The 126,636-nt window shown below is 42.5% G+C and overlaps 2 protein-coding genes across 6 annotated transcripts; one reads left to right on the forward strand and one right to left on the reverse strand.

Annotated features, from left to right (window-relative positions):
• The first annotated feature begins 46,977 nt into the window (after positions 1–46,977).
• Positions 46,978–120,054, forward strand: IL1R1 (interleukin 1 receptor type 1). Of its 5 annotated transcripts, XM_082747142.1 has the most exons (14): positions 47,010–47,294; positions 50,315–50,413; positions 95,662–95,738; positions 97,278–97,369; positions 98,699–98,765; positions 101,748–101,982; positions 102,091–102,280; positions 103,096–103,264; positions 105,163–105,228; positions 110,116–110,233; positions 111,821–111,972; positions 114,389–114,532; positions 115,287–115,454; positions 116,807–120,054. In XM_082747142.1, the coding sequence occupies exons 5-14, from the start codon at positions 98,705–98,707 to the stop codon at positions 117,223–117,225; spliced, it is 1,722 nt and encodes a 573-aa protein (XP_082603268.1). In that variant the 5' UTR covers positions 47,010–47,294; positions 50,315–50,413; positions 95,662–95,738; positions 97,278–97,369; positions 98,699–98,704; the 3' UTR covers positions 117,226–120,054. The 5 variants fall into 5 exon arrangements, with proteins under 5 accessions (XP_082603267.1, XP_082603268.1, XP_082603269.1 ...); XM_082747141.1 differs by lacking the exon at positions 50,315–50,413 and having other exon boundaries at positions 46,978–47,294; XM_082747143.1 differs by lacking the exon at positions 47,010–47,294 and having other exon boundaries at positions 50,323–50,423.
• On the reverse strand, positions 83,419–88,063 carry LOC309870636 (uncharacterized protein; the record flags this gene model as incomplete). Its single annotated transcript, XM_082743008.1, has 3 exons — positions 83,419–83,580; positions 85,250–85,973; positions 88,032–88,063. 3 exons carry the CDS (start codon positions 88,061–88,063, stop codon positions 83,539–83,541), a joined length of 798 nt encoding a protein of 265 aa, XP_082599134.1. The 3' UTR covers positions 83,419–83,538.
• Positions 120,055–126,636: the final 6,582 nt, after the last annotated feature.

Below are 126,636 nucleotides of genomic sequence, written 5' to 3' on the forward strand. Positions count from 1 at the left end.
GCTGACTGTTGGCAGGGAACTGTTGGCAGGGGACCTCCCTTCTCCACCTTGCACATGTCTTACAGGGCAGCTGAGGATCTTCATGGCATGTGGCTGGCTTCCTCCAGAATGTGGGGTCCTAAATGCCACTGTGGAAGCTCCAGTGCTGTTTATGTCCTAGCCTTAGGAGGCCTCTGCTCTTATTTCTGCCAGTCGGTCCTGATTAAGTAGCTGAGGTACAGGGCGTGCCTACTAGAAAGTGAGGATCATCTGGAGAGGATCATCTTAGAGGCTGGCTACTGCAGGTGTTGTAACATTTCTGGGTAAGATGTAGCACCTGAAGACCCGGATCCACCCTATTCAGGCCCCATTTTTGAGAATGTTTCTTTCTTGGATTGCCTTCTGTGGGCCCCAGGCCTATAGATATTGCCTCCACCTGGTTCACCCACAGCTCCCCACTCATGCCCAAAGAAGTTCTTGGATTCAAGATTTTATAAGAACCACCCAAAGAGTATATTACCACCAGATCCAGAGTGTCAAAGGTCCACGTGAATATGTGTACACCGATTCAGCACAATGCACAGGTGTAGGCATAGTACTGTCCTGATGTTAACCACTGATGCTTCCTCATTGAAGAACTGGCCACAGATACTGCCCCAGAGAGCTCTGGCAGTTGTCTGTCCTCCTCCTGGTCCTCTTCACTGATTGAACTTGAATAGCTTCTGCATCCCACTCAATGTATTGCTTTTCTCAATTTTAATTCAGCTGACACAATAGTTTGAAAGAGTCTCTGTATTGCCAAGGATCATCTTTAAAGGACCGAGTCCTACTGGCAGAATCCCATGAGCTCCATGAACTGTTTCTAGTGATCAAGATCCTTGTGTTCTCATTTGCTCACTCACTCATGCTTTCATTAATTCATTCAATTATGACCGTGTGTGCACTATGTGAGGGACTGGTGTCGAGCCCTTTGCTCTTGGGCTGGCGATTGCATGATGTGTCAGACACTGCAGAGCTCAAACTGGGCACTCCCTCATCAGGGGAGGCTCTGCTAATGGCTTCTGCAAAGCATCCTTCTACAAAGTGGCAGAGGAAGCTGCCTGCAGCCCAGGGAGACCAGATTTGAGAGATAGCTCTCACTGTAGGTGAACAGGGCTTTCTGGGCTCACTCTACTGAACGGACCTTAGAAAGGTTCTTCTTAGTGTTGTGTGGCTCTCTCCTCTGTTGTTTTTGAGGTTCCAGCATCCTAGTTACAGATGCTCAAAAGGCTTGTGGTCTTGGTGGGACTTCGCTTCTTTCCTGATTTTTTGGATCTCTTCCATAAAGGAAAGTTCTCTGGTCTTCTCCAAGAGTATATTTATCCTTTCGTACTGGCCTCCCAAAAGAGACAGGATTCAAATCAGTTCTTTTAAAAGGGGGAGTGGCTGGCAGAAGCAGGTAACATGACAGTAACATGAAGAGGCCATGGAAGGAGACTGAGGAAACAGAAAGATGACACAAACCAGAAGTGAATACTCAGAAGGAGTGTGCCTCTGGAGACATTCAGATGCAGGCAGGCTTCCCTAATGTCTTGGTTAAGAGCCCACACAAATTCTGACGTGTTCATCACCCAGCATTTGAGGCCATGCACAAAGTCTGTTCTACTGAAGGGGCTCCCCATTCATAAAGTTCTACATGGGATCCAGCGACAGGGACTATGTGACTATGCAAAAATGGATGCTCTCTGCTCAAAAAAGTGACCTAGAGGGAGAGGGGAGGCCTCTAGAACTCAGGAGATGATGGCAGCTTTTTCTTCTGGTTAGCTAGCTCAGACCTATGGAGTTAGCTACCAGCTCAGCTGCTGTGGAAGGAAATGATCCTGCAGGGCCATTCAGATTGGTCATTCATCAAGGTCTCCATCCCTGCGGTGATCATGAAGGTCTGCTTGGATGTGGACTCTTAAGAAGTCACCAAGAATTGACAGGTCAATAGTATAGTCTTCTCCTCTTGAGGGGATGGTTTGGGGAGTGTGTGTGTGTGTGTGTGTGTGTGTGTGTGTGTGGTGATGACTTGCTGGTCCAGAATCATTAGTTTCTTCCCCAGTTTGAACCCTGTGAAGATGTGGGAACTTTCTTCCCCAGTTTGAACCCTGTGAAGATGTGGGAACGTTTGAGCACTGACCTTGCTCCTTTTCTGCCAGTAGAAGGAGAGTTTTCTAGGCCTTCCCCGTCTAACACCCAAGTCCATCTTTATGTCAAGCTCCAAAACAGCTTTTTAAGATATTCTAATTGCCTGAAGAGAACCCTTTCAAGGGGAAAACAAATGAACTACTTAATTAATACACCTAATTCCATGTTTGCAGTAGGCACACAGGGAAAGGGAAGGGATGGTTTAATCAGAACAGGCTGCAGGTTCCCCTACTACTGGGGAGCCCTGTGCATCCCATCTTTGACAGCACATAGCTCCCCATGACCCTTTTCAGGCTTTCCAATCAGAGAACCTGGTGTGAACCTAAAAGGCAGTTGGGTACCCAGCCGCATAGGATGGAGACAAGGAAACTTAGCATTTTTAGCTGCCTGCTCTAGTCGGGCATCCAGGCAAACCCTCTTTGCTGGAGCACATCGTCTGCCCGCCTTACACAGTCAATACTCTGCTGTCCACAAGCAGCCGGTTTGACTTAGGGACTTGGTGAAAATCTTCTACTCTGGAGAGTGGGGTGAAGAATCATTCCTGTCCCCTTGAGGGCTTGAATCTCACATGCAACCCCAAGCCACTTCGAGACTGTTCCTCTCCCTTCCCCCACCTCAGACCTCCTGACCCCCTCGCTGTCAAAGGTTCATTTGTCCTTTCTCCCAGGACTCCTCAAGGTAGCCATTTTGCAGGGTGCTCACCTTCTGGTCCTACAGTGATGAGTCACTTTCTGCCACTTGGATCTGCCCGTCCCAACCTCTGTAACTTTGCACCTAAAGCCACGACGCAATCCCTGCTTTTCTTTCTTGATTGCCTCTCTTCAGTATTAGTAACTTGGAATCATTTGAAAGAGTACAGCTAGTGGGCAGACCAACAGAAAGGAATTCTGGGAGTCTGGCTGGTTTGGGCCCAGCTGCTGCGAGCTACCATGAGTGCCCACTTCTGTAGGTGCTTCTGGAGGCCTTGCTGAACAAAGGGAACCCCAGCTTCAGTATGAGTCAAAGACAGAGATGTGAGCCATACTAAAAGCTTGATAAGGGCTGGGGGTGGAGAGTTTCAGCTACTGTTTTATGGGATATGATCTCTTCTCCCTGTCTCTTCCTTCCCTTCTCCATATGTATTTCTGTATATGGAAAAGTATATATGCATCTACGTGTGTGTATCTGAGTCTGTCTATATATGTCTATATCTATACACATACACACAAATGAGTCAAAATGAAATAATTCAAGCTCTGTTTTCAAAATGACTTTTGAACATTTTCAAAATTATGCCTTAGAATTGCTTATCAAAACATTAAAACCAATTTTTCAAACAAAAGGAAAATGAAAAAAAAATCCCTCTTTTATAGGTATAGTGGATGTCTCCAGAGTTCGGGGGAGCTGGGATCAGGCAAAACCGAGCGAGTCTGCACACCTGTCACCTTACAGGATTAACTGGGAGCTGGAGGTCTGGCACTGGGCACCAGTGGAAGGCAAGCATGTGGGAAGATGGGAAATCTCTTGAGGCAGAGTGCTCTGGCAGGTGAGTGAGATCCAGGTTTGGGTCTGAGGTCTGTCACCAGGGGTGCCCATGGGACCTTAGACACATCACTTCCTCTCTCTGGGCCTCTGTTCTCCCCAATGTAGAAGAAGCATCCCTAAGTGACCCAGGAGTTCCTTGCAGAACCAACATTCCTTGACTTACAGTCTTGGGGCCGTGGAATCTGAGTACTGTTGTCATGGGTCAAGTGTCATCCCAGGGGCCCAAGTGTCACAGCACTGTGGAGGATAATCACGTGGCCTGGGTTCTATTCTGACATGCAGAGGTGAGGATGGCAATGGTTTGGGACTGATATACTTGCCACATGGATTTTCTTCATCATTTCCAAATGAGACCCAGAGTGAAAGGGGCTGGGGACACCCCTACTAGGGTCTGGGATTCCAGCTCCTTCCCTGAACAGCTCTCTGATCTTGGGCACCAAATCATTACTTTTGCTCTCAGGGGTTTCTCTAGCAGAATATGTCTCTGGCCAGGCCAGAGTTTGGACTGTGCCTATGGCAGTGGCTGCCTCATGCGTTGTTCACACTGTGATGGTGAGAGCATCTCACAGACTCTGGAGTGAACGAGGTTGGCATAGGAATCCTGGCCACAAGCAGCAGCAGACCAGAGCTCAGAGCCATCGTTTAACAGGCATTTTATTAAGAACACATCCTAGTGAGTGCAAAGCAGCAAATTGATCTTCCAGAAAACACTTGACTTTAGATTCTTGGAAGTGTTTTTATAACTTCACAGCTATAAATGTTTTTCTCTTCGATTGAAAGACTGAAGTGGGTTCACCGAGCATTCTGTGTTTTAGAAGTGTTTCCCTTGGATGGCATTCAGAGCACAAAATCCTCTTATACATCCCAGTTTGGAAAGTCCCCATTTCGACTCTAGTTGACCAAGGATTAACTTCATGTCGATGAGCAGGCAAATTCTCTCATTGACATATTTATGAAGATAATATTTTCAAGAGTTCTAATTTATATGTTTTTTACATATAAAACATAAGTCACTTTTTTTGAATTATGGTAAAAAATATGAATATGACTAAAAATATAAAATTTTGCATATAATCTCACTCCTTATAACTAAGCACTTATATTAGTAAGTTTTTTTTTATTTGTAAGTGACAACCCATCTCAAGGTAACATGTGAGGGAGGGGGGGGAGAGAGAGAGAGAGAGAGAGAGAGAATCTATTGGATTAAAAGACAGTAAAGTAAAAGCTGGGGACAACACAGCTGCAGATATGGTTGAATCCAGGCACCATCAGGGAGCCTTATCTTTGTCTCTTTAATGATTCTCTCCATATGGTGGGCATATTAGCCACTGGTAGCTCAACCTTTATATTTGTGCAACAGCCCACCTGGGAAAAGATAATCTTCTCAGATATTTCTGTTCAGCTATGTCCTATGATTCTCCCTGGACTGTTCACTGTGGCCATGGGCATGGTATCATTTGATTGATGAGAACTGGGTGACATGTCCTCATTCATTCTACAACTCATGTGGCATGCTTCTGTCTTTGTATCACTGTTTTCTCATTTCTAAACATAAAAGAATATTCTTCTGGTTTGTTTTGTAAGGCTATCTCATAGGTAAATTGTTTGGTGATTGCATTCCATCCTGTGCTTGATTTTTCTGGGGCTACAGCACTGCACTACAGCTGTAGGGGGGCATGGACATGTGTGGTAACCATCGTAAACTCAGGCAGTCCCTGAATCTGGTCCTATCCCTTCTCTCTCAGGATTTCCAGACAGCTTTCTCCTTTCCCGAGATTTTTAGTGCCTACGATTAATTGCACCCAGAGCCCAAGCTAGAAAATTAGGTCGAAATGAAAAGCTTGGGATGTATTCTTGACAAATCGCAAAGCCTTGCAGTGTGTCTCTCATTGGGCTGGTGCATTCAAATGAAACTTGGTGTTCATGAACATTATTTGACTTATGCTCAACATCATGCTGTTTCGGCGAATAGTTTGTCCAACACAAGGCTGTGGTAGAAAGTGATTCTTGGGGCACCTGGGTGGCTCAGTGGGTTAAAGTCTCTGCCTTTGGCTCAGGTCATGATCCCAGGGTCCTGGGATGGAGCCCTGCATCGAGCTCTCTGCTTAGCAGAAGGCCTGCTTCCTCCTCTTTCTATGCCTGCCTCTCTGCCTACTTGTGATCTCTGTCTGTCAAATAAATAAAATGAAAGAAAGAAAGAAAGAAAGAAAGAAAGAAAGAAAGAAAGATCTTAAAAAAAAAAAAAAGAAAGTGATTCTTTTTTCTCTCTTGAGATGAGGCTGTGGAATCACTAGAGACACCTCTCTTCCTAGGAAATCCCTTTGAGAACTGGAAAAAGTCACCATTTTCTCAGGCTATGCTGAGAGCTCAGTGAATTGGTATTAATTAAAATTCCCCTTTTTGTGAGATTTTCCTTCAAGACCCGGAAACAAATGACTGGGGGAAAATGAATAACATGACACCTTAAGTATCAAAAGACCTGAAATTGTTCCATCTGTGTCGTCTTACTTGGAGAGGCAGAAAGATGGGCTTGCGCTGGGTTTGTAGGTGGAGATGTTGAGGATCACTTGAGCCTTTTGTCTAAAGTCACATGCTAGTTGGGGCCCACTTAGAACCCTGACTCTTTCTCTGGGTCTCATAAGCTCAGACACGGTAGCAGACAGCTTCAGTTGTACGTTTGGGGTGACTTATTTTCATATCCTCCTGAGGAAACCAGATCTCTGATAGTCAACAGAACTTGATACTACACATCCTAAAATTTGAAAACTCACCTGACCAAAAAGACCTTGCAATTTTACTTGCATGAGCAGGCCTCATAGTCTCCCACAGAGCTTCCATGTCACACTCTGAATAAATAATCACTCCCCCTGTTATCAAATGTCCTTTGACCTCTTTTCAAGAACCTGTGACCAGTTTTCCCTTTCAAACAGCTCTTTGAAGTTTGTTTAGTGTGAGCACAAGGCCTTCCCTCCCCTGAGGGTCACAGAGCAATTACTGGAAAATTGGTGGGAGGTGGTTCTTCCCTTCGGGTACACATGAGTGCACATCTCTGAGGAGGCTGGTGTTTAATGTCCAGGAACTGGAGCAGCTTTGGTCAGAAGAAATGTGCAGGTCACCTCAAAATACGGGAAGAAAATGCAAAGCCACTCCCTTGCAGTCAGGGAGGGAAGGCAAGAGCCTGTGCCCCGGACACCCTGAAGGCACATCAAGGAACCCTAAGGTTCCTCTGAACACAGTCTGAGAACCACTGGACTGGAGGCTCTGTATGAAGTTCTAGTTGTAAGAGCCTGTGAGATCTGTGGTGGGGGGTTGCTAGCAAAGACTTGCCCCTCACCAGAGGCCTCCAAGGAGTAGACATTGGCCTCACATGCAGGCAGATTCCTTTCCTTTCTTTGCTTCCTACCTGCCAGGCAAGATGGTAGGTTTCAGGGAAAGCAGAAGGTTATGATTTGACCTTTTTCCTCAAAGAGCTTGTCACTCAGTTTTCATAGTAAGTGTTCAATACATATTTGATGAATAGAGGAGAGAACCTCTTCTGAGGTATACAGAAACCAAAAAGGATGCCTAAAGTGCAGTCCTCAGTAAGAGACCCATTGATGCCTAAAGTGCAGTCCTCAGTAAGAGACCCATTTGACATTGCATTCAGGACATACATCCATATACATGGATGCAATTGAAAACCGAGATAGACTCCATTCTCTTTCTTACACCAGTAGTGACCCACAGAAGTGTTTCTGTAACCCATTGATGGGGTCCTGTTCTGGACAATGTTGGTGAGGGTGTGCTCATTAGTCATTCTCCCAAACTCACACTGGGTTTCCTTTAAGCTTCTCCTGCTACATCAAATGTTAGCAAACTGCAGCCCCCAGGCCAAGTGCCACCTATTACCTGTTTTGTATGGCCCAGAGGTACTGGCTGAGCACCACAAACCCAGGTTGGTGTGACCCCATCTTTGCCATTCCCCACTCTGTTCCCAGCACCTGCCTGGCACTATGCTTTGGGCTCCCAGTCTGGGAGCTAGAGCCTCAATAACCTCACTTCTAGCCTCCTGAGGGCAGACAGGCTCTCCAGGAGGAGAAGGTCTGGGGGTCATTGAGCAAAGAGAATTGAGAGTGGGGGCTCAATCCCCTTCAACTCCCCCATCGAACTGATCTGGCCTACAGGGCGCTCTTCTTCCTGAGACTGTCTCCAACAGATGCACCTGGGCCTAGAATGGGCTTCCCACCCAGGACAAATAGATATTTGCTTCTTGGCCCACAATGTCTGAAGTATTTACTATCTCGTATTTTATAGCAGAAGTTTGCCCAACACAGTGCTCTGTGATGATGGGCTGTGCATAACCTAATTCTATAAAAACTCATCCACTTTAAAAAAAAATTAATTAATTTTTAAAAAGATTTTATTTATTTGAGAGAGAGAGAGTGAGCAGGGGGAGGGACAGAGAAAGAGGGAGAGGGAGAGAAGCAGACTCCTCACTGAGTGCAGAGCCCGACATGGGGATCGATCCCACGACACTGAGATCATGACCCAAGCCAAAAGTAAGAGTTGGACGCTTAATGGAGAAAGTCACCCAGGTACCCCAATACTCATCCACTTTTTTTTTTTTTTTCAATTTGACGGACAGAGATCACAAGTAGGCCTGGGATCATGACCTGAGCCGAAGGCAGAGGCTTTAACCCACTGAGCCATCCAGGTGCCCCCGCATCCACTTTTAATAACAATAAGCAGTAGTATTAGCTATCACTCATTGTGGCTCAGAAAGGTTAAGTAACTTGCCCAAGGTCATACAGCTAGTAAGTGGCAGACTAGGATTTTGCAGCGATGGTTTGGCAGGAGAAGAGAAGAAACCACAGCGTTGATACCCAGCCATGTTGCCCATGTCTTAATACCCAAGCCTCAGCTTCTCCAGGGCCCACCCTTGTCCCAGAACCACAGGGAAGCTGCCTAATGTCTCTTCTCGTGAGCCCACTCTGGGGTGGCTGCCAATGCTTCTTTTTAATTATCATGGTCCTGCATCGGGACACTATGGCCAGAAGCTTCTATCCATCTGGGATTTTCTTTCCTGTGTGGCCTCCCACACTTAGTGGTTCCTTTGTGACTTGGCTAATTCCCCTCCGGAAACTTAGGTTTCCTCTTCAACTTCACCCGGTGGTTCAGGGAGGAGACCGTTGTTTTTAAGTGGTACCGTGCTCCATTTCTGGTGTGTCAGAGTTGACAAGCCCCCTTGCCTCTTATCTGTCCCTTGATTTACCCTCACAGAGAAGACACATCTCACTTACCGGGCACCATCCAGATATGTGCTTTTAAATGGATTTTCCAGGAACCAGAGCTCACTGCCGTGAATACCCAGCTTCGGAAACTTGTAACTATTTTGCACGGTCATCTTTGTAAGATAAGTGTGCATGTGCATCTTTGTAAGATTGGTGTGCATGTCATCACCAATTTGGCGCCCCTGATGTCTCTCCCAAGTCTTTGTCTCACCCCATCAACCACTCACCACTTCCTTCTCCATAAGGACTGGAATCTGTGTCTGTTTTATTGCCTGAGACAGGACAATCCCTCCAGAACTGTGACTGAACACGCTAGGTGCTCATGCATGCACGGGTAGATGGCCTTTGCAGGAGCCTTGTGCCTTAGGTACCATCTCTATTCACCATGCCTCTTACATGTGGAGTTACTGAGGCACAAAAAGGCTAAGTAGTTTGCCCACGGTCCCTGATTCCATCACTCCCCTTGCCTGGAGAAGCTCTGGGTCGCAAGTCTATCTGCTCCAGGAAGCCAGTAATCACATTTAAAAAAAGAATCAGCTGGTATGTAACTGAGCCCTGAATATTAAGAAATGTTATTTCCTCCCCTTTTCCTGACTCTTGAGGCCCAATTATTATTTTTCAATAAATAAAACTGTTAGTTCAGAAAGTTGGAAGTGTCCTTTCTTTCCGTAATTCCAGCCCCAATCCCAGGCCTGCTGCTGATACCGCCCTCCACCGCGGGGATGTCATCCCCGGGGGGTGCTATGGGGCCCACCCTGACCAATTCCAGCTGCTTCTGATCCAGTCACAGGAAACATAAACATCACCCAAGACGGAATCTGACTGGGCAGGAGGGTGCTGACAAGCTGTGGACACACACAGCCACAGCAGTGAGTCGGGGGTGTCCTGGCCAGTGGGTGGAGGAGGGGCCCTGAGGACAGTGGGGTGAGGAGCTCTCAGTGTGGCAGCTCGGCATGGAAGGCTGAGTCAAATGGACGAAGAACTGCTTCTTTCTGAGAAGCGGAGTAACTTCTGAGTCATGGCACCTTCTGACCCTGTCTGGCAGACATACCGCCAGCCTAGCTTCCAAGCCTTAGAGTGGCAACCCTACCAAGTAGCTCCTTCCTCCCACCAAACCCATCTCCTCAGGGGAATTGTTTACCAGACTCCCGGTTGCACATTCACTCCCCCAGGACAAACAATACGCTCTCCTTAGACTTCTCTAGACTGTGATTTTGAACCGTGTGCTTCTATTGTTTTCTTAATTTATTGCAAATACCCCGCTAAAGTCATACATGATCAGTGCCTCAGAATTTCATGTCTGTTCTTAACCTCCCCATAAGGAGGGTTGGCTGAGAATGATGTAGAGACAGGGGTAAAATTGTTTGGACTCCAAACTTGCTTCCAGAAAACTCTGCACCGGGAGGATCTGATTACACAAACTCCCCAGTGTGCCGGGTTTTCTTGATACACCCCTTGAAGCAAGAGCCTTATGTCATTGTATCCTGCAGAATAGCTTGTTTCTGTTAGAACCCATTGGCTGTCACTGGGATGGGGCTTTGTATCAAAGTGCCGTTAGGCTAGGTCTGCATGGCCCAGAGTGAATGGAGTTCTTAGGGCCACCCACGTATGCAGAGAGAGCAGGTGATGGGATTGTTGGTGAGTGAGAGTCTGTGGGCACCCCTGTCAGCTGGGCCGGTCTCTTGTCTCAGGTCTGAAGTAGGTCAGTGGGGTGGACCTAGGGAAAGCTTATGCTTCCAGGAAGCCTGATGTGGAGCTAATGTGTCCTGCAGAGAGAATTGAGGATGGTTTTGTTCTGACTTTTGGTAAAGAGCAGAGAAGATCATAAACATGGGCCACTGGACACAAGACCACTCGCTCCCCAACTGCCCCCATTCTTCTTGATCTTGCCCTGAATGATGGCCTGCCTACTCACCAAGGCAACATTTCATGGTTTACCCAACTTCCTAGTGCTTTTTGTTGTTGTTTCTGTTTTTAGTAGGCTCCATGCCCAGCATGGAACCCAACGTGGGGCCCAAACTCAAACCACGAGATCAAGACCTGAGCTGAGATCAAGAATCAGACGCTGGGGGCGCCTGGGTGGCTCAGTGGTTTAAGCCTCTGCCTTCAGCTCAGGTCATGATCTCAGGGTCCTGGGATCGAGCCCCACATCGGGCTCTCTGTTCAGCGGGGGAGCCTGCTTCCCCCTCTCTCTCTGCCTGCCTCTCTGCCTACTTGTGATCTCTCTCTGTCTATCAAATAAATAAATAAAAATCCTTAAAAAAAAAAAAAAAGAATCAGATGCTGAACTAAGCCACCAGATGACCACCACCCAAGTGCTCTTAATCTTCCAAAATCTGCTGCATCTGCTACCAAAACATATATTTATGTTCTTCCCTGTGTCTCCACTGCCTTAACCCAAACCCAGCCTGGTAACTGGCCTCCCTTCTAGTTTCACCTCACTCCAATCCTCTCCTGATTCTAGCTGGAGCATCCTTCTGAAGCCCAGAAATCTTCCCAACCATTACCAACAGCAGTGGCCCTTGACTGTCACTCTGCAGCGCAGGGAAGGTCCCATTCAGAGGGAATGCCCTCCTCCTCCCTCCCTTAAGAAAATACAGCAGCCTGCACATGAGGGGTCTACACTGCAGGGATCCCCTTGACAGAGTCCTAATTAGTAGTATTTGCCCCACGCCACCCAGTTGCTCTCTCCATGAATCAGGACATCATGATTGAGCAACACTAGCCCAAAGGTAGAGTCCAGAGGGCCTTTTGCAAACTCTCCCTGACCTAACTTTCGATTCTTATTTTCCATACAGTGGCCTCCACCCACCCCTTCTGTGCCATTCATGCAGCGCAGGGTTCGTGTTCTTCCTTGCACGGATGGGCGGTCTCTGCAGGGGGTATGCTTCCTTCCGTTTTCCATTTGCTCCATTCCTTTGAGTTTTCTGCCCCAGTCCCATGGTCAAGGCTTCCTTCATCCCCTCAGTGTTCTGTGTGCCTGCTTGTTACAAAACCTTATTGCATCCTATTACATTCTCTGGTTCTGATTTTTTAAAAAATCAACCTTTTTAAGGGATCATTTACAACAGGAAAAGGCACCCATTTTCAGGATGCAGCTTGGTAAGTTTCGACAAGAGTATAAACCTGTGGAATAACCACCACAGGCAAGATATAGGGTATTTATGGCACCATGAAAGGTTCCCTTGTGCCCCTGCCTGGTCACTGCTGTCCACTCCAGCCCCAGGAAACCACTGACCTCATTTCTGTCATTACAGGTGAGCTTTGTCTTCCCTGGTATTTTTTATATATAGAACATGGAGTTTGTGGTTTTTGAGTTGAGCTTCTTTCACTCAGTGGAAGGTTGTGGGGATTCGTGTGTGTGTGTGTGTGTGTGTGTAGGTCATTCCAAGAGCGTTCTTCTATCATACAAATATGCCACCATTTCGTTTGCCATCTTTCCCAACCTTTTGGTTATTATGACTAAGTTTACTGTAAAGTACAGGTCTTTTGTACTTTGACATATGTGTTTATTTCTCTTGGGAAAATATCTAGGATTGGACTCATTGGGTTAAAGAGTAGGTGTATATATAGTTGTATTTAAGAAGTATCACTTTCCTCCAAATTAGTGGCATCACTTATATTCCCACCAGCACGTATGTGGTTCCTGGAGCACTGCATCTGTGTCAACATTGTTGTTGTCAGTCTTTTCAGTCTGAGCCATGCTAGTGGGTATGCAGTGCTATCTCATTGTGTTAGTTTATATGTCCCCTCATCATGCTGTATTTTCATTATTTAAGAATGGTCCTCCCCCATCAGACTTCAGTGTGGGGACAGCTGCACTCAGCTTTGCTGGTTGAGTGAACATATTGTGAATATGGACACAGTCTCTGCTCCTCACTCAACCTGGGACATCCTGAGAAGAGGCTCTGTTAGCACTGGGACTGAGTTCTTGGGCCTCCATGTTAACCCCGGGTTGGTCCAGGGCAAACTGGGATTGTTGGCTACCCAGGGGAGGCGGGTAGATGTTGGATGGCAGATAGGACATTGAGTCATGATTATACCCAAATGGAACTTTCTTGTATGAATGGTAGAAAAATGCCATCTTTCCAGTTCAAGAAAACTCAGGCTTGCTCAGTCTTACATGTCTCCTCAAGTATTAAGACTGGTTCAAGATTCTCTGCCTGGCCCTTCTCACTGGGAGCTGCCCCATGTTGCCTGTTGGCTTTGTCCTGGATCTCATGAGGGACATGCTTTCTGGGGGAGGCTGGGGGAGCCAAGGAACTTTTCTGAGGCCTCCTGCAGCTCACCAAGTCTCCTGGAACCCTGAGACCTCCCTCAGGCCATCTTCCCAGACATCTCATTTCCTTCCCCCCAACTCCCTTGCTCCCAGCCCACAGCCTCCATGTTGGAGATGGGCCTTTAACACAGGGGTTGCCTAGAAACCCAGACACAGATGCCTCCTTGTCTTGGGTCCCTTCCACCCCACTTCCACTCCAGCCCCAAACCCAGTCATATTCCCTCATACTTCTTGTGTTATGTGCTGGTTCCAGTGTGTACACCCAGTTATGATGGCATAAACTCTATGCCCCAGGCTTCCAGGCTTTGGGCTCTTGATACATAAGGATATGTTTCTTGAATTACAACAAAGAAAAGCAAAAATAAGACAAAACTCTTTCCTCATGACTTTTAAGGTGAGCACTTGGACAGTCGACGTGGTGGCCATGTTGGCATCTGCTTCTGTTAGGGGAGCATCCAAGAAAGTTGCCCACTGTCTTATAGGGAGGGTGGTGAGCACGGGAGAGGACAGAAGAGAGAGGTGGCCCTGGAACGTGATTTGGAAGCTCCTCGGAAAGCTGAAACTGAAGAACTTGAAGGGGAGAGCCAACTGTGCTAAGCAGGTGACAGGCTTGGAAACTCATATTGGAGGAGCCTGGTCTGAACCAGAGCACAAAGGTGGCTGAGCCTGCCATGTGGGGACACTGATAAGGCTACCTGACTGCAGGGAGGATGTACCTTCTAGGGGAGATAAGAGTGGAGTGTGGTGGTATACTTCCGTGGGAAGTTCACCTCAGATCGCCCGCTGGTTTCTGATAGGCATAGCTGGACACCAAGATTGGCCTCCCCTCCATGCCCAGTGTCTTATATTCACAGCAGGCCTTTCCTTGACACAACATTTCACCTCAGCCTTCACCACCATCCCACAGAGCAGGTCTGATTATTCCCATCCGTAGAGAGGAAATGGGGCCTAATAGAAGCAAGTCATCTGTGTCAGGTCCCAGAGCCAAGCCATTCAGTCATCCCACAAATACTTACTGAGCGCCCCTGTGTGCCAGAGACGAGTACCACGAGCTTTTGTTTCTTTTGTACTTTGTAAAATTTTCAAAAGACTGAGTAGGACGTTACCCTCCTTATGTGAAAATCTGCATGGAGTCCAGTATCTTTCCTGAGTCTCCGTAGCACATGGAACCTGCATGGAAATGTTCCTGAAATTATGTATGCCTACACCCAGGTACATATGTCTGGGAAAGGTAGCTTCAAAGCCAAGCTTGGCTCAACATTTCCTTTAGAAGAACTGCTACCCTGAGAGCAATCAAAAGCTCTGTTGAGGGGAGCCTGAGGGGCTCAGTTAAGTGTCTGCCTTCGACTCAGGTCACGATCCCGGGGTCCTGCCTACTTGTGTGCTCTCTCTATCTCTGTCAAATAAATAAATAAAATCTTAAAAAAAAAAAAATAAAGCTCTACTGAAGGCCCTTAAAAAATATCAAAGTGTGTGTGTGTGCGTGTGTGTGTGTGTTCAACATTCATCACTGCAAAATGAAACAGAGCTGTGAGCTGGGGTGGAAGGAGGCCTCAAAGCCAGGCGCAGAGCCCCAGGCTGCTGGTTTCTGGGGAGACCACATTCCTAACCGAGCTGCTTCTCAGTTCTCCCACCCCGGGGAAGGAAAGCCTGACTCCAAGAACCCTGGGGATGTGGCTCAAGACTCCACTGGCTGTCAGCTCTCCATCTGTATTCCTCACATTGAAAACAGGAGGTGACATCCAGTTAAGGAAAATTCCAGGGGATTTGTCTTGATTAATCCTCTGAAAAATGAGCAAGGCAGCCAGATGACTTTTCCAAGGCTCCTTTTCAGCTGGTTGGGTCAGTGAGTCTAAGGTTCCCATAAAGAGCCCCTCCCAATTTCCCTGGAGCTGTGTTTGTGACCGTGTCATTTTCAGGGTCAGGAGGCCCAGCCCAGGTCCTGAGCTGGACCCAGGGAACTGTTGCTGCTTTTAGGGTGTTTGAAGACATGGACTGTCCAAGGTAGCTTCACTGGGCTCCAAGCAAAAATAAATTTCAGAAGGGGCTCCCTTTAAGAAAAATTAAATAATGAGAACTGGGATTTATTGGCCATTTTGTGCCAGGCCCTGTGAGGTAATTTCCATTTATTCTTATTATTCTGGAGATCCAGACACACATTCTATTTCAAGACAGGCAAGGAACTGGAGAAAGTGATTGAAAACTAAATAAGCGATAGGTTATGCAAATTGATCTCATGTAAAAACGATGATATTTGGAGCCTATGCCCTTAGTATCTGTTAGACCGTAACTTTTTAGATGATGGTATCTAGAACACTTTGGCTCTCTAAAAACTGAAATATATATCCATACATATACACATGCTTTAAAAGTAACATGTATTTATTGCCAAAACCTTAAAAAATCAGTTCATAAAGGTAGAAATAAAAGCTTCTTCCTCCCCTCTGATTCTAATCTATATCTCCCTCTATAGCTTAATTTATTTTCTTTAACTAAACGGAGTGATATGATGCATATAATTCCCTAGCATTTTCCTTATTAATGGAAATTTGTGCACAACACTGCTTATACACCTATCTATACTTCTTACCCTACCCTGTGCACAGTACCTTATTAAATAGCTGTGCCATAATTTCTTTCTTTTTTTAAAAAGAGATGTATTTATTTATTTTTCAAAGAGAGAGAGAAAGCCCAAGCAGGGGGAGCAGCAGGCAGAGAGAGAAGCAGACCCCCCACTGAGTAAGAAGCCCGATGTGGGTCTCGATCCCAGGACACTGGGATCATGACCTGAACTGCCGGCAGACACTTAACCGACTGAGCCACCCAGACATCCTTGTGCCATAATTTCTTCAACTGCTTCCCTACAGATGGTTCCATCATAAGATTTTTGGCTATGGTATCAGAAAGTGACTCAAAGAGGCTTAACCAATGAAGACATTTATTGGCCCATGTAACTGAAGTCCATGGGAAAATGTAGCTTTGAGGTGGGCTTAATCCAGTGGTTCTAGTTTGTTGGTCTTATTATCTTTGGCATTTCCTCTCATGTGCCCTTGTCTGCGAGTTGGTTTTCCTAGAATGTTGCTTCCCCTCATGGTGGCAAGTGACTGTTGTAGCAGCACCAGACTTTAGAGTCCCTCATCAGAGTGATGAGGGAGAGAGAATAGCTGCTGCCTCACATGCCAAGTCAGAGTCGTGTGATTCACCCTAGTTGGAGTCCTTCATGCACCTGTCCCCTGGCCAGTGGCCAAGGACTGGCCAACGCATGTTACATGGAAGCATTTGGGCCATACATTCTCTACAATGGACTCTGAGAGTCTGTTCAAACTTTTCAAGGCTGGAAATGCTATTAAAAGAAACCCGTAGCTTTGTACCCTATACACAGGGCTGCTTACTTGTGCCAAGGCCAGTTGAGGATAAACTTCGAGAAATAAAATTGCTGGGTGAAATGGGATGTGACATTTAACTTTTATTTTTTTTTAAAGATTTTATTTATTTATTTGAGAGAGAGACAGTGGGAGAGAGCATGAGCGAGGAGAAGATCAGAGGGAGAAGAAGACGGTCCTTGGAGCTGGGAGCCCGATGCGGGACTTGATCCCCGGACTCCGGGATCATGACCTGAGCCGAAGGCAGTCGTCCAACCAACTGAACCACCCAGGCGTCCCGTGACCTTTAACTTATGCTTGGCATTGGCACTTTATCATCCAAAAAAGATTTTAACAAGATATGTTTACAATAGCCGCACCTGGTTCCTTTTATCCCGCGCTTGCTTCTTGGAACTCTTTTGGTCTCCGCCATAACAAGTTATTTTTCTATTACGGTAATTTATATTTCTTTCATTTTTAGTAATCTTGAACATAGTTTTCATGTTCATGGGCTGCTTCTCTTCTTCTGTAGATGGGGTATTCATATACTTTGCCCAGTTTTGACTTGGATTTGTGGGAATTATTCATTTCTTATGAGCATTAACTCTTTGTGGGTGATGCATGCTGCCGACATTTTGCCTTAAGTTTTCATTTGTTTGGCAAACTTAATTTTTTTCTAATATTGTCTTTTCTGGATTAAAGGATCTCGCTTTTTCTTTCTTTCTTTCTTTTTTTAAAGATTTTATTTATTTATTTGACAGAGAGAGATCACAAGTAGATGAAGAGGCAGGCAGAGAGAAAGAGAGAGAGAAGCAGGCTCCCTGCTGAGCACAGAGCCTGATGCGGGACTCGATCCCAGGACCCCGAGATCACGACCTGAGCCAAAGGCAGCGGCCCAACCCTCTGAGCCACCCAGGCGCCCCAAGGATCTCCTTTTATGTAGCTGAAATGACACTATTTTCCTTCATAGTCACTAACTTTGAGGTCATGCTGAGTAGTTCTTCCTTTGTTGACTATAAAAATATCTGCTACTTAATTTTTCTCTTTAGCTTTTTTTTTTTTTTTAAAGATTTTATTTATTTATTTGACAGAGATCACAAGTAGGCAGAGAGGCAGGCAGAGAGAGAGAGGAGGAAGCAGGCTCCCTGCTGAGTAGAGAGCCGGACGCGGGGCTCGATCCCAAGACCCTGAGATCATGACCTGAGCCGAAGGCAGCGGCTTAACCCACTGTTTCAATCTCTGATCTATCTAAAATAAGTTTGTTGTAAAGACTGAAGTTAGAAGTTGGATTTGAACTTTCATCTCTCTGGCCCTCAAGCTGGGGCCCCCTCACTGCCTGCCCGCCTCAGACAAGCAGGCTGTCAGTCTCCTACCAACTTCATCTTCTGACAGATTAACCCCAGAGCCATACACACACTGACTCGTCAGGACAAGATCAGGGCTTGTCTTCCAGCCACGGATGGGCCTAGAAATAGTGTCAAAGAACTGTCAGAAGGAGGTTCTCTCAGTGCAAGTGCTGAGGGAGCACACTTCTGGCCAGTTTTGAACTTGAACCAAGTAAAATAGGCTGATTGGTCTGTTTGGAAGCAGCCCTGGGGGTAGGTATAAAACTTGCTTTGTATTTCTTGGTCTGGAATATCATGAAACCTTTTCAATCTCTTTGTTTTTCCTAAATGCTCTTTCTTGATCCAGCCATTAGGTCGGGTGGTTCTCAATCTTCAGAGGATGTGAGGATCAACCACTTAGAAAACTCAGTAAGAGGCAGATTCCCAAGGCCTCATTCCTGGTGCAGTCTGGGGGCCAAAGCAGGAGGGTCTCTTATTTCTTCGTTGCTAGGCCTGGATGTTTGTGTCTTCCCCAAATTCATATGCTGAAAGCCTAACTCCTAAAGATGATGCTATTAGTGGGTGAGGCCTTTGGAAGATGATGAGGTCATGATTGTACAGCCCTCATGAATGGGACAAGAGCCAATGAGAGAGCCCACAAAGCTCCCTCCTCCTTCTACCACATGAGGATATGATGAGAAGTCTGCCAACTCAGAGGAGAGCCCTCACCTGACCATGTGGACACTCTGACCTCAGGTTTTCAGCTTCTAGAAATGTGGGAAATAAATTTCTGCTCTTCATAAGCCACCCAGTTTGTGGTGGTATTGTTTTTCTTTTCTAAAAATTTTATTTATTTATTTGAGAGAGAGAGAGAGAGAGTGGGGAAGGGAGAACACAGAAGTAGGGTGAGATGGAGAAGCAGACTCCTTCTGAGCAGAGAGCCCAATGCGGGGCTCGATCCCAGGACCCTGAGATCATGACCTGAGCCGAAGGCAGAAGCTTAACAGACTGAACCGCCCAGGTACCCCCAGTTTGTGGTGTTTTGTTACAGCAGCCTGGGCTGATACATTCATTGCACAGGTATTTCATGAGTGTTTAGAGCACTGTTCTCGGGGCCATGGTTAAAATATGGTGAATATAGTAGGCAGGTTTCTATTCTCGTGTAGCTGACATCCTAGTGGGGGAGATAGATCATAAGCAAATAAAGAAACAAAACCTCACCTGGGCAACGAAAGGGTCCATTAGGCAACATGATGGTTCTGAAAATGTTGGGATGAAAAGAGGAGGCGTGGCCTCCATGAATGGGAACAGAAACAAAAATTCAATCACTGAAAAATCTCTGCTATTAGTGCCTTCCCTTACTCCTACCTCCACCCCCACCCCCACCAGGTACTGACAGTTGGTGTGACTCCTGCACTGCTCTTGTTACCCCTTACCTGGTATTTCACAAAACCTCAGTGAAATGGCTTACAAGTCTGAGCACGTACGAACCACCTGAGAACTCTTTTTTGGATGTCAAATGGATAAAACAGTACCTCTTTAATAGCCTAGATCTCACATCCTCTTGCCATTCCAAGGCAGGATAGCCTTTTGAAGAGCTGTGGTTTGTGTTTAACAATCTCTAAGCTCAAAGAAAAGAGGAGAGGTAAAATGCAATCCTACCTTACCCAGTAAAAAGCTTCTTTTATATGGTTTCCTTCGGCCTTTCTCACAATCCCCTTAAAATTGGTGTTAACTGTATGATGAGCAGACGGAGATGCGAAGGTCAAGTGACTTACTAAGGTCAAGCAGCTTATAAGTAGCTCAGTTAATTCTTAACCCAGCTGTCTCACTCTCAACCCATGGTCTTTTTATTTGACTAGTGATGGCCAGCACATGGTCTCCAACTTCACCATAAGGCTTGAGGTTTGGTTTTTGAATTTAGTTTTGGTAATTTTCAAAGAGGCTCAAATATTAAGCTTTTTGCTGGCTGTCTTAATTATCTATTGCTGCACAATTCCTCCATCCGGCCCACCACCAAGTCCAGTAAAATAACCACCATTTTGTTTTCTCCCCTGAGATTGTGGGTGGGCTGGGGTGAGTCAGGCAGTTCTGCTTCATGTGACATCAGCTAGGACTGCAGTCATGTGGGAGCTTCCTTGGGATGATGGGGGTTCATGGTGGTTCCCTCACATGGTCGGCATCTTGGTGAGGACAGCTACTGACAGGGAGTCTCTTTTCCATGTTGTCTAAGGGCCTCTCTGTATGGTGTTTCATGTATTTGCTCCTTCGAGGTAGACTACTTCTTACACTGAATTCAGAACTCTCCAAAATATAAAACCAGAAGCTGCTGGGTATTGGTGAGGTCTTGGCCCGCGGCTGGCATCACATTTTCCCTGCTTCCTGTGGGTAAAGCATTCACACCAGATGCAAGCAGAAGGAAAACAAACCACCTCTCTCAAAGGAGAGAGTGACAAAGATCTGCAGCCTTCCTTCATCCACTGTGATGTCTCCTCAGGAGTGTGCCCATTTTCTCACTGAGGTCCTGCTGAGTGAAAAGGTGGGACTATTTTTCATAACAGCATTCAATGACTCAGAGTTCCTTCAATGGAAAAGGATATGGAAATTGAAAGAGAAAATTCTATAAAGCAGGCACTGAAATAGATGACTCCAAGTGTGGGTCTTAAGTCCTCTACTTACCCAAGTAGGTGTTCTGGTATGGGTGTTGTTTTAAAGGCAAGGTGAGGATTCTGCCAGATAGGAGAAGCTCTTTGCTATCCACAAGAGGGTTTATACCTTTCTCGGTCTTTTCCCACATTCCTGTTGGAGACTCAAGACATGTCTACCCACTCATCAGGAGCAAATTTTTAGAGCAAAACCACCCCACACACTCCTAATTGTCTACTACAATTTCCAGAAGTGTCCCAAGGAGGCCCAGATGCCATAGATCTATTTCATCACAAGATATGTAAAGGGTATCTTGATAGGTAAGAATAGAGGGGTTCCTGGGTGGCTCAGTAGGTCAAGCAACTGCCTGCAGCTCAGGTCATGAGCCTGGAGTCCCCGGATCGAGTCCCACATTGGGAATCCCTGCTCAGCAGGGTGTCTTCTCCCTTTGACCCTTCCCCCCTCATGCTTTCTCTCTCTCTTACAAAAAAATAAATAAAATCTTTTAAAAAAAGGGAATGGAAAGATAGGTTTTAGCCTTCATAATTTATGGGGGAAGATTATAAGAGCCATTTAAATTTTACCAGGAAAGGGTTGACCCAAGTAGCTTTAAGATCAGTCTCTTGGCACTATTGGCAGTGGATGGCAGGTGCCCAATCATGTCAGTTACAGTCTGTGCCATAAAGGGGTTTACTAAGCATCCCTTAAACTTCTTAGAGCTTAATTTCAAGAGATGTTACACCAGTTCATGTGTAGTTTAAGAATCTTAAAACACTTTCGTTTCTCTCTAGCCAGACTTTCTGCTATTAGTATCACAGATTTTTCTTCCACATGTTACAAGCCCCACAATACATTGCTGTTATTTTGGTTTAAACAATTATCTTTTAAATAGGTTTAAATAATAACAAAATCTTACATATATTTCCAAGGTATTGTCATTTCTGTTGCTTTTCATTCCTCTGTGTAGATCTAGGCTTCCATTTGGTATAATTTTCCTTTTGCCTGAAGGACTTCCTTTAACATTTCACATACTACAGTATGTCTGGTGGTGATGAATTCTGTCAGCTTGCATGTGTCTGAAAACAGCCTCATTTCCCCCTTCATTTTCAAAAGGTATTTTCACAACCCAGCGTTGTTATTTCTTTCAGTGCTTTAAAGATATTCATCCAAGGTCATCTACTTTGCTTCATTTTTGATAAGAAATCCATGGTTTTGTCTTTGTTTCTCTGGCAGCTTTAAAAGTTTCCTCTTTATCACAGATTTTAAACAACTTGATTATGATGTGCCCTGGTATAGTCTTTTTAAGGTTTCTTGTGCTAGGGGTTTATTGCATTTCTTGGATCTGTGGGTTTATAGTTTCCATCATACGTGGAAAATCTTTGGTCATTATTTCTTCAAATAATTTTTTCCATCACCTCATTCTGCCTTACTTCTTGGCTATCTGCTCTGGGGACTACAATTCCACGTGTATTTAGATACTTTCAGTTATTACACAATTTATCAGTGCTGTGTTCATTTTTAAAAGGAAGATTTTAGAGAACAAGCAGGAGGAGCAGCAGGCAGAGGGATAGGGAGAAGCAGGCTTCCTCCTGAGTAGACAGCCCAATGAGGGGCTCCATCCCAGGACTCTAGGATTGTGAACTGAGCTGAAGGCAGATGCTTAACCAACTGAGCCACCGAGGTACCCCTATTATTTTTTCTTTCTTTCTTTCTTTTCTTTTCTTTTTTTTTTTTTTTTTACAATTTCAGAGCTTGTTTTTTAGACTTTATTTATTTATGAAAGAGAGAGCACGAGTCGGGGGGAAGGGCAGAGGGAGAAGGGACTCCTCACAGGAGGGAGTGCAAGGTGAGGCTCATTCCGGAGACCCTGAGATCATAACCTGACCCGAAGGCAGACCCTTAACTGATTGAGCCACACAGGTGCCCCACTCTGTTCATTTTAATCCAAAATTTTCTTCTTGTTTTATTTTGGGTAATTTCTTTTAAAAAAAAATTATTTTTTCAGTGTTCCAAGATTCATTGTTTATGCACCACACTCAGTGCTCCATAATACCCACCACCAGGCTCACCTAACCACCCCCCAGTTCCCTCCCCTCCTAAACCCTCAGTTTGTTTCTGAGTCCACAGTCTCTCATGTAATTTCTGTTCTTATTTCTTGAAGCTTATTAAACATTTCTTTTGCAACAGATTTTTTTAAATCTGCCATTAATCCCACTCATTAAAAAAATTTCAGATGTGTGGGGCACCTGGGTGGCTCAGTGGGTTAAGCCTCTGCCTCTGCCTCAGGTCATGATCTCAGGGTCCTGGGATCCAGCCCCACATTGGGCTCCCTGCTCAACGGGGAGCCTGATTCCTTCTCTCTCTCTGCCTGCCTCTCTGCCTACTTGTGATATCTCTCTCTCTCTCTGTCAAATAAATAAATATAATCTAAAAAAATTTCAGATATGTTAGTTACATTTCACTAAGTATGATTTGGATCTTTAAAAATCTCTTTCATGTCTATTCAATATGTTTGATCTTTACTTTAACATCTTGAACATGTGGAATACAGTCATAAAAGCTGTTTTAATGTCTTGTTTATTAATTCTATAATCTGTGTTAACTCTGGTAGTGTTGATTGTCTTATCTTCTCATTATGGGTTATGTTCTCCTGCTTCTTCATGCTGGTAGTTAAAAGATTCTTTTTATTTAAGTATAATTGACACATGATGTTACATTAGTTTCAGGTGTACAAAATAGTGATTCAACTTCTCTGTACAGATGTTATGGTCACCACAAGTGTAGCTATCATCCGTCACCATACAATGCTACTAAAATATTGACTACATTCACTGTGCTTGGTAGTTTTGATTGGATGGTAGACACTGAATTTTCCATTGTGGGTTAGACCTAACAGACATATACAAAATACTCTTCCCAACAACAGTGAAATATACATTCTTCTCAACTACACATGGAGCATTCTCCAGGATAGAATATATGTTAGGTCATAAAGTAATCTTCTATACATTAGAAGAATCAAAATATACAAAGTATGTTCTCCAATCACAGCAGGATAAAATTAAAAATCAATAAGAAAGAAATTTAGAAATTTCTTGTGTGGAAATTAAACAACACAATCCTAAATAATGAATCAAAGAAGAAATTAAAAGAGAAATTAGAAAATACTTAAAGAAGCAAGAAACTAAAAACACAATATACCAAACTTCAGAGATAAAACTAAAGCAATATACACAGAGAGAAATATAGGAATGTAAATGACTATATTTTTAAAAACCACAAATAAATAACCTATTTTTCCACCATAAGAAACCAGAAAACGAAGAGAACATAGAATCCAAAGGAAGCAGAATGAAGTACATAATAAAAATTAGAATGGAAATAGATGATATGAGGAAGGGGAGAGGCAACATGGGGAGTTTGGGGGTAGGAAAAGAACAAATGAAACAAGATGGGATCGGGAGGGAGACAAACCATAAGAGACTCTTCATCTCACAAAACAAACTGAGGGTTGCCAGGGGGAGGAGGATAGGGAGAGGGTGGTTGGGTTATGGACATTGGGGAGGGTATGTGCTATGGTGATACTGTGAAGTGTGTAAACCTGGTGATTCACAGACCCCTGGGGCTAATAATACATTATATGTTAATAAAAAAATAAATTTAAAAAATTAAATAAAAAAATGGAAATAGATGAAATAGAAAACTGAAAATGAAGTGGAGAGTATCAACAAGACCAAAAGTCGGTTTCCTGAAAAATGGGCAAATTTGGTTAGGTTGACCAAGACCAAAAAAAAAAAAAGAGAGAGAGAGAGAGAAAGAGAGAGACACTTAAATTATTAAAATCAGGAATGAAAGAGGTCACTTTATTCGTGGCCTCACAGAAACAGAAAAGGTATTATAAAGGAATACTTTGAGTAACTATATGCCAATAAACTAAAGAACCTCCTAAGAAGGCATTACCGAAACTGACTCAACTAAAAAGACAGTATGACTAGACTTACAACAAATTTAAAAAATTGAATTAGTGGGCAGCTATATGTAGAAGAATGAAACTCGGCCATTCTCTTACACCGTACACAAAGATCAACTCAAAATGGATAAAAGACCTCAATGTGAGACAGGAATCCATCAGAATCCTAGAGGAGAACGTAGGCAGTAATCTCTTCGATATCAGCCACAGCAACTTCTTTCAAGATATGTCTCCAAAGGCAAAGGAAACAAAAGTGAAAATGAACTTTTGGGACTTCATCAAGATCAAAAGCTTCTGCACAGCAAAGGAAACAGTCAACAAAACAAAGAGGCAACCCATGGAATGGGAGAAGATACTTGCAAATGCCATTACAGACAAAAGGTTGATATCCAGGATCTATAAAGAACTCCTCAAACTCAACACACACAAAACAGACAATCATATCAAAAAATGGGCAGAAGATATGAACAGACACTTCTCCAATCAAGACATACAAAGGGCTATCAGACACCTGAAGAAATGTTCATCATCACTAGCCCTCAGGGAGATTCAAATTAAAACCACATTGAGATATCACCTTACACCAGTTAGAATGGCCAAAATTAGCAAGACAGGAAACAACATGTGTTGGAGGGGATGTGGAGAAAAGGGAACCCTCTTCCACTGTTGGTGGGAATTCAAGTTGGTGCAGCCTCTTTGGAGAACAGTGTGGAGATTCCTCAAGAAATTAAAAATAGAACTTCCCTATCACCCTGCCATTGCACTCCTGGGTATTTACCCCAAAGATACAGATGTCGTGAAAAGAAGGGCCATCTGTACCCCAATGTTTATAGCAACAATGGCCATGGTCGCCAAACTGTGGAAAGAACCAAGATGCCCTTCAATGGATGAATGGATAAGGAAGATGTGGTTCATATACACTATGGAGTATTATGCCTCCATCAGAAAGGACGAATACCCAACTTTTGTAGCAACATGGACGGGACTGGAAGAGATTATGCTGAGTGAAATAAACAGAGAGAGTCAATTATTATATGGTTTCACTTATTTGTGGAGCATAACAAATAACATGGAAGACATGGGGAGATAGAGAGGAGAAGGGAGTTGGGGGAAATTGGAAGGGGAGGTGAACCATGAGAGACTATGGACTCTGAAAAACAATCTGAGGGTTTTGAAGGGGCGGGGGGTGGGAGGTCAGGGTACAAGGTGGTGGGTATTAGAGAGGGCACACATTGCATGGAGCACTGGGTGTGGTGCAAAAATAATGAATACTGTTATGCTGAAAATAAAAAATAAATTTAAAAAAATTGAATTAGTAACAACAACAAAAAACTTCTTGCAAAGAAAAACCCTGGCCCAGATGGCTTACTTGTGCTCCAGCAAATACTCATTTTTACCAAACACTTAAAGAAGAGTTAATGTCAGTCCTTCAAAAAACTCTTCCACAGAACAGACAAGGAAGGGAACACTTGACAACTCATTCTATGAAGCCCATATTACCCCGATACTAAAACAAAGACATGATAAGAAAAGTAAAATGAAGATCAATATCATTGATACATACAGACAGCAAAATCCTCAGCAAAATACCAGAAAACCAAATAGAGCAACTTATAAAAGGATTATGTACTACGGTCAAAGGGAATTTATTCTAAGAATGCAAGGTTGTTTCAACATCCAAAATCAGTCAATGTAATACACTGTATTATTGGAATAAAGGATAAAACCGCATGATCATCTCAATAGATGCAGACAAAGCACTGAACATAATAAATTTCATGATAAAAAAAAAAAAAATCAGGGTGCCTGGGTGGCTCAGTGGGTTGAGCCTCTGCCTTCAACTCAGGTCAGGATCTCAGGGTCCTGGGATCAAGCCCCGTACTGGGCTCTCTGCTCGGCAGGGAGCCTGCTTTTCCCTCTCTCTCTGCCTGCCTGTCTGCGTATTTGTGATCTTTCTCGCTCTTTCAAATGAATAAATAAATTCTTAAAAAAAAAAAAAAAAGAAAAATCAACAGGCTAGAATAGGGAATGTCCTTAGGTAGATAATGTGCATCCTTGAAAAATTCATGACTGACATTATACTTAATGGTAAAAGAACGTCTCCTCCCTCAGATCAGAGGGAGGAACAGAAAGATTTATATCTATTTTTACTGCTTCTATTCAACATTGAACTGTAAGTGCTAGCTAGACCAATTTGATCAGGGAAACAAGGCATTCATATGGGAAAGGAAGAATTATCTTTATTTTCAGATAATTTTAAAGAATCCACAGAAAACTGTTAGAACTAATAACCAAGTTCAGCAAGTTTACAAGATACAAGATTGGTGTATAAACTAATAGTATATTATATAGTAGCACTGAAAAATCTGAAAATGAAATTAGAAAACAATTCCATTTCTAATAACATAAAAAGGAATAAAATAGTAACAATTAAAAGAAGTACAGACTGGTATGCTAAAAATATTAAACATTGTTGGAAGAAGTAAAAGGAGACCTAAATAAATCAAAAGATATCCTAGATTCACAGATCAGAAGACTTAACATTTTTAAGATGGCAATAATCCCCAAATTGATCTGCAGATTTATCATAATCTGTGTGAAAATCCAAGCTTCCTTTATTGCAGAAATTGAGAAGCTGATCATACAATCTATTTGGAAGTGCAAGGGATTCAGAACATCCAAAAAAATCTTGAAAATAAAACAAAAACAAAGTTCAATGCCTTATACTTCCCAATTTCAAAAGTTAGTACAAAGTTACAGTACGCAGTGTGGTGTTATCATTAAGTCTAAACATAAAAACCACTGAAAGAGAATTGAGAGTCCAGAAATAAGCACTTCCATTTAGGATTAACTGACTTCAGCAGGAGAGCCAAGACGATTCAATGGGGGGGGGGGGGGAGAACAGTCTTCTCAAAAAATGGTCCTGGGACATGTGGATATCCACAGACAAAGGAAAAAGTTTGTACTTCTACCTCACATCATATACAATAATTAACTCAAAAAGGATCATAGACCCAACTGTACAAGCAAGAATGATCAAACTCTTAGAAGAAACAATAGGTGTAAATCTTTATGATGTTGGACTGGGCAATAGTTTCTAAGCTATGACACCAAAAGCACAATTCATAAAAGAAAAATAGAAAAGTTGCACTTTACTGTAACTAAAACCTATTGTTTTTTGAGAAAGTGAAAATATAACCCATGGAATGGGATAAAATATTTGAAATTATATATTTCTGATAAGAAACTTGTATCCATACATATAAAAAACTTCAATTAGTTAACATAGAAAGGCAGACAACCCAGTTGGACAATGGGCACAGGATTTGAACAACCATTAAACAACCATTTGAACAAGCCAATGAGCACTTGAAAAGATGCTCAGCATCATTCGTTAAGGAATGTAGATCAAAATATAATCAGATACCAACTTACATCCAGTAAGATGACTAAATTGTAAAAGATATGTAATAACAAAATGTTGGTAAAGATGTGGAGAAATTGGAACACTCATTCGTTGCTGGCAAGAGTTCACTCAGATGGTCTAAAATAGTTGGGCAGCTCTCCAAAATGTTCAGCATAGAGTTACCCTATGACTCAGTAATTCTACTCCTGGATATATACCTAACATAATTAACAACAAAAGAACAAGTTCACCAGTGTTACTGGGAACATTATGCATTATAGCTAAGATGTAGAAACAATCCAAATGTCCATTCACTGATGAATGGACAAACACAATGTGGTATATCTGGCCACAAAAAGGAATAAAGTCTAGATTTCACCCACTCTTCAAGACTAGGCTGCTCCTAAAAAACCTTTCATAAGCTGAAATGATGTAAGGGGAAGAAACAATTACCATTTCTTAAAAGTGAAAAAAATCTCATCGGACATCTTTTAGTTAGTAAAAATAGGTACTAATGTCTTTTGTAAAAGCCAATGGTATAAAGTGAACTTTCAGATAGCTAGGGAGATTTGTAGTATCGTACATACTGCATCATGGATGAACTTCGAAATCACTATGCTAACTGAAAGAAGCCAGTCACAAAAGGGCACATATTGTTTGATTCCATTTACATGGAAAGTCTGGAAAGAGAAAATCCATGGAAACAGAAAGTAGTTCTGTGGTTGCCAGGGGTGGGTGCAAGGTGTATGGAGAGTGACCACCTAAGCACATGAAGTTTCTTTCTGGGGTGGGGAAAATGTTCAGAAATTAGGTAGTGCTGATGGACACACAACTCTTTGAATCTACTAAAACCCATGGAATCATACAATTTTAAAAGGGAGAATTTGGGGCGCCTGGGTGGCTCAGTGGGTTAAGCCGCTGCCTTCGGCTCAGGTCATGATCTCAGGGTCCTGGGATCGAGTCCCACATCGGGTCTCTGCTCAGCAGGGAGCCTGCTTCCTCCTCTCTCTCTCTCCCTGCCTCTCTGCCTACTTGTAATCTCTCTCTGTCAAACAAATAAATAAAATCTTAAAAAAAAATAAAAGGGAGAATTTTATGATATGTTAATATGTTCTCAATAAAGCATGAGTATCTGAAACTACCTATTTCTAAATGCAGAGATTTTAAAAAATCCTGTATAAATATGCTGCATTGGTTGAAACTGGTTGGGAGAATGGGAACCATATCCAATGGCCTGTCTGGCACTCTCCCAAGAACCAGAAATAAAGTCTCTTCTACAACCTACCAGAGGATCTATCCGTCAGTCTGGCAGCACAGCAGTTTCAGCCACTGCCCTACACATGATCAAGTTTTTTGTAGTAAAATACAAATGAAGACTGAGTTAGACTAATTGTACCCGGGGACAGGAAATAACACTCCTTCCCCAGTCTTGGGTCAGAGGTTTGGAAAGGACCTCAGCTACCACTGAGTAATCCATCTTCCTGCCAAGGAAGAAAGCCAGAGATCTTGCACCCCTGATTAGAAGGCCAGGGCTCCTTAGACGTGAATAACACCTTAATTCTCCCATGAAAACCAGAGTGGATATGCCGGAAACTTGTGTTGCGGGTTACCACTACCCGGAAGCTGTAGTAAGGGTGTCAGGTTGTTGGTGGATTTGGGCTCACTGGACAAGGGTGATTCCTGGGGCTCCTCTCTTGGTGGTCTCAAAGACTGTACTAGGAACTGCCCATCCAGTCACTCATGGTCGCTACTAGCCCGTTTTACTGGGACACTAACATGAGACAGAGAAAATGCAGTCCCACCTTTAAAGAAGTAAAAATATGGGTCACAGAATGTTCCAGTTCAGTGTTTTTCGAACTTCAGCCTATCTCAGAATCACTGGAAAGTACAGATTGTTCAGTCTCCCAGCCTCACAGAATTTCTGAATCAGTAGATGTGGGCCAGAGAGCCCACCACCCTGCTGTCCACACACACATTTTCTTCTTTTCTTCCTCCTCCGGTTTTTTCTTCAAATTTTCTTCTGTTTCTTTTTGGTTTTATAGTTATCTTTGTTTTTGTTTCCCTCTCCTATATATTGTGTCCATGACATTTTATATCCATTCCTTTAATTTGAATGTTATTTCTGGAAAACTCCCTTTCACATGGTCAGTTCTGGTTGAAAACACAAGAGAAAAAAAATACTAACTGTATTTTCCCAAAAATGATTGCTTTTTTTGTCCTGGAGCCAAGGATGTGTAGTGCATCTGGAATGTTTTCAATCAAAGTGCATTCTTTATGTTTTCAGACATCGTTGATTCACTTGAAGTAAAACTTTGGAATCAGGGTAGACTAAGCCGTTTCTTGGAAATGGTGCCATGATGATCCCACGCCCTCCGCCATGGGCAGGTGATAACAGAGGCATTGGTTTTCCTGCTCTTCCCTCTTCACCCTGCTCTGACAAAAAGAACTCCTGGGGACAGTTTTAGTCCTTCTCACAATACCATTTCTATTTCTCTTCATATGTTTCAAGAGGGTGTGCCATCAGTCAGGCTACCTTTCAGAGAGACTTAGCGCCAGGAGCTATTTGGTCAGTGCAAGTGAAAGCTAAGGGTTCAGCCTATAACACTGTCTGGCTTTTAGAGATTGTTAGGGTTTTCCAGTGTCTTCCCTAAGTAACCATGCGATGAGCAGGGAGCTTCTCATGTGAAGAACGACTTCCTCCCAGGAGCTGCCGTCAGGGGTGGGGTTTGGACCTGTGGCCCTTTCATGAGAGAACAGGAATGATGTCAGAAGCATGGTGAGGCTTAGCAGGGTCATTCCTGTGGGACCAGGGGCTTCTGTGGGGGCAGGTTCATGAGTTAGCATAGCGGTAATTGCTGACAGGCTTCTGAGGACATCCAGTCCTGCCCTGGACTCCAAGAAGTTCTTGCATCAGGAGGGTAAGCTTCATGTGCTGACTCACTTCCACAAGCTAGAGAGCACTTTCTTTCAGAGGATGTTCAGAAAGGAAATGCAAACTAGATACAACTTTCCTACCTGTCAGCTGCTGACTTATACCGAGTGCCTAGAATAGAATCTTTTTCTTTTCTTTTGGGAAGGCACCTTCTCCCCAGCTGCTTTGGTCCCCAAAGTGCTGCGGTCTGGAGTGGTATCATCTCCTTGTGTGTAATCCTACCAGTGCCTTTTTTTGATCAAAGAGCTGGAAGTTTTGAGTGGTCGAGGGTAATCCCCTGAGCTGGGCTTGACCCAAGCATATGGGATCTCCATCTCAGGCTACTTGGATCCTGTGTCTGAGGAAAAGGTCTGAATGGTTGAATAGGTCTGAGGACTACTGATGATTCCTTTTTTAACTATTTTCCTCGAATACCTGCAACCATAGTTACCAGTTATTTAAAAACAACTGTATGTAGGCTAGTGCTTGAGGCTCAAGAGAAAGGCCAGATAAAAACCCTGGCGGGGAAAGCCTATTTAAATGAAGACCAATTGTTAAACGAAATGCAGCCCATTGATGATACAGGAGAGTGACAGCTCTAGAAGAGTGAACTTGAATGTGAGGTTCAATAATTGAAAAAAATTGGGGGCCATTACTGTAACCAATCTAAAGGGGTTCACCACTTCGGGTGTGTCAAATCGAACCCAAGGAAATGAGGAAAGCAAAGAACTCTTTATTATTCATTCTATAAGTAAGGAGACTGGGAACTCTCAAAGCACCGTCTCCCTGTGGGTTAGCACAGTTGGCTGTAGTCAGTGTTTTTAGCGGGTGGGGAGCTGGGCTTGCATGGAACTTTTGGCTCAGTCCCCTGTGTCTCCCATGTCAGCATGCCAGAGCGTACATGGCATGTTCAAAAAATGGTGGAAAGCTCCGCCCATAGGAGATCTCTGTATTATGATGAACTAAAGGTAACCTCAGGACAAGTCAGAGGGGCTTCTGCGCAGGGCCTCAGCTCCAGTCTGGCTCTAACTGGCTCGCATAAGGGGCTGTCAGGAGAGACACCTGGTTTGGGTTACGCTTTGGCTGGAAATGCTGCTTCTGCAAAACCAAAACACACCCCTTCCCTGCTTTTATCTTGTCCTGTCCTCTGTTCTGCAGGCAGCCTTCAGCCCTCTTGTTTGAATAACTTCCCACTGTAACTTAGCTAACATTACCTCTTCAAAGATTGCTTCTGAGTTGCTCTTTCTCCCTTTCCCTTCGAAGATTAACTATATGTTAGACTTTTTAAATAGGTCTCACATGTCTCTTGTGCCCTTTTAAAAATTATTCTTTTTTCTAGTCATGCATTAGTTTAGACATTTTCTGTTAAATTGTCTCTCAGGTCACTAACCCTGGCTCTGTGTGTAATTAGTTGTTAACTCATCAATAGCCTTAAAAAAAAAAAAAAGTCTTATTTATTTGAGCCCGAGGTGCGGCTTGGTCTCATGGCCCTGAGATCACGCCCTACACTGATACCAAGAGTCTAATGCTTAACGGACTGCATCACCCAAGCAAGCACCCCACCATTAATTACTTTCGTATTCCAAATGTTAAAGTTTTTAATTTCAGACTATTGGGTTATTTTTTATAGATTCTCATTTGTTGATGTTACTGTCCTTTCACCTACTTAGGTCGTATTTTTTCCCATCTTCTTGAATTGTATTAATTGTAGTTATTTTATAATCCTCATCTGTTAGCCATAATGTCTTGGTCATGTGTAAATAATTCTGTTGTCTGTTTTATTTTTTTTCTCTTCATTATTGGTCATCTTTTCTTGCCCCTTCAGGAAGTTTTTAATTTCACCAGACAACGTGTGCAAGAGGACCATAGCTATTATTAATCTGAATTATTATTATTATTATTATTATTATTATTATTAAAGATTTTTATTTATTTATTGACAGACAGAGATCACAAGTAGGCAGAGAGGCAGGCAGAGAGAGAGGAGGAAGCAGGCTCCCTGCTGAGCAGAGAGCCCGATGTGGGGACCCTGAGATCATGACCTGAGCCGAAGGCAGAGGCTTTAACCCACTGAGCCACCCAGGCGCCCTGAATTATTATTATTATTTTTATTGTTTATTTGAAAGAGTTTCCTTTTTTGTTAGGCAGTTGAAATGAGGCATTGGTTAGCTCAAACCAATCAGGATGTGCAGCTTTAAGAAGAAATGTTAGAACCTGGCTTACCCAGGGGTGTCATGATTGAGGCTTTTCTGGGCTTTTCATAAAGAGCCTCACGAGTCTCTGTTTCCTTAGCCCTGAAAAATTGGGAGGTCCAGATATGCACTCAAGAGGTTCGCAGCCCTGTTTTCCAATGTTCAGTACCATAGAGAGTAAAAATCCGGCAAATGTCTTGAGAAGAAAACAAGCAGTCTCTAGGAGATTTTGAATTGGAATTACCTCAAAACTCAAACAGATTTCACTCTGCGTTTGAAAAGTTTTCAGACCCTGAATTGGTAAATGCCAGTAGAGAAAACAAGGGTTGGAAGTCATAAGCAAATATTCTAATTCTTCCGTATTCCCCGGAAATTTTTTTCCCACTCCTTATCACTTTCACAGCTCTGATGTTTTAAAAAATACAGCTACTTAAATATGTCCATATTTGCCCAATTACTGTGGCAAGGTCCAGTGTATCTCTTCTCTAGCACATCCTTCCCAGAAGCAGAAGTATCTTAATACTCATTTCCAGATGATTATACGAACCCTGTGTTTCTCAGTGTTCTTTAAATCAACTTATTTTGGTCTTCCTTATTCATTTCCTCATTAATGAGTTCAATAACGTTTTGGCCTATGCTAAAAATGACATTGAAAATTCTATTTTGCACACCACATATAAACTCAGAGAACAGAGCCCACGGAAGCACACTTGCAGGGCTGGTTCCTCTAGAAGCAGAGATCTCGCTCTACAGATCTGGGGTTTATCTGTATAGTGGGACACATAAGAGGGAAGCAAGAGGAGGCTGAAGTCAAAACTGATGTCTGAGACAACGAGGGTTGGAGTGGGGTCCTAGGTGAGATGTGTTTCCATGTTCCTGCTCCAGGACTAGGGTTTTTGCAGGCCAAGAGGGACTATCTTCTCAATATGTTTTTATTCAGGATCAAGTGAAGTTTTGCTAAGATGCCCTTAAAAAACTCGGAGTCCAGAAAGGGAGATAACACGACCCTTAAACCAAAGGTACATATAGATGTCTCTCTGTGATACATCTTAGAATGAGAGCCTTTTGGAATGAGAGGCTGAGTAGTAATTGATTTCCACCTTTTATTCATGAAGAGATTGATGAGAAAATAGTACTTGATGTGATGGACTGTTTGTGATTCCTGTGATGGAATGTAGAACCTCTGTAGGGATTTAGGTTTCTGTGGCCCCAATTGCCCAAGGTAGGTAGTGGTTAAAGGTGGTCAGGGAAGGGAAGAGTGAGTTGAAGACCAAATTGAGGGGGGTGGGGTGGAGAGCAATTTTTCTAAGGGTCAGAAAAAAAAAAGTCCCCAATCTAACTCATCTTACTGAGAAGACTAGCAAAACCTTGTAAAACCCTGTGCAGAACAAAACAAAATAAAAAACTGAATAAAGCAACCCAACAGACAAAAATTTTTTTTTCCTTCCCAAGTTTCTGGAATTTAAATTCCAGTTAGTTAACATATAAAGTAATATATTAGTTTCAGGTGTAGAATTTAGTGATTTGATACTTCTATGCAATACCTGCTTCTCATCACAAGTTCAGGCCTTAATCACCTATTTCACCCATATCCCTGCCCACCTCCCCTCTGGGAACCACCAATTTGTTGTCTCTAGTTAAGAATCTACTTCTTGGTTTTCCCTCTCCTCCCCTTTCTCCATGTTCATTTGTTTTATTTCTTTTTTTTTTTTTTTAAAGATTTTATTTATTTATTTGACAGAGATCACAAGTAAGCAGAGAGAGAGACGGAAAAGCAGGCTCCCTGCTGAGCAGAGAGCCTGATGCAGGGCTCCATCCAAGGACCCCAAGATCATGACCTGAACCGAAGGCAGAGGCTTAACCCACTGAGCCACCCAGGTGCCCCCTATTTCTTTTATTTCTTAAATTCCACATATGATCATACAAGTCGTATGGTATTTGTCTTTCTCTGACTAACTTACTTTGGTTAGCATAATACTCGCCAGCTCTATCCATATCATTGCAAGTGGGAAGATTTCTTTCTTTTTTTGAGTAATATTCTTTTTTATGGCTGAGTGATATATATATATATATGTACATATATATAAAATATGATATAGATATAGATATATTATATATATATGATATCATCATAATAATTTGACCATTGTTGATAAGGCTGTTGTAAACATCAGGCTGCATGTATCCCTTTGAATTAGAATTGTTGTATTCTTTGGGTGAATACCTAGTAGTGCATTTGCCAGATCATAGTGTAGCTCTATTTTTTAACTTTTTGAGGAATCTCCATCCTGTTTTCCAGAGTGACTGTGAAAGTTTGCATTCCCACCAAAGTGCAAGAGGGTTTCCCTTTCTCCACATCCTCACCAACACCTGTCGTTTCTTGTGGTTTTGATATTAGCCATGCTTCCAGGTATGAGGTGGAATCTCATTGCATTTTCCTGATGATGAGTGATATTGAGTATCTTTTCATGTGTCGGTTGGCCATCTGGATGTCTTCTCTGGAAAAATGCCTATTCATATCTTCTGCTCATTTCTTAACTGGATTACTTGTTTTTTGTTTTTTTTGTTTGTTTGTTTTGTTTTGTTTTTTGGGGGTGTTGAGTTTTCTAAGTCCTTTATATATTTTATATACTAGCCCTTTATCAGATGTCATTTGCAAACAAACAAATACCTTTATGCCAGATAATGCACGCTCTATGGCTAGAGCAATTGATCCACAAGATCTTCAGGTTTGTCACACAGTTACCCCAGAAAAGCTATTAATCCATTCTTACCAAATTTTGAAGTTCATTTTTACTGGATATTGAACTTGGGAAACGGCTGCTTACTATATTCAGAGGTAAGAATCTAGGACCTGGACACATGAATGTCAATCAGTGTATGTGAGGAGGTGCAGCTTTAGACTTTAAAAAACTATGAAGGTGACACAGTTTTTATACTTGATTGATTTTCTAGAAACTGCTATTAAAGCCTAGCAGTAGAGATATGTAGAAGGAAATTTCCTAGGAGAATTTTTATTTAGCAAAGAAATAGTAGTCAGTTCTCTGATATCCTGATACACATGTACACACACACACACACACACACAAGCGAGGTAGAGGAACAAAGACAGCTGTCCCCTAAGAGCTTAACCTTTGCACCTCACCTCCTCTCCCCACAACAGGGCTCTTTCTTACCACCATTTATCATGAACTATCCATTTTAAAGATTTATCATAAAGCTACAATAATCGAGACAGTATGATATTGGCATAAAGGCAGACAAATAGTTCAATGGAACAGAACAGAGAGTTCAAAACTAGAGGTACACACATATGGACAAATGATTTCTGACAAAGTTTAAAAAGGTATTGGAAACAGGGTAGTTTTCTCAACAAATGATGCTGGAACAATTGGACATCCATATGTAAAATGAAAACCCACATGCTAAAAAAAAAAGAAAGAAAGAAATATTAGTCCCCATTTCACACCGCTACAAAAATTATCTTAAAAATATAGAACTAAATGTAAAACCTAAAATAATAAAAATTATAGAAGAAAGTATGAGAGAACATTGAGAGTCTTGGGTTAGGCAAAGATATATATAACCCAGAGCATAATCCGTAAAAGAAAAAGATGGATAAATTAGGCTTCATCGTAATTAAATATCTTCTGCTCTTTTAAAGATACTCAAGAGAAAGAAAAGGTGAGTCAGAGAAAACATTGCAAATCTTGTATCTGATAAAAGGTTTATATTCAGAATATCCACAGAACTCTCAAGATGCAACAGTAAGAAAACAAAAAGTCCAACTTAAAAATTGGCAAGAGGTTTAAATAGATGCTTCATCAGAGAAGATATATGGTTGGAAAAAAGCACCTGTAAAGATACTCAACATCATTAGTTCTTCAGGAAATATCTGTTAAAATGGTTAAAATGGAAGAAAAGATTGACCAGATTAAGTAACAGTGAGAATGTGTGAGAAATGGAACTCTCAAATACCACTGGTGGGTATGTGAAATGGTATAACTGCTTTGGGAGGCAATTTGGTAGTTTTCCCTCTAATTCAAAATATACCTACTATCTGATTCAGACATTTCATTCCAAAATATTTACCCGAGAGAAGTGAAAGCCCAAAAAGATTTGTACACAAATATTCATAGCAGTTTTACTTAAAATAGACCTAAACCAGAAACCACTGAAATGTCCAACAGCAATGGAATGGATAAAAACAGTGGTATATCCATCCAGTGAATACTATGCAGCATTAAAGGGAACAAATTACTGGTACATACTACAATATAGAGGAATCTTTTCTTTTAAAAATAATTTTATTTATTTATTTATTTATCAGAGACACAGAGAGAGAGAGAGTATAAGCAGGAGACTCAATGTGAGACTCTATCCCACGACCTTGGGACCATGACCTGAGGTGAAGGCAGATACTTAACTGACTGAGCCACCCAGGTGTCCCCCAATATAGATGAATCTTAAAGTAAATATACAGAGTGACAAGAGACAGACAAAAAGACCATATACTGTATGATTCAATCCACATAAAATTCTAGCAAATACCAACTAATCAGTAGTAATAGAAAGGCAGATCAGCAGCAGCCTGGGGTGGGATAAGAGGGATGAATTTACAAAGGGGTTTTAGAAAATTTTAGGGATGATGGGTATAGTCATTGTCTTGATGTGGTAATGATTTCACAGGTTTATACGTATGTCAAAACCTAATCAAGGTCCACTTGGCAGCATTTTCTGGGAGTTTAACCTTTGGATTTGACCTCCCTGCTCCAAGACAGTGTCTTTTCTAACTGCCACATCACTGTACCGGACGTTTCCTCTGAGAGTCACATACATCCAATTCCTATATGGCCAGGAGTGATGATGCAGTGATGATTTAAAAATGCAGGAAAGAACACCAATGAATCTATGAGGAAGAAAAATTCTGCCTGTTTATAAATTCTGTTTTATCTGATGAAGTTTCACTCCAAAAAAAAATTTTTTTTTCTTTTAAAGAAGGAGGCAAGGGGTGCCTGGGTGGCTCAGTTGGTTAAGTGTCTGCCTTTGGCTCAGGTCATGATCCTGGTGTCCTGGGACTGAGCTCTATGTGGGGAATCCTTGCTCAGAAGGGAGCCTGCTTTTTCCTCTCCTGCCCCCCCCCCGCTTATGTGCATGCATGCTCTCTCTCTGTCAAATAAAAAAATAAAATCTTAAGAAAAAAATCAAAGCAAGAAGGCAAGAGAGGGGCACTGATTATTTTTAAATTACAAAATGCTCAAAATTTACAAAGGGATAAATGTAATGAATAAAGCCTTAAAATAAAAAACCTGCACCCATGAACCCACCAAGTAATCGGAGAAATAGAACATTATCAGTGTCTTTAAGGTTTTCTGCATGCCCTTGCACCTCCCCACTTGAGGACTGCTGTTAGAACCTGAATTTCTCATCCCAGATAAAGGTCTTTTCTCTCCTGACAACAGATAACGGAGAATATCATGAAAATATCTTAATAAGAATCATCCCTTTAGACAAATAACACTCAAGTTTCTTAGAGAGGAAGTTTGAGAGGAAGTGGAAATAACACTTCTAAAGGAAGAATTACTTATAATAACTTTAAGGAACATGATTAGTTAGGATTCCTCCACATTAAGGGAATTGGAGATGAAGTAATGAAATTGAACTGGTTTTTAAAGGAGAACTACTTGTTGTAAAGAACAACAGAGTTTGAAATTGAGTCAAGAACTGAGTGTAGTCTTACAGCCTTTTGTTAACCAAGAGGTACGTTTGGACCTTCTTATTTTTGTGGTTTCTATGACCGAAACCACCGTGGCAGTGAGCTGGAAAATGAATGTGTTTTTGCTCATGAAATCTTCATCTATGAGGATATAGGAATAACAAACATGGAAAATGATATTTTCTGGCCACGCACGCACTCCCTCCCAAGGCACTTCATAATGGCTTCTGACGTTAAGCGAGTTAAAATAATACATGATCTACTGACTTCCTTGTACTGAAGGTAGTGGTGTTTGTGATTTCTGTAAGTATCAGATCACAGGGGCAAGAGCACAGGAGAGTTACATTTGTAATGACTGAGCCTTTAATTCATACTCTATAAAGTTTTGAAGTTTCTATTCTCTTGGTAAGATACTACAATGTACAGAAAAATATGAAGAGAAGAACAATCCTGGATTCTTGGCAATTCCTTCCTTCCAAATAACGGTGGTTAATGACGTGGAACTGTCCGTCCATCCAGGCTTTTGAACTGTAGTGTGTGGAAACGTCCGTTTAATTTTTAAATGTAAAACGAAAGCCGCAAAGGGAACTACGTAAACTATCCATAACGGGACTTCAAAGAAGGGGAAATGGGTCAGAATAGGAGGTCGCATGCCCTGCGCAAAAGTTTTATACAAAAAATGATAATTACGAAAGCCATGTAATTACAAGCACAAAAAAACTGCTTGTGATATAATGTTAAATCGAATGAGATGGCACAGAGGGGCACCTGGCTGGCTCAGTTGGTAGAACATATGACTCTTGATCTCAAGGTCATGAGTCAAGCCCCACATTGGGCACATTTTACTTGAAAGAGAAAGTGATTACAAAAACATATGTGCATAGAAAAACAGAGTAGATGGAAATATTCCAAAATGCTAACAGAAAGTAGGTATGCTGATCAGAAAGTAGGTAGCATGGAAGGACTTTCTAAACCTTATTTCTCCTATCTTCTGTATTATGGCTATATATATATATATATATTTTTTTTTTTAATAACAAAATTACTTAAAAAAATCTGTAGTAAACAGAACCTTTTGATCCTTCCTACAGATTTAGTAACAGTATTAACTTCCATCAAAGAGCAAATGAAGACAAAATAGTTTCAACTAATTTTTTTTTAAAGATTTTATTTATTTATTTAACACTGAGAGATTACAGGTAGGCAAAGAGGCAGGCCGGGTTGGGGCAGGGGGAGCAGGCTCCCCGCTGAGCAGAAAGCCCAATGCGGGGCTTGATTCCAGGACCCTGAGATCATGAGTTGAGCCGAAGGCAGAGGCTTAACCCACTGAGCCACCCACACACTCCATCAGCTAATGTTTAATGGCACAAGAAGTCAGACACTTTTACTACGCTGGAACTCACTTAGAACTTGACCTATTATGAATATAAGTAATACACTGTCTTACCGTATTAAAGACAGTGAATTCCTTATGCACTGGATGAACTGAAAACAGTACCCAAACTTCACAGAAGTGTACAGCTGGAGAGAAAACGAGGAAAGGAGTTGAAGTTTGTAGATCGAAATTCTAGACTTCGGGGACCCCCCGGGTCGGCTCAGTCAGCTAAGTGTCCGGCTCTTGATTTTAGCTCAGGTCGTGTTGCGCCCCGTGTTGGGCTCTGTGCTCAGTGGGGAGTCTGCTTCAATCCCTCTCTCTCTACCCCTCACCTGCTCTTGTGCATTCTCTTTCTCTCTTATATAAATAAATAAATAAATCTTTAAAAAAAAAAAGAAAAGTTCTAGTCTTGGATTTGCCCTTGCTAGCCCAATTTTCTATTTCAGTGTGTGAATGGAGAGAAAATGCCCTGCCTAACAGTGATTTTTCATGAGAACAAACCAAAACAAAACAATCTATAAACTGAAAGAAAAATCAGAGGGCCGAGAAGAGATGGTAGAAGGGAGTTCTGTTAGAGGTTCATGCTCAAACCCGCACCCCCCAAGTAACCTTTGTTTGAGTGGTTCTGGGATGGGGCAGACACAGCATTTTTGGATTTGGCCCATTTCATGGCTCCACTGTTAGAAAGGTCTTTCTTATATTGGCCTCTACAACTTTCTGCCCTATTGTCTTAGTTCCATCTCTGGGGTAGGATACCTTGGTCCCTCGTCTGGCCTGATGATTTCCAGGTGTGCTGCTATCAATCCCCTTGGTTTATTGACCAACAGAAGAGCCTGGATGGCTTTCTCAGGCCAGGAAAGCCTGAGCGTGCCTCGGTGGGAACATGTTTAGAAAAGACGGCTCTGCAGATTGATCTTGAGAGTGACCACCCTCTCCTGTGTTAGAAGTCATGCTTCCACCAGGGCAGCTCAGCATGCAGTCTCTGATCGCACTCAAGATTCATCAAGGATGTCTTAATCCATCAAGATCGCCCACATGGGTTTGGCTTTGTTTTCCACAGATACTTCTGCTTTTTGTGTACCCTGTCCTGTAATTACAAAATTAGGACTGGGAAAAAAGAACAGGGTTTTACATTTGTCTCTGTTAAATTCTGTTTTGTTAGATTGGCGCTGTGGTTCCCTCCTAGTGGGATCTTTTTGGTTGTGGATTTACTCAGTGCTTTTCAGTCTATTCTACCTAGGGGGTCCTCCATCATGTAAATATGCCAGCTTTGCCCTAGGCTGCAGGGACTTGCACTGGGCTCACCAGCTCGGCCTCCAGCCTCTAACTTGGCTTTGTGACCTCCTCCCTTTCATACATGGCCTCTGGAAATATTACCAGGATCCACACCTACACTTCCTGGCTCTTCTTGCCAATGCTCACTTGCTAATTTTTTTTTTTTTTTTTTTTTTTTTGGCTTCAGATTCTTCTAGTTCTGCTTTCTAACTTTGAATTTGCTTTTGTGGAGACTGGGGGGTAATGTATTCCTTCTAATCCTCCCTCCCCTCATTATCCTCTACTGTTTACTTACTGGTGGGTCACCCATGGTGGGTCACCCATGACCATAGGAACATGCAGCCAGGCTGCCATTTTCCTAGGAGGGACCAAATAGGGCCCTGAGGTTTTCCACCGGAGACCACTCTTTAGGTGGTCCCATTTGCCGTGGAGCATGGGTGTTTATGAAAATATCCAGTTCTACCAACTGTATTCTTCATTTTGTTCACAAAAAAAAGAGGCTTGCAATTGCTTTCATGAGCTCTCCATTCATTGAGTCTGCAGTGTTCTGCATAATCTCCCCATCTATAACTCCATCAAACAGATTGAATGAGCCTTACCAGGCTTGACTCATTCTTAGTCAACTCATGTTTTCTCTCAGTGATCACAGCTTCATTAAGTGCTAAAAGACTAGCTCTGTAATAATTCATCTAAAATCTTTCCTATTCACTAATTTCTACTTGCAACAACCCTCAGACCCAGTGATGGCTGAGGAAGCTCTCTGGACATAATGAAATATTAAAAAATGACCTCCTCCTAAGAAGTTTTGTAGGAAGCTGGAAGACATCACGTGACTTGGTGGTCTGGAAGGGTATGGGGACAATCTGATTGTTTATATGTTGGTTGCCTGGAGCAGGAGTGAAATCAACATGCAAGTCCCAAGCCGGATTCTCCCAGGGCTTAACCACAAAGGTTACAGGGCGGCCATTTGGCATGATGTGCTAATTTTCCTGTTTAAAGGAACAAAGGTTAAACTAACAGAATGTGTCACTGGAAGGTACTTCAGAGATCATGCAGACCAGTGGTCCTCAAACCCAAATATGTCCATGAGTCACCTGGGCACTTGTATTAAAAAATGCAGATTCTGATTCAATAATACTGGGGTAGGGGCCTGAGATTCTGTATTTCTGACCTGTTCCCTGGTGATGCTCTTGGCCTCTGGCTGTACTTTATGTCACAAGGACTTCGACTACACTGCATTTTTCCCCCCAGATGTAGAAACTGAAGTCCAGAGAGGTGATTTCCCCAAAGACACATGATGAAGTTAAAGCAGTTTCTTTTCTTTGGGTCTCCTGGGGCCCAGGTCAGTGTCCATTTAATTGAAAAATTGCTGGACTGTAAAACAGAGGTTTACTCTTTTTTTTTTTTTAATATAATTTTTTATTTTTTATAAACATATATTTTTATCCCCAGGGGTACAGGTCTGTGAATCACCAGGTTTACACACTTCACAGCACTCACCAAAACACATACCCTCCCCAATGTCCATAATCCCACCCCCTTCTCCCAAACCCCCTCCCCCCCAGCAACCCTCAGTTTGTTTTGTGAGATTAAGAGTCACTTATGGTTTGTCTCCCTCCCAATCCCATCTTGTTTCATTTATTCTTCTCGTACCCACTTAAGCCCCCATATGATCTCCCTGATATGAGGTTTACTCTTTCTTAAGGACTCCCAGCCTATGGCGGGAGAACCAAGGTTAGACGCCAGGTATGGCCATGCATGCACACAGACACACACATGTGCACCCACACAGGTGTTCATGCTCAAAGACATTGCCTATGCTTCTTCATGTTGTCCTCCCTCATCCGTTGCTGCATAGGAAACACATGAAATACGAACACATTAAAGATGCTCTTAAATGCAAGTCAATCCTGAATGTGTAAACTTTTTCTTAAGAATATTCTGGGAAAAATACACGAGTTGTTTCTGACCTCTTAAGGATAAATACAGAACGTTCTGGGGTTCTGCAGAGACCAGTGTGTCATAATGACATTTTCTATAGTTTGAATAGTAAATGCTCTGGGCTTGGCACAGTGAGTTCCATGCTCCAGCATTTATAAAGGATCCTGGAGTTTGGAGATTTTCCATTAACTTCTGGTATTGAATTTTTGTTGCCAATTATGAATATATATATATATATTTTTAAACTCTGTGGAGGAACTAAGCAACTGAGAAATCCCAGGGAGAAGTGTGTGTGCGCGCGCGCGCGTGTGTGTGTGTGTGTGTGTTCATGCATGTCCTGACATACTTTTCTCCTTGCTGAGAAGTGGAAAGAGGGAAGGAGAAGAAATGGTCTGGAGCGGGAAAGAGGGTCAGAAAAATCCTTGAAATGAACTATCTCCTCTTCACTGGAAGGTTAGATAAGATGATAAACTAAACCAATTAGGGAAAAATGGGGTCACAAACTCTTATTTTGGGAGGCAAATACCTATGATGGGTTAAGCCCATTGTTGCGTCTGCAGCCAGCTATCTACTGGATGGTAAGCTTCTTGAGGCCAAGGCAGGGTCTTCTAGGCACCCCCCCCCCCATTTTTTTTTCCCACTAATTCCAAAATGCTTAGAAGAGAGTCTTGCATCCAGTGAGAGGCCAGAAGCATCTCTGGAATGAAATATCATTTATCTTCCAGCATCAGTCATTCCTGGCCAGCAACCCCGGAAGCCGCTAGTGTGTTTCGAAGAGCGTAAGAGCTTCATCTGGAACTTATGCTCGTGAGCTGGTGTTTGTCTGGAAGTTGTAAAAGCCCTGCTAACTGTGGCTTCTTCTCTCCTAATTGGCCTCTTCTTGTCCACTCAGAGTCTCTCCGTTGGTGTTCTCTCTTTCTTAATGGGAGGAAAGAGTGGGAGGAGAAGAAGGATACAGAAGAGAGGAAAGAGGAGGAAGAAGAAGGCCAAGGAGGAGGCGGGAGAGGAGCAAGGGAAGGAGAAGAGGGGAAGGGGGAGGGGAGGAGATAGAGGAGCAGGGAGGAACTGAGGCAGAGAGATGGCAAGCTGCTTGCACAGAGGAAAAGGGGTCAACCTCCTTCCCCTGAGATGCCCCTCCCCTGGCTCCCCAGCTACCACTGATCTCTGCTGTGGGAGTCCGTGTTAGTCAGGACACTTTGAAAGCCCAGCTTGGCTGACCTGGCAATACCAAAAGGTAGATGTTGGTTCTCATTACTGAACATCCCTGAGATAATATGGGTTGGATCAGTTTCTAGCACTTTCTTTGCAGTTCTCTGGAAACCCCTCCCTTGTGTGGACTTCATTCTCAAGCTCACTTCTGTCATCTTAAGAAGGGTTCTCATATCAGCAATAAAGGGGTGCTTCCTACCATTGTCAAGTGGAAGCCCCAAGCCTTCCTCTGACTGGACTGCCCCCTTACTAGGGCCAGGAGGATGCCGCATGCCGCCTGGCTTTGCCTTGTTGTGCCCATCCCATGACCTCTCTGGAAGGAACGGTGGGATGACCCTGGTTGGCTCAGACCAGTGGGGCCAACCCTAGAGTTGGAGATGGAGTTAGTCCCTCAAGGCTCAGATCTACTCCACATTGGAGGAAAGGCGGCAAGTTCAGTGTTACCTTTGAGGGTCTTCTCAGCTTTCTCACTGGGGTTATGTCTTTAACAACAATCTGTTGATTTGCCAGATGGTCTAAATCTGCTTGTTCACATTTTTTTTATTTATTTATTTGACAGACAGATATCACAAGCAGGCAGAGAGAGAGGAGGAAGCAGGCTCCCCTCCAAGCAGAGAGCCTAATGCGGAGCTCTATCCCTGGACCCCGGGATCACGACCTGAGCCGAAGGCAGAGGCCCTAACCCACTGAGCCACCCAGGTGCCCCTTGCTCACATTTTATTTTATTTTATTTTTTATTTTTTTAAAGATTTTATTTATTTATTTGACAGAGAGAGATCACAAGTAGGCATCGAGGCAGGCAGAGAGAGAGAGAGGAGGAAGCAGGCTCCCTGCTGAGCAGAGAGCCCGATGCGGGACTCGATCCCAGGACTCTGAGATCATGACCTGAGCCGAAGGCAGCGGCTTAACTCACTGAGCCACTCAGGCGCCCCCCTTGCTCACATTTTAGATAGGTTTTAAAAATATTAGCAAACTACTGCAGGAATGTTGCTTTAAACCTCAAGATCATTCTGCTTATTCTTTATGTTATTAAAATCCCTGCCTGCAGCGAAAGTAGAACATTTGGTCTCTCAATTAAATTTCATTAATCTACCAATTAATCATGGCTGTTTGGCAATTACCCAGAATGGGAAGGCATTCCGGGACACCCTCTGGAAAGGATACCACCACGGCGTGAGGAAACCGCCTTGTCCCTGAGTACATATGTTCCCAAACAAACGGCACTGATTCCAGGTAAGATGTGAAGAGCAACACTGAATGGGCTCATCTGGGCTCCACTCTGTGTGGGGAAGGGACCTTGAGGAAGGTGTTGATTTTTTTTCTACACGTTTTCTAAAATGGGTCTAAAAAATTTAAATGTGCTAGAAAAATGTCTGACACATAACAAGTGGCCCCTCTTGCTGTCTGTTGTTATCACAGAGGCACGACACGGGAGTGTGGCGGAAACGGTCATCCCAGGATGCAGCTGGGGGGGCGGTGAGCTTCTGTGAACGGTGGTAAAGGTCAGAAGTATGGGAAGGGGGGCAATGAGAAGGGGTAAATGCACATGCAGGCGCTGTCACATTCAAGAGAAGAAGGAGAGGGAGTAAGAGGGTAGTGGCTACAGAGCACACACAAACACAAGTTTGAGCGGCATCTTCTCAAGTCGATGGCCCTCCAGATGGGCACAGCCCAAGGGGTTCTTGCAAAGGGCAGTGGGAACAAGGCTTATGGAGGAACCTAAAGGCCAACATGGGAGGTTTGTGCATGCTGCAGATTTTTGAGCTGCACTGTGAAAACCTGGACCCCGTGTCCTGTAGAGAACACGAATTAGAATGTGGGGCATAGGAGGGGCCAAAGGAGAAAGAGAAAAGAGGCAGCAGGCCAGTATATCTCTCCTGCATGAACTCGGCTCCCTCCGGTGGAAGCCAGAGGCTCTGGCTACAGCCCTTCCTCCCCTCCTGCCTGCCACTGTCCGATCATCACACCAAGCCCAGGGGTGATCAATGGGTCTCCCACTTCCAGGACACTGACAAGAGAGCCTGGCTGAGTTCCCAGGGCCTGTGTCAGGTGAACAGGCATATCATGAAGGGGCCCGGGGCTGAAAGATAAAAGGAACTGAAAAGGTCCTCCAAGCTCTCGCCTGTGGCTATCGTCACAAGAAGGATCGGGAGGCTGGCAGCCGAGGGAGAGGGTATGAGTCCCCAGTCTTGGCCTTGACCCATCGGCTGATGGGACCCCTGCTGGGCTGGACATGCTGGTAAGCCTTGTCTAGGTCTAACACAAAGTCACATGGGAGAGAGACACAGGATTGTGAAGCATTTCGATGCGAGTGTGCGGTAAAGTGTGTTGGTATTTCGTAAGGGTTTGGCACGTTTTCGGAATGATTCTGGCTGTCTGCCCAGCTCTGAGTTTCCTGTTCATAGCTCCCTGCATGTGTCACTGCTGAGGATTAAAGCCCCCATAGGCTCTGACACACACGTCACTCAGAGTCTCCTTTCAGCTGCGGCAAAACTGGGTCGCCTGACAAGACGTGAGGGACTCTCTCGTGCTGCGCAGACCAGATCCAAAGCTGTTTGGAAAAAGGAAAGAGGAATTAGCAAGTCTTTCCAGGGCTGTCTTCAGAATTCACTTTTGCTTTTAAGAACCAACGTCAATTCAGCTGACTTATTGGGGGGAAGAAACTGCTGTGGATTTACCCTCCAAGTCACCGCCTCCTGTGAGGCCAGCCATCTCCAAATGTCCCCAAGATGAAGAAAGGAGATGGTAAGATGATTAATTGCACTTCTGGTTTTTGTTCCCCTATTTCCTCCTCGTTTTCTTTTTGCGTATTTCTACACCGATGAAAGATTTGGGAGGGACAAACGGACTTTGATAAAACTGATCATGTGATGCTGTTTGTTGAAAATAGGATTTTAAGAATTTCTTGAAATTCTGTGGCTCTGTAGGCACATTTAATCTTAAGATGTGTCTGGGAGTCATATTAAAAGATCAACTATGATAATGTATGTTTTACTCTATGGAAGATTAATTATGAAAGATATGGGAAATATATTTTATAACTATATACTACTTAAGAGCCGTAAATAGGGGCATGACGTTTGGTAAATCGTGAAGTTTAAGTGAAGGGTATTGTAAATAAGAATTTCTTTAAAATGCTGCTGATGTTTGAATTAGAATGTTAGAATGCAAATTGATCCATTTGCATTAAGCTTTGTCTGTTTGAGAGGGGCACAATCTGGCCCGATATTTGATGACCGAAGGATTGCCTTACTATTAACAGACACGCATTGGTTGCATTTAAAGTTATAATGTGTTGTACTAGCAAGGCTTATATGTGCTTCTTCCAGTGAAGGCTTAAAATGTCATTCCTGAGGCTTTACAAATATTACTCCCAGAGCTGTAGGGAGAACTCGGAAGAGATGATTGTCCAGTATTTCTTTATTGGATGTGCCTGACTTCCATAATCCTATGAGTAGCGTTTCTGTGGGAAAGAACAAGAAAATGGGAGAGAATCTGGAAGATTAAAGATAGGAAATGAGAACACAAAAAAGAAAGCAAAATGAGCTTTACTGTTCAATGCAATTCAATTCAATTGACAACTCCTAACTTTTATGCAAAATGCTCATTGGCACTATGGTGAAGAGGGCTCGGGGAGCAGGGTTAGGGAGGATGTTTTCCGATGGTTCAGCTGGTCTGTGAATCCCGCTATTCACCTATGGGCCTCTGGGGACCACCGCTTGTACTGGAGGCCAAGAGAAGGGTTGTGCTCTCTGGAAATGTGTGGATCTCTTGGGGGAAAGTAAGTAGATAAGGCTGCCCACAAGGAGGAGGGAGCACTTCTTGAGATGAATTTAATCTTCTTAATTCTGGTGATGAATTTAAAGAGATGCTTATTGCCTTTCTCAAGTCAGGAGAAGGCTGCTCATTTTCTTTCCCCTAACACCTTCTGGGCACATGCTTGCTCCCTTACTTAGGAGAAAACCTTGCCGGGCATGCTGGAGGAATGGCTGAAATTCATTTCCAAAACATCCCTTGCGAGACTGACAGGATTAGCATATCCTTACTGTCAGAAATAAAATAAAGGACATATAGATCAATAAATAAGATGGAAGATAAAAACCTATCATCGTGAGAGAAAGGCCAATTTCTTTCTACAAAAATTGTTTGATCACATTATACAATTTATTAAGTCATGTTGTTAGATATTGGCGTGTTTTGTTTTCTATTATCAACATTACAGAACTAATGTACTTAAAATGAAAATGTTGTGTCTCTTCTTGATTATTTCCTTGGACTAGATTTCCAGAGGGAATAGGGTCAAAGGGCATGAGCATTTTTGAAGCTCTTGATCCATGCCACTAGACTTAATCTAGGAAAGTGCTATTAATTTACACTCCCTCCAGCACTGCATGAATACCATTTTACCACACTTTCACCAACATTGGGTTTTGACTTTTTTTTTTTTTTTTAAATAAATGTGCTAATCTGATAACTGGCAAAGCCTGTTTTGTTGTTTTGATTTGTTTTAAGGGAACCCTTTGCAGAACTTTTCCACTTCCTATTCTGCCCTCTTTGGGTTCAGATTTTTGTCTTTTTTGGTTGTGTACATCAAAGCAATCATTTCTTACAGTAACTTATGCCAACCTAATTTCTGGGGACTTTGACCTCATTTGATGTCGCTCAGCAGGCCTGCTGAGAGCGTGGGGAATCAAATGCTTTTGCTCGTTCTACCATTTGAACAACCCAGGACAAAACTCAGTCTTTTATTTCCTTTTTGTCTATAAAATTTGAAGATAAGGATTGACGTTTCATCCCACTACACGATTGTACTGGGAACAGAGATGAGACAGAGGAACGTTCTTTGAACAGAAAAAAAGTGAAAAATATAAAACAGTACAATTGTGATTGCTTGTTCTTACGAAGTTTATTTATATTCTCACCTTATAAAGTATGTCGTGTTTGGAGAACTGCATGCTGAAATTTTGACAATGTGTTCTAATTATAGACTTAGAAACTGTGTGTGTGTGTGTTGTAACATATTTTTTAGTTCTTGGAGTCAGCCCTAGTATTCGGTATATTCTAGCAGTACATGGAGATATTTTAGATTGAAGGTGGCTTCTATTTTGTTGCTTACTTATCTCACTTGCGTGCAGGACAGCACGCCATTCTTCTTTATTGTGTTGTTGTTGACCACTTGCTTTGCTCAGTTCCCCTTCTCAAAGGTGGGACCTGTTTTACTTGTGTTACTCTCTCCAGGGCCCCGTTCTGGTCTGATACCGAGGGGGGCTCAATGAACGTTTTTTGAATGAGTCCACAGAAGGGAGCTGAGAACATTGTTACCTAATTCTTCATGGAAAGGAATTTCTTAAAAAGGAATCACAGAAGATTTTGAAAATGGAGATTTTCTGTGGCAAATTGATTTATTTAATTTCACTTGGGCTGGTTTCCATTTTAATTGAATGAACATTTAAAACTCTTAATGGATATTAAGCAAATGAATACAAGCCAAGGGTAGAACCAGGAAAATGGAGATCATAGACTTGTGAGTGTAAGTCGCATGGACTTGGTATGAATATGGTATGTGTTACAGTGTTTCATTCTGACCCCCAGCTCAGTGCTACGCTGATGAATCAGAACCAAACTGATGCTTAGCAATGATGTGAACTTGGTGCCGAATAAATAATAATGATGGCTAATACTTAATAGAGCACTTGACTATATGTGAGGTATGGTTCTAAGTGCCTCATGTGTGAGGTAGTCATTGTTACAATCTTATTTTGCAGATTAAGAAACTGAAGTGCAGAGAAGTGATGTGCCCAAAGTCACACCAGTAGTTGGTGCACAGCTGGGATTCACCACGCAGTCTTACTTAGAGTCCACAGGTTGGTGAGGGTAGGTTTCAGTGAACTCTAGAGACAATGGCACATAGGTTTGGGACAACTGATGATGTTTGTGCTGTTCACTTTAGTATATAGTCACCATTCATTGAGTTCGCACCAAAGAACACATGCTGATCTATGTTCTTATGTCTAATCTGTTCACAATCTTGCAAGACTGGTAACATTATACCTGCTCAAGGACAAAACCAACTGAGACTCTGAGATGCTCAGTAAGTGGCCAGGAGGTGATGAGATGAGCTAGGGATTAGCGAAGCCCATCAATCTATATCAAGTGTATTAAACTTCTTAGCCTATGTGCTGCACTGGACGGTTGAGTGCTGATGTGCTTGGTTCTTCATCCAAAAGTGCTGAGTCCATTTCTATATTTGGAGGTGCTAGGCCTAGAAACTCAGTCAATGCAGCCCCTCACTTTGGAATTTTGGGGAGGTGAGGGTGCTCTGCCTTGGTCTCTCTGAATCTATGTGGGCCATTATGAAATGGTACCTGAAGTTGATTTTCAGGCCAACATTCCCTGGCAGGATCATCCAATTTATTACCTCATTCTAGACGCATTGATATTCAATATGCAGGGACACTTTCCATATAGGTTTCAACCACCAAGCACCCAATTCTACACCAAGATTGTTCAAAGAATGTCTCCAAGGAAGATGGGACAGAGTAAGGCAAGTTCTAGCTTAGGAGAGGGGGCTGGCTCCATTTTCGCCTGGGAAGCTTACCTATCTTCTTGTTGTTTAGTTTTTCAATTAGAAGATGAGTATGAGAATATAATTTAAAATAGTATTTTACACAATTTTCTATTAAACTTTTCAGTAAGATTTTGAAATTTAAAAATATTTTTCAACAAAGGGAGCCTGGGTGGCTCAGTTGGTTAAGCATCTGACTCTTGATTTCAGCTCATGTCTTGATCTCAGGGTGGTAAGTTCAAGCCCTATGTTGGGCTCCACACTGGGCATGGAGCTTACTTTAAAAAAATTATTTTATCAACAAATAACATGTAAAAGGTTATTCAGTGAAATCTTTCCTCTCACTTCTTCTCAGACATCTCTTTCCCAACCAGTAGACATCTCTTTCCACCAACAAGTAGCTGAGTAACTGTTAATAATTTTTTCTACCTTTTCTACCCTGTATTTGGGTGCTCCAGAGAAATAGGGCCAACAGGAAATAGATACATCAATCTCCTATTGGTTTTATAGGTAAAATCAGGCATATCATTGGGCTATTTTGAGAAATAGAGAGAGAGAAGAGATTATAAAATATTGGCTCATGTGGTTATGGGGGCTGAGAAGTCCCATTGTCTGTTGTCTTCAAGCTATAGACCCAGGAAAGGAGGTGGCCCAGTTCCAGGGCTTGGGAGCTGTAGAGCTAAAGGTGTGGATTCTAATCCATATCTGAAGGCATGAGAACCAGGAACACAAAAAGAAAATACATGTCTCTGCTCAAGTAGTCATGAAGAGTGAGTTGAACCTTTCTCTGCCTCTTTGTTCTATTTCAACCTTCAAGGGATTGGATGATGCCTGATTTACTCAGCTCAAAGGCCTGTTTCATCCAGAAATCCCTTCATAGATACACACCAGCTCAGGCAAATAGATTCATAAAATAAGCCATCACATACCCTAATGGTTTATACTCTTCTGCACCCCGTTCCATATCTGCATTTAACAAGGTGTATTTTTAACCTTTCAGTGGACTTTTAAGTTGTTTGCAATCTTTTGCTATTACAACCAGTGTTGCAATGAATAACAGCCTCACCTGTGTCATTTTGCAGAAGTGCACACAAACATGTTTATTGGCTCAATTCCTAGAAGTGGAATTGCAGGTCAAAGACTTGGACATTTGTGATTTTGATATGTATTTCAAAACTGCCCATCCACCTCCCACCTGGTTATAATAGATAATACTTCTGGGAATGTTTGAGAGCATGTTTCCCCATGCTCTTGTCAACACAGTATGCTAGCCAACTGGTTCTTATTTGACTTTTGTGGGAAGAAGTTAAGTCAGTGTGCTTTTTAAATTTTCATATCTCATTTCATCATGGAGGTTTCTTTATTTAGGCTTTATTTTTTGACAGCAGATTTAGGTTCACAGCAGATTTGAGGGGAAGGTATAGAGGTTTCACATATAAGTTCTTCCCTCCATTATCAACATGCTCCCCAACATTAGCTACAGTTGATGGACCAACACTGACACATCCTTATCACCCAAAGTCCATGGTTGATAGTAGGGTTCTCTCTCAGTGTTGTGCCATTTATGGGTTTAGACAAGTATGTAATAACATGCATACATCATTATGATATCATACAGAGTTTTCTATTGCCCTAAATGTCCTCTGTGCTGTACCTATTCATTCTTTCCACTCCCAGCTGAAAACCCTGGCAACTACTGATTTTTTTTACTACTGTCTTCATAGTTTTGTCTTACCCAGAATGCCATATGAATCAAGCAGTGTATAGTCTTTTCAGCCTGGCTTCTTTTATTTTGTAGAATGCGTTTAAGTTTCTCCTCCATGACTTTTCATGGCTTGATGGTTCATTTCTTTTTAGCACTAAATAATATTCCACCATCTGGATGTACACGGTTTATTTATCCATGAATCTACTCAATAATATGTTGGTTGCTTCCAAGTTTGGGCAATTATGAATAAAGCTCCTATAAATAGCTATGTTCAGGTTCTTGTGTGGATGTAATTTTCAGCTCTTTTATGTAAATACCAAGGGGCACAATTTCTGGATTGTGTGATAGGTCTGCTTTTAGTTTCGCAAGAAACCAACTGTCTTCCAAAGTGATTGTGCCATGCTGCATTCCTACCTGTGATGAATGAGAATTCCTGTAGCTCCATATCTTCACCAACATTTGATGTTGTCGATGTTCTGGATTTTGGCCATTCTAATAGGTGTGTAGCAATATTAGGATTGTTTTAAAAACTGTTTGTGATCATAACTTTTGGTTTACCCAGTGATTATTTTTTGAAGCCTTGCTGGGTGACTAGCCATGGGATGCCATAGTGGGTGAGGGTGGTCTAGTTGCTGCCTGCAAAGGCCACACAAAACATCTGGGCAGTAGCATGTATTATACCTGTTGTGATTAGTACCATGAAAGAGACAGGCCAGTGCTAAGAAGGTTACTGATGAGCTGAGTATCTGGTGATAGGAGTCTGGTTGAAGAGCAGGAGTTCTGAGGCACACAGGTGGAGGGTAGAGAGAACAGCAATGTAGAGCCCTGTTGGAGGAGCAAAAGAAGGTATGTACAGGGCTGACCAGGTGTGTGCGTGGGGGGTTAGAGGTGAGCTTGGAGACAGGGGCAGGGGGGCAGATCACTGTGGGCATTTGGGGCCACTGTCAAGATGCTGGAATTTATTCTGAATTTCAGATAGTCTTCAGTCATGGGCTGGAAAGATGGTGGCAGAGTCTGTAAAATCTTACCCACATAGACCATAAATGCTTACCTGGATAATGGACATTACAGGGAGAAGTCATTGTATTTGGCACAAGAGATAGTCACATTGGTGACATCTGGTAGAGGGCTGGTGCCAGCCTACACTTCACTCTTTGTCTAGCCTTAAATTCCTGTGTGTGTGACAAGTGACAAAAGCTTAGTCTAAACATGGCCATAGAGACGTACCACTAATACACATTCTACCTCTCCCAGAGATAAAACTCAGTTTACCAAGGCCTTACTCTTTCATTATCTCACACCTTACTGAATTAATTGATTATTTTGACAAGTCGTTATTGCATGTCCAGGCTAGGCTAAGCCTAGTGCTCAGTGCCCCTGAGAGGAAGAAGAGGAAGAGGTGGGAGTGAAAATAGAAAGATTTAGAAAATGAGCAACATCTTACAGTGTAGTTTTGAGACCGAGTCAAATGTCAGCAACCAAAAGGAAGGCAGGAAAGAAATAGCAAAAGGGCCTGGTCACTTCTGGATTCTAGATGAGAATTCTGGCCTTGCACTGTGGGCCACTTGTGTGCCCTGAGCATCTGCTTGGTGCTGGGGAGCCCTCTGGGCACTGGCGCTTCTCCCACATCCTTCCCTGGAGGTGCAGGTAGGGTTATCATTCTACCTTTAGAGATGAAGAATTGAGAGCTTTCCTCAAGACCACTGAGTGGGCCAGGGACAGAGTGGGACTGTCCTCTGAGCACTGAAGCCATGGCTATCTGTGCTCCAGAATGGAGCAAATTCCTAAGTTTTATTGTCTGGGGAGATCCCTGGGGAGAGGGTTTCTCTCCACTGTGTATCCTCTTTTGCTCTGGTCCCTCTGGTTCCATTCTGATGGGACTGCTTTGCTTATGAGTCTGCAGTGCTGGGAAGGCCCTTCAGAAGGGGTGTGGATGGACCACAGCCTCAGTAGCCTGATGGTAAGGCTAGAAACCAAGAAGTTCTTCCATCTTGTGAAGAAACACAGGGGCCTGGGACAGAGTATTGATGACTGGGTGGGCACTCAGGTTCTATCTCCATGGCACAAGCAGTCATTTGTGGCCAGAGAAGAGTGGGGATTTGTGTGTGTGTGTGTGTGTGTGTGTGGCATCTGGAATGAAGATTCCAGGATCTCTTGGCCCGTGGAAAAGGCATGAAGGGATGCAGGTTTCTGTGGACATAGGAACATGGAAGAGGAAACAGGAAGAATATGAGGTCAGCTTCTTAACTTAAGCTCAGGCAACCTCTCCTGGTCCAGGGAAAAGACGGCAGGTTTGCTTCTGATACGAAAGGACTCCTCATGTGATTTTTAGGTACTCAACCCAAACAGAATTGTCCAATCAAAAGCAAAGTAGGACAGGGGATTATTAAGTGAGAGTGACAGGTAAGAAAGGTAGCAAAAGGAGTTTTTACCAAAAAAGAAAAAAAAAGTCCAGAGACATATTTGTAAAATTTGAAATGTGCCTGTGTTAATCATGACTGAAATAAATATTTTAGGATTTCTGGATTTTTAGGCTTTTGGTTTTCTTACATTTGTGCTCAGTTGGTCCAAAACAATGGCATGGTTTGCTTTAAAAACTAAAATTTCAGGAAGGATTTTAGCAATTTTGATGTCTGAAGCTGTCAGGCATTCCTGAAATGAATGAATGAATGAACGAATGAGCCACTGAATGAATGATATTTCTCTATAACTAGGTGATGGTGTGTTTGTGTCTTTTGTGGATGTCTGCCTCTTTCTATAGTTTGAGGGGAAAATTATGGGATGTGAATGTGCTTATAAATTATCCCATCTTGTTTCTAAGGAGGCTGAACCTCTTGACAATGTGTCCCTTCTTGGCTGACAATGAGTTCCATCTTGGCTTTTGATGACAGTAGCCACTCAGTCATTTTTGCCAATAGCATATTTCAACATGGGCCACAAAACCTACACATTCCAAAGCCATGAGTGCACCTACCCCCAGATTGATGTGGTTTCTCTAATTCTATTCTCAGAGTTAATGAGAGGGTAGCACTTGACTGGAAATCCTGGGGTAACTTTTCATAGATCTTTTATTATCTGTAACTTCCTTTGCTTGTCTCTTGATCTCTTTGCTGTCGGCTGACTAGAGTCGCTCCATCCTGGGAGTACCAGGCTGACTAGCAGTTGCTCCATCCTGGGAGTACAACAGTGAACACCCTGCTGCCTCCCTGCCCCCACCCCTCACCCCCACCCTGATCTGTCTCCTGCCCATGATTGCTGCCCGTGATGTTACCTGTGCTTCTGATATAGGTTTGGACCGAGGGAGACAGAGACCCAGAGATAGCAGGTGGTTTCTCAAGATGGTAATAGCTGATTAATAGAATCAGGTTATGAACCTGTGTCTGTTGGGCTCCCAAACTTCTTTGTATTGCATTGTGCCGAAATGATGAAGAAGGGAAACACAAGTGTATGGAATTGCTCTTTTTCTGATGTAGATGAAGTAGTTGTGTTTTCATGAGTGTTGACCTTTTTCAGAGTTTGTTCACAAGAAGCCTCCCTCCTTCTACCTCTGATGGGAATTTATCATCCAAATTGGCTCATGCTATCTGTAAGCTATCTTTTTTATAATTTATTTATTTTTTCAGCGTAACAGTATCCATTGTTTTAGCACCACACCCAGTGCTCCATGCAATCCATGCCCTCTCTAATACCCACCACTTGGTCCCCCCAACCTCCCAGCCCCGCCCCTTCAAAACCCTCAGATTTTTAAAAAAATATTATGTGTGCGGGTTATTTTCTACCCTCTGAAATGGTCAGTAGATAATATTTAAACTAAATTCAATACAAATGAAATATATATAATAGCAAAGTACAAATTAACTTGATAACTATTTCTCTGGAAAGCATCAACAGATGGTGCCTGAAGTAGGTGGGAGAAACCTGGTTTCACAAATAGTATCATCTCTCCATTGAAGAATCATCTGTATATCAAAAGGTTACTGATAACAGGTGTTGGCAAGATTGTAGAAAAAGGGAAACCCTATGCACTGTTGGTGGGAATGTAAATTGGTATAGTTACCACCAAAAGTAGTATGGACGTTCCTCAAAAAATTAAAAGTAGAACTACCAAATGATCCAGCAGTCTCACTGCTGTGTGCATATCCAAAGGAAATTAAAACAAGATCTTGAGGCCATATCTTCACTCTATGTTTATCGCAGCAGTATTCACAATAGATGAGGTATGGACACTACCTCAATATTCGTCCACAGGTGAGTGGATGAAGAAGATGTGGCACATATATGCAATGGGTTATGATTCAGCCATGAGAACAAAAGAAATCCTGCCATATACAATGACATGGATGAAGCTTTAGGGCATTAGGTTAAGTGAAATAAGCCAGACAGAGAAATACAAATACTGTATGAAACTGCGTCTATGTGAAGTCTAAAAAAGCTGAACTCAGAGCAACAGAGCAGAGTGGTGTTACCAGGGGCTGAGGGGAAATTCGAGGGACGTGGAGGGATTTTGATCAAAGAATAAAAACCTCTGGTTATGAGATTGGCAATTTTCAGGATCTAAGGTACAGCATGGTGATTATCGCTAATATATTGTATTAAATATTTGACAGTTGTCAAGAGAGTGGATCTTAAATGTTCTCACCACAAAAAAGAAGTGGCAATTATGTGTTGTGTTGAAGGTGTTAACTCAGGCTAATCATTTTGCAATATATAGATGTATCAGATTAACACCTTGCATACCCGAAATTTACACAGCGTTACATTGATATACATACATATTATATAGTTACATTGATGTACATATATGTATAATGTAGCTGGGAGTGCAAAGATTCATGGGATTTCTTTCCCAGAAGGAAAATACATGGTTATAATCAGCAGTGATAGAATGTGTGCTTAGATTTCATTGATTTAAAAAATCTAGTGTGAACTTGCCATGATTACCTCTTTTGAATACATTTCCCCCAAGGATGAAACATTTCTCTAGATTAGTACAGTGGGTTCCTGAGCTGATTCACAAGGAGAAAGGGAGGTTACAGTTTTGCTATTGTAGTAATGTGGGAAATTACACCCAACATCTCTCACCATGCTCAAGTGTTTATCATTAACCTCAAATTCTGAGGTTTATTTAACAGCAAGATCAGAGTTCTAAACTTCTTTTTTCCGCATTGAAATTGCTTAGAATGCTGGTAAGATAATGTGACAAGTGTACAGAAACTATGTGCATAGGAAAGTGAAAAATGCCACAGGGAGTGAGGTAGGGGGAGGAGAAGGGGTGGTGGAGATTGGTACTTCCCTGAGTCTGGAACTGATGTCCAAATTATAGCTTACTGTTTTAGGGAAACCTGTTGTGTGTTCCTGAGGTTGAACTGTCCCTTTCTTTGCCTGGCCACAGTCTACTGGGGCCATGTAGAAAATGGGTTTTGCTGTGTTAGTGAACCACACAGTTTTGTCAAATAGAATAAAGGTCTGCTGCATAGGGTTACCCTCTACCATCTAGACCAGCGGTCATCAGTCCTGGCTACATGTTGGAATCACCTGGAGAGCTTTAAAACAATTACTGATGGCCCCACCATGGGAGGTTCTGATGTGATTGCTCTGGGTCTCAGCATAGCGATTTAAAAAAAAACTCACCAGGTGGTTGTTACCATGCAACCAGTGAAACCTGGGTTGGGAACCACTGACCTGGGAAGGAGACAGCCATAAATTCAGTAAATTACCGAGTAAACAAGAAGCTGGCTAGAACAAGGCTGTCCAGAGCGATTGTCAAATCCTACCTGCTGGGGGAATTTAGGTCCATTTCCCAGAATACCTTGTCCACAGAAGTTATCAAAGCCTCTCTCTGTCCCACCCATGTGGTTTGAATTTTCTAAGACATGGTGGGCCTTAGTAGTGTAACTGTAGTCGCTGTCATTTACTTAACAAAGATGTAAACGTCTGCTCAGTTGAAGCTACAGTCAGAGAAAGAGCCTATCTTTACGCATTTGAGTATTAGGGGAGTGAAGAGCTCCTGTAAAATGAAATTGGGGGTTGCCAGTGACATCAGAGGCAGGGAGGTGAAGCCAAGGGTTCAGGGGAGCGGGAGAGAGTCCCCCATTTCCCCTGGTTGGAGGGGTGGGGAAACCCTAGAAGGCTCCTGTGGAAGGAGTACACAGTATTTGGGAAGGACTTGGAAGGGTGGGAAGGAGCTCTTGAGCTGGAGGAGGAAGGGTGACATTTTAGGGGGAGGGAAAGAAGCAGCCTCTGGGGGAGCTGGCAAGGAGGCAAATGTTCGCAAAGAGAATCCGGGGAGAGCAAGGTGGTTCTGGGACCTGAAACCCAGTGATCTGGCTTTGTCCCAGGGTCTGTGGGGGACCCAGCATGGCAGGCTTTGACTGCCAACGTTGAAGCAAAGGGCAAGAACCAGCTTGCCTAGTATTACTTATTCTGCAAACCTGGATTGTTTGGAAGAAAAGGGTGTTTTGGTCTAACCATCTGTTTTGAGGAGGTGAGAAAGAAGCCCACGTAGGTTACACAGGCCAGTTATACATTGACAGGTGGATGTATTGCATTCAGGTGGTTCAAACTTTAATCCCCTTTTCTCTAACTTCTACTGCCTCCTTTGTTCCTCCTGCCGAAGAAATTTAAGAACTTCCCCCTTTCCACACCCCTCCTACACCCACATGAACTTGTCTCTAAAATTTTAATATTAGAATTCCATCAAATGACATCTTGTTCTTGAAGGGATGGACTGTATGCTCTTTGTCATTTGTGGAAGTACAAATCTGAACTTCTACACTAACTTCTACACAAATCAGTTAATATTTGATTCCTCAGCAGTGAAAAAATAAGATTAGGTATGGCCATTAATAGGTTTGAAGGTAGCATGGTATTTATGTAACAAATTGGGGGCACATTGGTTGTTAGGTAATTATGGCAACTACTTTTTTTCTTCGTCTTCTTTTCAAAATACAAAAAAAAAATGTAAAGGTAAGCTAGATTTTGAAATAAATGACCAATACACATCATTCTGCAAATGATGTTTCTGGATTAATTTCATTGCATCCAAATAATCTTCAGTGTATTTTGAGAATTTTATTTATAAGAAAGTCGGTAAGTGCTGTTAGTGCATCAGCCTAGAAGGGGGGTAGATATGACTCTCCCTATAGCTGAGATCACTTCTAAGTTTGACATTAAGGTGTCAAAGTATTTACTGAGTGCTTTGCCTTGTTGCACATGTTGGAGGATACAAAAAAATAAAAATAAAAATAAAATAAAGAGGTGGTCATTGTCCCAAAAATCTATCGAATTTGCTTTTTTCTCTCCCTTTCTCCCATTGAAAGGAACAAGGGAAATCAGAAAATCATGTTAGCAGACATTTCTATTTAATCCTAGTGTGTTTATGACCAGGCTACATTTTTCTTTTCTTTTTTTTTTTATTTCAAATTTTAGTTTAAATTCTAGTCAGTTAACATATGGTGTGACATTGGTTTCAGGGGCAGAATTTAGTGTTTCATCACTTACCTATAACACCCGCTGCTCATCATAGCAAGTGTCCTCCTTGATATCATCATCCATTTAGCCCATCCCCCACCCACCTCCCTTCAGCAGCCCTCAGGTTGTTCTGAAATGAGAGGCTCTTAGGTTTGCTTCTCTCTCTCCTTTTTTTTCTTTCCCATATGTTCATCTATTTTGTTTCTCTAATTCCACATATGAGTGAAATCGTATATTTGTCTTTGCGTGACTTATTTTTTGTTTGTTTTGTTTTCTTTTTAATTAAATTTATTTATTTTCAGCATAACAGTATTCAGTATTTTTTCACCACACCAGTGCTCCATGCAATCCGTGCCCTCTCTAATACCCACCACCTGGTACCCCAACCTCCCACCCCCCCGCCACTTCAAACCCCTCAGATTGTTTTTCAGCATGACTTATTTTGATTAGCATTGTACTCTCTGGCTCCATCCATGTCATTGCAAATAGCAAGATTTCATTTCGTCTTATGGCTAAGTAATATTCCACTATATATAAATATACATAAATAAAAATATATATATATTTATATTTATCCGTAGATAAGACATTTGGGCTCTCTCCATAGTTTGGCTATTGTTGATAATGCCATTATAAACCTCAGGGGGCACGTGCCCCTTCAAATCTGTATTTTTGTATCCTTGGGTAAATACCTGGTAATACAATTGCTATCTTAAAGTGGCTCTATTTTTAACTTTTTGAGTAACTTCCATACTGTATTCCAGAGTGGTTACACCAGTTTGCATGCCTACCAACATTGTAAGAGGGTTCCCCTTTCTCTGTATCCTCACCAATACCTTTTGTTTCCTGTGTTGCTGATTTTAGCCATTCTGACAGGTATGAGCTGGTATCTCATTGTAGTTTTGATTTGTATTTCCCTGATGATGAGTGATGTTGAGCATCTTCTCATGTATCTGTTGGCCATCTGTATATCTTCTTTAGGAAAATGTCTATTCAAGTCTTCTGCCCATTTTTAAACTGGATTATTTAATTTTGAATGTTGAGTTTGAGAATTTCTTTATATATTTTGAATACTAACCCTTTATCATCTATGTCATTGGCAAATATCTTCTCCCATTCCATAGGCTGGAAAGGTTTTGTTGACTGTTTCCTTGGCTGTGCAGAAGCTTTACATTTTGATGGTATCCCAATACTTTGTTTTTACTTTTGTTTCTCTTGCCTCCTGAGATATGTCTGGAAAAAAGTTGTTATGGTGGAGGTCAAAGAGGTTGCTGCCTCTGTTTTCCTCTAGGATTTTGAAGGTTTCCTGGCTCATATTTAGATCTTTCATCCATTTTGAATTTATTTTTTTGTATGGTATATGAAAGTGGCCCAGTTTCATTCTTTTGCATGTAACTGTCCAGTTTTTCCAACACCATTTGTTGAAGAGACTATCTTTTTTCCATTGGGTATTCTCTCCTGCTTAGTTGATGATTAGTTGACCATAAATTTGTGGATCCATGTCTGGGTTTTCCATTCTGTTCCATTGATCTATGTGTCTGTTTTTATGCCCGTACCACACTGTCTTAATGACTACACAGACTACGTTTTTCTAGATAAAATTTGCACATCTATATATTATTATTTCTGCTTCTTATTGTTCTCATGTTAATTTGTTATCCCATTGCAATAAATGTTTGACCCAGTTTGAGAGACTCTAGTGATAAATAGGAAAGGGAGAAAAATCACTTCAAAAAGATAATCTTTATTTCCATATGGATCTTAGATACATGACAAAGTAAATATTGTAAACTTTTAGTTTTAACATCTTGGTTTTAAATATTGGACAGTAATGTCCCATATCTCATCAAACCACATGTCCAATTTTGGAAAGGGAAGACCTCCTGACTCTACCCTTGAAATCTTCACACTTTCTTCACTTATCTTTGGGGACCAAAAATAACAATGCAAAGCACCTACCATGGGTAACTACCACAATAATCACTTCACTTGTGCTTTCACCATCCTGGCAAGGTGACAGAGGGGGCCCTGAAGCTGATGCAGTGCATCTGGAAAGAGTAGAGCTGGAGGCATCTTGGCCTCTCTTACCTGTGGGTCAATGCTGTTTGTGGCATCCCCATGTACGGTTGTTTCTCGCTTGGCTCTCTTGTTGATATCATAAAATCAAGTGTTTGCATATATTACTGTTAGTTACCTCTGACGTCTCAGACTATTAAACAGCTGCCAACATTTCTCTTCAGTTAGTTCTGTACTCAAAGAGCTGTCTTTGAGTCTCCATCCTAACTTTCTTCTGGCATGTTCCCTGCTTATTTGTTTATGTAGGTGAGTCTCGCCTTTTGACTTGGGCACTCGAGGCAGCTTATTGTGTGTTTAAATGTATGTCCAAGTGTGTATGGCTCCTTGGGGATGTGTAACAGGGGCTTCTCGGAAATAGCCTTTGTGGGTGGAGGATACTAAGAGGCAGAAAACATTTACTCTGTTCCAAACACTTGAGTTTCAAGAGTTATCCTTACTTATTAAGACTTTGAAAAAGTGCCAAAGCTACTACTTCCTGGGGGTTTTCCATCAAACTCAGTCCTTTGGCATAGTAAAGAATGTTTTGCAATGTAGCAAGAACAGGAAAAAAAAAAAAAAAAATATATATATATATATATATATATATATATACACACATTTTGCTCCAAATGAGAGTACAACTCTGGAAGCAAAGAAAACATTTGCTAGAGGATATTGGTAAAAACTGTAACGTCGTGCAAAATTTAGTTTGGATCTTCTTTTCAATAACTCAAGAATAACTAATTACAACATAAGCTCCTTAAGTGCTTCAAAAATATGCCTTTGTCCAAGGAGAGTTTCCCCTTGTACTCTCATGTGAAGTTGGAATATTTATCATGGAAACCACCTTGAACTTCTTTTAGTCTATCGAAAATTAGAAAACAAATTGTATGCAGTTATCAAGTTATTGTTTCAAACGTAATGGCATCAGGTTAACTTCTGGAACTGAAATCCGCTGACACTACCTCAAAAGGCAATTGTAACATTCATTTAAGCCCCAGGTGTTGAGGAAGATGTCAGGTACACCTGGTGCCAGATGTCTTTCTTGGTCTAGCAGGGACAGAATTTGGAGTCTCCGTGGGAATGACATAGTAAGTGCCGACCATTCACTCTTGGCTGTGCAGGTGGATTTTAGTTGGAAATCATTCTCATGGCAGTAAATCCCTTCAGAGAACTCTATAGTGGCTCCTTTGGCAACTCACGTGGACAAAAGGCTTTGTCCTGAATTAGCTCCATTGGAGTTTCCCCCGAGGTCTCAGAGCTTTCAGTTACTACCTCAGTATAAGTAACTTTCACCAGTTTATTTGACTAATCAACCTTCATCTCCATCATATGGTCCTTCTTGTGAAAATACATCAGTACAGAGACTTTGATGTATGTGTGATGTGAGTGTTGAATGTTGTGTTTGTTGTATGTTTTTAGGGTATATGTTGTATAAATGTGTTTGTGTGTTTGTATATCGTATGTTGTATGGCTGTGTTGTATGACTGTTTTCCATGTGTCATGTGTGTTGCAAAGTGTTGTGTGTGTCTATATTATGTGTGTGTTGTGTATGTGTTGTAAATGTTTTATGTGTTGTGTATGTGTGTGTTGTGGGAGTCCCCAGTGCCTGGCCCGTATTTTAGTGGATGCTTGGTAAATATTTGTTCCATGAAGAAAAGACATAATTCCTTCATAATTCCATGGAGCTCACCATAGAAACTCACAAGTTGGATGGTCAGTTCCCTGAGGAGAAGCTCTACCCTGTGTTCATTTTTCTGTCCTTCGGTGTTATTCTGACAGAGGCAATGCTGGTGTAAGATAAGTAAGCATAGGGGCTCAGATGGGAAATAGATATAGTGTAGCTAACCACAGTCTTGCTCTCAAGCTCAATCTTCCTGAGGCGGACACATTTTCCACATTCAGTTTCTCATATGCTATAGTTTCCTTCTTTATTATGTTTACTGTCTATTGCCTGTCTGCACCCTAGAGAATGTCAATTCCACATGAGTAGGGGTTTTGTCTCATTTGTTTCCAGATATATCCCAAGTACCTAGAACACTGCCTGCTATGTAGTCTATGTGAAATAACTATTTATTGAATGAATAAATATAATAGAGGAGTTCCAGCATGTTGGGTCCATGTCAAGGTTTTTACCCAAATACAAGTCTTATCTCAGTCACAATTTATTTTCAATCTCAGTAAGTCTTGGTAGATAGCCTTTCAGGGTTTCTCCCTCTTGTTATTTTTCTGGTCCTCTCCCTATGGTCGTTCTAACACCAATAAGGATTGCTTCCCATGCTGGCATTGTGGACAGGGACCCAAACCAATCTGGCACTGGTGAGATGTCTTGTTCCACTTTGTCAGTGGTGGCCGTCCTGTCCTTAGGTCCCTGCTACATTTTGTCTACTGTGTGTCTATTTGGTGTGACAGGTCTCACCCAGTATGGGCCATGAAGCCAGCCAGTGCTGATAACTCTGAGCCTTGCCATTGTTGCAGGTGTGAGGCCCCTGGACTCTGTCCATTCTCCCAGTGTCAGGAACTCTTGGAGGCCCTTCCCACTCTGCCAGTGGCAACTTGTCAGTTGTGCCATCCTCCTTGCCTAGCCAGAAGCCAGTCTCACTCTGCGCCCCCCTTCTCTGAGAAAATTGCTGTCTTCCCAGGCTACCTCAAAGGGAGGAGGCCACCTGCCCTCTGACCATAGGTTTCTGCTCCCCCTTCCAGATGTGACTATAGGAACTGAGCTCTTGTTTTCTCCTTTTTCTATTTCTGTGGGCTCTTCCCGTCAGCTTCAGGACATTCCCTGCCCAGCTGTGTGGTAGAAAGTCTCCACCGCCCTAGTCTAGCCCTGCTTAGTCTTCAGTGTATGGGTTCAGTCCACCTCCCTGACTTTTAAGATGTGAAGTCCAGTTTGTGGAGTTCCAAATAAATCTCTTTGATCTCTTAACAAAGCCTGGCACACCTTTTCAGCACATTTTAAGATACATTTTACAATAGATGGTAGGTCATAGTTAATTGGCATCATTTTTTTTCTTTTCTATTACACATATTACAGTGAACGACATTTTAGCTTAGGCTATTGCCTGGTCATGGCCTTAAACTCTATTCTGGAGTTCAAAAATGAGCAATCCCTTGTTTGTTCTAGCCTCTGTCTTCCTCTTCCCAAAGTAATGGATGCTTCTTCTTCAAAGGTATGAAGTCACTGGCCCAGCAGAAGCACAGGGTGACCCAGAAAAAATATATGTTGTTTATGTATTCAAGAAATATAAATCCCAGTATATAGTATCACTCTCTGAATTAATATAAATGGGATTGGAGCAACTTGATGCAATAGATTGGCTTCCATGCTCCACCCTGGAATGCAGCAAAAGAAAATATGGGTCCAGCTCAAAGAAGCCCAGAGCAAAGACACAAGGACTCCCAGACAAATGGGGCAGTGCCCAGCCAGGCTGTGGGCCAGTCAGTCCTTGAGAGGTCCTGGTGCAAGGTGAGGATGAAGGCCCCTCAAACTGAAGCCATTAAATGCTAGAATAATCCTCCTGTCTGAATCCTTGATCATTCAGAACACTTCTGATGATATTTTGGCTTCTCAGTGTGTCTTTCTGGAAAAAGAAAATGTGTTATCAGTAAGTAATAATACCTTGTCCTTTGGCAGTCCTGTTCTCTCTGTCACTCTCTCCCCCCCACCCCCACCCCATACACACGATAATGAATGAGTGGACATGAAACAGAGGAGAGCCAAATCTTGCAAAAACAACCAAATCTAAGAATCTATGAAAAAATCTGGTAAGAATGAGGGCTTTTAGCTAGATCTGATTACAGACAACAGGAGCTGGCACTGGCAAGAGCCACTGGCTTGTTTAAATGAGTTAAACTTTCTCAAGCAGAAAGGAAGAAATTTAGTCAACATTCACAAGGGCCTCTGGAAACCCAAAGGCAGAGAAGCAGTCTGGCTTCCTGAAAGGCCAAACCAGCCCTGGTGGGGGAGGGGTTGTCTGTCAGCGGAGGAAGGAGTCCCTTTTCATTTTTTTTCTTTTATTAATTTCTTTTCAGCATAACAGAATTCTTGCTTATGCACAACACCCAGTGCTCCATGCAGTATGTGCCCTTCCTAATACCCACGACCAGGCTCCCCCAACCTCCCACCCCATGCCCCTTCAAAACCTTCAGGTTGTATTTCAGAGTCTATAGTCTCTCGTGTTCATCTCCCCTTCCAATTTCCCTCAACTCCCTTCTCCTCTCCATCTCCCTATGTCCTCCATGTTATTTGTTATGCTCCACAAATAAGTGAAACCGTATGATAATTGACTCTGCTTGACTTACTTCACTCAGTATAATCTCTTCCAGTCCTATCCATGTTGCTACAAAAGTTGGGTATCCATCCTTTCTGATGGAGGCATAATACTCCATAGTGTATACGGACCACATCTTCCTTATCCATTCGTCCGTTGAAGGGCATCTTGGTTCTTTCCACAGTTTGGCGACCGTGGCCATTGCTGCTATAAACATTGGGGTACAGATGGCCCTTCTTTTCACGACATCTGTATCTTTGGGGTAAATACCCAGGAGTGCAATGGCAGGGTGATAGGGAAGTTCTATTTTTAATTTCTTGAGGAATCTCCACACTGTTCTCCCAAGTGGCTGCACCAACTTGAATTCCCACCAACAGTGGAAGAGGGTTCCCCTTTCTCCACATCCCCTTCAACACATGTTGTTTTCTGTCTTGCTAATTTTGGTCATTCTAACTGGTGTAAGGTGATATCTCAATGTGGTTTTAATTTGAATCTCCCTGATGGCTAGTGATGATGAGCATTTTTTCCTGTGTCTGATAACCATTTGTATGTCTTCATTGGAGAAGTGTCTGTTCATATCTTCTGCCCATTTTTTGACACGATTATCTGTTTTGTGTGTGTTGAGTTTGAGAAATTCTTTATAGATCCTGGATATCAACCTTTTGTCTGTACTGTCATTTGCAAATATCTTCTCCCGTTCCGTGGGTTGCCTCTTTGTTTTGTTGACTGTTTCCTTTGCTGTGCAGAAGCTTTTGATCTTGATGAAGTCCCAAAAGTTCATTTTCACTTTTGTTTCCTTTGCCTTTGGAGACCTATCTTGAAAGAAGTTGCTGTGGCTGATATTGAAGAGGTTACTGCCTATGTTCTCCTCTATGATTCTGATGGGTTCTTGTCTCATGTTGAGGTCTTTTATCCATTTCGGGTTTATCTCTGTGCATGGTGTAAGAGAATGGTCTAGTTTCATTCTTCTACATGTAGCTGTGTCCAAAGAAGAACAAAACATTTGTTTTGACTCCATCCATGACACATAGAAATTAACTCTGTATATTTCAGGCTCAATGCAAAATTCTCGAGATAGAGCATGTAAACATTCCAGCTTTGGATCTAGTGAGTACTCTTGGCCCAGCCATCCAAGGCCAAGAGTATCTCCCTATGCCCATACCTATGGACTGGAAGTGGCGGTCAGGGAAGTTGGTTTACTTTCCCAAGAAATAAGGGTATGCTATACACTGAATAGACACCAACCCAAAGGCATCTATATGAGTGCAGAAAGATTGAATGTAGCCTTGAGTTAAATACCAAGTACATTTAGTCTATTTCCTTAAGGTGATATTATGTCCCGGTCCAATGTGTGTTGCTTCAAAGGATGATATAATATAATGTCAAAGTTTCATCCATCAAATACATTTAACCACAGATGTCCAATGTCGTGGTACCATTGGTACCATGTACCAATGTCAGGCCTTATTACATTTGAAGTTGCATTTTTTATCTTGTTGGGAAAAGCATCGTGAAATCCGCTTTGAGAAGCAAGCTGAGTTTTCTCATAAATACTCTTAGGTTCTATGGAATGGAGTATTCCCAGAATTCCAAGCTGAAAGCAAATATGAGTACATCAAAAGCACATTTACTACAATTAATGGTAAATGAAAGGGCCAGGGGAGATATTTTGCATACATGCTTTACATTTATGCAACAATAAAATGTTATGTTTGAAAATAATGTACACTAGTACAATTCCAAGAAAATATAGAAATGTGAATAGAGTGTCTTCTATGGATTGTTCTTGGTGGATGGAGAGCAAAGAAGGGGACATAGAAGAAACTGTCGGGAGAGGAAAGGAGGGGAGAGGGTAGAAGAGGGCGAGGGGAGGTTTTTGAGTGAGGTTATCTCAGATGGTACCCTCACTACTCAGCCAGGAAAAGGTTTGACAAGGGTAATGCAGGAGATGGCTGAGTGGTCATCCTCCTAGCTCTCGAGGCGGATGGCTGGGAGATCTCCTGGAGCCTCTTTCTCAGCCACTCCCCAACTATCTAGAACCCACTGATCATTTAGCACGTGCTGTTTTCTCCCTGAAGAGTGACTTGGGGGGAAAACCACAGTAGAGAATTTATTCTTGCAACTTCGTCATCTCTCTGTGAGAGAATGATTCTGAGCTGAGATTTAACTTGGCACAGACAGTGTTTTTCCCCCTTGGTCTAAGTCTCAGAAACCTTTTTATTGTTTCTTGGACTGAGGGCTTTCTGAGAAACTAAAGGGAAGAGTTTCTGACAAGGGTTGAGGGCCGTCACAAAGGTGAGCTCAGAGTTAAGTTACATTCAGCAGCCAATATCCTCTTGGGGGCACACAGGTGAGACATGAGAATAAGGGAGATGTTTAAAAAGGCGAAGCACAAAATGTTAAGAACCTTCAGCCTCCCTGTGGCACTTATGACTCCAGAGTGTCAGCCAGCCTGGTTGCGTTGAGGCTTTCTCATGGTCTTGGGTGTAATATTTCAAAGAAGGTTTACAAGGAAGGCTGAGACTCTCACAGGGAGGGGTGGGAGGGTTGCCTATGAATAAAAGACCTCTTTTATGATGCTTTGGATGTTGCCAAACTTGGAATTTGAAATGATTTTCCTAGAAGACTTATCATTAAATAGAGCACCAAGTGGGATGAAGTTAACGGTGAAAAAGTAGAATCCAAGACAGTAGGATGTCATCTCCAACCAGTAGCTTTATTTTGAGAGATGAATTAAATGGTTTTGATCAGTAGTTCTTTACTTCAATGGACCTAATGCTCTTTTTCTTGAAAAATATTTTACAAATGCCCTCTACTATTCTATAATGAAATTTACTGATAACAAATCCTACCAACACATGATATTAAAAATTTAACTATAGGGGCAGCTGGGTGGCTCAATCAGTTAGGTTTCCAGTTCTTGATTGTGGCTCAGGTCACAATCTCAGGGTTGTGGGATTGAGTCCTGCATCAGGCTCCACACTCAGCACAGAGTCTGTTTGAGGTTTTCTCTCTCTCCCTCTCCCTTTGACTCTCCCTCCCCCACTAAAGTAAATAAATAAAATCTTAAAAAAATATTTAACTCTATTACCCTAACCATGATGTGAAGGAGAAATGAAAGGAGAAGAATAAATGAAACAAGTTGGGATTGGGAGGGAGACAAACGATAAGTGACTCTTAATCTCACAAAACAAACTGAGGGTTGCTGGGGGGAGGGGGTTTGGGAGAAGGGGGTGGGGTTATGGACATTGGGGAGGGTATGTGCTATGGTGAGTGCTGTGAAGTGTGTAAACCTGGTGATTCACAGACCTGTACCCCTGGGGATAAAAATATATGTTTATAAAAAATAAAAAAATTAAAAAAAAAAAGTTATTTCACATTCAATTCCACATGTACAGACTTGGGTATGACTGAACCGGAAGACACAAAGAAATTGTCAGATGCTTGCGGGGACACCCAGAGAGGTCTGTAATGTGGCAGCTGCAAACTACAAACAGATGAAAACAGTCTGTGTCTCTCTGGAGATTCACCTATCATTAGTGGCATTGCCGTTGATGATGTGATTTTCTCCGGTGGTGTAAAAATCTTTTTTAAAGTTCCAGAAAAAATAAAGTTCTACCTCCCCTCAATTTTTGTGGTAGCTGCATCTCCTGAAAATTGAGTACATCTTAAAATGGCACAAAAATTACTCTGTGATTCTGTGAAAAACAGAGTTAGGCTCCAGGCTCAGGTTTTACTCACATTCTGGTCTGGTGGGATATTTGATAGTTTTGTAGTATGAAGGACATTTTGTTGTATGGTACTGTCCTGGGTATTGCAGAACCTCTAGTATCCCAGACTTCTGTCCACTAAATGAAGCACCTGCCCAAAGAGACACCCTAAAGTACTTCCATCTAGACTTAGAAATACCCTAGGGTGTGCTGTTCCCCTTCCGAAGATCTATTTTCTCATAATCATGGGTTGGAAGAGCCCTTGGGGGGATCGTTGGTTAATAGGTGTTGATCTGTGGAGCAATTGGTAGCTCTTTAGTCATACAGATTTCCAGGCACCATCTGTGGTGAGATTCTGCTGAGGAAGTAGGGTTCTGGAATGTGCATGAGACATGGGTGTACATCCAGAAGTGGGGCCCACTGACTCAGTCATCTCTCTGATTCATGAGGCCCCTTTCCTGTATCTAGGGCCAGTGGCTATCCAGTCTACATTTGAAAGAGGAGGGTTTGAACATCAATTCTCTTTCCAGCCCACTTGTTAGTCCAAATGCAAGCCATGAATTGGAACAGCAGGCTAAGTTCTTATGTAAATCCTTTTTCTGGGTCCTTTCTTGTATATGGCAGCTTTATGGTTGAGGGTGAGAAACACTTTGCTCCAGGTCTCCATATTGTAAAGTCCCATTGGCCGGCTTTGCTCCCCACCTACCCTTAGAAGGACCTAGAACAGATAAGTTGTTTTCGTGATAACGACCTGCATATTCATGGCTAGTTCCTGGTGAAATAAAGATGGTTAAGAGAACTATGACCAGTTGTGGAAGAGTTGGGGCAAAGAAGGTAAAACACTGTTAAATGGAACAAATGAAAAATACCGAAATCAAACATCTAAGAGCCTTCAATGTGCAGAGTTAAGTGATTCATTCATTCATTCAGTAAATAATTTTAAAATGCACCTACTGCACATCAGGCTTTCTTCTAGACAATGGCAGTACAACAGTGAAAGAAACAGACCCAAACCCTACCCTCATGGGGCTTACACGGTAGGAGGCATAGAAGGTTATGAACAAGATCACAAGGTTATAGAGACAGTGTGCCAGAAGATACGTGGACTTCAGATGGGCTACAGCTGGTGGGCTACGGCTGTGTGTGCACTCTCTTGTGTGCACGTGTGTGGGGGACATCCAGGTCCTGGGCTTCAGCTACCTCTTTGGCAAGGAGCATTTCTTTGGCAATAGCGATTTGGAGTTTAGTAGTGGAGAAAGAATGGGAAAAAGATGTTGCTGTTGTCAAGACAGGAAATGATTCAAGTTTGGTAGAGCTTTTTAACAATGAAAAATGAAGAGAAACAGAACAACTTTGGCATGGCAATAATTGAATTTCTGAGTTTACGTAAGGAATGTTGAGAAACTTCTGGTCTCGAACTGACCTTTGGTTTGTTTTAAGTGCTTCATTATCTCTGAGGACGTTTAGATTTCAGTGCCCGAGAGTCGTCACGATATTGGCAAAATGCACTGCCCTATCGCAGGGACCAAGTTCTTTTACATTTCACACTTGATTACTTTAGCCTTGCCAGTTTGTGCAGAAATATCCGGCTTTTTAAATATGGTTTTGGTTAGTGTTTTTGGAATGAGGAATTTATCAGCAGTGGTGACAAGTACATACTCTGTCAGCCAGAAATGCTGATGTACTCTTTACCAGAAAACCTCCTATTCAAAATGACATCACATTAGGATTTTTTGCCGTATAGAGCTTCTATAATGTTTGCTTATTTGCATATCATTCAGTTAAAAATACTTCCAGGTACATTCATTATCTGTGATTTTTCTCAATAACTCCCTGGTATAACTGGGCAGGTATTTTATACCTATTTTACAGGTTCAGAGATCCTGAGTAAGTTACCCAAATTTAACTGATGTATGGCAAATAATGATCATCTCTATTATTGACCATGTATTAGACCATGTTTAAGTATTCTGTCCATATTATTCAGTCCTCACAACAACCCAGTAAAGAAGGTACTATTAATAACATTATTTTTCCATCAGGCAAACAGAGAAGTTTAGTGACTTGCTCAGTACCACACAGCTAGTATGTGATAGAGCTGGGACCTAAGCAGTCCAGGTCAACTGTCTACACTTGCAACACTCGGCTCTTCTCCCTGTAGTTGTGGAAAGCAGACTTCCTATGTTTTAAGGTGTTTTTTACTTTACAAACAATGATACCACAACAATGATAAATGGCAGGGCAGTGAAAGGTTGCAGTGTGACTGGTAAAGACCAGCAGCTTTGGAGAGTGAGCTGAGTTCCAACAGGTTATTCCACTCACTGAATAATCTTGGGCAAATTCCTTAAGCTTTGTTTCTGTCTCTAAAACAAGGGGAGAGTGACGCTGTTCATAGCATGGTGAGCATAAATGTGATGTCCTATTAAAGCATCTAAATGACTGTCAGACATGTAATAGTTGCTTGATAGTTAACACATTCCTTTCCTTCATAAATGATCAGTTATTAGGCATGGATCAGATGAAGTGTGGGGACATTATGATGCAGTAGATTAGAAACAACACTGGTGATTTTTCAAACATTGAAAACTTTGTGGTGGGACTTGTACTACCTAAAAGAGCATTTCAGATCTCAGGGATGAGTTTAGACCCAGTTTCTGGCAGGTGGCGCTTATGGAGGCTGCTGTTCTGTGAGTTATCATTTCACAGTCTGGGTAAAAGATGAAGCAGATGGTGTTGGGGGTGATTCTCCCTCTGACTTCTTGATCTGCCCTTCATCGTTGTTCCTGGGAAGATACTTCCATGAAGTACACAGGGGTCTCCATAAGGCTGCAAAAGCTTTAGGCAGAACAGAGGTTCTCAGACTTGTGGGCTAAGGACCCTTTTATGATCCGAAGAATTATTGAGAACTTTAAAGAGGTTAGTTTATGTGGTGAACTCTGTTGATTGGAAACTATTAGAAATTAAAACAAAATAAAAAATAAAATTTTATTGATCATCTTAGAATAAACATAAAATTATCACCTATTAACACAAATCACATTTCTTTTACAAAAATATACTTTGAAAACAAAAAAAAATTGAAAAAGTAGCATTGTTTTACATTGTTCTGGAAATCTCTTGAATATTCGGCTCAATAGAAGACAGACGAATTCTCATATCTGCTTCTGCATTCAGTCTTCGAGATAGACATCATGTAGCTTCTGGAAAACCCACTGTATACTTGAAAGAGAATATATATATATGTGAAGAAGACATGTACCATCTTTGAGTCATTATCAAAGTAGTTTTGACCTTGTGGACCTCTGAAAGGATCTCAGAGATCTCTGAGAACAACTAATATAAAATATTTTTTCTTTTTAACAATTTTTTTGAATACTCGTAGAATTTCCTCTCAACTTTGCCCTCCTGATACCTGTTTTCAACCAATCACAATTGCTAATAATTCTTCCTTTTAAATTCTTGGGTTTTGCAACCCTAGAGATAGATTAACTTGGTTCTTTGGACTTTATATGTCGTCTACCCCACTTCTTTTCTTCCTTTCTTCCTTCCTTCCCTTCCTCCTCCCTTCACTTTCTTCCCTTTCCACTCCCTGGGCACAATCTTGGTCTTTCTGCCTCTGGGACCCATCAGTTGTCACATTGTCCTTTACCTGATATCATTCACAGTTTACTTCCTTCCTCAAAAGTCTCAGTCCTGGCTAACCTTTATTAATTCTGGGTTATGTTTTATTAATATTTCAAAAAACTTTCCCAAACAAAATTGAAAGGAAAAATTTTTTGAGATGTGTAAAGATGGCCATGTTCACGGCCAACTGTCATGGAAACTCTGGAAGCTGTGTAGCCAAGTTCTGCTGCCAGCAAGATTGACTAATAAGGCCTGGATTTACTTCTCATCGCAGACAACAAAAAAACTACACAAAATACATGAAGCCAGGGTTTTTAAGGCACTGGACCTCTTCCATTGAAGGCCAGGAAACCCAGAGAGATTGCTCCTGCTTACCTATTTGAGAGAGCTTTCAGGCTAAGGAAGAGAGTCCAACCACTTCCATAGGAAAGGGAGACCCAGGTGGAAACCAGCAAACTTCCCAGCAAACTGAATTGAGATAAAGCTAAACAAAAAGGGAGACCAAGATGGCTGTAGTTGACAGAAGAGATACCAGAGAGGGGAGAGTTGCAATGAGGAAGAACTTCAAGTCTGCAGGGGGTCCCCCTTAAGAGTATAGCAGAGTACAGAAGAGCATATGTATGAGGCAACTACCTGAGACCAGAAAATACACTATCCTACAGGGGTAAATAAAATAGTAGACCATACACAAGGCCAAGAATAATTTCTGTTCCAACAAGCCAGACTGGAGAGCCTCATAACTTATAGGCATTTGGTAGGGCATGAGGATTAAGGGTTTCAGCAGTGGGGCAAAATGAGCCTCATGCTGAATGCTGCCACAGCCCTGCCTAACGTGTCATAAAGCCAAGACCCAAAATAACTGAGGCACTTCCAATAAGAAAAATGCATCCCCCAACACAAAAATACCCAGCATCCAACAAGTTAAATTCACACTATTTGTCATCTAAAAAGAAATTACTGTGGGGGCACCTGGGTGGCTCAGTGGGTTAAGCCTCTGCCTTCAGCTCGGGTCATGATCCCAGGATCCTGGGATCAAGCCCCGCATCGGCCTCTGTGCTCAGCAGGGAGCCTGCCTCCCTCCACCCCCCTTTCTGCCTGCCTCTCTGCCTACTTGTGTTCTCTCTCTCTCTCTCTCTGTCAAATAAATAAATAAAATATTAAAAAAAAAGAAATTACTGTGATTGCAAAGAAGTAGAAAAATAAAGAGGAGAGCAATTAATCAATCAGAACGAACTAAAACCAACACGGATGTTAGAGTTAGAGACCAAGGCAATTAGAGACCAAGACATTTGAAAGGTTATTATCACTGTATTCCATATATTTGAAGCAGTAAATAGAGAAGTAGAAGATGTTAAAAATAAAAAAGAGACCCATCTCTAACTTCTAGAGATGAAGACTGCAGTGTCTGAGATCAAAATATACTGTATTGGACGTAGCAGAAGAATAGATTAATGATTTAAAAACACAATAGAAACTATCAAAATGAAATGCATAGGAGAGAAACAAATGAACAAAGAGAAGGACAGAAGTATCAGTGAACTGTAGGACAATTTCAAGCAGATGGTTATGCATATGACTGAAGTCCCCCAGATGAAGGAGGGGTGACAGAAGAAATATTTGAACAATGGCCAGAGCTTTTCCAAATTGGATGAAAATTACAGACCCGTTGATCCAAGAAGTTCAATGAACCCTGAAAAACACAGAGAAAAATACATTACATTCTGTGATAATCAAATTGTTTAAAACGTGTTAAGTAATAAAATCTTAAAAGCTGTCAGTGAAAGAGTGCACAGAAGAACAAGGATGACAAGATGGCAGATTCCTCACAGAAGTAGTGTAAGCTAGAAGACTTTGAAGCAATGTCTCTAAAGTACTGAAAAAAATACTGTCAACCTAGAATTCTACACACAATGAAAATATCCAAATACAAAGGCAAAATTAAGCTGTTTCAAATATATAAAACGTGAATTCATCACAAGCAGACCTAACTACAAAATATTAAAGGCAATCCTTTAGAAAGAAGGAAAATGTAGACAGAGATTGGGGCTATCCAGAGAAATAAAGAGCCCTTGAAATGGTATTGAAATCATGACTTAAATTTCTTTAAGAGAAAATTGACTATTTAAAAAGAAGCAGTGATAATGTGGTGTGAGGTTTATAACATATATAAAAGTGAAGTGAATGCCACACATAGCAGAAAATCCAGTCAAGAAAAGATGGAACTATAGTATTGAAAGTTTCTTCTTAAAAATTGAAGTATGATTGACATACAATATCATATTAGTTTCAGAGGACAACATAGTATGATTTTATACATTACATAATGATCACCTTTACCTTCTGTCACCATACAAAGTCACTACCATATTATAGACTATGTTCCTCATGTTGTGACTTTCATCCTCACGACTTAATTTATTTTATTTATTTTTTTAAAGATTTTTATTTATTTATTTGATAGACAGAGAGAGATCACAAATAGGCAGAGAGGCAGGCAGAGAGAGAGGGGTAAGCAGGCTCCCCATTGAGCAGAGAGCCTGATGTGGGCTCGGTCCCAGGACCCTGAGATCATGACCTGAGCTGAAGGCAGAGGCTTAAACCACTGAGCCACCCAGGTGCCCCACGACTTATTTATTTTAAACTGGAAGTTGTACCTCTTAATCCCCTTTACTTGTTTGCCTACCCCAAACCCCTCCCCTGCAACAACCACTGGTCTATTTCCCATATCTATGTGTCTGTTTCTGTTTCATTTTGTTTTTTAGATTCCACACACAAGTGAAATCATATGGCATTTGTATTTCTCTGACTGACTTATTTCACTTAGTCTAATACCCTCTAGGTCCACTTACATTGCTGCAAATGGCAAGGTTTTATTCATTTTTATGGCTGAGTAGTATTTCACTGTATGTATGTATGTGTGTTTATATATACACATATATCATATACAGTATATGTGTGTGTATGTATGTGTGTGTGTCTGCATATATATATATATATATATATATACATACATATATATCCTAATATATATATATTAGGATGCCTGGATGGCTCAGTTGATTAAGCATCTGACACTTGATTTTGGCTCAAGTCATGATCTTAGGGTTGTGGGATTGAACCCCACATCGGGCTCCATGCTGGATGTGGAGCCTGCTTTAGAGTCTCTCTCCCTCTGCCCCCCTTTCTCTAAAATAAACAAATAAACAAATAAATATATAGGCAGGAAAGTGTAAAGTCCATGACCTTGGCATCCACTGTAACCAGAAAAAGAAACACAAATCACATGTAAAGCAAGCAGAAGATAATAAAGATCAAAGCAGAGAGCAATGAAATAGGAAACAGAAATATAACAGAGAAATCAATGACACCAAAACCTGATGCTTTGAGGAGAGTAGTAAAATTGGTAGCTGTCTAGATAGCATGATCAAGAATAAAAGAGAAGACAGAAATATAAATATCAGGGCTTAGGTAATATCAGTGCACTACACAATAAATATTAGAAAGATAATTATGCTAAGTGAAATAAGTCAATCAGAGAAAGATGATTATCATATGGTTTCACTCATATGTGGAATATAGGAAATAGCACAGAGGATCACAGGGGAAAAACTGAATGGGAAGAAATCAGGGAGGAAGATGAACCACTGGAGACTCTCGACTCTGGGAAACAAACTGAAGGTTGCTGGAGGGATGGGGTCACTGGGTGATGGGCATTAAGGAGGGAACATGATGTGATGAGCATTGGATGTTATTTGCAACTGATGAATCATTGAACACTACATCTGCAACTAATGATGTACTATATGTTGGCTAATGGAACTTAAATTTACAAAAATAAATAAAAGGATAATGACAGAATATTAGGAATAAAGTTATGCTGAAAGCATTGACACTTACATGAACCGGATAATTTCTTTGAAAGACACTAACTACCAATCTCACTGAAGAAGAAACAGATGACTTGAATAGGCTCCTATCTGTTAAAGAAATTGATTTGTAGTTGAAAATCTTCCCAGAAAGAAAACTGCAGGCCCAAATAACTTCCCTGGCAAGTTCTGCCAAACACTTAAGGAAGAAATAATATCAATTCTGAGAGACTTTTCCAGAAAATTGAAGAGGAATAAACATTTCTTGACTCATGAGTTCTCCCCAACTTTTTGAGGTTAGCATTACTTGGATATCAAAACCAGATAAGATATTACAAGAAAAAATAATTATAGACCAACATTCCTCAGGAAGAAAGATATAAAAATTCTAAACAAAATACTAGTAAATCCATTCCAATGATATATAAAGATGCTAATACATCATGGCCAAGAAGGCTTTATCCCAGGAATGCCAAGTTGGCTTAGCAATGGAAAGTTGATAAATATAATTTACTGTATTAACTAAAAAAGAATTTCTTGTTTTACAATCATAAAATGTTTTAAAAATCATAAAAAATTGTAAAAACTAAAAAAGGAAAACCATGGAATGATCTCAACAGATGCATAAAAAGCATTTGACAAAATCCGACTTCTATTCCTGATAAAAATTCTCAGAAAATTAGGAATTGAAGTGTACCAGATAAAGGGCATCTAAGGAAGACCTAGAGCTAACATCATAGACTGGAAGATTTCCCCTAAGATTAGGAACATGGCAAGAATGTCCACTTTCTTCACTTCTATTCAGTATGGTACTAAAGGATCTAGCTGGTGTAAAAAATCAAGAAAATAAATAAAAACCACCCAGATTGGAAGAGAAGAAGTAAAACTGTCTTTATGTGCAGACAACATGGTGATTTACTTAGAAAATCCTATGAAATCAATAAAAAGCTACTAGAATAAATGGGTTTTGTGGATCACAAGATCAATATGCAAAAACCAGTTGGATTTCCATATACTAATAATAAATAGTCAGGCATCAAAATTTAAAAGCCATACCCTTTACAATTGATAATATCATTGTCAATATTATTGACATCATTTTCATATCAGTAATATGAAAAACCTTGAGATAAACTGGAAAGAAGATGTACAAGATCAGCATTTGAGAGGGTAGCAACAGGGGTGTGGTTCTGCCCTTGAACCTACCGTGTGCCTGCACAGTTCTTGTCTGTGGTTTCTGCTCCCTGCCCTGCCTGGCTTGGGTTTCTCTGCAGACGGCATTTGTCTTTCCCAGTTGCTGCCTTTCCCTGAGACTTCTATGTATCTACTTCACTACTTCCATACATAGAGCGGGGAAGGTGGAGAAAGTGCTCAATACTTTATAAGCATTGTGTTTTATTCTCGACTTCCTCTCCTTTTCCTGGGACAGCATAGGGAAAAACTCTCTTCCTAGGGCTTTTCTCTGCATTCAAAATCTTATGCACTTTCGTTCCTTAGGCTCTTAGGAAAGCCTGGGCTCTGGATGCCACCCACACTTCTCCTTGGGAACCTTCTCTGAGACTGTTTCTCTGTGTCATTATTTTGATGTCCAGATTGGGAAACCATCAAGTTACTTTACAAGCACACAGTTAATATGTCAAAGCAATAGGGCAAAGCACGGTAAATGATCTTTTCCTTAGAGAATAACAAAAAGGATGTAGCGTGTAAGATTTTACAATGCTAACACAATTGTACTTTGAATCTTGGTCTCTTTCTTTCTCTTTTTAAACCAAAAAATAATAAATATCCTGTTGCTGATTTTATGATCTTGTGACTGTGGACAATAGTATTGTCTCTGCAAGAAATCATTTGTGGGTGCAATAAAAGCTTGGGGTGACACTTATCATAAAAAACTTCTCTGCATTCTCCTTTTACCTGGTCAGTTGACTGCTTCTGACATTCAGAGTTGTATACGAATATTCTAGGACAGGGGATGGAGATATCCACCCCTTCCCCAATACATGGTTCCTCTCCCTGAAGATCTTGGGATATAGACATGAAAAAATTATGGACAAGGTATATTCATATACTGATGAATATAAAGTACTTACAAAAAATGAGCACATAAAATATAGAGAAAACATGTGATCTTGTATGATTTAGCTGAGCAATGAAAGGTAGACTGAATGATGACACAGTTGATCAGAAGGAAAGAGGAAGGTGTGAAGATTCTTTCTTGGGTATAGATTTAAAATGAGCAGATTGTTTATTTTGGATGAAAACTAGTGCCCCAGAAAAGGACCTCTAGTCCAGAGGCCCTGAATTATCTAGACTGTAGAGTAGAAACATCCAATAGAACATTCTACAGTGATGGAAATGGTCTATGGCTCTGCTGTCCAATATGGTAGTCACTAGTGACGTGTGGCTATTGAGCTCCTGAAGTATAGCTAGGGCAACTGGAGGAACTGAATTCTTAATTTTAAATAATTTAAATAGCTTCATGTTTCTGGAGGTCCCATGTATTGGATAGCACAGATCTTCTGTATTTACTTTTCCTGAGTTGCTCTGTTTCTTGGAAAACCACTGAATAACAACACTAGAAACTAAATCATCTTGCAGTTAGCAATAGCTGAAAAGTACAAGGTTATAGCTACTTCTTTTACTCAAAATACCATATTTAAAGGTAAACCTGTTAGACTATCCCCAAACTCTAACTTTTCCTTTATTTGCCAGTGAGATAGTCATAATCACAATTTTCAGGAAATCTAGTAACTGGGCAGTGGCCAGACGTGATACTGGAGGAGGGAGGCCAGGTGTCATTTTCATTCAAAGAGAACTTGCATGCTCTACTGACTCTGTATGCTACGGGACAGGTCAACAGAGAGTTGGCACACATTCCTGAGTAGGGTCATTGCTTTGCTTACCTAGTATTGTGTCACAAACTCAGTGACTTAAAACAACAATGTACCATTTTGTTTTTCATGGTTCTGGGATTGATGGGACTCAGCTGGGTGGTTCTCCTTTGGAAACTCTCCCATGGTGGGAGTTGGTTCTGGCTGTCATCTGAGGGGCTACAGACTGGAGTGCCTCCATGTGATGATGTCCATGTGGTTTAGGATGGCAGTCCCAGGAGACTAACACCTCTTACCTGACAGCTTCGGGCACCAGGAGTGCGTGTTTCAAGAAACCCAAGAAGAAGCCGAAGGGTTTTTTGATGACCTGGTTCCTGAAGTCCCAAAAAGTCAGTTCCACCTCATTCTATTGGTTGATACTGGTTGAGTAAGGCAGCGAGCCCAGCCCAGATTCAAGGGGAGGGAAATCAGACTTCACTTCTTGATTGGCAAAGCAAAGAATTTGCAGCCATCTTCCATCTACTACAGTGATCATATTAAAAGGGAACCACTGAAAGAAAACAAATTGACAGTGATGTTTAGAAAGGATCAAAAAATTGAGAGGCCGCAACATGAATCTGGATTTTGGAAGGTGCTTGTGGAAAAGAGAAAACACAGAGATGAGTTACCAGAAACTTACAGAGAACCAAAGAGGGTGGGACCCTGTAGAAATACCTGGAAAAGCATTTAAGGCAGCCAGTTCTTTCGTTATGTTTAAAAATGAGTCTTAAGCATGGAGGACATGGGGAGTTAGAGAGGAGAAGGGAGTTGGGGGAAATTGGAAGGGGAGGTGAACCATGAGAGACTATGGACTCTGAAAAACAATCTGAGGGTTTTGAAGGGGCAGGGTGGGGGGTGAGAGGTTGGGTTACCAAGTGGTGGGTATTAGAGAGGGCATGGATTGCATGGAACATTGGGTGTGGTGCAAAAATAATGAATACTGTTATGCTGAAAATAAAAAATAAATTTTAAAAAATGAGTCTTAAGGAAGGCAGGATTTTTGTTTTGTGTCTCATATATGACTGAGGACAAAGGCTTTAACAGGCCCCTCTCAGCTGATGTGGGAAGCTGGTCACAGCTACCTTTTGGATGGGGATGGGTGGTTTGGTTACTGGTGCTTTGACTTTTATGTGTTGAACCAATGTTTGAATCAAGACCTGGCATAAGAAAGAGGCCACCCGTCTGGTTCCATTAGGTGCAGCTGTTCTTAGAAGCCACCGAGTCTATGAGTCTCTGCAGCTTGCTGCGCTGTTTCTGTGTTGTGAGCATGGAAAAAAACCAGGTGCAAGAAGCCTTTGGCACACAGTTGCTTTCACTGAGTGACATTAAAGCTACAATTAGGACAAGAAGTTGGTGTGACTGCCTGCCTGCCTTGTCCGTCTTTTCGTCCTCCTCTTATAAAGGAAGTTAAGAAACAGTGTACTGCCCGAGGCAATTTTATGATACTCTCCACTTTCTCCTCTGCTCCCATCTCAAGTTCACATGCTGCTTTCTGGTTGGTAAAGGTCTTGCAAAATCGGAGGAATTTGAACGGGAAGATGATAAGAGAAACCCACAGCTAACTGCTTGGAGGAAGGGACAGGACTGAGCCAATTAAAACGAGAAGGGGCCGTAGTGGGAGGTACTACAAGACACAGATTGAAAAAGTGGTTATTTGGAGGTCAGGAGGTGGAAAATTTGTGAAAGGAACACAAAATGAGGCTGTAGAAGGAAGTCCATGTAGGACAGTGGTTTTTAAATCTCTCTCTGGGAACACTGTGGTTCTGTGAGCAGTTACTGGCAGGTCTATAAATAACAAAAAAGAGGTGTAGCAAGAATCACAGAGGCCCTGTGTGCGAAGATGTAATTTTATTTTCCACAAACAGAAGTCAACTTAGCCCACGGATCTTCATTTCCATCTCTAGCATCAGAAAAAAAAAAAAAAAAATCTGGCCAATTCAGAGTCTCCACTGGTTCAAGGCTCCATCTCTTCTTTGCAGAATCCTTCCCTCTCCCAACCCCTTTTGTCCTTCTGGACAGTCACTGGGGTTCTTTGGGGTTCTTTGGCCTATCACTGCTTGTCCTGCTGTCTGGGGAGGGTCTCTGTCCATAGGTCATTCTCTGGACTTAACAACCCCAGCTGGGATCACACTTGCCCCAGTGTCCCCAGCTGCCAAGGCTGCTCTCAGCGTTGCCCTTCTTACCCCTTAGCAGCTCCTTTGAAGGCTCTGGGGACTGAAATACCCTGGGAGTGTTGCATCATCGTTTGTTAAACAGCCCGTCCTCAGGCCCAGGAAGCTCTATGGCACAGACCATTCTGGACATAGGGCTTTGCTATGATGGTCCTGATGGACTGTGATGTCCCTGACGGTGTCCAGGACTTTGTTTCTTGTGCACTATTAGATCTTCCTCTCAAAGAAGGGGATTTGAGCAGCTTGATGGGAGGGCATATGAAATATGATCTCTTTTTTTAAAAGTAGGATCCACGGTGGTCCAGCGCAGAGTCTGAAGCGGGGCTTGAACACATGACCCTGAGATCAAAACTCAAGTTGAGATCAGGACTCGGACACTTAACCAACAGAGCCATCCAGGTGCCCCCAAATCCCCAGGGAGATGGTCTCTCAAGAAAGGCGGTCTGGAGGGTGGCCAAGTCTTCCAAATAAGAGGAGTCTCAGAGGTGGGAAGGCAGTGAGGGAGACACACTTAAGATTGTGTCACAAGACTCTGGCTGTTATTTCTGTTTCTCAAACACAGTTGGCATTGCCTTCGTGAAGGGCATGTCTCACACTGAAGGACACACTCTCATTCAGAGCATGTGCATGTGACTGAGACCAGAGTATACAGGCATGACAATCTCCACCTCACAAGTCTTCAGCTCTGGTATGCAGCAGAACAGGTGGACACATGAGCTACCTAGGAAACAAAGGGAAGAGGGAGTCGGGGAAAGTGGTTAGCATGGCTGAGGAAGGGAGGAAGTGAATTCAAGGTGCCAGATAGGACAGTGGTTATAGGTGAGAAGGGGAGGGCTTCAAAACCCATCCTCATTTTAGAGGGGTGTTTGTCTTATCTGAGTCTAGGGGCCCATGTGTCTAGCAGGATAGTTGGCCTAGGGGTGGGTGGGAAGCATCAGAATATGAAGAAAAAAACAAGGAAAAGTATAATTTTAATTTCCACATGACTTCACAGATCAATTTTACTCTCAACTTGTAAACTGTTTAAAAACCTTCACTGTATAAATGGTGACATGTGTTTATTTCACCAACAATGCTAGTTGTTGGTGAACTATCACCATCACGGTGGGGCCTTGGGCTTAGAAGAACAGGTGTTCCCAACCCTGGGGGCCCGTTGGAATCACCTGGAAGGTCTGTGTGTGTGTGTGTGTGTGTTTAAGATTGCATTTATTTATTTGATACAGAGAGAGAGGTCACAAGTAGGCAGAGAGGCAGGCAGAGAGAGAGGGGGAAGCAGCTCCCTGCTGAGTAGAGAGCCCAATGCGGAGCTTGATCCCCGGACCCTGAGATCATGACCTGAGCCAAAGGCAGAGGTTTAACCCACTGAGCCACCCAGTCGCCCCCACCTGGGAGTTTCAGTAACACTGGCATTTGGGCCTCCTCAGCCCCAGAGAGTTTCATGTGACTGATCTGGGAGTCAGGGGTCCAGATCTCTCTCCTGGTGATCCTAAGGTTTCAAAAACCACAGTCTAAAAAGGAATCCTAAAGAGATGTGGCCATCTGATGAATTTTCACAATACCATGTTACTGGCCATAGAGTTGAGCCCGTTCCTTGGAGCAAGAGGAAGCAGATGCAAACACTGGAACCAGATTAAAAAAAAAAAAAAAAAATTTAAGAGAGATTATCATCTCTCTTAATGCCAGACCACAAGGCAGCATTTGCACTGATGAATTATTGCTGCTGTTTTCTTTGTCTGGGCCAGCGCCTGCCCAGCCTGGAAGGGATATAGGAAGGGAGGGTGTGAGTTCTGATAGGAGGGAAGCCATCATCATCTACTCAATGTCTCCTCAGAGGAGGATGGCTCATTAGGGCCTCAAAACAAATCAGGGTCCAGTCACTTGCTGGAGGCACAGAGTGGAAAGGGAAGAGCTACTTCCAAGCCCCTGGCTGTTGGGCTTAGAGCCCAAGCCAACTACTCTGGTACTTCAGCCTCCTTCCCTCCTTGCACGAAGGTTCACACCTGGCCATTCATTGCATTCCTCTGAGTACCGATTCTCACGTGCAAAATGAGTGGATGGGAGTAAGTGGGTCTTAAGCTGAAAAGAATTACCTGGTCTGGCCAAGAATTCTGGTATCAAGACTGTACCACCTGTAAGCTCCTTTTCCACCTGGGCACATAAATAATAACAAATAGCAAGGGACTCCTGCGTTGTATTAACCTTGTGCGGGTGCTGGTTTACAGTAGTAATTAACGTCACCCATGATATGGGTGCTGATACGATCCCTTTTCACAGAAGAGACGGAAGTACCAAGAAGTTAGTGCGTAAGAAGCCAGGGTGAGGAGGGGGCCAGGCTTCAAGCTCCAGTGGCTGACCCACACTGTCTTGTCTCTGGCTGAAGAGTGTGGGACCTGAAAACCCACTGGTGGGGAGCTCGATTCGTCCGACTCATGCCCAGGACCCAGTTGGGTGGTAGCCAGGTTACGATGTCCAGGTGAGTCGCTCCAAAAGTCACTTCTTGTGGGATGACCGTCACTGCCCCGCGTGGGGCGGGGGCCCCGGACCCGCGAAGATGCGTGGGCCAGGGCGGCGTTCCTGGCTCCTAGGCTCCTTCGCGTAGGGCGCGGGGCACCCGGCCAGCAGGCTCCCTCCCCCGCCGGGCCCGCCCGGGAGTCTCCGCCCGCCCCCGTCAGTCCCCGCCCGTGGCGCCGGAGCTGGAGCCCGAGCCTTAGAGCTGCAGGAGCCGCGCCCCGCAGTTCCCGGGCGCAAGGGCGGTGCGGCTCCTGCTCGTGCCCGCGCCGGACCCGTGAGCCGACCCGGAGCGCGCGGCAGCGGCCGGGAGGGGCGGGAGCGCGGTCGGCCGGCGCCGGGAGGAACCCCGGCATGTGACCGCCGTGCGCCCGCGCCCCGGAGCTCCCGAGCCCCTCGCCCAGCTCCCGGGGCGCTCGCCCCGGCGCGCTGGGCTCGGGGCCGTCGGGGGCTCGCCCAGGTAGGAGGAATCTGCAGTGTGCCTGGCTAGCTGGCTGGCAGGGCAGGCGGGGTTGGGGGTGGGGGGTACCCGCCGTGGCTTTGACACATTTCCCCTTTGCACCGACCGCGCAGAAAGCGTCCTTCCTCTGTCCCCCTTGCTTGTCACTTTGTTGTGGAAGAAGGTGATGGCGGAGTAATCTGGCGGGGTGTGTGTGTGTGTGTGTGTGTGTGTGTGTGTGTGTTTGTATTCCTGTGTGCAGCCGGAATAAGGGTAGTTCAAATGCCTGTGGTGTGTGGCGGGTGGGGGTTGGGGCTTGCGACGGTCCTGGAGGGTTGTTCCAGGGTGTGTGTGTGTGTTGGGGGGTGGGGTGGGGTAGTTAAGTAAATTGCTTTCAGGCATTTGAATCTGGCCAAGTTCAGCTGCTTTCGGAGTGTCCCTCTCAGGGATTTAGGCTCAGATGGGTCAGTCTGGTCAACAAGATTGGGGAAGAAGGGTCTACACAGTTGGGGAGGGTAACTTGTGCCGCCCCCTCCCTCCCCCAACCCCCTAGGGAAGGGCTGATGCTGGGTGTAGCTACTGACATGCAGAAGGCGTTTATTCACGGCAGGCAGGGCAAGTACTTCACAGTTTATAAGACCCTTTACATTTCTTTTTTATCCCCCCAGCAGTCTTGTGAGAGACATGATATTATCACTTTCCTTTCACAGCAGAGTGAAGCAGAGGCTTACATAGGGTGACACTAACTTGGGGGACTGGTGTCCAGAAGGAGAGTGAGCCCTTTGGACTCCAGACCTATGCCTTCTGCCTTCTGGCATGATGACTCCCGTGACCTACCAGGTCTTTCTCCTCTGTGCTGTTGCGGGTGCTCAGATTCCTGCCAGGGGTAGCACTGGGCATCCCCAGTGATTCCCACTGGCATGAGACATTCCCCAGATGGGCATGTTCTGGGGGTTTTAGCTCCCCAGTCTAGAAACCAAGTAAGGGATGTCTCGGCCACGGATGCTGTGGAGAAAAGGTGAGCTGAGATCCATCCATCATTGGAAGGTGCTGGCTGGGTTACCCTGGCTTGTACCAGGCTTGTGGAAGGTGAATGTATCAAATGGAACTAACTCCATGACTACTGGTGAACTGAGGAGAGCCAGGGGATGAAGCTGGGGGCGGGGTTGGGGTGCTTGGGAACTTTGCAGCCTCTTTCCCACCCTGTTTATGTGCAGCTGTGGGCACCTTTTCCTCTCTTGACTGCTTTTAATTTCTGATTTAATATTCTGTGTTCACATCCTGTATTGTGTTTTGAGCTAGACAAAAACGAGGGGCCTTTGGGATGGGATTTGATGAGTGAAGGGATAGGGAATCCCTTATTTATTTTCAGTCTTATTCGGCTCGCTGCCACTGTACTGTGTGTGGAGCATGACTTACACCTGTCCACCCTTGGGTAGTCTCCATGTGGTTCCAGAAAGGATTTTTGACCTGAATTCTCCATGTGACTTTCACATGGCTGAATTAACCCCCCCTTTTTAAATACACTCTATGCTTTCTGTATGGGATAATGTGGTAAGGCTTTCTTTATGGATTTTTTTTTAAATAATATCTTTTGAGTAATTCTTTTGCTGTTGGTGACACACTGTTCAATATTAGATCCACTAATTTATTTAACAAATGTTTACTAAATATCTCTTATTCTGGGTTGTATTCTGAGTACAGAGGGTAGAGCAGTGAATAGAAGCGATGCAAATCCCTGCCCTCTAACGGCTATGAATCGTTTCCCGGGACAACTGCAGTCTCTCTGCATAAGGAAGTTCTTTGAACTTTGCCTCTTTGAATGGCAAAGAGGGGTGTGGGCACCCTGGCTGTTCACAGGCAGGACATCATTCAATGTCTCCAGGGGAGAAGGCAGGAAGGTAACGGGTGCAGACATGGCGCCTGGGTTCCTGAGGATTGGCAGGGGTGCTGAGATATACTCTAGGGCCCAGTTGTGCACTTGGATGGGGGATGATGGAAAGCGTGTGCTTGGGATGCATGGGGGGGCAGGGGAGATGGGCGTCCACCTGGAAACGGGTAGAGATGTCAACAGAACGTCTTATTGATCAGCTTCAAAGCTGGACAGTTGCAGTGAAATTACCATAGCACGGGGGCTATGGAGGTACAGAGCATCAGCTGCATATTGACCCACTGTGAACTTGCCAGCTGAAGGACAGCAGGCATTAGGAAGCACCGGGACTCACTGGCTGTGCTTCAGCTCCATGATGTTCCCCATTGCTGCTGTGCACAGGAATTGGGTTTGTGTTTTCCTTTTTTTGAGGTTTCGAGGTCATCACGCGGGCTTGCAGGATCTGTGTTGTCAGCAGCTTTGTTCCTCGCTCCCTCCACCCTTGTGCTGTGACCCCGGGAAGTGGGCTGCAGCTTCAGGGCTATGCTCAGCGCTTGGGAGCACTTGGAGGAGCCCTGGCTCCAGACTGATTTCACCAAGCACTGAAAGGGGCTAGGGTTTCTGAAGGTCCCTGGTCACCTGCATGCCTCTGAACTGGGCGCTGTCTCCTCATCTCATACATGTGGCAGAGTAGCGGATTCTTTGTTTCTTTTTTCCATTCCTATCTGTTCCAGAAAGGATTTATAAGATGCCATGGGTTAAAAATCGGATGAAAGAAAACCAAGAGTGGAGATGAAGTAGGCCTGCAGTGAGTCTAGAAATGTAAACTTTCATGAAATGCAGATTTGCAGAGTTGTCAAGTGTGGCTGCAAATACAGAGGAAAGCCTGTTCCTTACCCTTGCTTGAACCTTCGCAGTGCCTGAGGCGCTCTGATGAGAAATGGCAGGACTTGACCACAGAGCAAACAAACTAGCATGTCTGGGGGTGTGCCCAGACACCGGTGTTTTTAAAGCCCCCAGGTGGTTCTGATGTGTAGCCAGTGTGGACGACACTGATGTACTTTCCTGCCGGCTGTAGGAGAGGGGATACCTGGTGGGGCACAGCCATCTGTGTCTTCAAGATGTAAAGAAAGTGCTCAGAAATAAAAGAATTCCTGGGATGGAGAAAAGTGGGACCTTTCCCCTGCACGTCCCCATTTAGGAGGAGCAATTTTAGGCTGTCTTTTGAAATGATTCTCCATTGTCAGTGCAGTTGGGTCCCCGAGTTTCAGCTGGACTTAGGATGCTAGTAGGAGGTGGGGGAGGTGGCCTGTGCACCCTGAGTTCTGCACATGCAGCTTCCCAAACCAGAGAATGTTAAGGACCCCAACAGATACAGCCTAGGACTCCTGACTGTGAGATCAATCAAGAGTTACATGCTGTCACTTTGATCAGTACCTCTCAGCTAGTTCAGAATCCCTTACCCCCTTTAATGCAAATATTTACAGTTCTGAAACAATATAAGAAAACTTACCCATAATGGAATTTCCAACTAGTTAGTATAATAGCTAGATATAAAGAATCACTGTGTGGATAGGTGCTTGGGCAGAGCCAAACTAGAATCCAGCGAAGCCACTTAATGTATCATGGAGACTAGACTATAGGGTCGCAGGGGATGGCTCCAAGTGTGGTCCGGAACAGAGGCATCCTGGTGGGGATCCAAGTACCCCTGAATGATGAGTGACTTTTGCTCAAGATCTAAGGTCTATATGGTAGTCAAATCTAGTCTCCTCTCTGTTTTCACAGTAATCACATTCCTGGAAAATTCAATATGTCTGAAACGTGTGCCAACAATATATATTCTATGTAAGTGTAGGATAGAATTAGGCGCTGGGCTCTCCAAATGGTAAATGATGTGCGTGGCTTGGAGGTCATGTGGGACAAGAGAGTCTTTACTTTGCGGAACTGCCCTGCATTGTTCTGGAAGTGACTCTACTACTCCGTGCTTTGTTGTGATCACCCTAAGTGTCCCCTTCTCCATACTTTCAAAAGTGCTCCCTTAGCAGCCATACCAGCCTCTTTGAAAACCAAGGGTTTCCCCCTCATCACTTGGGAGTAAGTGATTAAAGCTCTAATGTCACTTTGCACCCTAACATAGCAGGGTGCAGATGGGGTGGAAGCCAGCCATCCAGAGTGACTCATGTTGACAGTTACGGGGTCCTATTGGTGGTGATGAAATCAGGATGGTGGGGCCATGTGCTGTGAAATGTGGCTAGTAAGGGACACAAAGGAACTTTGGGGGACGATAGAAATGGTCTGTATCTTGATGGAGTACTCCTGGGGTATATAGTTGTTACAGTTAATGGAATTCTACACAGGTATACCATATTCCCGGGGTATACAGTTGCCATGGTTAATGGAATTCTACACGGGCATACTGTATTCCCGGGGTATACAGTTGTCATGGTTAATGGAATTCTACCTGGGTATACTGTATTCCTGGGGTATACAGTTGTCAAAGTTAGTAGAATCCTACACAGGTATACTGTATTCCCAGGGTATTCAGTTGTCACAGTTAATGGAATTCTACACTTAAGACTTACTATGTGTTTCACTGTATGCATATTCTATCTTCGTTAAAAAAAAAAAAACAAACAAACCAAGAGGAGTGAAGACATAGAAAAATTCATGTAAAGAATGTCTAGTCCCCCATGATTACCTGTAACACTCACTTTGAGAAACAGAAACTATTGTGGTGGCCTGGTGGGCGGTGCTTGGGGACAAGCCCTGGGAGGCAGGGTTCAGGTATGGAGCCCTTGGCAAGTGGAATGGGAGCTGTGCAGGAGGGCTAACAGGGTCAGGCAGATCACTTGAGAGGAGACAAGGGCTGGGAGAGCAGAGCCTTTCCCATTGCTGGGTCTGGTTGCTGTGGTCCAGAAGCACAGGTTCATTGTGGAGAAATGGACACTGTGTGAAAATTCAGTCCAGCCATCAAGAGGCTCTGGTCTGGCCATTCCTGTCCTTAGCCCTCTGCTGATGGTAATCCTGTCCCTCTGTGCCTTATTCTTCCCTTTTCTGTTAAAACCCATGTGAAACCACATCTGGTGGCTTCATGCCTTGTCATAGCTGAACAACTTGGACAGCCTAGCGACCCCTAAAACCTCTGTGACTATTTTCCCTTTATCTCCATATCCCTGTGCATGATAGCCTTTGATGATTAAAAAACTTTTCTTGTCTCATTTGTGTGAGTAAATAAGCCAGATGAATCTGCTGTGAGCCAGCATTTGGATTTTTTGATAGGAAGATGGCCAAAATTTCAGTGTTTCTCAGACCTTCTGGGATGATGAGTGTTTCTATTGCCTCCACCATGGGTGTGGTTTTGTCTACTCATAGTTCTGTAGAACTCTTTCTCTGGGGGAAAATCAGGGATAGCCATGCTGAACAAATGCATAATAGGGTTTTAGGATGCATTGTATGGTGGGGTATGTTTCACTCTTCTCTGCATAACAGATATGGTTCTATTATACTGTGGTGACTCCCAGACTCCTTTGTGTCCACATCCTTGGTCTCCTTCCTTTCTTGAGCGTGGAACCATCCTGGGGAACCTCCTTGATGTTAGGGCGAGATTGCTCTGTCTGGTCTCATGCGTGTGAAGTTGTGTGGCCCTTATGGTTCCATTTCCCATGACTAGGACCAGGTAGAGTTGATTGTTGTCTATGCAGGACAGTGCCTCCCAGATTTTACCAGCAAAGGACTCCTCTTGAGAAATGAAAAGTCTAGCTCTCTAAAGTAGCCCCCTCAAGGGCCATTTCTTTGATGACTCATACTTTAGCTCTGAGAGATTTTTCTTTCCATTTCGGCATATAGCTATGTTTTCTCTAATATAAAAATGACTCCGCCCAGAAAATCCTTGAGGCAAATCAGTATCCCAGGAAGTTAGATTCAGAGTTCCCTGGCTGTCTACAGCTTCTTGGGGGATTTGCAGATTCTAGATTAAGAAACAGGGACTTGTGTAAGCCCAGAATTCTAAAGAATTTTCCACAATCACATGGTTTTGTGGCTTTATGAGTAAGTTCCTTTATACATCTTGTCTTGAAAACTGACATTTTTGGTCTTAACAAAACTGGAGACTGTGTAATTGCTGTTTGAGTCCTTATAACAGGTGAAGATCATAATTACAGATTTGATTTTAATACCATGCCCCATTCCCCATATGTGTTCATGATGGTTCTCAGCAGAACATGGAGATTGTGACAATTTGTGAGCTGAAGAACCTGCTTTCCTCTTTGCTTCTTTCAGGGACTGTCCACAGGCCCTTCCCAGTTAGAGTCAATTAGTCAGAGCCCAATTCTCTATTTTTCTGTTGTGTCAAATATACATATATACATATGTCGAATAATGCCTGGGATGCGAAGTCGTATTAAATGATGCTGTGTATGTATTTGTCAGTCACTCATTGCGAAGACTGAGCTGGGAGGAGGTGGAGATGTGGAAAGTACCAGTACAATTTCTGTTTAAATTTCAGATGTAGGGCCCTTCAGGTCTCCAGAAGGAAGAAAGGGAGGAGGCTTTTGCTGGTGTCATCTCTCTCTTCTTGGGTTTCTACAGAGGTGTGGCTCCTGCAGAACTACCCTTAGAACCAAGTAAGAGTAGTCCCATGCAGGCCCCATACTTTGGAGGGTCCTGCACTGCTTCTCAGCTGGCCTCGGGCCTCAACATGGCCAGGAGTCTGTGGGGCTAAAAGAATGTGCCTCCTTGGAGCCTGTGCACACCAGCATGGCCATAATCCAGGCACCTGGGACCTGGGAGATTCCTTGTCCAAACAGCCTGGGCAGAGCACACACACAGGTCTCTCCCCCTGTGAACTCCGCAGCCACCATGCCTCCCTGGTCTGCTGAGTGGCCCGGGCTATATGGTTGGGGGGAGGGTAGATTTGGATGTGGGATGTCTATCTCTATGCACTCTCAGGGCACCTCATGATATGTGACGGAGCTGGGGGGCCATCTAGGGAGTCCGGCTGGGAGGCTGACATGAACAGGAAGAGCACAAGCCACGTGGGGGACTCGTCCGTGCAGATGCTATGTGGGACAGCGCAGCCTGCTTCCAGAACCTCGTGCCTGCCGCCCCCCTCCCAGAGGTAGACGCACAGGGGGCATGTGTCTTCATGAGGTCTGGGATGTGTCTGATGCGTGCCACCTCTGTCCTGTGCCTGGCTTCTGGCCTGGCAGGCAAGACACACAATGTGGGGGAATTCCTCAGGAAAAAGAAGGAAATTCCTCAAGGTTGTGGGAAAATTCTTCAGGAATAAGAAGGCATTAATAGAGAAGGCACCCCTTCCCTCTGCACTGGAGCCCCTGGGCCTTGTGGAAGCCTCGTGGGTTCTGGCGTCTGTCCCTCCATCCCCCAGCTGTCACTTTCACTGCATCTGTGCAGGGTATGGAGTTCCTCACAGACGGACAGGACGGCGCTAGGGGATGAGCGGATCTTCTGTTGGGGGCCTGCTCATCGTTAACCCTTACGCCCCATCTCTGCTTCTGTAGTTGAGTGCCTGTTGGAGTCAGCTGTGCTCCGGTCTCATTTCCACTTTTCTCTCTAACAAACAAGAGGCTTCGCACATGTCCGCCGTGTGCCACAGAGCCATGGTGTGTACCAGTTTGCAGGTACATTATGATCACAAAGAGTGAGGGGAACTGTACTCCGGAAGTCCATGATGGATTGCTTTTTTGCATGATGGTCATAGAAAGCTCTGCTTCCTGTTTTCCTACCTGCATGGGAATGGACCAGGCTGCTGGGGGCGGCGGGGTGACCAGCCAGGGCCCCCTGTCATGCTGGGGCCCGGTCCGGTGTCAGTACCTCAGGGTGCCCCCCCCCGCCCCCACCCAGATCCCTGCACTCCTGCTGGAATCGGCTGTGGAGGGGGTGGTAGGCAGGGTGGAGTTTCATGTGTAATACAGATGTCACTGCCTGTGAGGGTAGGAAAGGAGCCGTGTGTGTGTTAATTTATTGGGAGCATTAATCCTTCTCTCTCCCTTCATTCTTTTATGTGGAAAATTCCTCTGAATAATAAATAACACAATAGAATAGATCTGTGACTTTTTTATTGTCAGTACTTTCTAAAAATATATTTTGAATTTTATTTGTAAACCGATTTCAAAAATCACAGCAGAGTTTGCCCAGTTGCCTCTGGACAAGGGAGGTTGACTTAGCCAGTATCCCTTCTGGAGGGAATTGTGCCCAGTGTCTGGTCCTGCTCCTCCTGCTCTCCCTCAGCGTCCTCCCTGGCTTCCTGGCTCTGCAACCTTTGTGTCACCCTGAGGTAGTAATCTTCCCTTTCCAGTGTGGTTCCCAACCTCATAATGCTTCCCCTAGCATTTCTCTTCTCTGACTCACACTTAGTACCTGTTTTCCAACCTTTCTCCCCCTTGATTCGAGGACAGGTTTTCCTCCCTGTGTAGTCTAACGTGAAGATGTTGGGTAGATGAATCTTTCTCTCCTGTCCTCGCTTCCTTCCTGAGCTCTTACCACAATACAAGAGGAGTAGGATGGAGCCCTCTTCACAGGAGTATGGGAGAGGGAGACTGTACCTTTCTCTCCTGGCCCAGGTAGGGAAGGGCAGCCATCAGGGGAGCCCTGGGTCCCAGAGCCAGAGGTCTGAGGCACCAGGTGCCCTGGGTCAGGTGGAACCTATGGGACTTGGTGTTCCTGGCTGTGGAGGAGGCGGGGGGCGTCTATTGGGGCCCCTGGGAGAAGCCTCACATCAGAATCAGCTCAGAGCTGGTGGGAAGTCATAGAAGAAGCAGGCGGAGTGGGAAGGTTAGAACCAAGTGACAGGCCTGGGGAGCCCTGTGGAGACACCACGGAGGGAGAAGGGCAGATGGCAAGAAGCAGAAGCCAAGAACCAATAGCAGAGGATGGGGAGAAGAGACAGTAACTATAAAAGTTCTTTTAGAGACTTTCGGGGCAAAGAGGAAGAGGGAAAGGGAAGTGGTCTGGGGGGACTTGGGAAGTCCAGTCTGCTAGAGGTTTCCTGGACTTTCCAAATCCATTCATTCCTCTTGCGCATCCTTCTTCCTGTCCTCACTCTGTTCATTTCTCTGACACTTTCCCTACAGGCCCCCCCCCCCCCCCCATGCTGTGCTCATTTCTGGGCCACACTGATGGAGGTGGGGAGGGCACTGTGCTTCGGACAGAGGATGGGAAGATCAGGGAGCCTTTGATTTTGTGTTTTATTTGATGTGGATAAGCCTCTGTGCCTCTGGCCCCTTAATGTGATGCTGTGTACCTTCCTGTAAACCTAACACGAATGGTCAGGTGCTGCTTAGTCCATTTAATCTAAGCAGAGTGTTTGGTGCTGCATTAGTCAGGCTGTTTTACGGATTGGACATGAAAAGGCCTTATGCTTCAGCCTGACCAGTGTTGCAAAGGCTTGAGGAAATCAATCAGACCTGAAGCAAATACTCCGAAGTATCCCAAGTAAACCGTAAAAACCAGGGAATGGATGGTGGAATGCCTATAGGGCACATCACAGTTCAGCTTTTCGGGAAGTTCTTTCAGATTCTGCCATTGGGAATGCAGGTGTATCAATAAGCTTGCTAGAAGGAAGCCTGAGGATGCACAGTGTGCCTGTTCTTAAAAAGGTCCTGTTCATGTTCTTCCTGGCATCTGGTTCATTATCTGAGCTCTTTTCTCCCAGGGCATACAGTGGCGAGGTCCCACAGGTGGTGCCCCCCTTCTGCCTCCCTGGGCCAGCTAAGTACCAGGTTTCGTGCAGTTATTCCAAGAGTGGTGGTGGTTGTCAACCTCTGGGTATTCCTCACCCCCTGCCCCTCAGTTTTCTGAAACCGTTGTCTCAGAGGACTGTGGAGCATGGTGCCCTTTAAACATGCTGACTCATTTTTGTCAGTTTGTTTTGGTTGGTTTGGACACTTCTCAAGGTCTGAGCAGCGGTCAGTACCTAGAAGCTCCCTCACTGCAGCTCACACTGGTGTGCATGCTTCCTTCTCTAGGTAGAGTCGCCCCTTGAGGATGCTGACTCCGTGCTGAGAAGCAGGACCACTTCACACAAGGAAGAGCCATCTCCAAGGTAACGGTTGCTTCCCTCTCAGCCGGCCCATGGGCCGTTTCCCATAGACGGCTGGAGTCTGCCGCCTCAGCTTCAGGTGATCCCGGCGTGTCTCTCAGGGTGCACAGAACGTTCTGTTTGTCTGCCCACATTCCTCTGGGACAACTCCATATCTGATTTCTGAAGGGGTCTGTGGCCCCACCGAGGGCCACTGCTCACCCACTTTCCAGGGTCACTTACCGATCACTAAGGTTATGACCGGTGTGCTGATGGCTCCCAGCGTACGGTGTGCTGTCCAGTTCCAGCACATTCCGGGCCCTGTGTCTGTGTCACTCAGCTTTCAGTGGACACTCAGAGTCTCCCTTTCTGTTGGAGGCGACACGGCTAGCTAGCCCCAGCAGACCCAGGCCCAGTGGTGCTGTGAGTGACATCTTTTGGACCTCTCTTCGGACTGTCTTGTGCATGCTGGAACCTGTCCCTCTTACCGGGCCCAGCCCTCACTGGTCCCCACCTGAGTGAATCAGGGCTGGTGCATCCCAGACCCGCTTCGTCACCCCTCCTTTCGCAGGCCTCTGAGCAGTTCTCAGATCCACCCCCTTTTTGTCTGTCCTTCACTGCTGGCTGGCTCAGGCCACATCCGCTCTCATGTGGACACCCTCTCACGGCAGCCTGCTCTCTCCACCTACCCTCTTGTCTCCGGTTTATATTCCACACAGGTGCCAAAGATCTCTGTGAAATCTGATTGTACACCATGCTGTAGCGTAACACCTTTAAATGAGTCTCTTTTTTGCCACCTGCGACTTGCAGTCCCAACTCCAAGCTGGGCTCTGTGTTCTGGGCACTGGTCCCCAGCTTTGCTTCTTGGCTTCCCACCTTCCCACCTTGGCTTCCCACCTTTTATGCTCCAGAAGTAGATGTGCTCCCCACCACCTCCTGAGGTTCAGGTAACCCCTTCCAGGAGCCCTCCTCCAGGCTGAGTTAGGGCCCTGGGTGTTGCTCTCCCCAGAGACACCTCTGCATCATTGGATAACTCTGTGGCCCTGCCCGCTTTTCCCGCTGGCTGATGAGCAACTTGAGCCAGACCCTGGTTGTTATTCCTGTGTGTTCCCAGGACCACGTGTAGCTGCAGGCGTGCAGTAGATAGCCAGCATACAATTGCTAAATTTAGCAGCGACCGAATGAAGGGATGAATGGATAACTGGAAACACTTCACCAAAGCTTGTACTTGTCATCAGCACGGGGGTGGTTATGATAGCTTACATTTGAGGGTGACCATTTACCTGACGATTCAGTGCCCCTCACACGTGACAACCATTTCACCTTCAGCAGGTGTCAACCACAAATACTGCTCATGTCATCCCTGTCTTGTCAAATGGGGAATGGAAGCATTGACCAGAGGATGGAGGGATGTGGTGGGGAAGGGGCTGTGTGGGATGCAACTGTGATCACCTGGGGCTTATGCCTAAATGGTGGCCATCTTGAAGAGTAACTTCTTGCTTTATTTTTTTATTTCGTTCATTATTTTTATTATTATTATTATTATTTTGTCTCTGGCTCTAGCACTCTGCCTTCAAATAGCACAACACAGATGCTGTTGAGAGACTTCCTCACTTGGCCAGCCTTTCAACTATTGGCAGTGCAAGTCTAGTCAGGTTTGGCATCATCCTTGAAATTTCTGTGTTGTGTGGGGGGCCTCGTGGGGTTTGTGGTAATTTTTTTTTTTTAAAGATTTTATTTATTTATTTGACAGACAGAGATCACAAGTAGGCAGAGAGGCAGTCAGAGAGAGGAGGAAGCAGGCTCCCTGCTGACAGAGAGCCCGATGCGGGGCTCCATCCCAGGACCCTGAGATCATGACCTGAGCTGTAGGTAGAGGCTTTAACCCACTGAGCCACCCAGGAGCCCCTGTGGTAATTTTTGTCAGGAGCATGGTTCATTTAGTCTCGGGTGCGTCTTTACGTCCCTCACTTTCACCGTCCATCCTTGGACATATGACTCTTAATCCCACCTCATGGCCCGGAGCTGACCACCTTGCCCTAAGATTCTGTTGAGAGGAAGGTGCTGCTCTCTTCCCTGGTTTTTCTCACAACAGTTTGGGACAGGCAAAGCAAAACCTGGACCCAGGGGTTTGGCTTTCGTGTTCCACTATCGGAGTGGGAATGGCTCAGTGATGATCTGACTGCCCCCTCACTGGTACATATGAGGGAACTGAGACCCAGGGAGCCATTGTGTCTAACACCACACTGCCCTGCGGTGGCAGGCCATTAGCCTTGGACATGTATGAGTCAGCATTTTCCCACACTTAATTCAAATTACATCTTGAGATATAATCTGTATAAAACTCACCCCGGCACCTTCCGCTTCTTCTCCCATGCTTAGTAATCAAACAAGTCCGATCTTGTAATAGCATGAACTAACCACTGGCACTGTTCATTAAGTTTCCTGATATCGTTACGTTGTTTCAGATAACTAACACCAGCAATTGATGGGCCTGGAACTGGCCACTGGGAAATATTTTAACCCTTTATTTTCTGCCTCTTTATCATGGAGCCTTAAAACACACACTCACACAGTTACAGAAAGAGCTAATAAACTGGGTTGCTAGACTTCTTACTTTAATAATCTAAATATAGTTTAGTAAATATAATACTAGTATATAATATATAATATATATTATATATTATATATAATATATATATAAGATAGTAAATATAATAATGCAGTTAATCTGGGCAAACGTGGGGGAAGGCTGGTTTATGTGAGTAAAATGTCAGAATTACAGGATATTTAAGGAATGCAGTCCTCCTGCTGTGAGGTAGGTCCAGAAGAGGATCACATTGAGGCAGGGAGACTAATAACCCATCATCATGACTTGAGGATGAGGGTGGAAGCAGGTGGGAGTTAGTTTATATGGTTTTAGAGATTTTTCTGGAATAATAACATTTTAATTCTTGTTTCACACCCATTCCTCTCTTTTTCAGGAAAATATGAAACTGTTACTCAGGCTTGTTTGTTTTATAGCTGTACTGATTTCTTCTGTGGAAGCTGGTAAGTTAAGCATTTCCTCATTTTCTTGTCTGCTGAGAAGCCCTATTATTTAGAATACATGAAGTATCTTCCTTGACAGAGTCAGTTTTTTCTTCTCACCTGTTTCTGTTGAATCCCAGAACAGAGAGCCTCCTGATCACAGAACTGTACTATATATTGCTTCACTTGTGATTTGGGAAATTGAGGCACAGTGAGGCTAAGAGCCTAAGCTCACATAGCTAGTGTCAGAGCAGCAGCTAAGCTCCAGGCCTCCAATGTCAAGGCCAGGCCTTCTCCAACTTTGTTGCTGATTGAGGAGTGTGATGGGAGATCCTGGCTTTCAGTCAGAAGAGGTGTTAAAAGCAGCCCTTAGGAACCCATAGCTGAGAACCATCCAGAGACATCTGGATGTCTCCATCCAGTGTCTTTGTTTTTGTTTTTAGCTTTTTTGTTTATTTATTTATTTATTTTTTAGTCTGGCTTTTTTCTGTCAGCATAATTATTTTGAGATCTGTTCATATTGTATAAATGGATAGATATTATTTTATTACATGGTAGTTGTCTATTATATGGGTATATCCCCGTTCATCCAGTCACACTTGATGGACATTTCAGCTATTTCTGGTTCTTGACTATTCAGAGTAAAGGTGCTATGAAAGTTAGCACTCAGGTCTTTGAGTGGACATATATTTTCATTCCTCTTAGGTCAATATCTGAGAGGGGGATGGCTGGGTCATATGGTAGGCTTATGTGGAACTTTCTAAGAACCTACTAAAGTGTCTTCCAAGCAGTTGTACCATTTTATGTGGTCACCAGCAGTAAATGAAATTTCCACATCTCACCAACACCTGATATTGTCCACCTTTTTGATTTTAATACTGAAAGGAGTAATAGTTGTTTGTAATTTCAATTTCCATTTCCTGCTAATGATAGTGAACTTCTTTTCATGTACTTTTTTGCCATCCATATATCCTTTGTCTGGTTTATGCTAATAGCTTATCTTTTTTAAAATAACTGCTCTCAGGCTTATGGTATCCATCTTTAACTTACTGCTGTCTACTTTCAAGTGATACTATACTATTTCACATATACTGTAGAAAACTTAGAACAATACACACCCACTTGTCCCTTCTTGAGCTTTGTCAGATTATTCCTATGTTTTATTTCTTTATATGTTATAAATATCACAATACTTTTTAAATTTTTACTTTAAACATTCAATTATCTTTAAAGAGATTTAATAATGCTATGGCTTGAGGTTCACTAATCTTTTTTTCTGTAGTGTCAAATCTGCCATTAATCATATCCTATGTATTTTTTAAGTCAACTTAATAGTTTTCATCACTAGAAATTCAAGTTTTTTTTTTTTAAGATTTTTTTTTTTAATTTGTTATATATATAGAGAGAGATACAGAGCGCAAGCACAGGCAGACAGAGTGGCAGGCCAGAGGCAGAGGGAGAAGCAGGCTCCCTGCCGGGCAAGGAGCCCGATGTGGGACTCGATCCCAGGATGCTGGGATCATGACCTGAGCCGAAGGCAGCCACTTAACCAACTGAGCCACCCAGGCGTCCCTAGAAATTCAAGTTTTAAAAAAATATTTTTTTTTATGTCTCAACATGTTTGATCTAATATCTTGAAGAAATGGAGCACAGTGGCAATAACTATTTTAATCCTATTAATTCTGTGATTTGTATCATTTCTGGGTCAGTTTTGATTACTTTTGTCTTTTTTTTTTTTAAAGATTTTATTTATATATTTGAGAGATAGATAGAGAGAGAGAGCATGAGCACAAGTGAGGGGAGGGATGGAGAGAGAGGGAGAAGCAGACTCCTTGCTGAGAGCCTGATGCAGGGCTGGATCCCAGGGTCCTGAGATCATGACCTGAGCCAAAGGCAGACGCTTAACTGACTGAACCACCCGGGCGCCCTGATGATTTTATTCTCATCATTGATTGTATTGTCCCACTTCTTTGTACACCTCATAATTTTTGATTGAATGCTAGACACTATAGATTTTTACCATTTTGGGTGCTGGGTGTTTTCGTATTACTAAAAATGTTCTTGAACCATTCTGCTACAGGGTTGTTACTTGGAAATAGTTGATCTTTTCAGGTTTTGCTTTTAAGCTTAATTAGTCAAGATCAGAAAAAGTCTTATCTTAGGCCGAATTTGCTCCATCTACAGGGTCAAAACCCTCTGGGTTCTCTACCTGATGTTCCATGAGCCATGAGGTTTTCCATTCCAGCTGCTGAGAACAGCAGTATGTGGTCCAGTGGATATTCACTCCAATCCTTTTGGCAATCTTCACTCTGACCTTGGGTAGTTCCTTATGTGCTTATACTAATTGGTACTCAGCTGAAACCTTGAGGGAGACTGTACAGATCTCCAAAACCCTCTCTTTGTCTATGTATCTATACATCCAATCCCTTTCCTGCTCTGTCCTCCAAACTCGTGGTTTACCTGGATTTCCACCTCTGTCTTCTCCATTCAGACAGAACCCTGGTCTTGTTTGTGTTTCCTCCTTGCAATGTCATGACCTAGAATCTTTCTCTAGGCAGTAACTTGGGAAAATTGTAGGGTTCACCTACTATGTTTTCCATCTTTCTGGCATTTCTGTCCTTTGTTCCTCGATGTTCAGTGTTTTGAATATTTCATATACTTGGTCCATTTTTTCAGTTGTTCAGGTGACAGGGCAAATCTAGTCCATTTTGTACTGAAGCAGATCTCTCTCCTGCTATATTAGCACCAGTCTTTAGATGAATAAAGAGGGGATAAGAGAGGTTAAATAACGTTCCCAAGGGCACACAGAGAGTAAGTGGCATGACTGGATTTGAATATAAATCTTTCAGTCTTCCAAGATCATGCCTTTTGTTATAAAGCTGTTAAAACTCATATATAATATGAATTGATACATTTTGTGATTGATGCATTTAAATGTCAATATTGCATGAATAAATGGATGAATTTCTCACAGACATTGCTTTCTCTTTTTCCCTTTTCAAGATATATGTGAGGAACGGACAGAACGGGTAATTTTAGTTTCATCTGCATATGAAATTGATGTACGTTCCTGTTTCCTTAACCCAAATGAAAAGAAAGGCCCTATAATTTGGTATAAAAATGACAGCAAGACACCTATATCTATGGATGTAGGTGCCAGGATTCATCAGCACAAAGATGAACTTTGGTTTGTTCCTGCCATGGTGGAGGATTCGGGGTATTACTTTTGCACCGTGAGGTAAGAAAAGAATCGATATGTTGCAGACATGTGTTCTGTGTGCCTGCAATAGGTAAGGACAGAAACATTTTTAATTGTGCTGAATTCACCTATTTTGATTGATTTTAGGAATGCAACTTACTGCCTCAAAATTAAAACAACCATTAGGTTTGTACAGCATGAACCTAACTTGTGTTACAACACAGAAACTATCTTTACGCAGAGACTACCTGTTGCAGCAGATGGACAACTTGTGTGTCCCTATATGGACTTTTTTAAAGATGAAAATAATGAGTTACCAAAAATACAGTGGCAGAAGGTAATTTTATATTCAATATGGTATTTTACTTTTCCAGCAAACAGAAAAGTTTCCTGACCTACACAATAGGGTGAATCTGCAGAGTGCTTTTTCATTTGGCGTATTGGTTGCTTTTGCATGGTGAAACTTAATAGGAATTTTTTTTTTTAAATTGTTAGACTGCATACATTTAATGAAAGTCTTACTTTCTGTTAATTTTATTTGAAACTGGATTGGGTAGCATTCTACTTCATGTTTTGGTAACTTTGATCTACCTAGTTTGTTGGAACTTACATGGGGAATTGTCTTGTTAGAGGTTAAGAAATACAAAATAATTAATATCAACGCAGAAAGGAAGTATAGCATTACTAAGAAACTGTGGCATTAGCATTCTGCCCTCAAACATGTTTTCCTTGCAAAGTAAATTTGTCTTCACTTGTCTTCAAAGTGCAAGGCTCATAGGCATAAAGATTTAATATCCTGGAAATGTGATTGGGATTATTGCAAACAAAAAAATACTATATTAAAACTCGTACACAAGAAACATAGTCATATATATTCATATATGTGCTCAGCTTGCAGTCATGTGTTTGGTGTAAAACGGGTGTATGATGATTTATTATAAATTTTCCTGAGGTTTTCAATATATATATCTATGAATATATATGAATATGTACATATACATACATACACACACACACACACACACACACACACACACACACCCCATGCATAAAATATTTGCCAATATGGAAAAATGGAGTTTCTTTTGCTGGTAGTAGGTTGGGGAAAATCATTAATTGGTTTTAATACTTCCTTCCTCTCCATCTTTCTAGGATTGCAAACCTCTACTTCTTGACAATTTATACTTTAGTGGAGTGAAAGATAGACTCGTTATAGCAAATGTGACTGCAGCACATAATGGGAAATATACTTGTGGAATATTCTACATGTACTTGGGAAAGCAATATCGTGTTACCCGGGTTATAGAACTGAAGACTATAGGTGAGTCATAGCTCTAATCCTAGGAGTTTGAATCTGGGAAGGCCCAGTAACCATGGTTCTAATGGTACCTTCATTGTTTAGGGAGAAAATAAACCCAAGAGAAGCTTGATAACTTGCCAAAGGTCGCATGGCTTTAGCTTTTTTGTTGCTAATCCTGTGTACACGTTTTGCATTTCTGCTTCAGATGCAGTGCTAATTAGAGGGTAAGAGCTGTGTTTTCCAACTGAAGTAAGAGGCTTGTTCTTTGCCATGGCTGAAGATGGTTCTTCCAGAGAGCTCTGGGGTTCCTTGTGACTAGAGTATGAGGGAGGGCAGTCCTGAGTGCTTTTGCTTGGGGAGTCTGAGTGTCTAGCAGTAAGGAACATCTACTTGATCTTGATGGGGTGGATGCTAATGGGCTTTGGAATGTGTTGCATTCCTAGAGTGTACTGTACCTCTTGTTAGTTTCTTGTTAGCTCAGTTACTTTCCCTCTCTAAGCCTGTTTCCTCCTCTGTAAGATGATACAACCTTCCAAAGTTGTTGGGAAGATTAGTGACCAAGTATGCTCATCCTGTGATCATGTGCCTGGTGCAAAACAAAGGAGAAATAAATAGGCATTGATAATTATTCTTGTAAATATTCCCGAGGCTTTCAGTTTTCTGTTAACTGTGTTTCACCTTAAAAGTGATTTTACAAGAAAATTACCTGGGAATGGGCAGAATGCTCAGCCTTTCTGTAAATAGATTTTGTAAACTTTCAGTAACAAGAGTTCCTCTAACCATGACTTTAAAAGTTAAAGGGACCTTATTATTGGTTATGCTGGGACAACTGGCATAGATGGGGACTGTCTCGGGTAAACCCTAAACACAATCACCCTACACAGAGCTAAGTTTTCTCAATTCTCTAATAACTTACATATTTCAAACATTAATTTTATTGAATCAAAATGAATTCCTTGCCTAGTTCCTATAAGCATTAGTGAATTATAATTTTCAACGCCCTTTACTTTACAACCATCTTAGCAGCTGTGGGGTAGCTCTGGTTTGTCTTTCTTGATATACAGAAACCAGACCAGCAGAGAGAATTTTAGAGAGAACTAGGGAATTTTTTTAATAGGTCAAATATATTTTAAATACTCTGCCTTTTCTGATCCCTTTTATAGAAATAATATACTTCAGAGAAGAGGTCATATTTTGTTTGCATAGAACAGACTCAAAAATATCAATTGAGCATCTACTATATACCAGGCACTGTTCTAGGTATACATTAGGGAACAAAAGAGACAAGATCCTGCCCTAATGGAGGCTATTATTATTATTATTTTTTTATTATTTTTTTTTACTGTGGTGGAATACTGGGCATTTCAGTTCATAGTTTCTCAGGCTTGGCCACAGATGGACCTTCGAAGTCAATCTTTTTGGAAATAAAACACAGACAAATTTCTGGAGCTCCTTGATATTCTGCTGCCCTTTTAAATAAATTCTGCCAAATCACCTGGCATTGCACTCTTGGGTCATGACTGCAGTTACTAAAGAGAAGCAGGTTTAGCGCGGGTGGTGTCTCCGGTTCATGCATCATCCACGGAAGTCCCTCTCTGTAGCTACTTGCTGTTTCTGATTTGCTTCACGAGAGGCACTTGTCTGGAGTCCCTGTGATGTGTGTGTTTGTAGCACCAAACTCAACGGGTTGCGCAGGGCCCAGGCTTACCAGCAGGCATTGTACTTAGCCGTGACATCCACATTGGCCTCTTTCCTTCATCTCTTGTCTTCTGTCTCCTGCCGTCTATGCTTTGGGCACGTGGGGGCATATCTGGGCCGCCGCCACGTGGTATGTCTTCGTACATTTTGCTAACTGTTGTCATCAGTTGAGATTCTGATCTGTAAGAGACTAAGAAGCCCTGTGGATGTTTGTCTTTCAGAAGAATACAAGCCTCTGAGGCCTGTAATTGTGAGTCCAGCTAACGAGACGGTGGAAGTAGGGCTGGGTAAGTGGGTTCCAATCACCCTATGCTGAAATCATTATTTTGAACTCAAGATAAACTCTACCTTTGCTACACATCACCAAAACCGTTTACTGAGTAGATCTGTAATTAGTGGGAAAATAAAAACAAAGTATGTCTTTAAATGTTTTTTTCGGTTTCCTGCCTCTCCTAGCAGAGATCTACTCACATCTGATTTGCCTGCCCTCACTTTCCTGTGGATGTTTATTACCCATGAAAACATCAGCCAAAGGCTAAGTTCAACAGGACTAGAAATGAGAAATGTAATTTATCTGACTGGCATGGGATGGATTTCTTAAGATTAGAACTAAGCTTTTAGACTGAAGGGCAGGATATCAGACCAAAAAGGAAAAGTATTTTTCTAGAATGACCATCAAGTCAGTGAAATGTTTTTATTTCAAGAGCAAAGACATAATCCTATAAGCATCCAGACCTACTTTATACAATCCAGTAACCACTAGCCTTATGTGGCTATGTACATGTAACTTTAAATCAAGTAAATTAATTAATTTAGTTCAATTAAAAATTAGCCCTTCAGTCACATTAGCCATATTTCAAGGGCATCATAGCCATATGTGTCCAGTGATTACCATATTAGCACAAATATAGAACATTTTTCCCATCACCGCATGTTCTCTTGAAAACCACTGGTCCAAATATAAAAACAGATTTTGGTATCAGAGGATCAAAAGCCAGGCTGGCATGCAAAGTTCTTTTCTGTAAAAGTCACTGCATGAAGACAGTGAATAGCTGTATGGAGATTAGAAGGAAAACATTTGTGACCACAGAGATCACAAGTACACAGAGAGGCAGGCGGAGGGGGCAGTGCGGGGTGGAGAGCCCAATGCAGGGCTCCATCCGGATCATGACCCGAGCCGAAGGCAGAGGCTTTTACCCACTGAATCAACCAGGTTCCCCCCTTCTTAGTTTTAACGCCACAGATCTATTGTATATCTGTTGCTCTACCACAGCACTTTGCCGGGCCACAAACCATTGCAATATCTAGGATTTTCTTGCCCTCTCCTCACGAATCACTTTTTGCCCTGTTGGCCATAGCTTCTGTTTAGAATTCGTGTTCTAGAGGCATACATTTTAGGCTTCTGAAGTTCAGGTGGCATTGATCTCCAAATCTAAAAAATAGCTTTATGTTAGGAAATAATTATTTTAATATACCCCGTTGACCAGATGCACATGTCACCCTGTCATATGATTATCCTGAAGGGTGTCAAACAAGCTTATGCTAAGGTTCAGTACCAATAAAATGACTTAGAAAAATAGAACTGGGGTATACTTCCTTAACTTAATAAATAACATTGATTCAAACTAATAGTCCCTAATATTCTTTTTTTTTTTTTAAAGGTTTTATTTATTTATCAGAGAGAGAGAGAGGGGGAGAGAGCGAGCACAGGCAGACAGAATGGTAGGCAGAGGCAGAGGGAGAAGCAGGCTCCTCGCCGAGCAAGGAGCCCGATGTGGGACTCGATCCCAGGACGCTGGGATCATGACCTGAGCCAAAGGCAGCTGCTTAACCAACTGAGCCACCCAGGCGTCCCAGTCCCTAATATTCTTAATGGACAATGACACTAGTGTGAGACGTTCTACAGGCTTAGACCCTCCAAGCAAAGGTGCCCAAATAACCATCATTGCTTTACATATTCTAGAAGTGCCCTGTTGATACCATCATACATAAAAAGAACCAAGGCATGCTTACTGTAATGGAGAAAAGGACTTTATTATTTTCAGATCATATAATGTGTGTATTACTTTCAAGAGAGTTACCAGGGAGAGGTTAGAATTAATATATTATTAATTGGCCAGATACAAAATTAATATTCAAGGTGTAGTGAAGGTATGCTGTGGGGAAGAGATGGATTTGTAAGTCCCCGAGCGAGGTCCTGCTTCCCTGAGACCACTACTGCAGGGAGGAGACTCTGGGTGAAGCGGTCATCACTGTGTTTAACCAGGAGGCAAAACCTTTAACTGGGGACTTGAGGGATGAGAAGGAAAGAGCGTACATTAAACTCAGTCACCGGACATGGTGGCAGTGAGATTCACTTTGAAGTGACAGTGGTGGACGACATATCTCAGGGACTCAAAGAATCCTACTGTCAAAGACCGGATGTTCCCGTGAATTCACTCAGGGTTTTCTTTGAAGGTCAGAGGATTGCTGATAATGAGTCCAGGGGAGCTGGGAAGGGGGGAAGTTGTGATTGAAGTTTATCAGGAACAAACAGGGAGTTCATACCACAGTTTAGATATTATTTTTTTTGTTTTCTTCTTTCCCCTCAATCCTCTTTTAGTTTCAAAAATAATTCTTTTGGCATGTGGTGTTCAAGATGGAATTGAAGACTGTCCCCTTCCCTCCTTAAGGCATCTGGTGGTGTGAATTCTGGTGTCCATTAGTTATTATCGTTTGTTTTCCTGGCGCTGAGTTTTGGTGATGAAGCCTCAGTTCCTGTCGCCCTCTCCTTTTTACAAATTACACATGTGCACAGAGGGGCCACCCTTTTCCAGGACTGTGCGTCTTCAGGCTTGTGGTAAATAACTCGCTGATGCTAGTGTTCATAATGGCTTTCCAACTGGCCCTGAAATTCTGGCTCGTGATTACTTCCCTTCTGGACATGTGGCTTTCAGTAGGAGATGAAAGTTTCTCAGAGAACTGAACTGTGGAAAAATGGTCTTTCCTTAACTTAAAGCTGCTTTTATAATTTGAGGGTCGGCCCCAAAGAACAGGAATACTGGGCTGAAGTTGAGGGGCCGTAGAGATGGTGAAGATAGGGACTAACTCCAAAGATGGCTTCACTGAAGATTAAAGAAAGATCTTGTCATAAGACTCCCTGAAAACTTGTGATTTTCATAAGTAGTTAATAAAATTTTTAATGCAGAAGTGTATGCAACAGAGCACTGCTCTTTTTATTTTATTTGTACTTTTTGGCCTAGGTATAGGGGTTTTAAATGGACATTGTCTATACTAACTTTATTAAAATAAAAGTATTTGTAGAAGCAAGCAAGTGACTAAAATTGATATTCTAAAGTGGTAAACGTGTTTGGCAATAACCAGCTAGAGAACATAATGGGCAAAGAGATCCCATTTGCAACAAGTCATAGAGCTGTTTATAAAATTCTTAGCAAAATCTTTAAAAAATATATAGAATTTATAGGAGAGAAAAAAACCGCACAAATTCTGACCTCTCAGGAAAATTGAGATTTAAAGCTTACATATCAACAGAGTGGGAGTGATCTTATTTCCAATGGGGAGAAAATTTGTTCTTAGTGGAAAAAAATCTAAAGCGATATACTGTGTCTGTGGTATTAAAAATTCACGGGGAGGGAAGCAGTTAGGATAAAAATGTCTTAAAAGGCTCCAAAGGGGAACAGTAATGAAAACAATCTTGAGAAACACCAAATTAAGGAAAACTGTAATAGAAATGATGCTAACATTTACCCTAACACTGTAGTAATTAAGATTTGTGGTACCAGTGGCATCAGTATACACATTCAAATCAAGAAAGTCTCAAATAAATAATTTATTTTCTAATAAAAGTGGCATTACAAATTGTTATTCAATAAGTGGTTCTGGAAATGATCAGTCAGCTATTTGGACAAAAGCCTTAGGTTAAATCTCTCCCTCATACCATACCCAATTATATTCTAGATAGAGTAAAGAACTAAAACAATCAAAACGATGAAAACATTATATATACCTCAATGAAAATGTACATATTTTCCCGATTTTAGAAAAAATTGTGAGAACAGATAAAACAGAAATTTGACCAAGTAAAAGATAAAAATACCTGTACTCAAAGAATTTCCATAAATAAAAATAGAAGGAAAGCAGTGAACTCTGAACAGTATTTGGAATAGTTTTCATGCATGATAAAGAGTTAATATCATGGCTATTATAAAGAGCTCCCACACAACAATGAGGTTTATATGAGACTCAATTAAGTAATGGCATAACAAGCAGTTCTTTTTGTTTTTTTTTTTTAAGATTTTATTTATTTATTTCACAGAGAGAGAGAGATCACAAGTAGACAGAGAAGCAGGCAGAGAGAGGGAAGCAGGCTCCCTGCTGAGCAGAGAGACCGATATGGGACTCGATCCCAGGACCCTGAGATCATGACCTGAGCTGAAGGCAGTGGCTTAACCCACTGAGCCACCCAGGCGCCCATAACAAGCAGTTCTTAAAGGCAAATGAATACTAAACTTATAAAGGACACATTCATTCACCCTGATTTCAAGCAATGCTGTTGAAAATTTAAATGGAATTTTTTTTTCTCTTGTTGGTAAATGACCAAAAGTATTTGGAATCTGGGGACTAAGGGGATAAAAAGCACTCACTTATACTGCTGGAAAAAGTGATGTCAAATATAGTGTCACTTGGGTCGGGGGGCTAGCTTTTTAAATCTGTAGTTCCAGATTCAAAGTAGTGCTTCAGTATATGTACAATATTGATGTGCAAGAATAATCATTAGAATATTAATCCTAATAGTGAAAAAATTAGGAACAAATTGTGTTTAGCAATAGGAAAAGCATCAATCATAATGTATTTGTATTATGGAATAGTAAACGGCCTTGAAACAGACTATTTTGGAAGGCTGATCTCATGAGCAGGAATTGCCAGGATACAATATTTGCAAATGGTAGACCATAACACTCCATTTTAAAAATTGCATGTGTACACAGAGAAGATGAGGAATGAGAGGCATGAAGTTACTAATCACAGTTATCTCCAACTGGTGGGTTTAAGGGCAATTTTTCTTTTTCTTTGTACTTTTCTATAATTTAAAATCTTTATTCAATGGCCATTTATTAATCTAGATAGATCAGATAAAAGTCAATTGCTAAGATTAAAACTACATTGCTTTGCAGGATCCAAGCTACAATTAATCTGCAATGTCAGTGGCCAGTTTAGTGACTCTGTCTTCTGGAAGTGGAATGGGTCAGCAATTGATGAGGACGACTCAGTGCTGGCAGAGGAATATGTGCTGTAAGTATGCTAAAATATGTAACAGAGAAGTTTTGGTATTAAATTTCATGTCATGAAATGTATACAACCTTGATGGTTTAGTTGGATAGAGATAGTTAGTTGATGGGCCCTTGATGTTTTGCTGTCCCTGTTGAGTTTTGCTGAGCTAAACAGGACTTAGAAGATCTTCTACACTTCAGGTAAAAGTACATGTCATTGTGGTGCAAATAACAGACCACTTGGAAGGCTTTCTCTTGAATTTGGATAAATATGTTATAACATTCCAATGAAGCAACTTTCCTGAATTACCCTTCATGTTGTTCTGGGTTTTTTTTCTTTATTTTTAATGGTGTTACGTTAGTCACCATACAGTACATCATTAGTTTTTGATGTAGTGTTCCATGATTCATTGTTTGCATATAGCACCAAATGCTCCATGCAATCCATGACCTCTTTAATACCCGTCACCGGACTAGCCTATCCCCTCACCCCCTCTCCATTCTAAAACCCTCCGTTTGTTTCCCTGGTGTCCATAGTCTCTCGTCTCCCACTCCGGTTTCTCCCCCTTCATTTTTCCCTTCTCCTAATGTCCTCCATGTTATTCCTTATGTTCCACAAGTAAGTGAAACCATATGATCACTGACCTTCCCTGCTTGACTTACTTCACTCAGCATAATCCTCTCCAGTCCCATCCATGTTGATGCAAAAGTTGGGTATTCGTCCTTTCGGATGGCTGAGTAATAGTCCGTTGTGTATATGGACCACATCTTCTTTATCCATTCGTCTGTTGAAGGGCATCTCGGCTCTTTCCATAGTCTGGTTATTGTGGACATTGCTTCTATGAACACTGGGGTGCATATGGCCCTTCTTTTCACTACACCCTTATCTTTGGGGGTAAATACCCAGTAGTGCAATTGCCAGGTCATAGGGTAGTTCTACTTTTAGTTTTTTAAAAAATATTTTATTTATTTATTTGACAAAGACCTTTAATCCACTGAGCCACCTAGGCACCCCTATTTTTAATTTTTTGAGGAACTTCCATGCTGTTTTCCAAAGTGGCTGCACCAATTTGCATTCCCACCAACAGTGTAAGAGGGTTCCCCTTTCTCCACATCCTCTCCAACATTTGTTGTTTCTTGCCTTGTCGAGTTTGTATTCTGGTTTTTTAAAAAGTTTAGGAAGGACTCGTTAAGTGAGACCAAGAATCAGGGGCTCCACGTCTCAAGTCTCTAGTGGCTTTCTGTTTCCTCTCTAGGGATCAACTCCCGACTCCTTAGCATTCTCCTTGGTCATCTGCTCCAGGCTCCTCGTCTCATGCATTCTTCTCTGTGCCCTCATGGTGACTAGAATGCACATCCATCTTTTTCTTCTTGGAAGCTGGTAATTTTACTTTGATCTTTGCTTCTAAGTCTTTTACAGACAGTGGTCTTTGCGCTATAAAATCTCAGATCAGTATTGCTAACAGCCTGATGATTATTATTCCTGTGCATAGGGCTGGTGATAATTTCTGCTGCAATTCATGTGGTGAATAAAGAGATAAACCATGTATATGTGTCTCAGTTATAGTTTTCCCTAAACAACTTCATTTATTCTCTCTCTTTTGAACAGAGTGAAAAATCCTTCAGAAAGGGGAAAGGATACAGTCATCACCATTCTTAATATTTCAGAAGTGGAAAGTAGGTTTTATCTATATCCATTTACTTGTATAGCCAAGAATACAGATGGCCTAAGTTCAGCATATATCCAATTAATACATCCAGGTAAACAACAGAATATTTGAAATGCAGTTTTGGTTTACTGTTGCAAGAGTCTATGACCTTGAGGTTTGCAGTGCTGTTTCCTCTGCCTGGAATGCTTTTGGAGACTCTTAACCTGGCAAACTTCTATTCTTTCACTTGTCAGCTGTACCATTTCTTCTCCTAGAAGCTTTCTGTCCTCTTGCCTGCCCTTAACAAGCTCTCTGACCAAACAGACAAGGCTAGTGCCTCTGTTATATACTTTCAGAGAACCCTATGCCCCTGTCACAGTATCTGTCATACTTAGTTTATTGATTTAAATTCTGTAATGGTGCTGACCAGTTATCGTAATAGTCATTCTATTTCCAGAGCTAGTAGTGACTAAAATCTGGCATATCATAGGTATTTAATGAACATTTTAAGTAAATGACAGCATAATAGACAGGGGAAGCCTAAATATCCACTTTCCAGAGAGGATGTCAGAAGTTACTGGGTTTTTTTCAATTATATAATCAAACACAATATTAAAAATATTTGTGAAATATTTTGATTATTTGTAGTTGGATTAAATATAGGGTATTTATGAATATGTACATGGGAGAAAATTTAAAAACCTATAGACAAACTATTAGAATTAGAAATGAATTTAACAAGATCACTAGTGCCTCTCTACATGTAAACACATATATGTACATACATACAGTATTTCTATGTAGTCAGTAAATACTAACAACAAATAGAAATTAAACTTAAAATATTAAATTTATAATAGTATCAAAAATTATCAAATACTTAGGATGAATCTGACAAATGCTATTTATTTATTTATTTATTTATTTATTTTTAAAGATTATTTATTTATTTATTTGACAGAGAGAGATGACAAGCAGGCAGAGAGGCAGGCAGAGAGGGAGAGGAGGAAGCAGGTTCCCGGCTGAGTAGAGAGCCCGATGCGGGGCTCGATCCTAGGACCATGGGATTGTGACCTGAGCCGAAGGCAGCGGCTTAACCCACTGAGCCACCCAGGCGCCCCTGACAAATGTTATTTAAAACCTCTGTGATACAAACTAAAAAAAATCATTGAGATAAATTAGAAAAGACCTAAATAGGTAGAAGGATATACCATGTTCATGGATTGAAAGACTTTGTATTATAAAGATATCAGTTCTCTCCAAATGAATCTATAGATTCAAAAAAAATTCCAATCAAAATTCCAACAGTATTTGTGCAAGTTTGGGTATGTGTTTATGTGGGTGTGTTGTTGTGGGCAGGTTTATTTTTAAAGTCATATGGAACTGTTAAGGGGCAAGAATAATCAAGGTGGTATTGAATAAAAATAGCAAATCTGGAAGATTTACACTACAGGTATCATGATTTTGTGTGAAACTACCATAATTAAGGCTATTAGTGTGAACTATCCATTGGGCCAATTGGATATTGGTCTGAAAAATGGTATATATCTTGATTCCTATTTCATATTTAAATCAGCTGCAGATGGATCAAAGACCAGATTGGGAAATTAAAATAATAGAGCTTTTAGACTCTCTCTTCTGGATGCCTACATGAGCCCTGACATTTAGAAGGCACTTTTTTCGTCTTTCTTCTCTACACCATACCCCCTTACTTTCCTTCACCTTGCTACTCTGCCTCTCCTCCACTGTAATCATTGGAGGGAATGAAGCTAGAAGAATGTGGAAGAGTGACACATTCCACATTCTGTTTGGCATTCCTAAGCCCCTTCTTTCCTTTCCCCTAGACTTCAGCTTTCCTCAACTGATTCTTATAGCTCCAGAAACTTCTGTAGGGTTTTGAGTGACTTTGACTTGTTTTACTCTGAAGTGCTCTATCCTATGCGCTTTGGCACTTTTTCTGTGTTATCGTATATAGTGGACCCTTGACTAACATGGGAGTCAGGAGCACCAGCACTTCTATCCCAGTCAAAAATTCGAGTATAACTTCAAGTCCCCAAAACTTTACTGCTGATAGCTTGCTCTTGACCCAATAAACAGTTAATATATATTTTGTATGTTATGTGTATTATATACTGTGTTCTTACTATATGGTAAGCTAGAAAAAAGAAAATGTTATTAAGAAATCATAATTTATAGTAACTGTATTGTAAAAAAAAAAAAAGTAACTGTATTGTAAAAAAGACCCATGCATTTCAAACCTGTACTGTTCAAGAGTCAACTGTATTGTAAAATTTAGGTGGAAGTTTAATACAGTGCACCTCAGTTTTATAAAGTATCAATTCTAGATGGCTTTGTACATTAGTATGTTTTATTAAGTGATAATAATGAATACGTTAATATTATCTGGGATTTGGGATGGCAGAACAGTCCCAAAAATGGTTTCTCTGAGATGATAATATTTAATTTGGTATGTCCAAATTTTTAATTCTTTTGGTTCTAATATCTTTTTTTCCTCTTCTCTGCTATAGTGCCTGATTTCAGGAAGCACACGATTGGTGTATTTGTCATGTTAACAGTAATAATTACATGCTCTGTTTTCATCTACAAAATCTTCAAGGTTGACATTGTGCTTTGGTACCGGGATTCTTGCTATGTTTTTCTCCCCCAAAAAGGTATGATTTTGTATTCTGGGCAACTTTTCCTTGTTGGAGAGAGGGGGTAGTTAAGAGATAACAGAAGATAAATGAGAAACTTTTTACTTAAATTTTAAAATGAAAAGTGGCATATACAAGCAAGCATAGTAGTTACTCTTATACATCATTATTGTTTGGGGACTGAACAGGCTGAATAGCATTGCTTTGCAAGTTTCTGCTTTCGTGTTCCTCACAGAGGGATAAACAGGCATTTCAGAGCATTTGTTTGCTGGTCCAGTTTAGTAATGTTGAGGGTTGGCCCCTTGATGGGTAGGACATAGATGTCCCCACGATCTGCCTTCAGAGGAAAGAAACGATGATTTTCATGCATCAGGGAAGCTCTCGCTTTCTCTTTTGTTTAAACCTTGCAAAAAAAAAAATTAATACTACAATACTACATAAAAGAAAGAATGGATAGAATTCAAGGCTAAGACACAGGAAAGAAGATAAGACCAGGTTGCTAAGGATAGTTCCCCGGCCAAGAGGAAAAGAATCTCTGCCCATGAGGAGGCCATTCAGTAATAAAGAATACATTCAGAGTGAGACACAATAAAATAGAGACTTGTAGGAGAGTACCACTTTAAGAAGTTACTGTATTTTTGGTACAGCTGCTTCATTCATACGCTCACACACACACAAATTCATAATTCATTCTGAACTGCATGTTGGGAAGACTGATGTTACCAATTCTTTCCGTTTTTTGGATCTAAATATTTAACATTTTCTCCTCTAGCTTCAGATGGAAAGATCTATGATGCTTACATACTATATCCAAAGACTCTTGGGGAAGGGTCCACCTGTCCCTCGGATATTTTTGTGTTTAAAGTCTTGCCTGAGGTCTTAGAAGAACAGTATGGATATAAACTGTTCATTTATGGAAGGGATGCATATGTTGGGGAAGGTGAGTGTGTCGTGGAAAAGAGTAAAAGTCTTTGTTGTAAAAATAATCAAGAAATTAAAAATCAAGCTTTCCTATGACCCTGCAATTGCACTCCTGGGTATTTACCCAAAAGTTACAGATGTAGTGAAAAGAAGGGCCATCTGTACCCCAATGTTTATAGCAGCAATGGCCATGGTCTCCAAACGGTAGAAAGAACAAGATGCCCTTCAGCAGACTAATGGATAAGGAAGATGTGGTTCATATACACTATGGAGTGTTATGCCTCTTTCAGAAAGGATGAATACCCACCTTTTGTAGCAACATGGATGGGACTGGAAGAGATTATGCTGAGTGAAATAAGTCAAGCAGAGAGAGTGAATTATCACATGGTTTCACGTATTTGTGGAGCATAACAAATATCACGGAGGACAAGGGGAGACAGAGAGGAGAAGGGAGTTGGGGGAAGTTGGAAGGGGAGGTGAGCCATGAGAAACTATGGACTCTGAAAAACAACCTGAGGGTTTTGAAGGGGTGGGGGTGGGGTGGGAGGTTGGGGGAGCCTGGTGGTGGGTATTATGGAGGGCATGTATTGCATGGAGCACTGGGTGTGGTGCAAAAACAATGAATACTGTTACGCTGAAAAGAAATTTAAAAATAATAATAATAATTGCTAAAGTTAGTTCGTCTTTCTAGAAGGACCACAGTGTAGGTACACAGATTTGGCCATTTTAAGAACCTCCTTGGTGGTGTGTGATGGCGATTTTCACATCTATTAAATGCAAAATACTTACTTTTCTCATATTTTGCTGGTAGAGTAATTAACTAAGTTTATTTAGTTTTGGAAAACTTCACAACTAGTTAGATCCAATAGTTACTTTCCACCTGAGACAGCAACACAGGAGGGGAAGAAATCAAATGGTTTAAGGTTTTAATATTTCTACCAGAAATAGATTGAGTCCTAAATGAAATATTCAGCTTTTGTGGGTCAGGTTTTGAGCTGGTCTGTAAAATCAGAAACTTCTTTCATCTTAATTAAGATGAGAAAAAAGAGGGGGCATCTGGGTGGCTAAGTTGGTTAAGCAGCTGCCTTCAGCTCAGGTCATGATCCCAGGGTCCTTGGATAGAGTCCCAAAGAGGCTCCCTGCTTAACGGGAAGTCTGCTTCTCCCTCTGCCCCTCCCATGCTCATGCTCTCTCTTTCTTTCTCATATAAGTAAATCTTAAAAAAAAAAAAAAAAAAAAAAAAAAAGGATGGGATAAGAGCATTAGAAGACAAAAGGGATGGGGTGGGAAAAACCTTGTGGAGTTTTGGTGTGGGAGAGAATGATTATTAATTGAAATTTTACTCACTCTTACTGTGCTTCATGTTTTTAGACATTGTTGACGTCACTAATGAAAACATAAGGAAAAGCAGAAGACTGATTGTCATTTTGGTCCCAGAAGCAACAGGATTGGGTTGCCTGGGGAATTCATCTGAAGAGCAGATAGCCATGTACAATGCTTTTGTTCAGGATGGAATTAAAGTTGTCCTGCTCGAACTGGAGAAAATCCAAGACTATGAAAAAATGCCAGAAACCATTAAATTCATCAGGCAGAAACATGGGGCTATACGCTGGTCAGGGGACTTTAGAGAGGGGTCATGGTCTGCAAAGACAAGGTTCTGGAAGAACGTCAGATACAATATGCCAGTCCAGCCGCAGCCCCCTTCATCCAAACCCCAGTTTCTCTCCTGGGCCACAAGGCCAGACTCTAAGAAAACACTGCAGAAGGAGGTGCAGGTGCCTCTCGGGTAGCAGGGGAGAAGCTTGGCCCAGAGTTCCTTGGGTGACTCCCGTCTTCAGGCATTGTAGGCTGGGCTGTGCCCCCACTGACTGTACAGTCATAAAATGCACCTGTGGTGTCCCTTATCCCTGAGGTCATCTGGAATCAAATCGTTAAGGGAACAGAATGTGGTGGTGATAGCAGGTCAGCCCAATTCAGAACTGAGGGCTTGGAAATCCTTTTAGAAAGCAACAGATGCCCTGCCTGAGTGTTTGGACTGCTAACAGGCACCAGGACCGCAAATGAGAGGGAAGAACTAGCAGGAAATATTTAGCATCTATAAACGGTTTTATGAAGTTGTCTACAGTCCAAGGGTGGGGCCGTGGCCCAGTCTGGGTACTGCCTGGATCCTTGCCCCCCCCCCCCCACTGGCTTTCCTTGGCAAAATGAGACTGGTATTTCACAGACGAGGGTAGGAGAACTTTCCACTTGCTTCGCACTTTTCCATATGCATCGACAGCCAGCTCTCCTTTTCCAAAGACCGCATTTCATTTTACAGACCTTTATAATTCTCATTTCGGTGAAAAGAGGGATTCTTCAGGATTGCATGTTTTTGAAATAACCTTAGCTTTGTGCTGGAGAGAGAGACTGTAAAGCAGGAATTGCAGAGACCTGATCCAGCTCTGCATGCTTCCCTCACTGGAATGACCATTCTGTTCTACCCTCCTCTTCTGCGTTCCACTGGACTCATCGCTTCTTTGGAAGGACAGCTTCCAAGTCACTTCCTCCTCCTCTCTGCCACACTCCAGGCCCACAGATTGATTAGGTGTCCTGCATGAAGTGCCGCTCTACTGAAAGCTCTCCTGCTCTTACTAAAAGCCCTCTGCGGGGCTGCTCCTGGTTGAGGAGCCAACGCCCTATTTCCCCGGTCTGTCTGCATGGCTGTTCCCGTCACCATCCTGCTGTGTGAATTCCCAAGTCAGCCTTGTGTGCCTTCACACCCACCACTCCTGCTCCCTCATATCTGCTTCTCCTGTCTCCTCTGACCAGAATGCCTTCTCGAATTTTCTCCAGCGGACCAAAGTTTTATGAAATTTGAAATTTACTCCAGCTCTCTTTCTTTAAGAGATTTCCCTAGGAAACTGCCCTAGGACACCAGCTCTCTCCTCTGAGTCTGGTAGCACTTAGTCTGTTGGCTGTCACTTTATGAGAAGGCATTCTGTCTCCAGCCGGAAACTCTGCTCTTGGCTCGGGAGGCTGTGGGTGTCTCTCCTCGTCTGGGTGCCTTCCAAGTAATTTGCCTACTTGACGTAGATTTGGGTAGGGCTTTCTTACTGAAAAATGCCCACAGATGATCAGATTTAAGTTTCATAATCATCCTAATGTTAAAGAGAGAGCAAGTGACCTATTTTTTAAAAAAATACATTCTTAGTGCTGTCGGACCTAGGGCTCACAATGGTGTTGCTGGCTTTGAGTGTAGTAGTGTCTTGAACACTTGACTTCGGGTCAATAAATGTCCCTTTCAGTCCTACCCCTAGCTCTTTTGTGAGAAGAAATGATTGTTTTCCAGGATGGTGGCTGAGTCTAGGAAGGCTTGCATTTAAGAAACCAAATTCTAAACTTCTGAGTGTTGGAATTGATGAAAATTCTGGTTAGGTTTTCTGAAAACTATTTCTGCTTTCATATATTCTTTCCTGAAAGGTAAATATTTCTTAGTGAATTAAAAGTGAAAGCAAGTTAGATTTTTGGTATAGGAAACTATTTTTTAGAACTTGATGGTACTCCTTAGAGAAACCCCTGAAAATTGAAAAGCCAAGTTCACATGCCACTTGCCCCATTTTAAAGGTTGATGGACATGGACAGGCCTTCTGTTTTTTTATTTTTAATGTTCATTGTTACAATTGAACGCAAACTGGTGCAGTGTATCCCCTTCCCCCTCAGTGGTCAGAGCTAGACAGAAACAGAGCTGAATGCTCTGCCTCTTCACTTTCCCCCTGCTTTCTCTTGGATCTGAGCTGGCAGCCTCGAGTAATAACACGGTTTTGGAACTGCTGATTCCAAAAAAATAGCCTTATTTTTATTTGGCAGCACACACAGGGCTGGGGTTTGGGGCTGTCCTTCCAAAAGGCCTATCAGCTACTTAAAACCTAGGTTGCTGATGATTTTTAGTCTGTCATCTATAAAATACACTTGTGTGTGTTGCACCAAGGAAGCCAATTCTGAAACCTAGACTTAGCAGCAAAGTTGGCGAGAAAAATAAGGAGCGGGGAGACCCACCAAGAATTACCAGTGGCATTGCACCTGGAGTTCAGGGAGGGACAATAATCAAGGGATGTGCCTGGGACCAGGAGGAGCCCTGACAGGAAAGCGCATGTCACCATGTCACTCCCATTTCCCAGGGGAGGATTCCGGAGGAAGGAGCAACACTCTTAGTACTCTGGGAACTTCCTTTGTTTTATTGTTTTCCCCCAAAACCTCTTCTAAGCTCTTCCTTTCAGGCCTTCCTCATTAATTAGATTTTACTGCATTATCTGATGGTGGTAAGCCTAAGTGTTTGAAGGGAAGTTTGCCAAGAAAGCCTTTCGCCAGTAGTGAAAACTGGCTTAGCAGAATTTGTATTTTCCTTCTCCTACCGCCTCTTTGTGTATTTGTGATAAAGTTATTGAGCCATTTTTTCCAGTGGTATTTTTGATAAATTATATTTTTACTGGTTAATAATGAAGGGTTTTTAGAAATGTCTTTATACGATTATGAGCAGATACCAAGTATTTTTATACAGTAAAACACCTGATTCATGTACAGCATGTATCACTGGTCAATGGATTGAATTTATTTTCCAATAAAATTGGCAAAACCTGGTATTGAGTATTCTCATGAAAATCTGTTTCTGCATGGCCATGTCCTGGGCTTACTGGACCACACTCCCAGGTCTGATGTAGGGAGGGGACCCCTGGTGCCTGGGGTATTTGGAGGCCATTAGCCAGCCACTGAGCCCTGAATCCCATCTGTAGCTTCAGGGCCAGTCTACCTGTCTGCTTGCTTCTAAAATGGATTAATTATTTGCTGTTTACTAGTTCAAAAAAGTTAAGGGCAGCATTTGTATGGACTTTTTTACATTTTTCAAAAAGTTTCTGTTGTATTTCTCCTTTGACACTGGAAATGAACGAAATCAGCCAACATGGTGTCCACAGCGCAAGCTCACAAATGCTCAGGAACTCTAGGGATCAGAGAGAGCCCTGGCCCGTCAGTGCTGCTCTGTTCTCATCTCCCAGCTCTTCTCACAAGCAGGTGTCTCTGGCAGCACCCAGGGAGCACGCGCAAGGGAGGCAGGTCAGCCCAGAGTCTGAAGGCCCACCCTAAATTCTGCCTCCTCGGTGTGCAAATGTGGACAAACTATCGGAGCCCCAGTTTCCTCACCTATAAAATGGGTATAATATCTCCTTCATAGAGCTGTATAAGGATTTGAAGGATGAGGTATCTTCTGACAGGCACTGTGCCTGACATACAGCAGGTCCTCAGTAAATGGAAGCTTGGTTAGTAGCAGTTCTATGAATAAACTTTGGTCATATTAGAATCCGCAAATAGAATGGAATTGCATAAGAGAATCTGCAAACCAGAAGTGGCAGCTGACACCGAGGGAAGTGGGAAGTCAAACCATTGGAAAAATAAAGTACAAATGCTCAGATGAAGCTGTGTGACACAGAGGTCAAGAGCCCTGCTCCCATCAACCCCCGAGTGACTGTGTCACCGAGGACTGAGGATCAGCATTACTGTGTCACCGAGGACCAGTGACTGATGCTCATTCACACTGGCCCTCTGCTGCCCAGGAACTTGAAGGGATATCTGGTTTCTAAAGAAAGGGATTTCACACATTCCTGGAGGATTTCTCAGTAAAAACAAAAAAATGCAAGAACCTCTGAAAATTTGGGGATCAGCTATCCAGAAAACTTGCCTCTACAGAATTTCTTACCAGAAACATTCAGAGAGCTTTCCACCAGATTTTGGTTATTTTACCACTTAATATATTTTTTAACAAACAAACATGTCAATGCTAACAATCATCTTAAAAAAATAATTAAAAGTGGGTTGTTTTTTTTTTTTGAATGAGGATTTTTATTCTCTTTGCCAAATAACTTCCTCAGAATACAGTTTGTTTTGCTTTGTTTTTTGTTTGTTTTTTGCTCTTTGGAAATGTTTCTTAGTCAGGATGTTCTCTGGTAGAAAAATTCCTGGTTATAAATTCCTGCACTGTCATAGTTTTGAAGCGAGAGCAAAGCACTTTGTTGGTTTGTACCTCTGTTTTCTCATCTGTGAAATAGAACTTCCTGTGTTTCAAGGTTTTTATGCGTGGAAAGCCTCTGTCCAGCATCTGAGAAAGAACCTCAAAATATATATTTTTTTAATTTTGCCTTTTGATCAGATAAAGCGACAACAAAATAATCCATTTATCCTGAATGTATCTTTTTCAGATTCTGGGGTTTTGGGTGTGGAGGGAGAGGAAGGTATATAATCTCCTTTTTTTTTTTTTTTTTTTAAGATTTTATTAGAGAGAGAAAAAGCAGGGGGAGGGGCAGAGGGAGTAGGAAAAGCAGTCTCCCTGCTGAGCAGGGAAAAAAGCATATCATTTTGGAGTTAACTTCTAAAAATGATAATAGCTTGTATTTAATTCAGTTTTACCAAGTCAGGATCTGGCTTGTTATTTTTAATGTACATTTCATCCTGGAAAAATGCAGGTTTGAACTGCACATCATTCCAGGTCAGATTTCCTCAAGCTAATTTGTCAGAAGAAAATCTTTTCATCACACATTTCAAGGTAGAATGTGTGAGTGTGGTGAGTTGGGCTTGACGTGAAAGCCACAGAGAGGGTAGCAGGTAGCAAGAGAATGTTCTGGAATTGGGATGGGGCTAGTTGTTCCTTTTTCACTGAGATAAGATGCACAAATGGATCACGACAGTAACCAGAATTCATAAAATAGGAAAAATAGATCACACATAAAAAATGTACACAGGGAGATAGGTGAGAGGGATCTTCTTTTGCTGTATCAACATTTATTTTACAGCCAAAATATGATTGTGTGTGTGTGTGTGTGTGCACATATTTGTTTTAGGGAGAGGAAGAGTTACAGGAAACAGAGAACACTATGTAAAGTAGGTATTAACCAAAGAGGGCATGGATCTCATGCAGCACTGGGTGTGGTGCAAAAACAATGAATACTGTTATGCTGAAAAAAATAACTAAATTAAAAAAAATAAAGTTGAGTATTAACCTATCAAAACAAAAAACATGTTCATCTTGACACATGTTGCTCAGGTCTTGGCTGATTAAAGCACACAGACCCTGTGTGTTCACCTTAAGCCAGCAAGAGGAGAAACATGGCCCCAGGTAGAAGGCTACCCCCAACATGAACCCAGCCTGTGCAGGGAATTGGAAGATGAATTGACTGAGAGTGAAAGTCAGTGAAGCTTGTTTTTCTCAGAACCTTTGACCTGGAAGTGATCCCAAGTGTCACTGGGATCCCTCTTCTGGATCAGGGACAAGCTGCACTGATACCATTCCATAGTGTTCCCTGGTTTTCCTTTCACTAAATATAGCCTAAGACTGGGACTCCTGGGACTTCTTTAGTATGTGGGGGTGGGGGCATTGCTTGAGGAACAGCACCCAAGGGAATCCACTTCTTTCACTCTGTGGTCAGTCAGTCCTGCCTGGTGGCGGCTGCTGTATCTCTCCTCAGGTATCTTACCTCAGTTGTCCTACTTAGCCTCAGACAGAGTCGAGCTTCTCGTCACCTTCACAGCCGTGCACGGTGGTTGTCTGCCTGAACGCTATTGTTAGAGGACGTCCTGTAATCCTGCTTTCTTTGGATTTCTTCTTTCCTAAAGATGGACTCCATGTCCTCCCTCAAATTCCCAAACGCAGGGGAAATAGTTTTGCTCTCAAGTTTACTTTTGGATTGTTTTAGAAGTGCTGATTATCGGGACGCCTGGGTGGCTCAGTGGGTTAAGCCGCTGCCTTCGGCTCGGGTCATGATTCCAGGGTCCTGGGATCGAGTCCCACATCGGGCTCTCTGCTCAGCAGGGGGCCTGCTTCCCTTCCTCTCTCTCTCTGCCTGCCTCTCTGCCTACTTGTGATTTCCCTCTGTCAAATAAATAAATAAAATCTTAAAAAAAAAAAAGTGCTGATTATCTGCCTCACATTATACCAGACACTGAGAACACTTCAAAATCAGAAAACACTTAAATCTAGCCAAAGAGAAAAGTGTGAAGAGATGGAACTTCAGGAAATGAATTTGTACCGTAGAAGGCCTTAAATCCCTGACTGAAATATCTGCTCTTTATTATTCGGAGATGGTATAGGGGAGTTATCAGAGATTTTGGGTGGGAGGACATTCAAGAAATGTTGGCTGGTGGAACCTGATGATGCAGGAATTAGGGAGTAAAGGCTTACAGAGGCTGTTAGCAAGCGGGGATAGGAATCCCTCTGCAAGTTGTTGGTATTAGAACCATTTTTCTTAAATGAATTGAAAAAAAAAACTTTTTGTATTATAAAAACAATATTGGTTTGAGAGAATGTAAAAATTTCTAAAATGTACAAGTAAGAAAAAAGTCATTTATAACCTTACAACTTAAAAATACGTAGGGACACCTGGGTGGCTCAGTCCGTTAGGCTCAGAGCATTAGTCATGGTCCTAGGGTCCTGGGATGGAGCCCCACATTGTGCTCCCTGCTCAACAAAGAGCCTGCTTCTCCCTCTGCCTGCTGCTCCCCCTGCTTGTGCTTTCACTCTGACAAATAAATATAATGTTTAAGAAAATAATTACTAACATTTTTTAAAATTTATTTATTTATTTGACAGAGATCACAAGTAGGCAGAGAGGCAGGTAGAGAGGGAGGGAGAAGCAGGTTCCCCGCTGAGCAGAGAGCCCAATGCGGGACTCGATCCCAGGACCCTGGGATCATGACCTGAGCAGAGGGCAGAGGCTTAACCCACTGAGACATCCAGGCACCCAATAATTACTAACATTTAAAAAAAAAGATTTTATGTATTTATTTGAGAGAGGGTATGAGAGAGGGAGAGAGTTAGTATGAGCAATGGGGTTGTGGGTGAGGGAGGCAGAGGGAGATGGAGAAGCAGACTCCCCGTTGAGCAGAGAGCTGGAGGCAGGACTCCATCCCAGACTCCAGGATCAAAACCTGAGCAGAAGTCAGATGCTTAACAGCCTGAGCCCTCCAGGTGCCCTTAATTACTAACATTTTATTGTTTTTTGACTGATACAACTGAGATCATTTAATATGTGCAGTTTAATTCCCTAACTTTTTTTAACTTAGTAAAAATATTTGCCCATGTTACTATTATTTGAGATGTGATCTGAGAGGAACAATTAAATCTATCAAATGGATGGTCCATAATTTAGCTTTTCTGCTTTGTTTGGACAGCTAGATTACTTCCAGTTTTCAGCCAACAGATTTTAGCCAACAGATGACATTGATTAAGGATAAATGTAAGACCCTTCACTTACAATAAAAGAATGTGTAAGTATAGGTGCGGTAAGATGGCTTAGCAGCAACAAAAGTGAAAAAAAGTATTTATGATGTTCTCGTAATAGTAATTCTAGAATGAATGAATGAATGAGCAAGGTGGGGCAAGAACAAGCCAAAATGGCACCCAAGTCCAGTCAGACCATAGGTTATATTGACACAAGTTGAACATTTATAATTATAGTGATGGAAGTCCCATGTCCTCCATTTGTCAGAGGCCAGGACATAAGCCAGCAGCTGAGTGGCCTTGTGACCTGGTGGAGTCTCTGATGTCAGGTACTTGGTCTGGGGAAAAGGACCGTTGTAGGAACATCAGCAACATTAGATGTGTGGCAATGTGGAAGACGAGGTTCTTCTTTCTATGGACCCACAGGGTATAAAGATAATCCCTAAGTGGATGACATTTCTTCCTCTCATTCGGAAGGATTGGTTTGCTAGTAGGCCTGCTACTGGACTGGGCTGCCATGGAGAGAATAAATTCCTCCCAATCTAAGTTAAGCAGGGATATGAAGAAATCCAAACAGCAGATGCAAGATTAAACCAGGTGATATACAGCAGATGTCTCTAGTGGGAGGCAATGCCTGAGCCAGATCAACTGGTGCTGGGCGGGTGTGGGGGAAGGCTGTTATGATTTTGTGTGTGTGTGTGTGTGTGTGTGTGTAACATAAAAGGCCTTAAATTATGAGGATTTAGAAATCTTGATGATTGCACCATGCAATGCCCCTTGTATAGGAGGGGGCATATTACTCTACCCAACACAGAGCTAAACTGTAGTTCTATTCCAGCCCTGTGATTTTGTGATTTTCTGAATCAGACTGAAGGTAGACTGAAATTGAGAACAGAGAGACATTCAAGGGTATACAAATGGGTCCCCATATGTTCATTTCCACCATCACTGACCTAGACCTAACCACATCACCTCTTTCTTGGTCTACTCCTGTAGCCTCTTACCTGGGGCCATGTTTCTCCTCTTGCTACCCCACTCCTCATAACCAATTCTTCACACAGCATCCAGGGGAAATTTTCTTTGATTTTTTTAATCGAAGTATAACCTACATTTAGAGAAGAGAACATATAGGAACAGCTTCATGAAGTGTTACAGACATAATTTACCCACACTGCCAGCATTTAAATTGAGAAAGGAAGATGCCCAACACTGGAACATTTCCATCATGTGCCCCCTCAAGACACATACAGCCCCTGCCCCAAGGGAAATCACCATTCTGACTATCAACAGCACAGATTAATTTTTCCTGGTTTTGAAATTAATGTAAGTGAAGTCAAGTAGCATGAGGTCTTATTTTATCTTGAAATGTGCCAATGCTCCCCTCCTTCAGAGATTTTATGCTAGCTGTCCCTACTAGAAGGAGAACTCTCTCCCCAGATAGCTACTTGGTGGGCTACTTGTCGTCAGTTCAGCTATGGGATCTCTTCCTTAGTGAAGCCTTTCCCAGCATGCTATCATTTCATCATATTTCCTACTCTTTATGATTATGTGAATACGTAAACCATCTCCTACTCAGTGACTCTCCCATATCTATTGTCCCCACACACACCAGCCACGGGACTGCAAGCTCTGAGAGGATCTGTCTTCTCTACAGCTGTTTCCAGCACTCAAGAATGTCTTCCGGTGTGTGGCAGGGGCTGTGTGAGTGCTCAGCGTGTGAGCCCAGGAGCTAGCTGATCACTGAGCCTGGGGGAGAGGGCCGGCCAGGGACCTCAGGAAACCAAAGGCTGTTGCCCTGCAGCTTCGTCCGTCTCTGGAAGTTCATGTCATCTCAGCAACAACAGCCTGCCATAGCATTGCTACTATAGATTTCAAGTCTCCCGGGGAGGACAAATGTAAGAACATAAGAACCTTAAAGGTATAAAGATCTGGGCAGAACCTCCACCCCCTCACCCTAGCC

Source organism: Mustela nivalis (genome assembly GCF_964662115.1).
Source record: "Mustela nivalis genome assembly, chromosome: 8".
NCBI classification, from domain to species: domain Eukaryota; kingdom Metazoa; phylum Chordata; class Mammalia; order Carnivora; family Mustelidae; genus Mustela; species Mustela nivalis.

What these genes read in the sequence shown, in the direction of transcription:
- IL1R1 (XM_082747141.1), top strand. Translation starts at nt 98,705, where the DNA reads ATGAAACTGTTACTCAGGCTTGTTTGTTTTATAGCTGTACTGATTTCT. An exon ending in GATTTCTTCTGTGGAAGCTG is followed by an intron (nt 98,766 to 101,747) that starts GTAAGTTAAGCA and finishes TCCCTTTTCAAG; the next exon opens with ATATATGTGAGGAACGGACA. An exon ending in GGATGCATATGTTGGGGAAG is followed by an intron (nt 115,455 to 116,806) that starts GTGAGTGTGTCG and finishes TCATGTTTTTAG; the next exon opens with ACATTGTTGACGTCACTAAT.